The sequence below is a fragment of the Cygnus atratus genome, chromosome Z, assembly GCF_013377495.2.
Source record: "Cygnus atratus isolate AKBS03 ecotype Queensland, Australia chromosome Z, CAtr_DNAZoo_HiC_assembly, whole genome shotgun sequence".
Lineage (NCBI taxonomy): Eukaryota > Metazoa > Chordata > Aves > Anseriformes > Anatidae > Cygnus > Cygnus atratus.
The window spans coordinates 53,879,967-54,023,785 of NC_066396.1; the positions used below are offsets into that span (position 1 = coordinate 53,879,967).

General features: G+C 43.0%; 2 protein-coding genes across 5 annotated transcripts; one reads left to right on the forward strand and one right to left on the reverse strand.

The window, feature by feature from the left end:
- Nucleotides 1-2,864: 2,864 nt before the first annotated feature.
- Nucleotides 2,865-91,266, forward strand: PIGG (phosphatidylinositol glycan anchor biosynthesis class G). 4 transcript variants are annotated; one of them, XM_035564242.2, is made up of 13 exons: nt 2,867-3,059; nt 5,866-6,071; nt 7,212-7,421; nt 8,869-9,057; nt 10,713-10,854; nt 13,358-13,570; nt 22,587-22,804; nt 25,507-25,788; nt 35,479-35,936; nt 42,950-43,141; nt 48,191-48,500; nt 58,970-59,133; nt 89,953-91,266. In XM_035564242.2, exons 1-13 carry the CDS (start codon nt 2,900-2,902, stop codon nt 90,176-90,178), a joined length of 2,970 nt encoding a protein of 989 aa, XP_035420135.1. In that variant the 5' UTR covers nt 2,867-2,899; the 3' UTR covers nt 90,179-91,266. The 4 variants fall into 4 exon arrangements, with proteins under 4 accessions (XP_035420138.1, XP_050572483.1, XP_035420135.1 ...); XM_050716525.1 differs by lacking the exon at nt 2,867-3,059 and adding an exon at nt 5,053-5,069; XM_035564245.2 differs by lacking the exon at nt 42,950-43,141 and having other exon boundaries at nt 2,865-3,059.
- A 38,194-nt stretch (nt 91,267-129,460) lies between these two features.
- On the reverse strand, nt 129,461-130,579 carry TMEM271 (transmembrane protein 271). Its single transcript, XM_050716528.1, has one exon. The coding sequence runs from the start codon at nt 130,577-130,579 to the stop codon at nt 129,461-129,463; it is 1,119 nt and encodes a 372-aa protein (XP_050572485.1).
- Nucleotides 130,580-143,819: the final 13,240 nt, after the last annotated feature.

The following is a 143,819-nucleotide window of genomic DNA, read 5'->3' on the forward strand; positions in this document are numbered from 1 at the left end:
ATTAAGTAAAATGGAAGGGTATTGCTTGTATTTGAAACAGGAAGAGAGGGTAAGGATTGGGCTTTTCTTTTTCCTTTTCCTTTCCTTTCCTTTCCTTTCCTTTCCTTTCCTTTCCTTTCCTTTCCTTTCCTTTCCTTTCCTTTCCTTTCCTTTCCTTTCCTTTCCTTTCCTTTCCTTTCCTTTCCTTTCCTTTCCTTTCCTTTCCTTTCCTTTCCTTTCCTTTCCTTTCCTTTCCTTTCCTTTCCTTTCCTTTCCTTTCCTTTCCTTTCCTTTTTCTGTAAAATGCCCACAGAAATGCACAGCAATGAATGTGAGTAATGTAGTATGCTATAATAGACCCATAAACTAATAGACAATTACTCAGTCAGACCTAATGTCCTGTGCTGCACTAAGATTTTTTTTTTCTAGGTATTTGATGCCTGAAGTAAAATGCAATAATAATGAACTTGAAAACCTGTTGCTGTAAAAACCTGCCAAATGGTTTTAGGGACAAAATGGTGATGCTTCTAAGTAAGTGCTTAAAGATTAGTACTGGGGAGTGTGAAACACATGCCAGCTTGTGTATTCACATCTGTGGAGAAATCCTTTTGAATGTACACAGAAACAGTGAATCCTAAGTAGAAATCTGAGGATATGAACCATATCCTCATATATGAAGAAATAATGCAGTGCTTGTGGAATCTCCACCTTACTCTTAAAATGGAAAGTCCTGTAATATTTGCTAAGAAAACAAAAAGAATGACATTTCTTACTGGCTGTTTTGAGACTTATAAACACTGCCTACATTAACGTGTCTTCTATTTGTTAGTTGGATTAACCTTTCTAATCTTCTGTTTGAACAGTCTCACTCACTGGTTCAGGTTTTAGAGTGAAAATGCCCATTAAAAGTAAGAAATACTGCTCTTCTGGTTAGACAAATTATGTGACTTTGAGGTGTGATACATAAAAACATTATAGAGCTTGCAGCACACATACAATGGACTGAGTAAAAGCCAGAAGTTTCCTTTTGCCTTCTCCTACTTATTTAAAGCCTTGCAGGTCCTCTCTGAATTTCATTGTGCTGTCCGTTGTCAGCTGCTGTTATTTACAGAGTATTAATGCACATGGGACTTTGAAGGCTGTGCTTCTGGAAATAAGCTGACAACTGTAAATACAAAAATGCATTATTTTTTTTTTAAATTTTATTTTTAGCATAATGGCTTTGCATCTTCTTAGCATCTGGAAATGTTAGAAGCAGTCTGAGAACAAGCATGACCAACCTAAGTAGGAAAACATTTTAAAAGCATGGTACAATGTATTTGGCCTGTCTTTACATAATGCAGACCGCAATGCAGACGTTACTGTTTGTCGTGGAAAGTGGCCCAGGAGGAAAACTGCTCTAGTGCTCAATTACGTGGTGCTTGTAGAAATGCATCAACATGTACATATATATGGGATGATGGCTGTAAACATGGAATGTCACACTGGCACCAAGTCGTAACACGGCTTTGCCACAGACCACAGTGAGCTAAGCCCAGGATGGTGAGTGGCACAGGCAGACAGTGGCTGGCTGGGCACACTGTACCTGTCAGATTGGGGAAAACCTGCAGCTCACTGGAAAAGCTCGAGTCGTTATGTATGCACCAAAGAATGTGCCATGTCTTTCTAGCAAAAATGTAAGGCCTACAGAAACTCTTTAAGTAGAGATGAGAAGTGGTATTACTTGGGAGAATGAAATTCTGAGTTTTGCAGCTATCTCCCTTTATCAGTGAACATAGCAAGACAAGTATCAACTCTTCTTCACTTTGCAGAATGCCTTTATTTACTTTTCCAGAAAATTAACTTTTAAAGCCTTCTTTTCTACTAACTTATCTTATTTCACCTGTCATGACCTGGCTGCTACAGTATTTCCTTTCCAAGAAGGGAGGAAAAAAAGTTCTGCTTGCCCAACACCCCTAACTGACTTAATTTCCTTCCTAGCCTGTCATGGGGGTTAGCCTCTTCTCGCAGGTAACTAGAGATAGGACTGGAGGGAACGGCCTCAGGTTGCGCCAGGGGAGGTTGAGGTTGGAAATGAGGAGACATTTCTTCTCAGAAAGAGCAGTCAGGCGCTGGGACGGGTTGCCCAGGGAGCTGGTGGAGTCACCGTCCCTGGGGGTGTTCAAGGAAAGGCTGGACGTGGTGCTTAGGGACGTGGTTTAGTGGGTGACGTTGGTGGTAGGGGGATGGTTGGACCAGGTGATCTCTCAACCTTAATGATTCTGTGATTCTAGAGGAAAGAGCTCACAGTGTTGTTGATTTCTGGAGTAAACATCGGCTCGTAGTACAGGTTGCACCAATGTGAAAGTGTTCAGACTACACAGGGAGAAGGGTGTGGAGGAAAAGACAGGAGAGCGAGAGCATGTTACGGTTATGTTATGGTTACGCTATGTTACGTTTGTTATGTTTTATGTCATGTCACTAACATAACCCTGGCCAAGCTGCTACCCCACCGCCATGGCTCCTTCCCTTCGGCTCAGCCCGGTGGCCCCAGGACGGCATGGCCTCTCCCCTCCGCCACCAGGCCCCACGGCCGGGTATCTCACGGGCTCCACAGCCCGCCTCGGCCCGCCTCACAACGCGGCGGCCCGGCCGTACCGGCGGCACCCGGGCCCCCCCGCCGCCCCGCAGGCGGCCATTTCTCCCCCCTCCCACGCCGCCTTCCCGATGCCACCAGCGCCGGCCCCTACTTCCGCCTCCGCGCCGCCCCCTCCCCCCCTCCGCCTCGGGGGAGCACCGCCCGGCCGGCGGCCAATAGCAGCGCAGGGCAGGCAGGTGCGGCGGCCCCCGATTGGCCACGGGCGAGGCGTGGGCGGGGCGAGCGGAAGCCGCGATCCGTGCCCGGAGCAGGGCAGCGGGAGCGGGCCGCGGGGGGTGCGGGATGCGGCTGCGCTCGGGGGTGCTGGCGGCCGGCTGCCTGCTGCTGCAGGCCCTGGGCGTCGCCATCTTCCTGCGCGGCTTCTTCCCCCTGGCCGTGCGCGCCCGGCCGCGGGGGGGACCCCGCGGGGAGAGCCCCCCCGAGCCCGCCCCGCCGGGCCCAGGTAAGCCCGCCGGCGTCGTTGTGTTGGTCGTTTTTTTCGTTATGGTTGTTTGCGTATCCCTGCGGTCGTGCACGCGCGGCCCCGAGAAGCCTTAACCGTCAGGTGTCGGGATCTGGAGGCGCTCTTTTGTTCCTTAAACCTCGTTCCCCTGCCCGCCGGTGCTGCCCCGACGCTGGTGGTCTGTAACCGTGAGCTGTTCGCGTTAAGTGGCAGTGGGAGCGGGCGCTGATGCGGGTAACTCGCGGCTTACGAGGAGAGCGCCGCTTCGGTGGTGCTCCCTGCAGCGTTTAGGTGCCTTGACGCCACGGCTAGGTGGACTTCAGCACTTCAGCAGCGAGGAGAGCAACTGTACTAAAAAGGGTTTCCGTCGAAGCCCGGCCGCATTGCCGAATGCGCGGTGTCTGTTACTGTTTATCTGAAACCATGGTCTTTTCAGTTCCTGCTCAAAACTGTGAAACTTTCAGTTTTTCAGTCCTCTTTCTAATGAGGAGTCTGTAGAGGACCTGCTGATGCCTAACGCCCAGCACAGGAAGGTGCGCTTGCCAGAGCGTTGTTCTCCAGCGTGTGGACCCCGTGGGGTGGGACGTGGTGTTCAGGGGACGCCTGAGCTGAGCCGTGTTTTGGCCACGTGAAACACTTGTTCGGGACGTCTGCTTATGGTTAACCTCGTTGAACGGGGCTGCCACTACTGTACATCAGCTGCTTGCTGCGTGGTGTAGTTAATTCTTCAAAGCGTGTGATATTACGCGTGTTGGGACAGGTTTGCCCGACTTGCACAGAGGAGTAGACAGAGGAGGTGGTTGAGTAACCCAGATCGTGTAGTCCCAATGTCAGGCAGGCAGGAACGCTGTAAAACTGATGTGGTAACAGCCTTCAGCTGGCACTGCCAGGCTGCAGATAGTTGTTTAGCTGGACAGATTACCAAAACGGTCAGGGATGTCAGATGGGTTGTGCTGTGAAGATCTCAGTCTCAGGTGTGAGCGACACTGTGCGTTCCCGCGTGAGTACTGGTGGGAGACTTTGGGAGGGGAGAAAAGCCCAACTGTCTGAGCCTTGAGGAGACTGGTTTGAGCTGGAGAGTATAAATGTGTGCCGGGGCTCCCTGCAAAGAGTGTAAATTTAGTCAGTGTTGCTGGTAATCTTAGGTATGGTTAGACAAAAATGGGGGGACAGGGAAGGTTATTTCTTACCTATAGTACGTGGGTTAGAGTTTGCAGGCAGAGTGATCTCGTGGTCTGGCTTGTAAGCAATTCCCTACTTTTACGGTTTACTAGGCCATGATACAGAAGGCTTTCACTTTACTTTAGGTCTGTTCAAAAGAGAACATTTCTCCAGTGCTTCTGTGTTTCCTGAATGTGTCACTTTGTGAGCCCTGACTGCTGTTGGATCCATGCTAACTTTCCTGTGAGACAACTGATAAAATTCTCTAGTTGCTTGCATAATAGCGAGTCCTTGCAGTGCATCATTTTAACAAGTTTTTGGTAGAACCTGTGGTTTTGTTCACTGCTTACAGAAATCCATCTTCGTGTAAAGTAACTTTTCTAAATAACTTTGACAGGGATAGATAAGCATGCCATGTACCATTGCTTTAGCTGTCGTACAATAAGAAGGTTTAGATGGCTTGTAATCTACTACGACTTCCTTTACACCTTGACATACGGATGAGTAACTCTGGAGGAGGGGGTTAATTCCATGTAGTATCAGTGCTGCTGTCGTATAGGCGGAGTACGTGCATTTGTGAGCTGGTGTCCTGCAAGTTTTGTTTTCCTAGGCAAGTGGGTAGGTGTCAATTATTTGTGTAACAGTATAGCACATCCAGTTCTGCTTTCTTGTTTTTCACTCAGAGGCACGGCAAACCTGCCAGTTTGATAACTCAAATCCTCGAAAAAAGCATCATTGTATTTTTAATCAAGATTGCTAGGCGTTAGTGTGTTTGTTGCTGAGGTTTCCCCCTTCTCCCTGCTGTGTCCCCATCTCCAGTTTCGTTGCCTGCAGAAATCACTATCACTGGTGAGTTTGTGAATGTCAGTTTATTGATGAGTATCCATGTAACCAAAAATAAAGCTGCTGAGCTCGTTGAGCTCGTTTTTTAGTTTTTTTTTTTTTTTTTTTTTAGACACAGTTATCCATGACCATCCCAACTTGTCAGCCACTTATTCGGGAACACGTTTTACTCTAAAATAGTGTAAAAACCTAAATTTAATCAGTGCATGTACTAAGAAGTTGATCCACTGCAGTGTTGTCTGGGTAGAGATCTATGGATAGGATCTACTCTGCTTCCGTCTTTGTCGCAGTGTGTTTTCTCCTGGATTGGGTATTAGCACAGGTGAATGCTGCCTGTCTTTTCTAACAAAAGTTGTCTGCTGGAGATTCATAGTTCAGTCTTACTAAATTAACCAGAGAAGGTTGAAGCTATCCCTTCTTGCTCCTTTGAACTTTGTTCTGGAGTTTTTACTTAGTTCTCACAATTGAACTCCATTCATTGTTTTTTGTTGTTGTTGTGTGTTGTTTTTTTTTTTGCCTTTTTTATTTGTTTGTTTTGCTTTTTAATACTGAATTGGACTTTTTGTTTTGTTTTTTAGTTCTGTTTTTATGACATTCCTGTGCTGGGTGGCCTGAAAACTCAAATTCCTCTGATTACTTGTAATGCTTGCCATTCTTTGCAACTTCTTGGTTCTAGATGTAGAGTTAATAAAGAACTCGGTGACACACATTTTTGTGGTGAAGTTGTTCTTTATTTTGTGTCTTTCAAATGTTAAAATTTGTTGATGACTGCTTATATCTTTTTCTGTGTGTTGTTCTTTAGGAACGGTTTCTAACTGGACCAAAATTCCACCACCACTTTTCAGAAAAGTTGTCATTGTCCTGATAGATGCTTTGAGAGATGACTTTGTCTTTGGATCCAAAGGTAAACAGTTCATGCCTTACACTACTCAAGTTATTGAAAAAGGAACATCCTACAGTTTCATTGCTGAAGCGAAGCCACCCACCGTGACTATGCCTCGAATTAAAGTAAGCTCTTTGTTTCCCTTTAGGGTTTTTTCATTTGAGGAAACTGGGAAGGCTGGTGTGTTTCATGTGCTCAGAGCTGGTATAAAGAGTAGTGGGTTTGTTCAACTTATGGCTAGAACTTAATTTGCTGTAGTGGTGCAAGTGATGGAATTCTGACTTGCCGTGACCCAAATGTTCTTCCTGAAGAAAAGGTGAGGCATCAAAGGACAGTAGAGAGACTGGTGGTAGCTTCCACTTAAGACGCTTTGCCTTGTTTTGTTCCTTTTTTGGTAGCACTGTAGTAGGAAGATCTCTGAGAATTAGATAAGGGCAGTTGGGACTGTGGTGCTGGTTTAAATGATTGACGTAATCTTTTCATTTGTAATCTTGGGAAGGCAGCCTCACAGCCATCAAATTTTCCAGTTGTCTTCTATCCAAGAGCATTTTTGTTGGTGTTACTCATTGTGTTCTTGTGACTTATGATAGGAAGCCTAGCTGGGTGTAAATTTGTATTATCATAGGGATGTTTTTGCAGACTTTAAAAAAAGAAAATTGTGCCAAGCTCAAGGTAACTAAACGACGGATTTTGGCTCTCATCAAAATATTTAATCGTCTGGGCTTGACAGTGGTGGATCTGAGTGGCATTTTGTTCATGGATAAGCTGAGGTACAGAGCTTTTGGAAGGCCAGTGAGAGAGTAAAGGGAAAATAATCTGGTAGCTCTCGATAGGTGGACTTAATTGCATTTTCCCAGAAAGTTCTTGATTTCTGTTTCGACTGTGCTACCATTTTTAGTCTTGTGGTACGTTAGTTTTACTTAGGCCATCTAAACAGTCTTGTTGGTGTTTTGCTGAACTGGTAAATGAAACAAATTTCAGCTGGGATAAAAAGCGTTTTTGCTATCCACTAATTAAGAAAATATATTTACTTTTCTGTTAAGCAAGTAGTATTTCTGATATCAACTAGCAGCATGTTGCCACAGTTGATATAATGTAGCATGGCTGTTTGTATGTTCTTTTAATTTATTAAATTTCTTTATTGAAAGTGTAATCTCTTTCCTCTCTGCTTCATTACTTCCTCTTATGCCAATTTTTTATTCTGAGTACTGTAAAATTCTTCGTTTCTGTTAATACAGCTCCTTTTCTTTTCTTGTTTTGTGCAGGCTTTGATGACGGGTAGCATTCCTGGCTTCATTGATGTTGTTGTGAACCTCAACTCTCCAGCTCTGTTGGACGACAATCTGATTTGGCAGGCAAAAACAGCTGGGAAAAGAATAATCTTTTATGGTGATGATACTTGGGTCAAATTGTTTCCAAAGCATTTTGTGGAATATGATGGAACAACATCCTTCTTTGTGTCAGATTTTACAGAGGTGAGAGACTTTTTATAATCTCAAGTTAAATAATGTATGCACAAACACATAGTGACATCTGAAAATAAGTGAAACTGTTCTTGTTCAGAAATGTGAACCTGGCAATTAAATACAAATTGGGTTGTATATTTTCAGCATCGATAATGTGTAGCTAAGGATTTCAGTTCCTCTGGCATAGGCAGTGGAGAAATGTTTGGATGATACAGTAATAAACTGTGTTTGTTACAGTTTGTTTAAAAATGCCACTATCCATGGTTTGAGTTTCCTATCACATTTTTTATTAATAAAGGCCGTCTTTAAAAGGCATCCTAACAGATAATCTTATTCTCCCAGATCCATACTTTCTATAGTATTATATTGCTTTTGTAGGTGCAAGATGGGCAGTATTTCAGTATGTTAGAAAAGAGGGAACATAAGCAGGAGATGAAACAAATTGTGAAAATTCTTATTTTGGGAATACTAAATGAGTCAGTGGGCTAGCAGTTCTGGTTTGTATTTTGAACCGTTGATTTGCAAAACTTTAGGCCCTGAACCTGGTGCTGCTGACATCAGTATTTTATTATCATGTTTAAGGAAGTTAGGCCCAGTGTGAATGGAGGATGCTTTTAGTTGGTTATTCTAAGAAAGTCTACTGGAAGCTTCAATGTGGAGAGAAAAAATGCAAATATGCTGCTGGGTCTGTGATTACATAGCTCTCAACGCTTCATGTGTTTTTTGTGCTTTCTGAGTGAGAGACCATTAAAGACATAACATTTTACTGTTTTTTTTTTTAGATAGTTAGATCCAACAAAGTCAACAAAGTAATGTTGCATGTGCAAAGCTTATATTTCCTCTAGATATTAAAAATATTTATGCAACTAAAAATGGGTTGTCAACCTGAGCAGGAGAACTTACCAGGTAGTCCCCAAACAGCATTTTTCAAATCTTTCTTCTTTCTTCCTATGTGGTCAGTTCTTTTTTGTCACAGTAAATGAAATCCATTTGTGTTTACATAGTAGCAAAAAAATGAATTGAAAGATCAGGAGGGCTTTTTTATTCCTTTGTTTCCAAGTTCCAAAGAGATATTGTTCGCTATATCTGCTTCTCCGAATTGATGAATCAGGACTGTAAAGGATGAAAGTGACTAAAAATGTCTTGTTTTAAAAGTGTCTGTGGAAGTATGTCAATTCTGTTTTCTCTCCTTGTATATAATACGATCCTTCACAAGCAGAAGACATTGGAATGTGGTGAAGAATCTCTTGTAAGACAGAGTCTTTGACTCTGGCATTGAAACAATCCGTTTTTTTTCTTTTTCTTTTAAATTTGTTCTTTAAATTAAATTTGTCTTAAATTTGGCTTTAGTTCTCATCAGCTTGTACAGAACTTTCATGGTTATTGAGAGCTAATCTTTCTATTCTTTTTACAAGCGGGAAATTATTTTTCTAATTGTTTTCCTTTTATTTCTGAGGTTGATGATAATGTTACCAGACACTTGGACAGAGTGTTAAAGAGAGAAGACTGGGATCTCCTAATATTACATTACCTAGGATTGGACCATATTGGACATGTGACAGGGCCAAACAGCCCACTAGTGGGACCAAAACTTCGTGAAATGGATAACATCCTAAAGAAGATTCATATTTCTCTTCTTTCAAAGGTAATATATCTTGTCTGAGATCAAAGTATGTTATTCATAGAATAGCATTGAATTAATATTCTCAAAACAATCGCTTGTTCAGGGGTAGTCGTTTATTCCTAGACCAAAGTGAGTATTGTTCTCTTTCCTTCCCTGCCCATTCTCCAGTTAACAATGCAGTGTAGCATTTAAGGATTTACTAGCTGACCTTGGTAACATCTGTTAACTGTCTCTTCCGAACAGCTGTCGCAAATAACTGCCCCTTGATGTGCAGGAAGAGGGAAGGAACGCAAGCCAAAATTCTTATTGATCGTGAATAATTATAGTAGTTGGTGTGATCTTCCAGTAGTGAAATTCACCGGAAGTAATAATAGGTATATATAGCTATGTCACTTATTTTTATGATTTGAAGGTACGCTTAATTCTCAGATACTGAAAAGTATCAAGTAGAACTGGAGGTTGCAAACAGCATTTTTTCGTATGCTAAACATAGCACATAACATTATCAAATCTGAATCTCTTCTTAGAGTTGGAGATACAGGATGTCACTTACCTAAATACCCTGGATGTTGAAATACCATAGCCTAATTCCAAGTGGTCTGAAGTTTGTTTGTTTGTTTGGTTTTTTAGGCAACTGCAATTCAGAATAGCTACACTTAAAATTTCACTAGTCTTTTCAGACAAGAGGATAGTGTTAAATTAAAGGAAAGGTTAAATTCTTGATTGTAGAGGTTATAATCTCCTGCGTAGTATGGTGGTTTTGGCACTGTTTGCTTGTATGTTACTCTTTTGCCAACATATGCAAGGCTTTATATTAGTTCCAGAATATGGAAAGAATGCAGGCACTTTTGCGTATAACAGGTACTGGTAATCACTAATGATTTTGTTATGGAATGACGATATTTTTCTGTGGTCTTCGATTTTTTGCCTCAGAGCTGTTGGACAGGCCTCACTTATGCTTCTGTTCGTCTGTCTTCAGAAATATAGACATGATTTGACATCAGTCACATCAGTTTTCTACTCCAAAGACACTTGAAGGATTGGAGAAGAAATACAAATTTAACTTTTTTCTAACATTTCTCTAGACCATGTTTGAGTTTAAAACTCACAATCTAAAATGGAAACATATAACTAGTTTTCTGTTTTACTAATGTAGCTTATTTTCTTTGACCTTGCTCAAATCTTCTTTAACCCATTGATTATTGTAAGATTTATAAAATAGGTTTATCAAATTAATATTTTAATATTTTTAAATTTATATTTTATTAAAATCTCAATGAAGCTGAAGACATTCTTCAGCTGGGGAAAACAAATTTCTCTCAGTGCTAGTGCTCCTGTGCTCCTGTTTTTTTTCACAAAGTATGAGAACCTTTGTTTAATCTCTGTCAGGTTCTTCTGTCTCTGTAAATGGGTTGTTTTTTTTATTTATTTTAGAAAGCGTCTTTGTAGTGTTTGTTATATAATGACACATATGTATGCCTTAAGTTTTAAAAACAAATACTGCTGCATAACATTTAGCTGTGGACATCTCTGGTAGTCTGCTCTGTGTGTTATGAGCCAATCTTGAAAACTGAATTAATTTCAACAAATATTTATTCATGAAATGGATAAAGATAATGGGGCATTATATATATACATATTCTTCTTACAGTAACTTAAATTTCTGTGGTTTGCAGGAAGGAGAGGCTTCTCTGCCGAGTTTGCTGGTTGTTTGTGGGGATCATGGGATGTCTGAAACAGGGAGTCATGGTGGTTCTTCAGAAGGTGAAGTGCACACACCACTGCTGTTTATCAGCTCTGCCTTTGAAAAGAGAAGTGGTAAGAATCAAAAAAAAATCGGTTAGCTGAACTTTTTAGAACACGTTTTCATGTTTAATTTATATTAGCTCTAGATTTTTTCCTGAAAAGTACTGTGGTTGTATTGTGCTATCACCCTGGCGGTGCTGGAATTTAGCTCACGGTTCATTGTACATGTGTCTGGCAAGATACCACATGTTCTGTGTGACCTCTGTGTTTAGCTGGAGTTTGCATCTGTGTCATGCTGAAACTGTGGCTTAGACTGTGTAACCACAGACGGAACTAGGTATTTCTCAGATTACCTTTTGCAGAACTGTCCTACTTGAGTGTTCGGAGCTAATGAGATCTCTTGTTGTCAGGATCATGGGATACTGGTAAACAGATAGATTAGAACTGAAATGTTGTTTGAAGTGAGTTTTAAGCTTTATCTGTCTTGGTCAGAATATTTCCCTGGCCTCCGTTCTTCCCTCTCAGATGTCCAGGAGTAAAGAATAAATGCCAATTTCTTATGCTGAGAATAACAGGAAAGAGGAAGGATTGCTCTTAAGAAAGGAAGAGAGATGAAGCAGAGAAAACAGGACCACTGATTAATGAGTATCTAAGGAAAGAACATGGAGCACAAGTATATTTACTGTATTGGCCAGACAGTTCATTTTAAATCATTAATGTGAGGTTGTCTGCTTCTGAAGCTCATTTTCTACTTGTATAACATAGCTTAAGGTAAGAGGAAAGAGGGGATTGGTGTGTCCAGCACAACCTTTAGCCTAGCTTACAGCATCTGGCTTAAATAAACTCCTTGACTGAGTGAATCAGTGAAATGTAGTTATAGGAGTGAACATTTTCTTCAAAATAATACTTCCCCTGCCTTTCTGCCTCTTGCCCATTTTCATTCGATTTCCTGCTTGCTGAACCTTGCCTTGCTTATTTTGCTGGATGTTCCTGAAGCACAGTGGAAGTACGCTTACCTGTCTATCATTTGTGAAACTGTATCCAGCTGGAATAGAAAGGACTGCTTGAGGAGTCCTTGAACTCCTCAGATTTAAAAACAAAACAAAGTCAAGAGCTTACTGGAGCTCTCATAAGTTTTTGCTTTATAAATGTCACTGGTATGTGTTGACAACCAGGCCAGGAGAGTGTTGATTCTGTAAATGAAAACTCTTAGTTGATTGTTTTAGTTTCTGTGGTGGTTAATCTGAACATGCAATTTTTTACAATATAATGAAAAATATCTAGTCAACTGTTTTTTGGGGATCAAGTCTGTGATTTGTAATGATAACCATGTAAATACTCAGCAGGTTGCTTCTTATTGCTGTACCAGTCAAAATTCTTATGATCGCTCCTTATGATCCTACTGTAAACAAAATGTATTGTCATTAATATGGTAGACCTCAAAATGGTAATCCCATGGGTTTTTGTATTTAAAATGTGGTCAGAATATTACTTGCATAGCCTTATACAGAGATGTCACCCATGGTTGACTAAATGTAGTTGGTAGTTGGGCTTTTTTGACTAGTTAAAAACTTACCTTTAAAGATGAAATCTGAAAATTGCTGATGTACAGGCACTCATGTAAAGAGTAGTTAGGGATTATAGATGGCATTCTAAACAAGGATGGGATTAATTACAACTAGATGAGAAATGAGAGATGAAGTTCTAATGCTCTTAAAGGGAGCCTTGAGAGTAATAAATGCTGTATATCATTTTTTGTCTGCGTACTTAAATCAAAACACTTAATGCCTAGATTTGCAAAGAGAACTAAGTAAACAGAGTAAAAAAAAAAAAACAAAAAACAAAAAAACAGTTATGTAACCAGTAAGGCACAGGAGGCAACAATTGTCATTGCAGTCTTAAATGTTTGCTTACGTTAGTGAAATATCTCACATGGATAGATAGAAGTCCGTGGAACTGAAGGCTAATCCTGGAAACAGCAGTCAGGTAACCTAGATGATTCTGTGATTCTGTAATGGAATCCTGCACAGAACATTTTAAAATCACAGGGTTTGCCTGTGTGGAGCTCCAGGATTTGGGCCCCAACATTCCTTTACCTGACCTCTGATTCTGTTTGCCTAGCAGCCTGGTGGAGATTTAATTATATCAAAAAGCTTCTAGAATGCTGCAAGCGTTATTTTAGATTCTCATTCTTCATTCATGCATAAAATCAGCCTACTGTAGTATTTTCTATTCTTTCTAATGTAAGTTACCAAACCCTCTCAGGATGTAAACTACAACTTGATATTATTAAGGTTGTATCTTGGACAATCTCTTCCAATATTTGTACTTGTGTAACGTTCACATTGTGTTTACGGTAATTGCTTACATTGAAGAGTGGTACTTGTTGAAAATTGAGTAAGTTTTGGTTTTACAACAAAGAAGAACACTCTGTAGATCACTTGAACTAGTTGATCTAATGGCAGTGAACATATTTTTAAACTAAAAAAATCTCTCTCTTGCTATAGAAATAGAAAGGCCTGTAATTGAAATACTTTTTCCTTTCTTTTTTTATTTTTTATCTTGTTGATTCTAGGTCCTCTAACACAACCTGAACTTGTACAACAAACTGATTTGGCTAGTACACTGGCAGTAGGTCTTGGCCTACCCATTTCAAGAAACAGTGTTGGGAACCTGATATTGCCAGTTGTAGGAGGCAAGACAATGAGGGAACAACTACGTTTCTTGCACTTGAATGGGTTCCAGCTTAGCAGGCTGCTGGAAGAAAATACACCTGCCTATGAAAAAGGTAAATCATCTTAAAAAAAACAATATACAAGAGGATGTTTACCTCATAATATGATATTATTTATAACACAGTTTGAGCTTTTAAGTTCAAGAGTATAGTATTCAAATTAGCTTTCTAATTGAGAGCAGTATTCAAATGAATTGTGCTGAGTTCACTCTTTATCTACTCTGGCACACTGCTTCTGAATAAAGTTTTTTAATGGCCATTACTCTTACTAGTAGATGAAGGAGCAGAAATAATGATGGAGTAAGATTAAAGTAAAACTGTCAGTATAGTTAAATCTCATTGTTTTCATATGTGCTATTTGTGAGGTATCCAACATAAGGCACTTATCCTGAGCACTGTTTGAAAGAAAACCACAATGGAATGAATTTTCAGGTTTAGAAAATATGCCTCAGGTAATACTGGGATATAATTTAGCATGAGTTTCTTTCCAGTTCTTTCTTCTGTGTAAATTTACTTGGGAGTGAGAACCTAGTTTACTGCAAAATTGCTAATACAAACAAGCATAGCTGTGTACATATGTATTTGTATGTGTTAGGAGGAAGGAATAAAAAAACAAGGTTTAAAAAAAAAACCACAGTGGCTCTGCTCTAGCAAAATGTAGTATTTGTTTAAGAACCATATTGCAAACTGTAACATAAATAAGCAAGTTAGTGTCATTATATGAATAAAATTTAGAGAGTAGTCAGAGGTCAAAGTGAATACTTTACTATGGACATTAGAAAATATTGTCGGATTCAAGTGACTGTGAAACTTGAAGTTCTTGTCATTTGACTTCCAATCTGTTGAATCAAAGAAATAACTGAATGGGAGTGTAAAGCTGTGTTGTTATGGCTATGAGTACGTAAAGTAGAAAACAATATTAAGTTCAGCAGGATGGCCGTTGTAGATCAAAAATGAATTATCTTTCAGCATCACGGCTTCTAATCATAGTTAAACCCCAACTGGGTGTCTAACAAAACACGTACTGCCAATGGTAGTGAAGTGTTAACAGTAGGACACATGCTCCCTCTGTTCTGATACTTTGGCCTCTGCGAGTAGCTCAAGTGAGGAGACTCACCGTGTTGGTGGGGTTCAGAATTGAAAATTCTGACACAAAGCTCCATCTATTGCTGCAAGAGTTGGTGAAGGAGACTGAAGTTTCTGTTTTATATCATCTATATTTTTGTCTAGCAATAGCTTTATTTCAACTTGTAGCTGTCATTTGAAAGTGAAGTTAAAATAGCTCAAGATGAAAATGTGAAGAATTTTATGCTACTTGCTTGTGACTGTGAACTGCTATTAGAGGTGCTACTCTGCTGAAAAGCGCCCATGACGACCTCCTATCCTTCCAGTAACAGAGTCTTAGTAAAATTGAATCAAATCCAAGTCCTTTTTGTGCAGAGTCTTAGGGTGAATTCTTTGTGTGCTGTACACTTCTTAGGGGGTCTTGTTCTTACAGGGTCCTAGATGTGTAAGCCTGTAGCTTAATACACACCATAGGAAGCTTTGCTTAGGACCATTAAGATTGGCAGGGAAAAGAGGTGCCTTGCTGTTTGTTTAGTTTGAAGTTTTGTTGTTGTGGATACTTCAGGACCTAAAAATATTAAAGGGAAAGTCACCAAGTCAGTGACTAGTGCTGCCTGTAGTTCATAAGCATGGATAAATGGCAGCAAATGGAGCTCTGCCTAGGAATAGATGATTAGCCAATTGAGAACCTATGGGATGGGATTAATAGGCAGACCGACATGGACTACGTTGCTATGGACAGTCTTATTGGGAAGAAGTAGAAGAGATCTTCAGAAACTTGTGGAAGCCTCATGTGTACCACAGACAGTGGATATGTGGTACTTCATCTGTCTTGATATTTACTTGGAAGGAGAACACAAAAGGGCACAAGCTTACAAGGGAAGGGTACCATGCTGGATTTGATACTTACAAGGAAATGGTCAGGGATATGAAGGTCAGGGTCAGCCTCATCTTCAGCAACCATGGGTTGTGAAAGGATATAACAAGGCAAAAAGCAGGATCGCAACCCTAGACTTAGGAGAGCAGACTTGCTCAGGGATCTACCTGAAGGAATGCCATGGAATACAGTCCTGAAGAGAAGGAGGCTTCGAAGCTCTGGTTATTGTATTTTTTTTCTCCTTCAAGGATCACCTCCTCCAAGCTGAAAAGCAATGTCACCATCTGGAGGAAATCTCCACATGGAGCAAATCAAACAGAGGTGGCAGGAGGCACGTGTGGATGGGTATGAAACTTGGATGTGAAAAAGAAACACAAGAAGCAGGAGGGTTGAGTAGTCTGGGAACATTATACACATTGTCTGAATATGCAGGGATGAGATTAGGAATGTCAAAGCCTATCCGGAGTCTATTGGAGAGGGAAGCAATAAGTGCTTCCACGGGTACATTAGTAGCAAAATAAAGACCTGGGAGAATGTGGGCCTGGTGCTTGGTGGGTAGTGGACCTGATGATAAAGGACATGCAAAAAGCTGAGGTAGTCAATGCCTTCTTTGCCTCAGCCTTTACTGGTAAGACCAGGCCTCAGGAATGCTAAGCTTCTGAGACCTATGGGAAAGCGTGGAGAAAGGAAAACTTACCCTTACTGGAGGAGAACCAAGTTAGGAAACATTTAAACAAATTGAATATACAGAAGTCTGTGGGGCCTGGTGAGATACAGCCACAGTGCTGAAGGAACCAGGCAATGTTATTGCAAAGCATTCTTGAAAATTTTTGACAGGCTTTGGTGATAAGGGGAACTTCCTGAAGACTGGAATAAAGCAAATGTCGCTCCCAAGTTCAGGAAGGACAAGCAGGAGAATCCAGTGAACTACAGGCTGGTCAGCTTTACCTTGATCCTAGGGAAAATGATGGAACAAATATTCCTGGAAAGCAATTCCAAATTTAGGAAGGATAAGAAGGTGACTGGGAGTAGTCAGCATGGATTTATGAAGTGGAAATGGTGCTTTGTCCAACTGGAACCTTCTTTCTACAACAAGTTGTCTGGTTTGGTGGTTAAGTGGAGAGAATTGCATGTTCTTCAGCTTGTTAAAAGTGTTGCTAATGTGTTTGTCTCCCGTAACATGCTCAAAGACAAACTGATATGGTGTAGATTAGATAAATGACTGGTAAATGCAGTGGACTGAAAGGTGGCCGAGCTGCCAGGCATGGGGGTTGTGATCAGTGACAAAGCCCAGCTGGTGCAAGTCCCTAGGGGGCAGGCCCCAGGGGTTGACACTGGGGCCAGTACTGTTTAACATCTTCATTAATGACCTGGAGGATGCGAGAGAGCACTCATCAGCAGGCCTGAAGATGATACAGAACTAGGAGAATGATACACCAGGTGGGCTTGCTGCCATTAAAACAGACTGGAGAAACGGACTGAGAGGAACTGCGTGAAGTTCAGCAAAGAGGAATGTTAGAGAAAATCCCATGCAACAGTACAGGTTATGTACTGACTGGCTGGAGAGCAGCTTGGTGGAGAAAGACAAAGGGTCCTGTAGTATGTCAAGTTTAACATAAAGCAGCAATACACCTTGTGGAAAGAAGGCCAGTGGCACACAGGGTTTCATTAGGAAGGCAGTCATTAGCAGGTCAGTCCTTTTCTTTTCTCAGTTATGGTGAGATGATGTGTGGTCCTGGGCCTCATTCTGGGCTTCCTGGTGTAAGGAAGACATGGATATGGTGTAGTGAGCACAGTGAATGGCCATGCAGGTGATGAAAGGGTTGGAACATTTGTTATACAAGGAGAGAGACTGAGGGTGCTTGGAGAGAAGACTCAGCAGGGACCTTATCAATGTATATAATACCTGATGGAAGGGAAAAAGAAGGTTGAACTAGACTGTGCTCGGTGGTGCCTGGCAAATGGCTAAGAGGCAGAGGACATAAACTGAAATATGGGAATGTTTGTTTAAATGAAGGAAACTTTTTTCTGTAAGGGAAATAAAACACTGGAATGAGTTGCCGAGAGAGTTTGTGGAGTTTCCGTACTTGTAGACATTCAAGACCTGACTGGGCAAGGTTGTGAACAATATGTTCTAGCTCGCCCTGCTCTAAGCCTTTGGCTCTTACTTGTGGATCATCTGCACACTCATCAGAGTTGCGCTGACGAGTCTTGGGCCATATTGTTTCTGAATTCCATAGATGAAGTGTGCTGTTTTGTAAAGGTAAGAAATCCCTGGAAGAAACCCAATTAGACATCTCGCTCATTTGCCAACTGCAAGTTGAAACGTTCTCATTCAGATTCTCAATTAGTAACAACTGGTAGATTGTGAAACTTCAGTTGAATGCAAAGTAAAACTGCTATGAGTGGAGCTGCAGTTTAAAGGGACTGATACTCGTAGGGATGGTCTAAGCCTTGCTGTCTTTAAAAAAAAAATTAAAAATTATTTATAGAATCAGAACAGCCCAGGTTGGAAGTGTCCTCAAAGTATTATCAGGCCCAGCCTCTCGTGGGAAAAAGGAGCTTACACATCCAATCACATCTTGAAAACCTCCAGTGACTGGGATTCTACCACATCACTGGTGAGGTTGTTCCAGTGATTTATTGTTCTCACTGCACCTAGAAAAGCACTTTGGGTTTCTTAATGTGTTCATATCTCACTGTAAGGCAGTCAACTATAGTTAGCTAGTACTGCTTCCTTCCTGTTCAGAAATTCAGAACATTCATCTGAATGATGAACTAGTCTTGTTTCTGTAAAAGACACTTTTTTGACACTTTTTGAGTGCAAGCTGGATGTTAATAAAATGAATGTCCACTTTTTAGTTTGGAAGTAATACTGAACTTGCACTAGGTGTATGTATTGAATGAAATAATTTGGTATTTCTGAGAGATTTATATACTGAAACTGGAGGAGTCATTTCTACATGATACATTCTTTTTGTGTATTTGTCAGTTTTTTAAATGATTGCTGCTTGTGATTGTAACTAAATGAAACTGTTATGAACCATATGCTTGGGAAGCAGAGCCGTTTGCTACGATAGCTTTGGAAGAAGGCTGAGGCAGGAAATGCTGGTATAATTCTGTGCAAGCAATCCATTCCCGGTGCTTTGGGAAACCTGTAGCAGGGCAAGCTTGGTTTGGATTTGGCCTCAAGTTTAGCTTCTCTTGTGTGTATGCCATGCAAGACTGACCTGCAAATGTTATCCACCAGTTACCAAAACGTTTATTCAACAGTGCAGTCTATGGCCTTCCTTGTTTTATACTTCCTGCATACAGATATGCCATTGAACACATTGGAGTTCTCAGAGAAAAGTTCCCAGTCCCTCATTTCTTTCTGCAAGTTTCTGTTATCATTCCCTTAATGTATTTCAGAAATGTAAATGCAGTTAGACTAAAACAGTTATCTTTGGCAACATGGATAGAATGTGTTTGGTAGGCAGTAGCTTGGAGAGAGGTAAATGAGATGGGGGAAAAAAATGCTAAAAGGAAGAAAGAGGGAGATGGGGCAAAAAAAACTGAGAAGGGATTGAAGCAGGAACAAGATGTGGAAAGAATTTATTTAGATTTCAAAATACAACTTGAACAAGTTTCAATGTTCTGTGTAATAAAATAGCGTCACGTCAAATCTCAGTTTAATTGAAGCTCATTTTAGATGATCCTTTCTGGATTTCTAGATTTCCTCAGAGGTATGAATATTTAACTTTTTTTATTTGAAATAAGAGTTTTTTTGAATTTCTAATACTGGTTGAGGAACTTCCTAGGGAATCCACTGTTCAAGAGCAGTGAATGGTGGAAAGTCTCAGTTGCACACTGGCAGCTGTCTTGATACACAAGTGCTTGCTGGTGGTTGAATTGTAGTCACCAGTGAATACCTGCAAGCCTCCTGCATAATAGGATCAGAGATCATCAGGCCCAGCTGCCTGACCAACAGGCATGGGGCACCAACCACCTCGCTAGAAGGCCTGTTCCAGCATTTGCCCACCCTCACGGTACAGAATTTCTTCCTAATGCCCAGTCTGAACTTCTCCTGGTGCAGATTTGTGCTGTTCCCTCCTGTCCTGACATAAGTGCCCAGGGAGCAGAGACCAGCACCTGCCTCTGTGCTTCTCCTCCTCAGGGAGCTGCAGAGAGCCATGAGGTCGCCTCTTAGCCTCCTTTTCTCCAGGATGGACAGCCCAAGTGTCCTCAGCCTCTCCTCACAGGACGTCTTCCAGCCCTTTTACCAGCTTTGTTGCCCTCCTCTGGACGAATTCCAAGACATTAACATCCTTTTCACATTGTGGAGCCCCCAAATGTATACAATGTTAAAGGTGAGACTGTACAAACACTGAATGTAGTGGGAGCATCACCTCTTCAGACACTGGCTGGCAATGCTGTGTTTAACACACCCCAAAATGCAGTTTGCCCTCTTGTCTGCCACAGGGCGGTGTGCTGGCTCACGCTGAGCCTGCTGTCACCAGCGCCCCTGGGTCCCTTTCTGCTGAGCTGCTCTCCAGGCACTTGTCTCCCAGTCTGTGCCTGGCATTACTCCGTCCCAGGTGCATTTTCCTTTGTTAAACATCACACTCATGATTGCCCAATGCTTCAGTGTATCTAGAAGCCTCTGCAAGTCCTCTTGTCCCTCCAAAGAGTTAACAGCACCTCCCAGTTTAGTACTGTCAGCAAACTTGCTAAGGGTGCATTCAACTCCTGCATCCACATCATTAATAAAAATATTGTGCAGAGCCTGCCCTGGAACTGAGCCATGGGGAACATTGCTAGTGACTGCCAGACAGATGTTGCCCCATCCACTATGACCCACTGAGCTTTGCTGATCAGCCAGTTCATCACCCAGCATAATGTGAACCTGTTCATCTCACAGTAGAGCAATCTGTCCAGAAGGATACTGTCAAAAGCCGTACTAAAATGTGCGTTAATAGGTTAGAAGTTGTAGAAAAAAAGACTTGACATTCTGAGTTAAACGTTACTTTGTAAAATTCTCATGTTGATTCAGCCTGTAGTAGATCACTGTTTTGTAGTGATAAGAGACTTACAAACCTTAAACACAATTCCTTCATAACTGCACAAGAATTGTGAGAAGAAATACTGCATTCACCTTCACTTACTCGAAATAAAATGAAAAATGTGTCTGAATTTAATAATGTAGATCCTCTTTTGCTGAAAAGGTTTCACAAACAGCATAATGGTTTCTACCAAATCTGATCCATTGTTGATCTATCAGGAGTAAAAACTAGCTGTAATTTAAGTCTTTGTGACACCAAACTTATTTCAGTCACTGCTTTAACTCTTGGCTTCTGAAACTACACAGCAAATCTTTTGCCCTACTTTTAGCTAAGAAGTTAAGGATTTCAAGATAAGAGGGTGATGTTTTTATATAACAATTTCCAAGTTGGCCATTTTACCCTAAAGTTATTAACTTTAGAGTGAAATAGCATGGAAATAATAAGTATCCTGTGTGGAGCTGTAATTAGAACTCAGTGATCCTTGTCCTTGATCCTCAGATCCCTTCCAACTTGGGATATTTTATGATAGTTATTGATGTAAAGGGAAACGAAGCATTTATTTCTAGCAAAAAATGCAGATGCATGTGAATGTTCACACAGCATAATGTCCAGTGAAACAGAAGTTCCTTCTGTTGTTGATTGAGTTTATGTTGTGATTACATACTCTACTCAGTGACTGATTTTTAAATACCACATGGCATACTGGAGTATGGGATGATGCACCTATAAAATGAAAAAGGAAAGCATGCTTTTAAATGCTTTTAGAAACAATACTACTGTCAACATTCACAATAAAATACAGCAACTGATCTAATTTGCTGTGTTGCTAATACATGCTCTTGAAATTAAACTTATATGAAGTGAATAGAATACTCATCAAGTGGATGTACAACCCAGACTAATGATTTTGGCAGAATTTATTTTTTTTTAACCTTTATGCTTATAATGATAAATTATTCTATTTTTTTTCCACAAATTGATGTCTCTTCTGTGTATGCCTGCACAATCTGGTTATTGTCATAGCTGAATAAATCTTTTTGGGAAGTAAAAATGCTATGGCTCATTCTTTGTGTGCTGCAGCTTTTTGTGTTGATGTTTAGCTAAAGGGAAAGTTGACAATGAAAATCAACATTAGTAGAGAAAAATAGTAGAGTCCTCTTTTGTATCCTTTGAATTGACTTGTATCATTGTCCTTCCACACCCAACCTCTGTCATGTATCAACCAGAACACTCACTGTAAAGTAAGAGTTGTGTCGTCACTCCCCTCCACCTAACCCTCCCACTAGGTTTTTCTTCTGGTCAGAATTCCTTTAGATGTGCATAGGACATCATGAAATCACCTTCCACGGCAAGCCTCTTGCTTCTGTAGGTTGGTGGCAGCACCAGGTTTTCTCTCTTTTTTTTTTTTAACAGGTTCGACTGTAGTCAACCCTTACAATATAGCCAAAATACTGAATTTCACTGGAGAGCATTGCTTTGCACCAGCTTTGTAATCCAAACACCTGAAGACAAACTGCGCACTTCGGCTGTTAACTTTTCGATTACTGTTTCAAAATTTGGCTTATTTTGTGTTTCTGTTTGTGTTACCAACTGATTCTCATTATCTCTGTAGCAAAATCAGGGCTCCTAATATGTTGTGTGGATGTCCTTTGATGTTTTCTCCAGAGATCAGCAGTTTGGTGATTTCCCACTTGGCTTGTGCAATACAGTCTGGATAATGAGCGGTTCCAGTGGGAAACATGGCTTTTTCAGGATTTAAAGCATTTGGATACGTTTATTCTGGAAACCTTTTGTAAAAGTAAATGGCTATTTTAATACGTTTGTCACATATCGAGTCCTTGACATTCTATCTGATTAGGGATTAATTGGTTTTATTCTGAGTAACTGTCTCATTATGGCCTTGCTGCAGGAAGATAATGTAACTTTCTGTGTATGAAAGAAGTTTAAACTCCTATAGCAAGTTTTCTTCAGATCATACAAGGAAGTACAAAAGTATGATTAGGTTTCCTATTATCCTCCTTTGTTCATGGATCCTCTTACCTGTGTTTTGTTTTTTGTTTGTTTGTTTGTTTGTTTTTCCCATTAGATCCTGGATATGAGCAATTTAAGATAGCGGAGAAATCCCATGGTAACTGGATCAAACTGTACTTAGAGGGGAATAATTCAGAAATACTCATGAATCTTGGCAAAAAGGTCCTGAAGCAATATTTGGAGGCCCTGAAGACTTTGAGTTCTTCACTAAGCAAACAAGTGGCACAATATGATATGTATTCGATGATGGTGGGGACTGTTATCATTATGGAGGTATGAAAATACATCTTTCTGGGAAAGAAGCTAAGTGCAAGACATGAAGGTTCCTATTTTTTGACTACTTAGTGTATATTCTTCAGAATTAAGTCTTCTAGGGTTTACTGATTGTATTTGAAGGATAAGCGTAATATTATTTTTAAAGAATAACTTAGCATTTAAAATTATTCAAGAGAGCTTTTGATATAAGATGGTTATGTATTGGTGTAAATAGGTGTAGTAAATATGTAGATGTGCTACAACTTACATTACTCCCATATCAGTTAGCCTTCTACTCTTTAAGGAGATTTCCTGCATTAAAACAAAAAACATCTGCAAGTAAATTCCTATTTTTTCCTCTTTATCTAACAACAATTACAGCTATTTAGAACAAGCGAGACCCTGTGTGGCTGTTTTTCTTTTTTCTTTTTTTTTTTTTTTACCATTCCAAGAATTACTCTTTTTACTGACAGGCCTAGAGCCCCAAAATAGGTACTTGCTGAAACGTGCTGGGTCACCATTCCATATCACACTAAGGAATAAAGATAAGATATCCCACGTCTGGAATTTTAAGTGGTTATTTGCAATTGATATTTTGGGGAAATCTCAAGTGTTGGAAATCTCAAATACCACAGTGTAATGCTTTGGGAAGAATGCTGAGGGGATACCGTGCCTGCATGCTGAACTTTATATACAGAAACTTGCACCTACCTTTCAGATAACATCACTGTCAACTTTTGTGAGAAAAAGCATTGTTCCCTAGGATGGAGATACCCACTACTGTCTTGATTTAGTTCTAGCCTGTGAGCAGTGCTGTAACCTACAAGGCTATATAATAGCTGTACCTGCGGTTCTGTTCAGTGTCTGGAATGGTCAGTAGATGAGCAGCTGTTTTGTGTTTGAGCTTCCTCAGTCCTTGTGGGCTGCATGCAAGGCCTCATCTTGTACGCCTTGTTCTCTGTGTACAGAACACATTGGAAATGGCTTTCTGATGGACTGCTTGGTGTGCTTTATCATTCTGCTGACCACTTCTCAGGAGTCAGTTCCGCAGTCCCTGTAGGAGACGAGATGGTAGGTTCTGTTACCAATCTACAGATAGCAAATCTGGAGATGGACAGTGCCCGCGATGAAACTGAAGTGCTTATAGTCCTTTCTTGTTCCTTTGTTTTGGGAACCTAAGGATTCAAACTCCTGACAGTTTGTACCTGAAGCACTGGAATTATGTTTTTTTCTGGAATGCAGTTGTTGGTGTTTACTTTTTCAACAAAACAGATCTCAGGTATTTTAGTCAATGGGCCTTTATCAACAGAAACGTGCAGCTACTAATTAGCTTTGAAAGTGTGGTTAACAAGAGCTTGCACAGTGTCACTAGAAGACTGTACAAAACATCTGGATTTATTTTTTCCCAGTGCAACACTCAAGAAACTGCCGTGCTTTCTAAAATTGTTTAGTTTTATATGTATTTTCCACCCTCAACCATAGAAATAAAGGCAGGGAATCTCACAGGTGACTACAGGCTACATGATTCTATAAATGCTATTTATCTTGTGAGGAGAATACCTCTGGAACATGAACTAATAACTATTTGCTCGGAGAGTTAAATTTAGATTTATAGGTAACTACGATTTGAGCATTTTAGTATCATTAGTGCTTTGTTCTAAGTCCTGTGTTAAAAAGCAAAAAATGAGCCAATATGATAGTGTGAAACCTCATGCTTTCATAACTGAGTGAATTGTGGAAAGTATAATATGAATAAGAATGGACTACTGCAATGCATTGCAATTAGTTTGACGTATTTTACTATATCTTGCTGTATGGATGGGTAAGTTTTAGGTAGAGGTCTTCACAAGGGAAAGATTATAGGTTGGCAGTGCTCTGATATAACTGCTTTTTAAAAATTTGTCTTAATCATGCCCTACAACAAGCATACTGAGCTCTCTTTAGTCCATCTGTGTCCCTTGCAAAATGTCTTAGCGTGTGGCTGAATTTTTCTTTATTTGTTCATGGGTAGCAGAAATTACTCAAATTAACTCCACTGCTACAGTTACCTGAGAGGAAATCTGACATTCTGCTTCGTCTGTGTGCGGATTATAGCAAAGCAGAAGTGAAGCTGGTAAATCGAATTAAGACAAGGAGAGGGACAAAACTAAATACCAGAATTCATAAGCTTGAAAAACAGCATATGCTTACGTGATAGCGTGAGAACTTTTCCTGGCCTGGGAAGCTATTTAACTCAGCAAGAAATCTATAACTTGTGAGATAAATGGCCTTTGGTAGAGCATGCAGTTAACTTTTTATTTACGAGTTATAAATGAGTCGAATTTGTTTGCTTAGGAGCTATTTCAGTATTGAGAATTAAAACACTTAATTTTGTAGAGAGTTAAAACTCTTTCAGTGAATGAAGCTAATGCAGATGGTCAGTTACAACAAGTCAGGAGGCACATGGTAATATATTAAACCCTGATGAATCATGCACCCAAGCCCTTAAATCAATAAACGAAAACACAATCTTTGTTTCTCCTCTTTATATGGTGATAACTTACGCAAGTCAAACCATCCAGTATGTTGTTTCACAGTGTTTTTTAGATCAAGTGATTATACTAGATCATACCAGAGTGACGTGGATGACACCAGTATGATTTTTGTGTGAATTCTCACTGCATGCTTTAGCTAATCCTGATTCTTTAAGTGTTAATTCTCTGCTTTATTTTTTTCCTTAGGTTCTGCTGATGCTTTTGCTCAGTGTTCCAAAAGCTCTGAGCAGCCGGGCAGAATTTGAAGTGCCCCTCTCCCCTTCGCTCTTCTCTCTGCTCTTTTACTTGATGTGTCTGGTGCTGTGTGCGGTTCACGTCATTGTATGCACATCAGCAGAAAGTTTATGCTATTTCTGCAGTATGTCCTGGTTAACAGCACTTGGAGTGATGATGCTGATTTCTGCACTCATGTGTGGTATTTTATCTGCCATTGGAAAGATCCTTGAGAATTCCAGACTTCCAGTGAAGGTGAGACCGTGCATTAATTATGGTTCAAAATGTTTTGCTCTTCATGGCATACTTTCTAATAAAGTTTTGTAAAGGTTTTGTGTGTGTGCTTAAAGGAACTGTAATTTGTAATGTAATTAGTGTAATTTAAAATTAGTGTTGAAATGTGGTATGTTCATTGTGGCATGATAACAGGTTCCTGTAAAGAAAATCATAAGAGTGCTTATTTTCAAATTACTTTAAGAAATGTTCTAATTAGTGTACATTATTTTACAGTTGAATTTATGAGGTTAGAAACAGTTCTGTGTACTAATTTTATGCTGTTACACATTGATGTTTCACAGCTGCAATTAATGCAAGATGTATGATATTTTGCAGTAACAGTTTTTCAAGCTAAAAAGCAGACTTTTTGACTTGCAGAACTGTGTAATAACAGCTCTGCTCAATGGAATTTAGAAAAGTCACTACTGAGCAGAGGTTAACATTGCAGTCAGTGGAACTATACGCTGGAATTCCTGAGCTTAACTATATATTTAAATTGTTTTGAGTAAGGCTGCTAATGTTTATTATTAAAGCTATACCAGTTATACTTTATCATTCTGTTTCTGTAATTTCTGAATGTGTGTCATTCCTTCGTGGAAGTACTGTTTTTCTGAGAGAAGCCTTGGACTAAAAGTAATGCCATTTTCTCCAGAAGGCAGCTCCCCCCCATTTCAGTCTTCTTTGGTGCAATTCATTCTAGTGTATTAAAAGTGATTGAAAAAGGAGTTTGAATAGATCGTGTTGTTTCATGCTTATGTTTATTGGTAACATAAGATTTATGTGTGTATGTTGATCACTTAGGCTAAAGCAGTGTAAAAAGTCAGCTATCACTTCTGCTTAATGATATCAGGGAAAGAAGTTTCATCTCAAGCATAACTGCTGGCAGAACAGTCTTTCTAAGTGTAGATCACAGTTTGCTTTTGGTACTGAAAATTTTGTGTCAAACTAGGTTTAATGTTTTGTTACAAAACCTAGTGATGCTATTGTGGATTATTTTTAAGGGCAAATGAAAGAAGAAAGAAAAATTAATCAATGTGAATGGGCAAATCTGCCGAATAAGACGTGTAGTTGTACAGTTTAACACTGTTAGTACTTAGGGATGCATTGGTCTTTAAATGGACTCAGTTCACTTCAGCCTTTTCTGAGTTGTACTACTTATAGCCTTTATTTATTTAAGCATAAATGAGGTAGAAATTCTTATTTGTAGAATGTAAAAGAATATGGCCTTGAAATCATAATTAATGATGCAGTGTATTGCGTAGAATCTTAAGATTTACTTCTATGCAGTAGTAAACAAAGGAAAATAGTAAAAATTACATATATATTTAAAATATTTTATAGCAAATAAAAAGTAAATAAAAATAGTAAAAAAAAAAAAGAAAAAATAGTAAACAAAACCAAGTAACTATGGGAAACAAGCTCATTTTTCATCTGAACTTAATATTTTTTTCCGATTTTAACAACAGTAAGTGATGATGATCTAGACCTACATATAATTTACAGACAATTCTACTTCAATTGGGTTGAGAATGATGACAGTGGATTTTAGCTTTGTCCTCTAGAATGATAGTCTCAGAGCAACTCGGTCTGTTTTTGACCTGAAATCTTCCTTACATGCCAAGAGATAAGTTAATCCTTTGTGACATCCACCACTGTAGGAGTAATGGGCATTAATGGGCACTTATCTTTAGTCTCATTAAAGATAAAAGACTAGCCTTCAAACATAAGTACTGCACTTCTGACTATTACACCTATCCATGAGGTCAGTTGAGAAAATGAGTAGATACTTTTCTTGCATGTCTAAGATCAGAGCTTGAAGCCTCTATAGAATAGGAGGTGATGCAAAGCATCATGTTCTTTACTTTAAAGTGATAAGCTACACGGAGGCTTGCTCTCTGCCTGTGCCTTTAGTGCAGATGCCTGGAGACCTTCTGTCTTCGGATTTTTGTGCATCTTCCTTCCTTCATACTCGACGTACAGCGTGTCAGCTGGAAGTATCATGCAAAGTTGTTATAAACCAGCCTCTGCTTAAGATGTGTTTCAAAGTTTTTGTTCAGTATTTCCTCAGGGAAAGCCTTTTAACTCTTTAATAGGGCAGCTCCTTTTCATTTGTCATTCCTTCATTTTGGTTCATTTTTTATTTTTTATTTTTTAAATTTTTAAAATTGATTAATTAATTTATTTTTTGCTTTGAGATGAGGCTGAACTCAAGAACTCAAGGGCTGTTAGCTCTGCATTGTTTGTCTGTATTTCTGATGATTCCTTTCTGAGTGTTCTGCCTTTAGACAGGTTGATCTGGTCTCCCCTGTGTTTTTTTTTTTTTTTTTTTTCTTTCCCCAGTGATTTACTCATTATTCTTCATATGGGATGACGTTTTATGTGGTTGGGTTTGAATTGTGTTTTGTCTTGTGATAGGCAAAGGCTTGTATTTTCTTGGGGAGTTTTGTTTTTCTGATCACTGATTGTCTATCAGCCAACCATTCCAAATGTGTACTTGAAATTGACAGCGGCCATTGCTAACTGCTAGCTAAAGAAGGCAGTGTCTTGGCTGGGTGTTTTGTATTTCTGTTACATTTCCCACTCCTGCTTTCTCTCTTTTGGGGAACCGTCTGGTTTCTCTCTGAGTAGAGCACCTCATTGAAAAAAAAGCACTCATGAACTGCAGACTCAACACCAGAGAGAGCCCTCCAGCTTCATGCACCCAAATTCTGGTGCCCGAACTAGCAACACACTGCGCTTATCAAAGAAAGAGTATGTGAACATAGTGCAAATCTTTCACCTCTGTTGGCCTTTTGGTATCTGCTCTTGCCCAGGAAGCTTCAGGCAGCTCATTGAGTCCTCCTTTGAGTGGGCTTTGGCCCAGATTTTTGGGGGCTTCCCAGGTTGTGGTTGTGCTTCAGTAAATCTGGAGCAAAGGTTAGAGCTTCAGTCTTTTTTCCTCCCCCAGCATTAGTTGTTTTTTCTCTGAGTGCTAAGTTTAGAACAGGCTGTTACCATGTATTGTTTTACAGGTATGGGGTCTGCCTTTTTAGTTTGGCCTGAGTCTAGGGGTTTCATTCCCACCTGTTCTTGTCACTTTTACATCCTTGCTGGTGAGAGGCAGCTGCTGGTGTGAACAACTTCCTGCAGGTGGCTTATGTGTTGCTAATACAGCTACTCTAAGTGATCACAGCAGCAATTGCAAAATGTCTCCTAGTGTTCAAAACTTTGAGTTGGGTGAAATGGCTTTCCTTATGATATGAATTAATTGCTGCCTCCCTGATGGATGCAGATAATTCCATCAAGGAAGACATTAAAAGAAGCACACACATAATCTATGCTGTTCCACTTTTAGAATCAATCATTGTGAGGAACTTCCGTAACCATAAACTGTTGGCCGTTTCTGATGATTCCACCTAGTCAGCTATGCCTAGGAAATGCGGTCAAGAGTATATGTGAGAAGTCTTTATCTATCTATTCTATTTCATTTTTTTTCCTTCCCTACCCCTGCTTTTTCTGCACATTTGCCTTTGAGAACAAATTGAGCAAAAATAGACTGATTAGAAATGACATCCTGTATAGGATTAGCGGGGATGGCCTCAAGTTGTGCCAGGGGAGGTTCAGGTTGGAAATGAGGAGACATTTCTTCTCAGAAGGAGCAGTCAGGCACTGGGACGGGTTGCCCAGGGAGGTGGTGGAGTCACCGTCCCTGGGGGTGTTCAAGGAAAGGTTGGACGTGGTGCTTAGGGACATGGTTCAGTGGGTGACGTTGGTGGTAGGGGATGGTTGGGCCATCTTGGAGGTCTTTTCCAACCATAATGATTCTATGATCATACCCAGTTTTGTATCTTTGTCTACAGCACCCCACGTTCTGCTTATAAGAGGCCACAGCAGTTAGAGCTTTCTCCCCACTTGATGTAGCACTATAAACCCAGTTCCATGTTGCTTGAAGAAATATGTTTCAGCAGCAATGTGTTGTTTTTTCTTCTCTGGTACCAGCTATTGAGACCCATCTGGAATGTAAGAAATGGGGAAGAAAACCTTTATTTACACATGCAGTTTTGTGTCACAGGCAGTAACACCTCTGTCATTTTAGGAAAGTGATCAGATAGTGTCTCTTGGACACGACAATGCTTATTTTTATGTCACCTTGGAAAATATCTCCATTTGGCTGTAATGGGACAGTTATCAATTCAAGTGTTTCCTGCTTGAACTGGAAAGAAGGGGGAATGTATGAAATTGGTGCATCATGAATCAGAAATATATTCTGGAGCTTTACCCAGCTGGGAGGTCAGGGCATACCAGCAGATGATCAGATCAGCTGCTTCAAGTTGATAATACATGAACGAGGATGTTTTCAGCAATGTTTCCAAGATCTACCTCACTCACCACCCCCTCCAAAAGTTGGGGTTGGTACAAGTGAAAAGTACTAGATTCTCGATTCTGGTGCTGTGTCTCTATTCCTGTACTCGAGGCATATTTGAAGATGTGGGAAGCTGAAGTATGTCTTACGAAGCAGACGTGACTTTGTATCGAGACCTGTAGAAATCCATTTTCATCAAACCATCTTCATCCTACTCCATAAATGACTGGATTGGTGGATCCATATCTCATCTTGTAGTCAAATAAGCTTTGCTGTTCCTGTTCAAGTTCCAGAGCAAGCCTGAAATATGTTGAATGTTTGGTTAGTGCCTCCATTCCTGACGTGTAAAAGCAGTGACCTGGATTGGATTTACATTTTCACCAGTCTCAGGGCTGTTGCGGAAGGATATTGTGGCTTCTCGCGGGTAGCTGCTTATATGAAGATAGAGCCTGGGAAATGTGAAAGGGAGCAGAGAACAGTTTGGTGTTGCCTGCATTGTGGGTGTGAAAGATTATTTACTGGTAATTGAAGCACAAGCAGTGAAATATGCACACAGTTGTGTCTCCGGTTCTATCCCCTTTTCCAGCAGAACACTTAGACTTTGGGGGAGAAACTGATTGTATATACTCTGTTGATCTTAAAGTGCCTGCTGTTAAAATTAGGAGCGCTATTACACTAAAATATGTCTGAATCCAAGTGACCGTGACCTGTGCTTCTCCATAGTCTGCATGTGTGCTCCACATCTGAAAGAGCTCTGAAATCCTGCTTTTCTGATGTCACGAAAAGAATCCTGAATCTTGCCAGTTAAAAAATCTAAAAGCCTTCTCTAAGCTTATGCTATATGATAAAATGCAGGTATTTTAAAAGTAATTAAGATAAGCTCTCCTTTTAATGACTTCAGAGCTTTTTTTTTCTTTAAATTGTTTCTGTTCACATCTAAAGATTTCTTTCAAGTGCTTCTCATTTGTAATGCTTTTTTTTTACTTTTTTTTTTTTCTACTGTGACTGTATATAGAAGCTGATTACCAAGTTCATGAATTTTCTGAAGACCAGTGCAGGCAGTGTTAGCATCTGCTTCCTGACTGTTATTTATAGGTTCTGATTACTATGTTTCTAGCAGCACCAGTCCCTTCTTTTAATGGCACTTCAGGTTTTAAATAGTTCTGCAGCCCTTTATGATTTCCAGAAGATATTCAAAAATGTTAACTTCTTGTTCATAGCTTCATTCTAATTGCATGCCAGTTCTTAAGTACAGTATTTACTACTGCTACTAGTTGCAGTTTTTTTCCTATTTCTGATAGAAATCAGAATCAGTAGTTTTTTTGAGAATAGAACCTGTAAACTAAATATTTTCAAATGCAGTTTTTGAGAAGCTGCATTGTGCACAATTGTAGTGTTTTTTTTTATTACTTAAACAAAATGCCCCCTTTTTATTTTGAAATACTCTATTCATTTAAAAATATTTTTTCCTCTTCAGTGCAGTATTCCTTACTGACCTGAATGGTAAAAATATTTTATACAATTGAACGTAAAAATATTTACTTTTTTTTGATTTGGTGGGAAGAAATAAAGGTGATTAGAAGATGCCCTGACTGGGTAGCTCTCGAAAATGATCCAAAACTGCTGTGAAAATGTGCGAGGAGCAAAAGTGATTTGTAATATTTTATTGTAAGGAAGTTAGCATTATTGGAGATCAAGATTCGATGTAGGGAGCTTAAGTATCAGAAGTGAATCGAATGAGAAGTATTTAAATTTTAGGTGATAGTTGGGCATGAAAAACAAAATGTTCCACATAACATCATAGAATCAGAGAATGATTTGGGTTGGAAAAGACCTGAAAGACCATCTAATTCCAACCCGCCTGCCATGGGCAGGGACACCTCCCACTAGACCAGGTTGCTTGTATAATTCCCTAGGCATTAAATATGGATGATTAATTTTTGTGAAAAAGAGCTTCACTTTCAACTGGACAGAAGGGCCATAACTGGAATTGGACTTGGAAGATAAGGTGCAGGATGTTTTATCTCAAAGTGAAGAAAATGTAATTTTCATGGGCAGGGGTACATAGATTCTATTGTTTGTTTATTCGCAACTGTGCAAGCAAGTAAAAGATGTCAGAGATCTGGCAAACAGATCTGTTTCTGTATTATTCAATTACTACTGCTTGTATATCAAATATTAAAGCTACCCAGGCATGGCAAATTAGAGGTTTAAATTTAAAGTCTGGCATATAGAAATCTCATAAACCAAAGATACTGTGCTAAATTTGTGTGTCAAGATAGTGGTGCGAGTCCTACAAGTTTTTTAGTATCTGGAATGCCTTCTGGGTTCTTGAGGACTGGAGGTGTTCAGCAGCTAGGAAGTCAGAGCAGTGGATAGAGTAGGACCAACAGTTTTGTGCCTGTAAAACAGATCTGAAAACTAAGAACAATCCAAGTAATCTAAGGTCAGGCTGCATAAAAAACTGTAATGATAACATTCCTAATATGGCACAGCTCATATGAGGGATTACCAGTAAATTTAGAAAACCTTGATGAAGCTATTTTCAGTATTTCTTAGACCGTGAAGGCCCAGGAGATTATAATTTGCTGCATAATTTTTCATCTTGCATAGATTTGCTCGAGTGAATAACTCTGGTCTGAAATGTGGCTTATCAATAAATGCCATTGGACTTAACCCTTTGAAGTGAACAGAGGAGTAAATTTTGTTATCTTCACCGGAATTGTTAGTCAGACAAGCATGCATGAAATATGAACTTCTAACACGGGGATGTTTCACACTAATGCCACCATTTTTATGAGGTTGTTGCATGTTCCCCATTGATAATCCTTTTTTCAGTTAATGAACCTACTGTTCAGCCCAATGAACTTATTTTCCTGTCAGTGCTGACAACCAACTGATACAAGAGAGCAATCCTTATGTAGATTTTATGTCTCATAAAGGAGACGAATTGTATTGAAGACATTTGAAGACATACAAGAAATTGTATTGTATTCTCATTTGTTGAGAATCTCACATTCCTTTGTCTCTGCAAGCAGATGATGCTTATGCACTCTGTCACCATTTAGTGTCAGCCAAAACCTTTAAGGCCAGCGTTGGAGTTTAAGCTTTCCACAGTTCAGTGATGTATTCTTCATGTATTAGTCTTTGTGAATTTCATGGTCTTTAGTCTCTGCACTGACTACAATTCTACCAGGTCTTTTTGTTCCAAAATGTGGTTTATGGTTTGTGATTGGCAAAGCAGAGGACTAAAGAAAAAGGAGTAATCTGTAGGGCACCAAAGAAATTTCAAATGTTAATCAATTTAGATTGTGAGCTTGTGCTGTTTTTGAGATAATGACTATTCCTGTGATAAATTTGTAGTGGCTTTTTTTTCTTTATTACAGTGATTGTAGCCTTTTTGTTGTTCGTTTGTTCAGTTTTTTTTCTTAAGTGCAGTGACTTTAGTGTATTTCTTTAACAGCACAATAAATGAAGGTGATATGAAAAGGTGATAACTTTAATTATACCTTCTGCATTCAGTCTCATACATCTTAGTCAGTCTCAATTCTGCAAAAGTTGTTTTCCTCAAAGCAAAATCACAGTAGTGTTAACAAGCTTCTTGGGTCAGGTGTAGCTATTGTCCTCTCCATGTTGCATGTACTTGAATATTGAACACAAATACATGTGCTGCTGTCAGTCAGTCTTAAGAGTGAGACTTCAGAATTGCATCTGGATGTTCAGGGTTATCAGTATGTTTATATCCACTTTTCTGTTACCTGCTCCCAGATTAGTGAGTTTCCGTATTGTTCTAATATAAACTATTTAAACAGTTCAGGAAGGTGAGGGCTTTCCCAGCTCAGACTTTGAATCTTCCCATGGTTTTCCTCCTACTCACATTTAGTTGGACTTGGAATTTTCTGGCAAATTAAATGTAGACACTCGTAACACAGTGGATTAAATTCAGCAGAGGGAAAGATACACACACTGAGGTCCCTTCAGTCACTGTCCCTTTGACCTCCCTCTCATGCAGCCGTATAATCTCCAGACCCTCTTGCTCCTGACATGAGGCCCTCGAGCTTTGTGGCTGAAGGCCTTGCTTGCCGTGAGACCTTGCAGTGCCCAGATGTGGGACAGAGAGTGAAGTTGCACAGAAAGACCGGGAAGAGGGGCTTTGACAAGCGAGGGTAGGCCACAACAGTGTGGTGCAGGGCTGTCAGTCGAATCAGTGTGGTGGCCGGCGCCTGCTGGTGTGTGGCTGGCCCCCTTTATCTTTCCTCCTCTCAGCTTCCCCATCCTGCCAGCCTGTTCCTCTGCAGCCCCTCTCCCCCAGCTCTGTCACTTCCCTGAAGTGTTCCTTGGTAAGTCTGCATAGCTCCACAGACCCCCTCACACTGGTAATACCGATGCTGTCATTTTCCCTTATCTGTTACAAAGTCCAGGCTGATGCTCTTCAGATGTATGCCTGTGGTTTCTTAATGGCCCATCAATTAACGGCTGAGGAGTTTTGGTCCTCTTTACTGTCTCCTTTAGTGCTTACTTATCAGGGGCCTGTCTGTGTGTTTTGTTTATGGCTTTCCCTGTTACTTCCCCTTCCCTGTGAGGTGAAAAGCTCCTTGACCTGATAATGTGAATGAACCAGATGGTCCCACCTTCCCCATACCCTTACACTCTCTTTTTAGCCGTATCATGATGATGGAGCACTTTGAGTAGCTGCTGTGAGCAAGAAATCGAGCTAATGGAGGCATCAGACAACGAATTTTGTGGCTTTAGGTAGACTCAGCATGTGAAGTAAATAATAGGTGGATAAGATTTATAACGGATTTTATGATGACAGACGCATTTCAAGCCAAGCAAGGACAAGAGGTACATCAGAATGTCTGCAAGTAACTTCTGTTAATTTGAGTAATGAAGGTTGTCACTGTACCGCGTTGAGGACAGTACAGATTTAACCTATTAGAAAAGTACCTGCTATTTGTATTGCAAGTTTGATTTCTGAAAGACTTCTGTTTTTACTTCTACAAATAAGCAGCAAGAAGAGAGCTTGTTTCAGACCTTTTGTCACAGGGTGGTAGGGAATTTGAATCTGTTCAGCTGAGATTATGCATGAAGTTTCTTACCTTAAACAGAATGTCATTCTAAACAGTATGATTATACTGCAGTGCTAACTAAATAGGCTACAATAAAATGAACCTTTCAGAAATTCGCAGGATTTGTCAAGGTGGAAATAACTTGTCTTGCTGTTTATTTTGTTTCCTGAGAGGAAATTGCTGTAAGCACGCTTTGAATGCTTAAACAAGTGAAGTTTTTATACAGCTTTCACCACTGTTATGTGTTCTTGTTTGCAGAATCCAGCTGTGTCCAGTTCCAGCTGGTCAGAAGTAGATGTGCTGATGCTGGCTGGAACAATTGGCCATGTTTTGAGTTTGGGGGCAAGCAGTTTTATAGAAGAGGAACATCAAACCTGGTATTTTCTTATCAATACCCTCTGTTTGGCACTGTGTCAGGAACTCTGTAGAAACCATTTTCTTCTGAAAGAATGTGACCCTCAGCATGGCACCAGTTTGAAACAAAATTTTGATGGTATCAGGGAAGCCTCTGATTGCAAGAATATAGATGTACCAGCATCAGGTAATTCAAAACTGGACAAGGTTGCATCTTCAACTGAATTCATTAGAGGATCAGATAAGTGGTTAAGCTTAGCGAGTCCATGGATCATTCTTATTTGCTGTCGACTACTTCGATCCTTGAATCAGACGGGAGTCCAATGGGCTCATCGGCCAGACTTTGGGCACTGGTTGACAAGGTGGGTATCTGATTTATTATCATGCTTTCTGTCTTATTTATAAATTAATGTATGTTTTGCTTGGTGAAATATGTATACATTTCTATACAATCTCTATACAGAAAGCGCTGTAAGCATGCAAATGGCATAAACAGTGAAACAACATAAGGAATTTTTCAGAGCTGCTTCATGTGAGTGTAATTCCTTGTGTACTATCAATAGATTATAATCTTAGCCCTGCACCATGACTTATCTAATTAATGTCAATTACACACGATAGGTTTATCAGAGGCAAAAAGTAAATATTCTTCATGTGTAAGTCAACAGTGGCTGGTTTGGGAAAATAAAAATCACTTAATAGAATTAAACCATTAATTTTAAAGCAGAAGGTTCTGCTCAATTTCAGACTTTATGAAGTTGCTCGAGAAGGTGCTGCACATAAAGTTCTTCCTTGTCTGTCACAATCATTTCATGTGTGGGTGGAAAACTGAAGGAATTTTTCAAATGTAGTATGATAAACAGAGAAAGGGAATTTCTTACAACTTGAAGTACTCTGAGAAAGGCTTTTACTCTTACTGCCTTTTAGTATTGTGAAGAACTAGAGCCATTATTCAGTGATAAAAAGTACTTAATATTTGAATTGTTTTTGAATGTCAGCTGGTGGATGGAGAAGCAGCACCTTGCAACTGACTAGTCAGTGTTTTACAGACAGCAGATGGGGAGGCTTTGCTGTGTAAGATAAAGATTCTTCTTGCCAGTATCTTACAACATGTTGATGACATGTCATTCATCATTCATTAATAGCGACATGAGTAAATGAACTAATATGAGACTAGTTACATATTGGCAGCCTCACAGATAAAATGCTAATTGCTGTGACAAGCATGAGTGCTGAGAGACATGACTTATGAGGAAGTTTACTGCTTTACAGTAGTTGCCTTATACCAGAGCTTTCACCATGCTTCCCTTGTGTGATGAGGTGAGGGATTGAGGATGGAATGTCATATTCCCAGTCCTAAGTCCACGTCACAGAGAACTCCATAATGAGCTAAGCCAGTGTGTGACCAGTCCTATTGTAAATACAGGATTAGCTGTGATTTGTTGTGACTGGAATCATTTTTTAAAAGATGAATCCTCAACATCTTCCAAAGATTTATTTGCCCAATAACTTCCTGGGCCAGACATCTTCTTCAGACTGGCAGCCCTTTTCTTGGACTGTACTCATACCACAGCACTATGGAAGAAGGACTTGATATTCTTGGAGCTGAAAAGCTGCGTTTGTCTCCCTTGAATATATTGATCCATTGTCTCTTGTGCTTTTGCTGGGCACCACTAAGACGTGCCTGGATTCATCTTATAACACCCTTAAACCCCCCTCGTGTTTGGTGAGATCTGCACTGAGCCTTCTCCTCTTGATGCTCAGCAGTCCCAGTGCTTTCAGCTTCTCCGTGTATGACAGATTCTCCAATCCTATCATCATTTTCATTGTCCTTTACTGCACGTCTTTCTTTGTACTGGGGAGCCCGGAACTGGACGCAGGACTGAACAGAGAGGAAGAAATGCCTTGCTCGACCTGCTGGTAACATTTTTCCTAATTCAGCCCCAAATGCTGAATACAGTCTTCGTAGCAAGGGCACAACTTGGTGTCCACTACAGTGCTCAGAGCCATCTCTGAAAATATGCTGTACGCCTGGTCAGCCCCCAGCCCATCCTGCTCTGTGTGGCTCTTCCATCTGAGGTGCAGGATTTGGCATTTCCCTTTGTTGAACTTCACGGGTTTGTTGTCAGGCCATTTCTGCAGTGTGTTGAGGCCCCCCTGAATGACTGCACACCCATCTTGTGGTATGCCAGCTGCTCTTCCTGTTTTGCATTGTGTGCAGACTTGCTGGTCTGTCCTGTCATGCAGGTCATGAATGACTTTGTGGTACGGATCAGAAGAAGCCTGTGAGCTGGGCAGCTGAGCCAGTTTTCAGTCCACCTCTCTGTCCACTTATCTCAACCCTACTGCATCAGTTTGCCCGTGAGTGTGTTGCAGGAGACTTAAAAGCCTTGTTAAAGCTGAGATAAACACCACTGCCTGTGCTCCACTCTTCCACCGAGCTAGTCATCTCCTCACAGAATTCTATCAGGTTGATTAAGTATTACTTCCCTTTCATAAAGCCAGAACAATCCTGTTATTAAAGCTGTTTGCCTCCCCCATCAGAAAAGCTGAAGTACTGGCAGCTAGATACCAGAGCTGAAACTTAAGAATGTCACTGGTAAACTGTTCTCTGTGTTTCCCTTCTAGTTATAGATTCAAATTGGGTATATTTGCTTGGATCTTAAAGCAAAGGTCCTGCAGCTATAGTCTTAGGCTATGATTGCTTTTTTTGACAGTAGTGGTATATTAAAGAGCTCTTTCCTTACCACTCAAGGTACCTACTGCCATGCTGTTCCCATCACAGACCCTTTATTTTACCAGCACAGCTGTTACTTTGTCAGTGTGGTGAACTGATGTGGCTGGAAAAATAACCAAATTTGGTGTAGGAAGCTCTTGTCTTTCAGATGGATCACGTCCCACTCTGATTTACCATACAGATTAACAGGCACATGTTCTGGCACAGTACATGGGCTGGCTTAGTAACAGGATTGCAAGAATGGATGACTCTGCAAGCCAGCACTGCTGCTGTTGAAATTCACGTTGAAGCAAAATAAGTATGTGCATCTTCTGAATTGATGCAGACATAAACACTTTTTTTTTTCTTTCTGTCATTGTCAAGAATTGTTTAAAAAGACCCACTTGCCTGTCAAATGTGGATGGGAAAGAATTAATGATTTTTCAAAAATATACTTTTTTGGGCTTTAAGAAAAAAAGTTTTGGAACAGTCCAGAGTGCAATACCATGGCAGGCTGAGATGATGTGTAATTGGGGCTGCCACAGCTCTGCCTTTTTCTTTTCAGAAAGCTGCTTCTGCAGCGTTCAGAAAGCTCAAAAAACAGCAGAACCCTGGCATAGGTTGGCTCAGGATGCTGTGAAGCTACATCCTGACTTAAATCACAGGAGCAGCTTTTAGCCTACCAGGAAAATACAGGATATGTCACCATGGTGACATGTACTTCAGTTGCTTTATATGGTTAAAAGTTTACATTAATAGCAGCATTTAAAGTGCACAGTTTTTGGACTTGAGTGATAGGATGTAGGTGGGGTAAATCCTTTCTTGGGTCTGAAGTGGTTCATAGGATGAGCTTTGGAAAGATTAGTCAATGAATCAACTAAATCTTTGTACGTCCTCTGGTTTGTGGGGGTCCAAACCCCTATTTGGTGAGCATGCTTACATTTTTTTTGTTTGGAGTTTTTAAATTCTTTGTTGCTTCTCCTTCACAGGAGAACAGTGTGGTAGAGGTGTCTGTTTCCCTAATGTTTTGATCAGGATTCAGATGATGTGTTTTCCTTATAGAATAAATTAAAAGTTGGTGATAAGCTGAGTTGCATAAAGCACTTATTCCCCTTCCCAAAATGCACTGCGAGCCTGTAAGGTTGATTGTCATTCTATTTTTAGCATGTGTATAATTTGCATAGATATGTCTTAATAGCACATTTTCTAGTAATAAGAAATTAGAACCTTACTCAGATCATGTGTATCTTGTTAGTTTGAGTTAAAGCTGCTCAGGCTTTTTCTAGCCAGGATTCTATTATTTTGTGTTTTTAAGATAAGCTGATGAACAGTCTTCCTTTTATTTTTCCTTTTATTTACTCTTTACATACCTGTAGTCATTCTCGGACCAATACTTTGCATACCCGGACAGTGCTTAAGTGGCTGAGCATTCATTTGAGACAAAGGGATTATTGAACAGGTTTGTAGACGGGAAAATGTCAGAAGCAGAAATTCAGTTTACTTATAGCATGTTGAAATATTATCATTATTATTTATTTATTATTTTATTAGGGATTCATTCAATAGTGCTGAAATTAGGGAATTGTTCTATGTTATTTGAAGAGAGACTCTGCAAAAACTGCTGCAAAGAAAAGACATGCTTCAGTGAGAAAATGCACAATAGAAAAAAAGGCAGTAGATGAAGCAGAAGAGACCATTCAATCCCTAACAATTCCCTTGCCAGAAGTAAGGTTTACTTTTTAATTACTTGGTATTCAGATAGTTTTGTTCACGTGTTTAATCCTGGTAAGAGGTCATACTTAGAAGTTGTCAGATGCTGCTGCATGCCTCACTGTAGAAGGGGTGAAGGTGTTAGCTGGAGCACCAGCTTGCAGAGAAGTTTCCAGAAGCACAACAGCATGGGAAAAGGATTATGTTTTCTTTCAGTAATGTACTTAACTCCCACGCCAAGTGCCACCCCCTAAAAACTAGCATGCAATGTGAATACTGTGTATTCTGTTGTATGCTAGTAGTATGAAAGAAAAAAAAATAAAAAGGCTTTATCCACCTAAAATGTGGTTCTATGCACAATTGTAACTCCTTTCACTCCACTAGTACTTGCAGAAGTGAGGTGAGGTCAGACCAGTGGAAGGAAATGTCTTCAGTCTTCATTCTGATACCAGAAATATGAAAGTGTAGACCACCAGCTGTTACATTAAGAGCATAAAAGACAAAGTTTTTCTTTCTTTCCCCTTCCTCCCCCCCCCCCCCCCCCCCCCTTCACGTTCTCAGGTTGTTTCTCATGGAACTCTTGGTACTTCAGTGTTCATTTTGTGGCTTAGGCAAACACCACTATGTTTCATCTAAGATAACAGCAGTATGTTCCTGCCTGATTTTCTGGGTGGGATTGTCAGAGTCATTTAGAATTTTGCTAAATGGCTGAACTCTGTGTTGAACAACTACAGTCCTGTTTCAAACTGCATGCTAATGTAATATGTACTTAGCTGCCTTACTGTAAGTACTGTGGTTGGAAAACTTGGAATCTGTAGGTGGTTTATGCTGACGTGACTTCGCTTGCTATAAATCCTTTTTATTTGTTTCTTCAGCAAACTCTTTGAAACACTGGAGTAATTTTTTTGTTGTTGTTAGTTTTTTGCAACAAATCTACTTGGTTCAAAAAAGTCCTAAACTGAAGTAACAGAAGATTATCAGAAAATGTGGACAAAGGCTGGATATAAACCCCTATGCTAGCAGTCAAGAATATGCCGTTTGTGACTGGTGTGCGCGTCTTTGAACATACCCTTGCTTTACATTGGGCCTTCTATGAGGATTTTTCATTATTTTTTGGAGGGATAGAGTATGATTTCAAGTGTTCACTGTAGGAAATTGCAGATGTTATTGAATGTCTTGCTTGATATAGCACCGGTTATTATTTCTTTCAGGTAAGAGTGCTTTTTTTTCTTTTTTTTTTTTTTTTGTTACTACGTTAATTTTACTTACAAGAGTCTCTTAACAGAATTGCATTGATAAAGGGATGAAGACTAAGTTGATGGTGATGTGCTGTTGTTTATATCCGATTTGATTTATCTCACTCTCATACAATGAATAGCTAAGCAGAATATATCCTGAAAGCTTTTAAAATCTAACACAAGTGTTCATTTGAAAGATGCACTGGCTACTAAATTAGTTCTTTATGTATAGATCATAAGAAATTATGTGTTCACTATGTTCACAGGTTGCTGCAGCAGTCCATTCATTCTTTCTGCCATCTCTTCCTGTAGGAGAAGGGTATTACCAAGGAAAAACGTTAAGAGCACATTATATGTTCTAGTGTTCTATTTCTCCCTTTTCTCTACTATCCTGCAGAGAGCAGTACATCTCCTGAGAGTCCTTCTAAGTCATATGAAATGTTTGACTGAGTCCTGCACGGAAGACTAACAGGGCAACTTTTCTGCCCCTTATTCTTTCCTCTGTGACTTTCTCATGCAACAGCTGATAAAACTATTGGTGAAAATCCCATGAGGCATGTACCAGCACATAGGAAAGTAAACCTGTTTGAAGTACTGTAATTTTGATTAAATCAAAGATAAAACTGGAATTTCATAAATGTGATCAGAGTTAATGCAGATAATAGCACAGGCTCAGTATTGGTCTGCTGAAGTTGATAATCTTTTATCATGGCATTTTGAAGTGTGGAAGACAGAGATGGAGCACTTAGTTCTAATGGTCTAAATGATGTTCTTAGCAGAAGGTAAATTAATCAAATTAGTGTTTCTGGGTCATTTGGATGCTGGGAATATTTGCAGTTGGCAAATTTTAGTGACTTTTGGATTATAAGGGGCTTTCTGAAATTACGTAGCTAACTATAGTAGGGATTAAGTGCAGATCTTTACCTGACCCCCTTAAATTTTGCAGTACTAAGTGATATCACTGTAGATTTAAATACACAGCTTTTGGCAACGTGCTTAATGAAATGCTCTTGGTTCTGTAATGACCGTTATATACTTAGGATGAGGGGGAGCACACTGTATCTGTACTCTTGGCCATGATGCAAATTCTCAGTTTCTATCACTTGAATGTATTGATTCACTACAAGGTGATGTTGTATAAAAATCATATTGTGCTAGTGTATTTATCTGTGTGTATGTTTTAAGCTATATATTTCTGGTCATTCTGGCTAGGCAGTATTTTGCATGTTGAAAATTAAACAAATACATGTGCGGTTATTTATAAAGGGAAAGTAGTTCGAATTCAAAATGTTCGTAATGCAAAAATATTCTATGCCTTCTCCTAGAAAATGAAATCATATGGTATAAGCAAAATGTGCTTTTTCAAAATGTGTAACAAAATCCTAGTTTAAAAGCCTTGGACCCTTTTCCTTTATGCAATAAGCAGCTCAGTTTTTATATAATTAAGAGAATAGCTATCATGTGGCAGAACAATAATTACACTTTAAGCATGCATACTTGAATATAAAACCTCATTAATAACAACATTTTTTTGAAACTACTAAAATATTTTACCATACCTCTTGGAAAGTTTATAACAGGTGTCAGTGCAGTGATTAATTTGGAAATACAGTGCTTTAGCTAAGGCTTTGTCAAATGTGTTTATCAGTAATTGCAGTAGTTTGAAGTTTTTTTGTCTGTTTTTTTTTGTTTGTTTGTTTGTTTTCTCCAGTTCTGAACATAAGTCTGAACTCTCCTTCTTGGCTGCAGTTTCCCTAGTTATGATCTTCTTTCTGGTTCAAAGAAGATGTTCCCTGGTTTCAAAAATTGCTATGGCACTTGGGCTCCTGGGAGTCTACAGTTACCGGGCAGCCATTGGAAATGTTGTATTTCCATGGCAACATGACAGCAAAGATATTTCAAAGTAAGTTAATCAGCAGATATGTAAATCTATTTCTAGAAAATTGTTAACACTTTCAATATCAGGGTGAAAAAGGATGTTATGTCTAGGCTGGAATCAGATTCTTATGAATAAAACTGTTTTTTAGATGGTAAGCACTCAGTTTTTGTGGAGTGTGCATAATTTTGAACCTCATGAAGTGTCATGCAACTGTCAAATTAGGAATCTGTCAGATAAGAACTAATCTGAAGAAAATCCAATAGTCATTGTCAGTATTTTTACTATAAAGAAACTCCAAACACACCATCTCTTCTTGTTTTAGGTGGATTTGCCACATTTAGCAGAGAGTATGCCAAATTCATTTAGCTATTTCATAGCTTTGAAAAATACTTATACAGTAATTGGGAGAGTTGGTTTTCTGTATCTTCCTTTTGCAGTTGAGTGTTCTGTAGTGTGTGGCTTTTCAAGATGTAACAAAATCCTTCATAAGACCTAGGCTGTGCTGCACAATATATACTAAGGATTTTTATGTGGATGGTAGATATCTTACAGAAGTAGTTGCTGTAGCTGTGAGGAATCTATTAGCATTTTTAGCAGTGACTACTTTTGGAACATAGCTAAGTGGCTTTAGTTTTCTCATAATACTTTTTATCATTGCATTGTACCTGGCTCTGCAAGCTTCAAGTTTTCTGGTATGTCAAAGCTGTGGGAAACTTCCAGAATTAGGTAGAGCATTCAATGAGGAGGAGAAGGAATAATAGAAGAGAAGTCATAGAACAGTTGTCTTATGGATGGAATTAAACTTTCTCTCACACTCATTTTAAATTGGGTAGAGGTGGTTTCTTTTGGAGCTTCTTAACTGGGGACCAGAGTTTCACAAGATGTGAAAAAGACTTGCAGGAAAAGATCTTAGGACATATAGAAGATCAGATTTCCTAACAAGATATTTTTATAAACTATATTTACATGTGTATATATCCGGATGTATTTACATATGTCCCATCTTTCCAAATATTGAAGATAATTCTAGTTCTATACCAGTGTTAACATTGTGTGTTGCTTTTGCTGGACGCAAAAGTAATGCTAATCTTTTCTTAGTCTGCAAGATTTGGCTCTGTGTTTGAAAGTGTTTCTGGAAGCATGTCTGATTTCTGGGTGCAACCTCTGGTTTTGTTTGTGTTTGAGTAAAGTCTTTGGAGAAGAATAATATCCTTGCAATAAAAGAAAAAAAAAAAAAACACACCTACAGTGTGGGACAGAACATTAAGTATAGCAATTGAGCTACAAATGAAATGCAATTAGAGAAATAAGTGGAGTATTTAAGACAAAAGCCTTTATTGAGAACTTATTCATTCTGTAGTCAGCGTATTGATTTTAATTACAAGAAGAAAGATAAAGGGTTTTTCTATTATTCCACCTTAAACAAATGGTGAATATGATGATTTGCTTAAATTATGTCAGACGTTTATATATCTCTGATTATATAGTTATTTGGAAGTTACTCTCAAAATTCTTGAAACAAAGCTTTAAAGAACAAGCTTTATTGTCAAGTATAGTGGTCTTATACTTAAAGCTCAGCTTGAAATTAAGTGGCTGTTTATCTGGGAGCAATTTATTATTATTATTATTATTTTTAAATTGAAATATCTTTGTGCTTATGTGAGTGAGTACAGATACCCTACAAGACTCCAGACACTTGTCATGTACGGCTTAAGAAGTAGAACTGGATATTCCAAGACGCTAAGTGCCACATGATCTTACTTGAAAAATTGGCCAAGTGTTGTGGCATTCACTGTGCAACCCTGGTACTACTAAAGACACTTCGCATTTTTGGATTTTTGTATACTAGCTGGTGCATTTTGTGCACTTTTAAGCAGCCTGAAAAATCCTTCTTGTGTGTTTTTATTAATACTTGATGTTCCCTACCCAGTGAGTTATACCCTTTAGACCCACTGCATAAACTGTTGAATAAAAGCTCACAGGGCTAGCAAAGTCAGGTTCCTACCTCTGTTGATGGCATGTGTTCTGTGCTTGTCCTAAGAATTGCAGTGTTGGACTTTTCCTGTTCCTCAACAAGAAAGATCCAACAACAAATGGTGTAATTAAGTCGCTGCTTTAATAAAGTAGACTAAAAAGTGGAATTTAGATAAGCAAGCCTGAGGTCTCTTCAGGTGTTGGGAACACTTCTTTCATGGAGCAGCAGAATTTTCACGATACGCCATGCAGGTCCCATCTCCTCCCATGCTGTGGTGCTGTTTATCTTGCATAAAATAAAAAAACCTGTGTCATCTCCTGACAGGCTGGAGTGTTATCACTGTGGTAACACCCAACAGCACACAGCACAGGCCGTAACAGGGATCCCAGTCTCTTACAGCAGCAACTCATGCTAACACAGGGGCTTCTTAAACCCAAAGTAAAAGGCCTAATAGAGCAGGCAGGGTTTCTCCAAAATGACTAACTCTTCAGACACAGTGTCTTCAGCAAGGGTCTCAGTACAGCATGCCAAAAAGGATGGTAGACAAGTTAGCAGATTTCAGATGTTAGCTGATGTGTCAATATAGTGGTTCTAGCTCACCATGATTAGACGGCTGAGGTGATAAATGGTAAAAGTCTACTTAAAATGCCATCAGGAATGAAACCAGGACTGTCCTTTATATGTGTCTGGAGGTATCTTAGCATATTCATGATATAAAGTGGAGCTAGATCCAGGTGCAAAGTACAGGTACCTTTGTCTAAGACAAAAAAAGGCTGTACATAGCTACCGCATGGGCAATGCTTGTTTATTTAAGACAGAGAATCTCTGCTCTGAAACTCTCCCTCTCCCCTTTACTGAAAACAAGTGTTATCTCTGAATGTGACAGCTGTTGGGAGCTGGATGAGAAGAGAAAATTGAAGAGTGTCCCTTCCTCTGTGGCTCTCACTAAAATAACCTCTAAAATAAAAAATGCAAGGAAGTAATTTGGCCTTCAATTTTTCTGAGCTCTTTTATGTAATGATAGTTTGTGCTGTGAACAAGATGAGGATATACCATGCTGACACAAACAAAGTAAGTGCTTTTGCTGAGAAACTGTTCTTTTTTAGTTTGAATTTCCACGAACCCATTAATCTCAGTTTTCACTTAACTGTTTTAATAATGACAAATATCCAAAGCTGTTTCCCAAAATTTTACTTCTAAGTTCACAGAACCATAGAATAGTTTGGGTTGGAAGGGACCTTACAGACCATCTAATTCGACCCCCCCTTGCCATGGGCAGGGACACCTCCCACCAGACCAGGTTGCCCAAAGCCCCATCCAACCAGGCCTTGAACACCTCCAGGGTTGGGGCATCCACAGCTTCTCTGGGCAGCCTGTGCCAGTGTTTCACCACCTTCACAATAAAGAATTTCTTCCTTATGTCTAATCTAAATCTGCAACTGTTACCCCTTGTCCTATTGCTGTACTTCCTGATAGTCTCTCTCCAACATTGCATGAATGTATTTGAATACTTATTGGTAATAATTACATCAGAATTATTAGAGATATTGAAATAGGGCACTTAATTTCCGCATGAGCCAGAAACACAGGAACTCTGTGATCTTTACTGTTTTGTTCCATGAAGAAACAAGTCTCTGTGCTTTACAAAAGAATTTAAAAGGCTTGCTACTTCAGGGAACAAAATACTATTATTTTCTCTCTTGCTTTTTGGTTCTCTTTCACCGATATGGAAAAGAAAGATTGAATTCAAGTTCTTTTGTTGGTAATTGTTAAAGAAGGAAGTTGACCTTCTAAAGGTTGAAAGGTTATATAAACTTAAAAGGAGAAATTTTGGAAATTTTACCTAGCAATGATTTCTGTGGCCAGATAGTTATACCAGTTACACCAAGTGTAACTGTACTCTTACTGTTTTTAGTGTTATGGTCTAATTCTCCATATATTTTTTTTAAGTCTAAGAGACTCAGGAATCATCACTTCTGGATGAATTGTCTTACCTTTGCAGGAGAACATGTTCATTCACCATTCATGTATAAAGGGACTAAAATTCCCTGAGGAGATAATGTATTATAAATTGTGGATAAGATGTGTGGATAATGTGTATTTTCTTGTCTTTTCCAAGATTAAGATATACATATATATATTAAAAATTCTATGGATATATATACACTTATTTTTCTTTGTGCCTTGGGCTTTGCTCTTTTAGAGTAGTGGGAAAAATAATATATTCTTTTAGAATATAATTTTAAAGCCTACTGGCCCTTGTCTTTGTCAGCTTTTTGGATGAGATACTGTGCTTTCTCCAAAAGCTGACTTCCACAGGAAATGGAGAGGCAAATCAATTTATGGTTGCAATGAACAGCAGTAGATACTAATTACACTTTAGAGCATTCATTTTGTTTTGGGATTTGAAAAATGTATGTGATTTCAAGGAGAAAATGTGCTGATTTGTAGTTTACGTTTGCAACTGTGTAAGGTGAGAAAATATCTGAGGAATGCAGACTGAAATAAGGATCTTCAAATGCTATTGCTGTTTGTTTTTTTAGTCTGTTTTGATTGGCTAAAATGACATATCTGTTTATGTTAATGAGTTCTGAAAAATCACTGAACAGCTTAAAAGAATAATCGTTTTTAAATCATTTTATTTCTTGACATAAACATTCCATGTTACCCTAAAGAATATTTTGGGGGAAGTTCATTATGTTATATAAATGGAATAATTACATGAATGTATTTATGGATCTAGACCTTGAATAGTAATAATGTGAATTTATTTTGGTTGCATTAATTGACATTTATTTTTATATTTTAGGTTTGTTTAGTTTTTTAGCTCAATCTGTTTTTCTTAAAGTTGCTTTGGAGGTGTTGTTATTTAAATGTGAACTAGTTTTAGAGTTTTCATAATTGAGAAAGCCCTCTTATAAAAATGTCCAGTACTAACCTTAGAATTTGGCCTATTTGGCAGGACTTAAGAGAGGTTTTGCACCTCTTTTGAAAAAGATTTTTTTTTGACCTGTGAAGTAGATAGTAGTAGCTTATCTTTCCGTTTTATTTGCTTATTCACATATACATGTATATATTCTATTTTATTTCTTCTTTAGGGGGATTACTGAAGCTCGTTTTGTTTATGTCTTTGTTCTTGGCATAGTCTTCACTGGCACTAAAGATTTACTAAAGTCGCAGGTTATTTCTGCAGACTCCAGCGTGAAGAGTACAGGATTATGGGAAGTGTACAGTGGATTGGTTCTACTAGCAGCCCTTCTATTTAGACCTCACAATTTGCCAGTGTTGGTGTTTTGTCTGCTGATTCAGACAATGATGACAAAATATATCTGGAGACCTCTGAAATTTGATGCAGCACAGATTACTATCATGCACTACTGGTTTGGCCAAGCTTTCTTCTATTTTCAGGTAAGCTAAATATTCTCCCTACTATGGGGCTGGGAGGGGGAATAGTTTTTTGATGAAATGTTGTTCATGGTAAGTGAAGTGCCAACTAAACCTTGTAGTGGGAGAGAGTTCACTGAGTTCTCGGAAGTATTTTGTTTCTAAGTATATTATTAACATTTCTATCTCAGAATCAGGGAAAGATACATACCTTGATAACTTGCTAGCCTCAATGCAGACTTCCACAACTGTCAAGAGTATCAGAGACCTATACTATGGAAGTTTGGTCTGTTTGTGGACTACCTAACCACCACTACGGTGATAGTAAATTGAAAAATATGAGCTGAGTTGTTTAATACCAGTAACAGGCACATGCATTTTTGTGCTTGATTCTTGAGGCTTCCAAAACATTTGGTAACATAACAATAGGTCTATATACAGTTTAAGACTGAAGCGAAGCTCTGTGACAAAATAATATATCTTTATGAGAATCAAAACTAACTGACATTCTTATTTTAAGGAATGGTACCATCTTTCCTGAGGAGTCTTACTAATTTCAGCAACATTGTTCATCACATATAAGGTTGCAGTTCAACAAAATCTTTTCTTTTCATCAAAGCTGGAGAGGTTCTTTCCACTTCTAATAGTGTTGGAAACGTAGTGTAGCAAACTATCTCAAAAAAGCATTTGTCGGGAATCAGGTTGTTAGGTTCTGGATTGTGAGGAGAGGCTTTTTGATTTTCTGCAAAATTTCAAGGTACAGCCTGTACGGGCTTTAATTGTGAGGCATGGATGTTAAACCGTGGTCAAGCTGAGGGTACCTTAAATGGTTTCTGATCCTGTTAGTACTGTTTGAGGATTGGCTTCACTTTGCTGAGAGTGCATCTCAGGACAGAGAATTGCTGATGGGCATATGATCATCATGATTCACCCCTTCCTACCCAGTTTTCCTCATGCCTCCTCCTCTGAGGAGGTAACATTTTTTGGTTGAATAGGTTTTGTATGTGTTGAATGTTACAGTTCAGACAGCCAACTCTGATTTTTTGCTCTCCTTTTGCTCTCCTTTTGAGAGCAGGCCTTAGTGGGGTCAGAAAAAGGCTGAAGGCAGAACCCTCTGCATGCTAAGGTACTGAGCAAAATTGGCTGCCAGAAGTGTAATAGTGGGTAGGCTGACAAGAAAATCTTGCTTGCAGAAAAGAGACTAATAAAGAATTATCTGAATGTTTTCACAAAGCATCTGTTTTCAGTGATGATGAATTCTTGGTGGAGTTGGCTGAGAATTTCACAGAACCACCAAGTCACGGAATAGCTGAGGCTGGAAGGCACCTCTAGTTATCATTCAGTCCAACCTCTGTTAGTCAACCAGATTAGGTTGTGCAGGGCAGTGTCCAGTCTGATTTTAAATACTTGCAAGGTTGGAGGCTCTACAACCTCTCTGGGCAATGTCTCCCACTGTATGAACACCTTAACCAGTAAAAAAGCTTTTTCTGATATTTAAATGTAACAACTTACATTTCAATTTGTGCCCATCGCCTTTCATCCTTTCAGCAGGCTGTACTGAGAAGAGTCTGGCTACACCTTCTTTACTCCCCCTCATCAGGTATTTATAGACACTGTTATGATCCTTGCTTAGCTTTCTCTTTGCAAAAGTAAACAGACCCAGCTCTTTCAGATAATGTTTGTATGACAGATGCTTCATTCCCAACATCATTTCTGTGGTCCTTCAGTGCTCTTGCTCCAGTACATCCATGGCTTTCTTGCACTGTGGAACCCAGAACTAGACTCAGGACCCCGAGCGTGATCTCATCACAGCTGAAGAGGGGATGGAACGTCATCTTCAACCAGCTAGCGATGCTCTCCCCAGCACAGCCCCAGGTGCTGTTGGTCTTCTGTGCCAGAAGCACAAATGGCTGGCTGGTAGACAGCGTGGTGTCCGTCAGGACAACCTATGTATGTCCTTCTCTGCCAAGCTGCTTTCCCAGTGGTCAGCCTCCAGCGCATCCTGGTGCCTGGGTTTACTTCTGAGGTGCAGGATTTGGCATTTGCCTTTGCTGAACTTCATGGGTTTGTTGTCAGGCCCTTTCTGCAGCATGTTGAGGCCCCCTGAATGACAGCACACCCATCTTGTGGTGTACCAGCTGCTCTTCCCATTTTGCATTGCGTGCAGACTTGCTGAGGGTGCTCTCTGTCCTGTCATGCAGGTCATTAACGAAGATGCTCAAGAGCATTGTCCCCGCTGTGAAGCTCTGTGTTCAACAGCTAGTGAGTGGCCTCCAGGTGGATTTTGTGGTGCTGATGAGAAGCCTGTGAGCTGGATAGCTGAGGCAGTTTTCAGTCTGCCTCTCTGTCCACTTATCTCAACCCGACTGCATCAGTTTCAGTTCGCTTGTGAGGGTGTTATGGGGTGTTACGAAGCTTTTTTTTTTTTTTTTTAATTGATTTTATACTGGTGTCATTGAGAAGATGTAAATATGTTTTTAAGATTTTTCTTCTTACCCTAGTGTCTGTTTTTCTTTTCTTTTCACTTTCTACGACCATTGCAGTTGGGGAGCTTAATAGTTTTTGGAAGACTGGAAAAAGTGACTTCCACTTTAATTAGCTGCATGTTGTAGTGTTGGATATCTTGAACTTGCAAGGCTTCCCCCCACAGCCTACCACCCTCTTGGCAACTTTGACATTTCTACTGGATGTTTTTTCTTTGGGAGTAGTAGCATCTGGTGTGATACAGATTTCAGCAAACTTAAGGATATTTTAAAAATTGGCTTTGATGAAGGAGCCTCTGTGTACAAGTGATGCTGCTGAATCACAGCATCCAGAGCTCAGAAGGGTGTAGTTCTCTATTGCTTTGTTGTGATTCCTGTTGCTTGACTGTTCTTGTGTATCCCCTGTCACTCAAGATCTGGAGAACGAAAGGTGATAGTTAATTCTCAAAGCTTCGCGTAGAGGCAGAGCAAAGCTTCCCGCCCTCACCCCCCACCCTGTTTTCTTTCCCAGGCTGGTTTATTATTAAGTTCACTATATGAAAAGAGCAAATACAGACAAGGAGCTACCTTGTGTCCAATCACTTGTCTGTAAACTCCAGCTCTGAAGAGGTTCTTCTGAGCTTAACAACTGCTTAGCAATTTTTTTATTAATTCCTATTCTCTTTAGCCCTTTAAAAATATACCCATGTCAGAAGATCTTGCCAGCAGTATCTTGCAGACTTTTTTGTTGTCTACTCAGAAAACCAAAGTGTGTACTTACCTTTTCAGTATGTCCAAGACATAATGAAATGACAAGTGAATTGGAATAGAACAGGAGATCTTTTTACAAAGAACTGTTTTTATTATGGCCTTTATAATCCTAGAGATATTTTGAAAATAGAGAAATCAGTTCTGCTAAGGAAAAAAGTGTTTTAAAATTCAAGGTAGGTGGAATTCTTCTCCCTCACTCTTTCAGAGCAAGTTTTCAGTTATCTTTAAAAAGTGCTGTACTTACATTTACATTAGATTACCTTTATACGATGGAGATGAAGTGTTTGACCAAAATAATCCTCTTCAGTTGTTAGCTTGGTTCATTTATTCTCTGGTGAAGAAACCATTCTGCAGCTACGGGAAGGAACAAACTGAATCATACAAGGCTAAAAGGTGGGTTTTTTTTTTGCACCTTCACAGTTGAAGGCAGTTATTTGATGTGCAAACTATTACCGTAGAAAAGCAGAACAGAAGTGATGGTAGCTCATAAAATTACAGAGGCTACAAACATCCCTCAAAATCTAGTCAAAGCTTTTTCTTCAGTTGGTAAGTAGCTCCCAGTTTGTTGAGAACAAGCTTTCTCGTCTTGGGCTGCAGCTCCAGGGATGGAAGAAACTTCTTCCAACAGTTTGGATAGGGGAAGTTTGCTTGTTACGTAGTATTCTGATCTGCACTATCAGGAAAAATTAAAAACCTGACAACAGAGAAAACCCACTTCTTCATTAACTATTTTTTCTTAGATATGTTTAAATTTCTCTTTCCCTTTCCTTTGAGTTTAGAGTCCAGAGCAGAAACTACCTGTTGCAAGGAAAAATTGGTCAGTTTAGCTTAAAATCAGGATTGAAGTTTTTTGTTGTTATATTAGTGACAAATAATTAGCTGTCAGTCATCTGTTAACAGCACTTAATTAATTGGCTATCACTAAACTGCAGAATCAGGGCCCAACCAGATAAACAACAGATGAACATGCATGGATTTCTATGCAATTTTGTACACCTAATCTGAAAAGGGTCTAACATGCCTCTCAGCAACACTTACCCCAAAACACTTAAAGTTACATTCTCCCTTTCAGGTATGCATTACAAAGACTCTCTCTTCATTTCCATGCAGGTTTCCCTGTTTACTCACAGCTCATCTTTAGCTGTTGAGGTATATCTAAAGAGTACCTTGGATGAGAGGCCTCAAGAGAAGCTGTGGGTGGGTTGTTATGTACACTTCCCAGCTCTTTCTTACCTGAATGATGAAAGGCATAACTCTGAAAGTGCCTATGCTTTTCTTGATGTAGCTTTCTGTTTTAGTAGCAGACTTTTTTTTTTTATTACTTTTTTGTTCCTGTAAGCACTTAATCTTTTTCATTAACTTTTTAGGGAAAAAGAAAGAACTATGTTTGGTGACAGCTTTCAGTTAGTTCCCTTCCTTTCTACACTTCCAGTGAAGATACTCTGTTCATGTTAAGCAAACTGCAGGTGTTCCAGTTTTAGCAACTGCCTGTCTTGGCCGTACCATCAACACTAAGGTCTTAGATTTTGACTGACTTAGGAAAGGGTTGTGTTTCAAACAGAGAATAATTTTTCAGACATAGAATAATTCTCGAAAATAAGCACTAAGGAAGTACAACAGGGCTGTTCCTGCAAGAGAAGTCTCTCCAGTTCTCAGCTTCAGTATTGATCTGTGATCAGCCTGCCTTGGTACAAGCAAATCATTCATTTGCCACCTCTGTACTGATCAATATCTATGCTTGGATGCTGGGGAAGAGATGGGAAGGAAGCAGAACTGTGTTATGTAGGTATGATGTCCACTGCTGGCACAGAATTAAGTGTCTTCTCTCATTTTCTTTCCTCAGATTTTGTGATTACAAGAACTACCACTATTAAACTGTCTGGGTTCAGTGTGGTGCTAGATTTTTAATTTCCAGGCAGACATAAAGATCTAATGTAGCATACAAAAATGTTAGTACATTTATGGTTGAAATACAGGAATTGAAAAACACTGAAAGTTGCTGTTGGTGTTGATCAGATTGGATACTAAATTTAAACTGTGCTAGCTAAATGAGGCAGGAAAAGGGAAATATAAACTAAATATAAAACCCTTCCATCTGGAAATAGGAGAGAAATTTGGAGAACTACTTTTTGCACATGTCCTGGTGTGATTATAAGGAGAATGAGATTTCTTGTCCATGTTTCTGAGTCTTTATTAAATCTTGGTAGACAAGATGATATGTAATGAGAAAAGCAGGAACTCTGTCTCACCAAGTATGGAATGTAAGTGATGGCCTTTTGAATAGGATAGTGAGTAAAAATAGCTTTTTTCAGGATAGCATATTTAATGAATGAGGCAGAATTCTTTTGAAAAATATTATAGGGTCTTTAAAGACTTTATGGAGCAATTGCAATGAAAATCATAAGTGTACAGTATAAGCAAAGTTCAGAGGAACAGATTTTTTTTTCATTAATCAGTCAGTATAGTTCAAGAAAGGGGGTGAAAAAGATCACATTGCTGAGTGTGAAAGCTAGTATTTTGATCTTGAATAGCAATAGAAAAAAAAGTATTTGAAAACATATGCTTTGAGCTTACACTTGTTTTTTCATACTGCACCTTAACTGTGTCAGGACCCTGAGTGCATCTCCTGTCTAAGAGTTCACTTTAGTGGAGTTCAAAGTCATCTGTGCTAAGGGGAACTGTTGTGAGAAAAGCTAGAAGCAAGGGCCTGTCCCTTCTTTCCTTTGGGAGCTGCTTTTAATGTGATGCTTTACTGTTGACTCCTGTCAGTGCTATGTCACAGCTGTGTAAGCAGATATGTCTGTGTTCCATCTCAGTCCTGACCTGGACCTGAACCTCTTGTTTGAGCTTCCTGGCCTGTTCTTGTGTCTGTCTTGTCACTATGGATTTGCTGGCTGATCAATGGACTGCATCTGACCCTGTTCACTATATCCAGATCCAGTCCTGACCCAGACTTACTGCTTGCCAATCTGACTCTTTGCTGGTGAATTCACTGCTCTCACCTGGCTTGTTTTCCCAGCTTATGTTCCTTTGCAGAGCAGCTGGCCCCTCCAGGTCTCTGACAATGTGAACGTAAAAGGCTAATTTATTAAACTCGCAACTTACATGGGACTTGCTTACATGACACACTTTTTTTCCTGGCCCATTACCAAGATTGTGAGTAGTAAGCATGGGAAAAAATTACTTAGGTAAGTTGTGCAGTCTTTGTCCTTGGAGGTGTCCAGATCCTGACTGGATAAAGTCCTGAGCAACCAGGTCTTTTCGTTTGTATCTGAACTTGCTTTCAGCAGGAGGTAGTACTAGATGACTTTCGAGTTCCCTTCCAGCCTGAATTATCTTACGTTCTCATGATCATATGTTATTTATGTGAACTACCTTGTTTTAGTAGTTAGGATCATTGCCTTGTTTATTGTATTGTGCAAGCTGATGAAGAGAAGCAAAGTTAATAATACTCCAGTTTTGACAAATATACAAAACGTATGCCCCCTAGTTACTTATATTGGATATTATTGCAAATTTGATGATTTTGTCAACAAGCTTGAATGATTGATTGTTTACTTTTAAGCCCTGACTTGTTCACATCTTTTAACTTGTCACTTACTTCGTGGAAACATCCTGTATCTTCATCATTGCTCCTTGCTCTTCAACATGCAGTGACAATAGAAATAAATCTTGGTTGTCTCCTTTAACTGTAGCAGCTTCCAAAAAAAATATGTTGCTGTAAATATTTCTTAAGATATGTTAGTTGCCTTGGATGAAAGCTCATAAATGAAGAAAAAATTAATATATTTCATTATTGGTCTTGTGTTTATTTATTTTATTTCTATCCTTAGAACAGTATATCTGCAGTAGAAGGGAAAGGAAATACAGTCTTTAAAACCTTTGAGACTTGTTTATAGGCCAGTTATTTTTTATCACTGAAGGAGAACAGCACAGACTTGTATCTTTTCGTAATCTGTCTAATTGGTCTTGCCTTTTGGTAGAAAGATGGAATGGGAGACATTATAAAGTGGTTTATAGCTTGTCTTGCTTGGGTTTCCAAGCGTTATAGGATAAGTTACATTGGAGAGGACCTCAGGAGGCCTGTAGTTGAATCCCATTCTCAGAGCACAGTCAGCTGTGAGGTCAGACAAGGTTGGTCAGGGCTTTGTCTGATTAGGTCTTGAAACATCCAAGAATGGAGGTTGCAGAACCTTTCTGGGCAACCTGCTCCAATTACTTATTTTTTCCACTTCAAATTATTTGGTTCAAGTAATTAAATTCCTCTCATTCTGTGTTTTTTAATAGTTACTAGGAAGTTGTGGGAAAGGCTCAGTGGAAGTATAGTAACAGTGTGCTGTGTCAAATCGGTACTTTAGCCAGAAGCATGTCACTTTTGTATTTCACCACTGTACTTCTCAGTTCAGTGAGAGTCATTGAGGTACTGCAGTTAGTAGCTCATATGTGATGAGTGATGTGGTATCTGAAAATTTCCCAGAAAAATCACTGCGACTTTGGGGAGAGTTTTCGATAGTTTTCATTAATGTCTGTAGAGGCCTCCTTCTCTGTTAGTGTCTCTAACCAGTGTTTTTATATTTGTGCCTCCTTGATTTAGATCATGATGGATTACTATGGAATGCTTTTATGTGAAACTGAATTGTGTCCTGTCACTTTCTGCCGTTACAACAACAAGCTATGGCACTGTTTGAAATATTCCAGTGGTACTATAAGATAAGAGCAGATACTCTGAATTGTCAGTTATTTATATATTGTGTGGAACATATGAACTAGCCTTGTTGAGAGATACCTGCCATGAAGAACAAATGCTTCATTGGGGCTCTTCCAGTAGTACCTGAGGAGCCATCCACGAGGCTCAGTGAGCTCCTGGTGAGAATGGAGTGGTTGAACACTTAACATCCAGTGTGGTAGGAGTTGTATGTGTGTACTTCTTGAACCTTGTGAAGTTTAGCAAGGTAAAGTGCAAAGCCTAGCACCAGTACATGCTGGGGGTCAGCCAGCTGGAAGGCAGCTTTGCAGAAAAGGACCTGGGGGTCTTGGTGGACACCAAGTTGAACATAAGCCAGCAGTGTGCCCTTTATACAAAGAAAGCTAATGGTGTCCTGGGCTGCATTAGGCAAAGTGTTGCCGGCAGATCAAGGAAGGTGATCCTTTCCATCTACTCAGCACTTGTGAGACCCCAGGTGGACTGCTGTGTCTAGTTCTGGGCTCCCCAGTAGAAGAGAGGCTTGGGCATGCTGGATAGAGTCCAAAAAAGTCCAAACAAAGTCCAACAAAGTCCAAATCAGATACCTGAGGGACTGGAGCATCTCTCACATGAGGAAGGGCTGAGAGTGTAGACTGTTCAGCGTTGGCTCAGAGGGGATCTCATCAGCGTGTGTAAATACTTGAAGGGATGGTTCAAAGAGGATATAGCCAGGCTCTTTTCAGTGGTGCCCAGTGCCAGGACAAGAGGCAGTGGGCACACGCTGGAACACACAAAGTTCCCTCTGAACACAGGAAGCACTTCTGTGCTGTGTGGGTGCTGAGCACTGGCATGGGTTTCCCAGGGAGGTTGTGAAGTCTCCTTGGAGATCTTCAAAAGCTGCGTGGACGTGGCGACCTGCTGGGTGACCCTGCTTTAGCGGGGTGGTTGGAGCAGATGACCTCCAGAAGCCTCTTCCGAATCAGCTGTTGTATGATCCATATACTGTAGCCTATTTCTCACAGTGCTCTCCTTGTCCTACAACAACACTTCAAAGTCAGAGATAACTGAGATGAGCCCTGTGCAAAAGAAACCACAGGGAGTGTGGGAAGAGATGGAAGAGAGAGAGTACTGTCCCTTCCTCTGTCCTCTCCAGCTTCTAGAGGAGAGAACATTTTTTGCCCTGTTGTGCACTGAGACCAGTGACATGTACTTCCACACACTGTTTCTTCTTGCTCCTTCCCACATGCTCCTCAGACGTTGTCCTGAGGAGCCGTGGATCAACCTTGTGTTCATGCAGGTGGGGCAAATAGCATGAAGACACCTTACAGCTCTTCATGAGATGAGCATGATTGTCAGCTTTCCCTCTACACACGTCATACAGGGGAGAGAAAATAAGTAGTGGGGAGGAAAAGACCTGTTGCTGTGTGCCATGACTAGGGGAAAAGAGAACAGGTTCTCTCCCTACCTGTTCCTGTCATGCTTTTGCTTGCTGAGCTGCAGCGCCCTGCACAGCTTTCAAAGTGCTGCACCTGACCTTTCTGCTCTTACCATGTCCTCAGTATGTACTGAGTATGTACTCCACTAGGACCGTGTCTGGGGCCGTCGGTGTTGATGGCCCTTATATTTGGGTTGTTCTGGGATACTGCAGAGAGGAAAGGAGAGTTTGACGGCTGCTGGAATACCAGTGATGTGGAAACTGACCTACTGAGTCTGAGGAAATCTAACTGTGGCCTGCTATACTAAGAAATATTCTGCCTTAATTCACAGGGCGTGTTTGCTGCTTTATATATTTGAGTAAAGCTAAATAATAGGGCATCTTCAGAGGAAGACATTTCCTTCAGTGTTATGTTATTCCTTGTTATTTAGTGTCTTAGTCACTGAAAAAGAAAGCTAGATAAAGCATGCCAGTCTTAACTCTTGATACTTCGCTTTCTAGTTTTTCTTGAAATGCCTTTTATTGATGATTCAAGCTGTCTAGGCTTTTTGTCCATTTCAGTGCAATCTGTTGTGGTGAAGAGACTTGGGAAGCAGGAACCTCCCTGAATTTGCAAGTCTTAATGTAGTTACATGCAGTAGCTTGTGTCGTGGGCAGGGAGGGGGCTGGTACATGTTCCACTACAGCTCTAAATTGGAGCCCCGTTATCTCTAACGACAAGAAATATTTATTTCTCAGTATAATTTCAGCCACAGCCTTAAAGTCTTGTTTTTGAACCTTGTGTGGTGAAAAATTTATTTATTTTTTTTGGTCACTAGATGAAATCAGGAAGTGTAGTTGCCTGTTTTAATGTGTTTTTATGATTTAATGTATTAAAGAGGTATATGTATTTGCTGACAAAATAAGACAAGCAAAAGATGCTGTTCATGTCCTAAGCAGTCTGTAAATCCTAAACAGAAGCTCCTGTTTGGTTAGCCGCTGTATTGAAATTCCAGTGTAAAGAATGTAAAGAATATGTCTTTACTGTAAAGTGTCTCAAAGAGTAGGCCTTTAACTGGTACAATAATTAATTATATTCTAATGTATCATAAATGTTTCTTTGAACGTATTTGAATCTTTTGGGTTTTATTCCTGTTTTCAGGGAAATTCAAATGGCATTGCTACTGTGGATGTTTCAGCAGGGTTTGTGGGACTAGAAAGCTATGTGGAGATACCAGCAATCTTCCTTACAGCATTTGCAACATATGCAGGACCTTTGCTTTGGGCCATTCATCTGCTGTGCTACTTGAGTTCTGAAGTTAGCAGGTAATCAAGTTTTAAACTAAACTAATGCTCCTGTATGTATTGCAGATATAAATGCCATCTATATAATGTACAAACAGTTTTATTTACATAATTCTTTTCCTTAAAAGTTAGTTTTCCATTAAGAAAATACATACTGTGTTTCTGATATGAGTTTGTATCACCTCACTCTTCCAGTTTCATTTTATCTGCAGAAATTTTGTGTTGGGAAGATATGTGTGTGTTTTACTATTTTTTTCTTAATGAGATCTCAGTTTGCTGTGCTAAATTATCTAAAATCTTATTATATTTTGTTTTAACAGGGTGTTCTACCTAAAAACATTCTTCTTGGAATCTATTAAGTAGGAGGCCTGAGAAGGCCTTTTCAAAATAATGACATAGAATTCAAACTTAACCAATGTGCTGTTCTTTGACAAGCTGTCCTTGCTTGGCGAAGTGGCATTCAACCTCAGATAAATAAAATAAGCTTATTTTATTGTATGTTCATGGTTATTGCTGTTACTTTTAGGTAAAATGTTTGTGCTTTTGGATATCTTGTGTAGCAGAGGAATTAAGGAATGTAAAATAAATTAATGAATGTGGAATTTCAAGAAGAGGTAGTTGGAAAATGTTTATGTAACTTAGTGTGCACGTAAAATATGATTGGACTCTTTGCTACTGCATTTAAGTCATTGTTCAGGGCACTCAAACTGAGAGATGCAATATACTAGCAGGAAGGAGCTGTAAATTCAGTATCCTATTGATCCACAAACACAGTAACTTGACATATATTTTCGCTGAAATAACATTTGACAGTGACAAAATTCTTACCATCCCAGAGCCTCCCAGAGCCTCCCAGCGCCTCCCAGCTTTTCTTAGTCAACTACTTGTCTTTATTATCTTTGGAATTTAAATTTACTCTTTTTTTTTTTTTTAATGGGAAACTTAACATTGCAGCAGGGCTGGTGAGTGGGATTGGGATTTTAGACATTATTTAGTTTATTACAACTCTTTGTCTTATGTGTAGTCATCCTCTGTAAACACATCTTCCTTTATCTACAGAGTGTCATCCAGTCTCATCCTGTCTGTGCTTTGTGTTATCTGGCTTCTCTCTTCTCCTTTTGCTTCCTTGTCTTGGGCTGTATGTACACTGTGAACTTGTGTCGGCACATATGGGTTTGTCAAAGGCATAAGGAGAGGGTATCCCCAACTCACCTAGCTGCGTAGAGTAGTGGAGGTTTTTGTACTGGGCAGGAGCCGTTGTAACGGGCTAAATTCCTGCACAGTCATTGTGTCCATTGCTGTGCATTAACAAGCACCTTTAACAGACAGAGATAGCACCTTATTCACTGATCTGCCTATCTACCATGCTTCTTTTAAAGATACCTGACCCTCTGTACTTTGTTTTAGTGGAATTGCATAGCCTAGTGCTGGATAATTGTATTGCACCAGTAATGTAGATTGAGACTTACTGTAGAACATTTCCTCTTAGTTTAAGGCTGGTTACCCTGAAATCATATTTGGTCTTATGTAGGTTGATACTGTCTAAACACTGGTCTTTATGTTTAATACATCTTTTTTCTGTTCATTCTGATATTTTTTTGCTTTGGGAGGAGAAGATGTGTAATACAGTAATTATTGATGTCTGTATTTATATAACCACACAAACACCTTTCCTGAGTTTTCCCTACTACTTGATGTCTTGACACCAAACTCAACTTTAACTCCGTTTCTAAAGCTCCTCCGTTTAGCTTTATTTACTGCTGTGCTTCATCTTCCCAATATCCAAGCTCTTCAAGCTCTTGACTTCCATTCTTTCTACTCTCTTTAAAATGAGTTACCATGTACATATAAAGCCCCCTGCTTCTTGTCGTCTAGTAAATATGTGACCCATGATCCTGGCTATTACTTACGTTCTATTAATCTACTGTTTTTCGTAATTCCTGTATACCTCTGTTTACCTCTACTGTGCTGTGTTTAAATTAGTGCTAGACAGTTCCACTGGTCATATCTGTGTTCCTGTTTTTTTTTTTTTTTAGCAGTTCTACTTTCTGATCTTCATTACATTGTAGGTGCTTTGGAACTGGAAATTTTCACTTGTGCTTAGAAGATTCTGAGCATAGAGATGTAAACAGCCTCAGTGCCATTGTGTGAAGAGGGAGAGGAAAAGAACAGAAGTTCTGTAATGTGTTTAAAGAGCTGAAGTTTTAATGTTGTTTAAACCCTAGACAGCAGACTGTGATCTGCACTAACATACAATGAAGAGAAAATGATACCATATAACATGTATTTTTAAAGATCATCTAACAAAATAATGAAAAACTCTGAAACAAAACCTTTGAAGACCTGTAGATGTTTAGTATTGTTTCAAATAATGTGTGTCTATAGTAGTGTTGGTTGTTCTGATGTTTTCTTGATTGAATTTTTTCAGATTAAAAGCTCAACTAGTAGTGTTGCCAGGTACAGTGCTGTTTTAAACTGCTCTCAGGTGGGTAGCTGTGACCTGTAATACCCACGTCACTTATGTAAGTAGATTCCATCAAACAACTTGTGTCTGTAGAAGTTTTAAGGTTCGTTTGTGTCAACTGGTAAGGTTGTTTCCTCCACTAAACAGTGAATAACCCTGGACTGGAATCTCTCTAGCCCCTGGAGCTTATTTAAATTGGTATGTAATGGTGCTCAGAACTTTCGTCTATACACTTTTGATTTTACTTCTGTTGCTGGCCAAATGGTTGCCACATTTCTTTGTCATTATTCCTTGAACCAAAAGGTCAAACTATAGAAGACACAGGTCAGCTGTTCCATATGGTTTCTTTAAATGTATGGAAGACGGAGTTTTTCTTTTTTCTTTTTCTTTTTCTTTTCCTTTTTTTTTTTTAAGTGCTGGATGCTTTAGATTGTTCTTTATAAAAGCTTCTTATTTTTTTATATGCAAATATGCCTTTGTCAATGAAATTCAAACCCTCTCCTTTCTTTTGTGGTCCTGAATGCAAGATGAAGATCCTTTACATGCTTCCACTAGATAGGAGGGTCTAAAAGAACCCAGCTGCCATAGTTTTGTGGAGCATGCTGAGTAGGTCCCATTAGATTGCCACAGAATGCCATCAGGATTGCTGGCCCATCCTAATACAGTCACAGCTGAACGGATGTGTTCAGAACAGCACAGCAATGCCATTCTTAATGCAGTTTCTAGCATCCTGCAGCCTGTTTCAGAGCTGCTTGCATCTGAGGAAGGTGACTTGAACAGAGAAGTCTGACCTCAGTGCTAGCTGTCGTTGTCTATTGCAGCCACTCAGCCGAGCCCCATGTAATTTATAGCTGCATCAGCTGACTTTGCTTACCAGAACTTCATGCTGGCGTTCTTAGAAGCAGAACTCCACTGGGGCCCTCAGTTCCAAGGGGCAAATATGTAAGCATAACCTTTGGTCTCTCTGCACTTTGCATTCATGAAATCATGGCATACTTGAGCCTGGAAGGTATCTCTGGAGATCATCTCTGTCAAGTCTGCTGTCCAAAGGAGGGTCAACCAGAGCAGGTTCCTCAGGGCCATGTCCAGTCAGGTATTAATTATCTCCAAGGATGGACACTCAATAGTCTCCTTGGGCAAACTGTGGATGATAACCCTGACAGTAAAATAGTTGTTTTCTGATGTTTTAAGTGGAATTTATTCTATTTCAGTTTGTGCCCATTGCTTTCTGTCATTTTGCTGGGCACCACAGAGATGAGTTTGTCTTTTTTGTCTTCTTTATTCTTGCCCATGAGATGTTCATATGTATGGATAAGATTCCTGCTGAGCCTTCTCTTATCAAGCCTAAACAGCTCCATCTGTCTCAGCTTCTCCTCTTCTGTGAGATGCTTCATTCCCAACATCATTTCTGTGGTCCTTCAGTGCTCTTGCTCCAGTACATCCATGGCTTTCTTGCACTGTGGAACCCAGAACTAGACTCAGGACCCCGAGCGTGATCTCATCACGGCTGAAGAGGGGATGGAACGTCATCTTCAACCCGCTAGCGATGCTCTCCCCAGCACAGCTCCAGGTGCTGTTGGTCTTCTGTGCCAGAAGCACAAATGGCTGGCTGGTAGACAGCGTGGTGTCCGTCAGGACAACCTATGTATGTCCTTCTCTGCCAAGCTGCTTTCCCAGTGGTCAGCCTCCAGCGCATCCTGGTGCCTGGGTTTACTTCTTCTGAGGTGCAGGATTTGGCATTTGCCTTTGCTGAACTTCATGGGTTTGTTGTCAGGCCCTTTCTGCAGCATGTTGAGGCCCCCTGAATGACAGCACACCCATCTTGTGGTGTACCAGCTGCTCTTCCCATTTTGCATTGCGTGCAGACTTGCTGAGGGTGCTCTCTGTCCTGTCATGCAGGTCATTAACGAAGATGCTCAAGAGCATTGTCCCCGCTGTGAAGCTCTGTGTTCAACAGCTAGTGAGTGGCCTCCAGGTGGATTTTGTGGTGCTGATGAGAAGCCTGTGAGCTGGATAGCTGAGGCAGTTTTCAGTCTGCCTCTCTGTCCACTTATCTCAACCCGACTGCATCAGTTTACCTGTGAGGGTGTTACAGAAGACAGTGTTAAAAGCCTCCTTGTGAAGTAAAAGTGCATTAGATACCTGTAGTCCATGTATTTTCAGACCACTGAGATGAAAAAAGAATAGAAAATAAGGACTTCTTGAAATAACGTGTTTGCTCTGGAATTGTGGTTGTAAGTGGTTAAACCATTTACATCCATCTAATCAGGCACATGGAACTATAAAATCTTCTCCTCATATGCAAAGGTAAATATATTTCTAAAATAACTAACGGCATGTGATAGACAGTAACATGGATATTACTGCCACTTTTAGTCCTTCATGCTCTCATAAGAAACTTGGCAGCTGGAATGTGATGGGATTTTCACAGACAGAAATAGTAAGAACTCTTCTGCTTTAGTCTCCATGGAAACTGCAGTAACTCTTGAAAATACTTTTTGAGACAGGGAACAATGATTAAACAGATGCCTAAACTTAACCAAGTATTCTGTGTGTGACTGGCATAAATTCCAGAGAGCATATGAGTCATGTAAAGGGTGGCTTTTAGAGTGCTCACTGTATCGCTCTGATCTGAATTAGAACTTCACATTTGGGGATCCTTATGATCTGAAAAAAGGGCCATGTTATTGGATAACCAGACCTGTGTTATATGACCTCACTGTACAGTACACTCCAGATGGATTCAATTTTTAAGTTCCTACCCCAAAAAATTGTCTCATGGGTGACAGTCACAGTGTTGTGTAATTACCACTCTTTAGGTAGGCAGCATGGTAGTTTTCAGCTTCCTTGCACATTGGAATCTGTGTTTTAATTGGTATAATGAGTCAGGTTTCAGGATGAATGCTGGATGTCTCCTAGCATTAGAAAAAAGCTGCATGTCTGTTGACTTCTCTTTCCTAGTAATCATAAGTTTTAGTAATGCTTTCCTGTTAGCAAATAGCTTTCAGGTATTGAAAACATAAGTTGTGCCCAATGAGAGGGTATCGGTTGCAAAACCTTTACTGTTGTGCTGGGACTTCGTTAGTGTAGAATGCTTGCACAGCAAATTTACATTTTTGCTGTGAATTCTTTTATAATGCTGATTTAAGAAGAAGAAGGAAAGCATGCTTGTTACAGGAATTTCAGCATTTAACACCAGCTTTTGCCATCTTCAAGCTAATGCATTTCATTTATGGATTCCTCCATTCATAATTCATGTTATTACATTGATCATTTCTCTTTCTAATGTAAGCTGGCCATGCAGCGAGTGTTTCAATATATTTTCTGAGTCCCACGCAGAAATTGCAGTCCCTGATAAAGACAAAGGAGCACTCCATATCTTTTTTTTCCAAACCTTTCAGTGTTTTACATAAGTAGTTTTTAATTCCTCTGGTTTCACTTCATTCTCTCTCCCTTAGGTTAATTAAAGATGAAGAAATGTTTACAGCTAAGAATATACTGCAGCTATGTTCTCTAGAATGGTAATGCCTGCTCTATACTGTGTTTGCCAGCAATCCAGCTCTCTGACTGAAATGAAATGTGTAGAATAAGGTATCTACTAGTTCCTTGGTGTGTACGGAAATCTGGAAGTGATTTAAAACTGGGAATGTGGCTTTTTTGCCACAGGCTGGAAGAATATTCTACTCACTTTGGTATCTCCTGACGTGCTGTCATTGCAGTGACGAGCTGGAGATTTGTTGTACACGTCATTAATGTTCTGTGATGGAGACCTCTTCATCAGTTGCCTCTGTTGCAAACAAATGGCAGTTGCTTCAAAGCCATTTGCAAAATAAATGTCATCCTCTTCCTCTACGGACCAGCTATGCAGCTGTGTTTTAGGAGCTGAAACACTTTCTATGTAAATGTTAAAGGAAGTAGTGAGCACAGAATTTAAAGCACACAGATTTGGGGTGGGTTGAGTTATTTTTGCTTTATGGGGATAGAAGGAAGCATCTAACAGGTTTGGAACTTAAAAAAAAATAGAAAAATGATTTAATATTTGGTAGAATTGGCATATTAAGCATGAGGTCTGTTTTCTTATAATGACTACTGACCGTAACTGAGAACTCATGCTCCAGTGTACTAACGTACTGCACAAGTGCATTGTGGAGTTGATCACACAGCTTTTAAATAGTCTTACCAATGCTGTGTATTGTCATTACTGTGAGATTGTTGTCATTGACAGAACTGATTGCTTAGATAGAGGCTACTTTAAGTAAGCATATCAGACATGCTTTTTAATTTCTACATGGTCTACCACCTTTTTTTGGTGGGTAGTCTTGAATTGAAAGGAAAGGGTTCTGTGATGATGTTTCTTGTTTCTGCTCTAATTTGGTGGTTTTAGGGTTAGACTGTCTTCCTCCTCTTGATCTTGGGGTGTCCGTCTGACCTATAGAAGTGTGTTCGAAAGCACATAGCTCTGCTGGCTAGCTGGTTCTTACTCCACCTAGGGTGCAGGTGTGCAGTGTCACTTTGTTGTACAAGAGGGTGCAGAACCTTTGTTCTTGTTTGGAACCTCTCCATCATATGACAATATTTTTCTGACATCCTGTATAGCTAGGTTTAGAAATGCTTCTTATGCAAAACAGTTCATTAAATTTAACACGCACCTGCAGTAATCCACACCTGGATCTATTAGAAGACTCAAGGGTTACAACGCTGGGCATCAGCAGCCCTCTCTCACTCGCTGTCTGCTGCACTCTCTTGCTTGGTAGCCCTCCCTCTCACTTGCATGGTATTCTTCTCTCTACCTTGGTATCCCTGTCCCTCTCTTTCTCTTGCTGTCCCTGTCTTCCTCTTGTGGATCCCCTGCTCCCTCCATTCTAGTTTTCCTTCTCTCCTGGGCCTGTTTTATGCCCCTCTGGTGTGTCATTTCTCTCACTGGCATGTGCTTTGTCTCTCTGCCTGCCTTATGTGCCTTTTCTCTTGTGCATTTGCTCTCCTGTGCTCCCTTCTCTCATTCTCATGCTTTCTGTTTCTCTCATACACTATTCCCCTCCCTCTCAGCATCCCCTGAATCTCCTGAACTTTCCCGATGTCCCTCGAGGCTTCCCTCTCTTGGCTCCTTTCCCCTGCCGTAAGCTTTCTCTCTCTCTTCCCTCCTTGAGGAATCCCTCTCTCCCTGAAATGAATTCCCTCCCACATACCCTTTTCCTCTCTGTCGTGTTTCCTCTCTCTCTTTTGTGCTTTTCTTACCCCTTGTGCACTTTGCCTTTCATGTGCTTTTTCTTTTTCCTCTCTTTTGCATGCTTTCCTGCTCTCTGACACAATGTTCCCCTCACTTGCACTTTCCCTATTGCTCACACTTTGTCACTGACTTGTGCTTTCCCTCCATCTCTTTGCTGTCCCTCTTTATCCCTTCCTACCCTACTGTTGCTCTTGCTTTCTCCTCACTGTTCTTTCTTCTCGTGCGCTGTCATGCTCACTTTCCTTGTGTGCCCTTGCTTTCCTCTCAGATGCGTTGTGTTCACGGCATTGTGCGCTCGTGCTCCTCTTGTGCACTTGAATTCCTTCTCACCCCTACCCCTCCCTTGCCTTCCCCCTTCTCTTGCTTTCTTGCCTCCCCTACTCTCCCACCTTCCCCTCTCCCCTGCTTTCCACTCATACTTCCCTCTAGTGCTCGTTCGTGCTGCGCAGATGTTCCTTGTGTTCCTTGTGTGTGCTTACTCTGCCCTTGCTCCCACCTTCTCTCCCTGCCTTGCTCTATCCCATCCTCTCCTCTCTCCTTCTCACCATCCCTGCCTCCCTCGTACTTTCCCTTTCTCTTGAGAGTGGCTCTCCTTGCTCTCCGTGCACATTCTCTCTTTCTCACATGCTTTGTCTCTCTCTGCAAGGTGCTCTGCCTCTCCTGCATTTTTCTTTCATGTCCCAGCTCTCTGGCTTTCACATGCCCTCTTGCATGCTTTCCTGACTCTTTTCCCTCTTGCTTGCATTTTCCCTCTCAGTCATGCTTTCTCCTTTGGTCATGCTTTTGCTCGTACTTTCCCTTTTCTCCCTTGCTCTCCCCCTGCCTTGCTCTCTGCCTTGCTGTACATATGCCTCCCCACACAGCTATTCCTCTTCTCTCTTGCTTTCCCACCCTCTCTCAGATGCTCCCCCGCACTGCATGCTTTCCCCATCTCTCACGTGGTTTGTCCCCATCTTTCTTGTGTGTGGGCTTCCCCCATTCCCCGTGTCTCTCTCTTGTGCTTCCTGCCTCTGACAATCGTGCTTCCTGCTCTCTCAAGCTCCCTCTGTGCACTTTTCCCCCTCTTGCATGTACCATCCTTCTCAAGCACGTGCTCTGCTCCCTCTCCTTGTGCACACTCTCCCTCCCTCGCACCTCACCTCATACATGTGCTTCGCTTCTCATTCACGGTCCTTTCCTCTTGTGCACTTCTGCCCTCTCTTGTGTCTTTGTCTTCTCTCCCTCCGCCCCTTGCTTTTCCTTTCTGTCTTCCTTTCCCCTTTCTCAATTTTTCTCCTCTCTCATATGCTTTCCTGTCTCTCTCACACATAATTCAATCCCTGCAGATCCACTTTTCTTGCTCCTTCCCCCTCTCTCACTTGTTCAGTCTCTTAACCCAGGCCTCCCCTTCCCTCTCCTGCCTTCCCTTTCTTGCATGTCTTTCCTTTCTCTTGCATTCCCCTCCCACATTCTCACGTTGCCTCTCTCTTGCTTTCTCTCTGCCTTGTTTGCTTTCCCATCTCTCACAGACCTTCCCTTCCTTGCATGCACTTTCTCTCTCGCATGCTTGCAGTCTCTCACTCATGTTTCCCTCTGCTCTTTTGCTTGCAGCCTGTCTTTGTTTAGGTTTCCCTCTCAGTCTATATAGTGTTCCCTCATCACATCCCTTTCTGCTTGCCTTGGGCGTGCTTTCCCTCCCGCTTAGATTTGCATTTCCCATCTCTTGGATGTCCCTGAAGCTTTCTTGAGCCCCACCACCCTTGCTTTCCCTCTCCCTTGCACATACTTTGCCTCTTGCATGTGCTTTGGCTCTCTCTTGTGCATCTTCACTCTCCTGGGGTGCTTCCTCTCTCGCATTGTCCCTTGCATTCCTCTTTCCTCTCTGTCTCCCTCTCACTGTAGCCCTCCCCTCGCCCCTCATTTTCCTCTCTCTGATACCTGTATATTTCTATCCTGTGTGCTTTGCCTCTCCCGCATGCGTCCCGCCTGTCTCATGTGCTGTGCCTCTCAAGCACCCTTTGCTTCTTGCACTTCTCTCTCATTCTCCTGCTTTGTCTCGCTCTTATGCGTGCCTCCCCTTGCACTTTCCCGCTCTGACACCACTTCCCCCTCTTGCACGCAATGCATTTTTCTCACATGGACTTTGCCTGCTTCCCTCACTTACGCCTTGTTCTCCTTCACGTGTCTCCTCTCTGTCGCATGCTCTGCCTCTCTGCTTCGCACTTCACCTCTGACAGACATTATACCTCTCTCACGTGTTGCTTCTTTCTGCTTTGTGCTTTGTCTCAAGTATGCCCGTGCAGTGCCCCCCCCAAATCTTGTGTGCACATGCCTCCCCTCTCTCTGCTCCTTGTCTTTGCCCTTGCTCCTTCTCACTTTGCCTCTGCCTTTATGCGCTGACCCCACCTTGAGTACTCTGCAGCTCTCTCCTGCATGTATTGCTGTGCTCGCTTCAGCTTTGTTCTCTCCCTTTTGTACCCTGCCTCCCTCTTCTGAGCTCTGCCCACTCGCATGTGTTGCCTCTTTCTTGCACACTGATGCTCTCGGGCATGTGTGCACATTGCCTTTCCCACACATGCTTAGCCTCTTACATGTCCACTTTCCCTGTCATGCACTCTTCCTCTCTTGTGCACTGTGCTGCTTTGTCCTACGTGCTTTGCTGCTGCCGTGTTGGCTTTCTTTTCACACTTCACTTATTCTCTCTTGCTTTCCTGTCTAACATAACTTCCCCCATAGCACGCATTTCCATCTGTCATAGGTTTTCCCTCGTATTTGCACTTTGTCTCATTCAGGCTTCCAGTTTCTCACTCACTGCCCTTCCCTGTCCTGCTCACCACCCCTCTCTCTGTCATGCTCTACATCCTCCCAGTGCTTGTCACCCCCTTCTCAATTACTCCTGTGCTCTCTAAAACCATTCCCCCCTCTGTCCTGAACTTCCTGTGTCTCCTGCTCACTCTTTCCCGTGCCCTGCCCCACTGGCTTCCTCTGTCTTCTCTCCTTTGCTGCCTCTGTCTCCCTTCGTCTCAGTCTCTCCACCCTTCCTTCTCGCCCAGTGCCTTCCCTTTCTCAGTTGTGCCTCCCAGCCTTTCTCACACACTTTGCTTCTCATGGGTTCTTTTCCCTTTTGTGCGTGCCTTTTTCATCCTCTCTTGCTTTGCACGCTTCCTCGTTCACTTCCCACATCCCTTGCATACTTTGCCAACTCTAACACGCTCCTGCATGCACTCTCCCTCTTGGTCATGCTTTCGGTCCCTTGCTTGTGCTCTCCCTCCATTGTTTGGGACTCCTCTGTTACTTTCTGTCCCCACTTTCCTCTCTTTCCTACCTCCTCACCACCTCATCCTCCCTCCCTCCTTCCCTCTCTTCCCTCCGTCTGCTCCCGCACTTGCCTCACACACCCCTCCATGCTTCTCTGCCTTCCCTCCCCTTACACACATTTCCATCCTGCCTCTCTCTTGCATGTCATCTCTCATCTCACACACTTGTGCTCTCACAGGTTTCTTCTTTCCCTCACAGCGTTGCACTTTCCCCTTTGTTGCTTTTTACTGGTGTTGCTCGCTTGCTCCGTCTCTTGCATGATCTTCTGCTTTTGCTTGCACTTTCCCTACCAACTCTTTGGCATCCTACTGGTGCTTTTCCAGCCCCTCTTTACTGCTGCCCCCCTGATCCTCTCCTCTGCCCTTCTCTCTCTCTGCTGCATCCCCACCCCACCCCTACCCCCCATTTCCCTTCCCACTCGGATGTAATTTCTTCCTCTTGCTTTCCCTCTCTCTCGCATATGTTTTCCTGGTCTCTATCATGTGCTTTGCCTCTGACACATTTTTTTTCCTTCTCCTCAGTCTTATGCACTTTTGTTCTCTCACGTAATTTGACTCGTTGAAGTACTTCCCACCTGACATGCTCCCTCTCTCTCTGTGAAGTGTTCTGCCTATTTCTCATCATTTCCTTTGTGCAAAAAAAATACTTGTGCACTTTTGCTCTCTTCTGTGTTTTCTTTCCTCTTATGATTCCCTCTCCCAGCCTCTTGCTTTTCCTATCTCGCTCTTCCTTTCCCTATATTGCAGACTTTCTCCTCTGACGTTTCCTTTTTTGCTTGCACAGTCCTCTCCTGTGCTGTCTTGTACTTTCCTTTTCCCTAACTCCATCCTTTTCTTGCCATCCACCTCTATCAAGTGCTCTCTCTCTCTTTCATGCATGCTTTCCCTGCTTCTCTCGTTCCCTTTCTTGCTCTCCCCACCCTTCTTCCTTCTCTCTTCCCCCTTCACCCCCCTTTCTGCCTTGAATGGTCCCTCTTTCTTCCTGTCTCTCTGAAACACTTACCCACTGCATTATTCCATCTTACATACTTCCTTCACCTCTCTGACATGTGTCCTCTTAAAGTGCTTACCCTATGACGTTTTATTTCTTTTGCTTTCCGTTCGTCTCATGTGTCCCTTTCCCTTCCTTCCCTCCCTTCCTTTTTCTCTCTTTTTCTTTTTTCTCCCCTCCCCCTTCCCCTTCCCCTTCCCCCTCTCCCGCTCGCCACCTCTGTCTCCCCTGCTTTGCTTCTCTGCAGCAGCTCTTTGCCTCTCACATGGCCTGCCCCCTCTCTCACACGGTCTGCCTCTCAAGGTGTGTTTCTCCTCTCTCCCAGTGCACCGCCAGCACCCCTTCTCTCATGGACACTCTTCGCACCCCCCTCACACAGCTGGCCTGGCTCTCACGCCCGATTTCATGCCTTTTGCACTTCCCTGTGTGGTTCTGTCTCTCTTCTCCTTTCCCTCTTCCACTTTGCCACTCTTTTGTTTTCCCCACCAACTGCATACTTTCCCCTCTGAAAGATTTCCCCTTTCTTGCATGCACTTTCCCTCATTTAGGCTGTCAGCTTCCTGCTCGTGCTTCTCCCCCTCTGCCACTTGTTACCGCTCTCTATTGCCCAGCACTTACTATCCCCCTCTGGTACACATTCACTCTCTCACATACACTTAACTTCTCACACACGCATTGCCCCTCTCTCGTTCTTTCGTTTTGTCTCTTGTGGCTTTAACTCTCTTAGGGGTTTCTTCTTGAAACACAAGAGAGAGAGTCTGATGTGTTTTCCTCTCTCCCTGACCCAGTGTGCTTACTGTTTCCCTTTTGCATCTTTTGCCTCTCCCTCACATGTTCTGTTTCTCAAAACCATGTGCACTGCATCTGTCTTGTGCTGCTTTCTCTCTTCCACTTCCCTCCCTTATTTTCTTGATCCCACCCTGCTCTGGTGCTCTCTTGCTTTCCCTATCTCACATGCTTTTCCAAACCTGACACGTTTTCCCTTCCTTGCATGCATTCTTCCTCTCATACTTTCAGTCACACGCGTTCCCCACTTTGTCATGCAGTTGCACTCTTGTACAGCTTTCTCTTGCTCTTCTCTCTCTTTCTCTGTTGCTTTCCTCTGCTTTTGCACTCTTTCCTACATGCTTTACCATCTCTCATGCCTGTTTCCCCTCTCTCACTTGCTGCAGATGGTTACCTAGCAAGTAAGGATGAGGAAAAAGCAGAGGTATTTAATGCCTTTTTCCTCGGTTCTTAATAGTAGTGACAGATTTTGGGCTGTCCTGCCCTCTGTAATCCTTTTCTTCTCACTTCTGCAGCCTCACTGTCACATTTGCCCTGGCTTGTGGACTATCCCTCTTATCCACTATCCCACTCATTTGTGCAACCCATCTCATGTCATTTCCCTTTCTTGTGCCATCTCTCTAGTGCTTTCTTTTTCTTATGGTTTGCCTCTCATGGGTGTGCTTTCTTCCCCTTGTATCTGTGTTTTCTTTTCCTCTTGCATGCATGGACTTTCCCTCTCTTACATGTGCTTCTCCCATGGAGAGGGACTCTGTCAGGGAGCATAGTGCTAGGTCATAGTTTTGAACTAAAAGGGGGTAGATTTGCATTAGACATAAGGAAGAAATCCTTTGCTGTGAGGGCAGTGAGGCACTGGCACAGGCTGCCCAGAGAAGCTGTGGATGCCCCATCCCTGGAGGTGTTCAAGGCCAGGCTGGATGGGGCTTTGGGCAACCTGGTGTGGTGGGAGGTGTCCCTGCCCATGGCAGGGGGGATGGAACCAGGTGATCTTTAAGTTCCCTTCCAACCCAAACTATTCCTTGACGCTACATGCACTTTACCTCAGTTGCATGTGCTTTCCTACCTACTGACTCATATGTCCTGTTGAGAAGTCCTTCCGTGATGCTGTACTTCTCCCTGCATTCTCCATGCATTAATTACTTCTCTCCTGTGCATGTGCTTTTCCCTCTGTACCTCCCTCTTGCCCTCCCTCCCTCTTTTGCACATCGTGGGCTCCCATCCCTTCCTCCCTTTTCTGTGCTCTTCCTGGCACGCTCCCTATGTTTGTGCTTCCCCTCTCTTGTTCATGCTTTCCCTTGTCTCTCTCTCACACACATTTTTCCTCTCACTTTCACACACTCTCCCATGCTTTCCCCATGACTTCCCTTTCTAGCATGCTTTCCTTCTCATATGTCCTTTCACTCTTCTGCATGTACTCACCATTATCTCCACTGCACCCCTTCCCTCCCTAATGTGCCCTTTCCCACTCTGTCTTGCCCTTTTCTTGCACGCTCCCTCTCACACATTATTCTCTCACAACCTTTCTCCTGCTTGTACTCTTCCACCTCCATGCATTCTCTCTTAATTCCCTCTTTCTTCACTTGCTCTTCCCCCCCAGCTCATGCTTTCTCTCCTTGTCACACTTTCCCTCCTTCTCTCACTTTTACTTGTGCTTTCCTTTTCTTGCGTGTTCCCCATTTCTAGCATGCTTCCTCTCTCGTACATGCTTTTATTTCGCATGAGCTTTCCCCTCTGTCTGTCAGGCAGTATTCCTTGCTCTTTCTTGCATACATTTCTCATGTTCATGGATGTGTTTTTCTATCTCACTCTCTCATTTCTTTCTGTCTCTCACACACATGCTTTCCTTCTCTCTCTCTCTACTGTGTGCTTCCCCTCTCTCACTCTTTTACCTCCTATCCATTGCTCATTTTCTCTCTCCTGGACACACTTTCCTCTCATATGCAGCCCTTTCCTTTCCTTGCTTTTGCTGCCCTCCATGCGGTCCCTCTTTCTTGCACTCATTCCCCCATACTTTCCCTTCTTCCTCTGTGCACTTTCCCTTGCCCACAATCTTGCATGTTGCCCCTTCTCATATTTGCTTTTACTCTCTTGCATCTGCTCTCTCTCACAGTTTCATACCTTTACTCTTGCTTCCATCCCCTCTCTTACACGCCATTTTTCCCACACACATTCCCCCTTTGTTCTGCTTGGTTTCCTTTTCTTGCGTGCTTTCCCTTTATGTGTTCTCCCTTTCTCACACTTGTGCTTTCTTTCTCATGTCCTTTTTCATGCCCAAGCCCTTCTGTTTCTTCTTGTGCATGTACCCCCCACCTTGGCATGCATTCCTTCAGCCACATGCTTTCCCTCTCTAGCACAGCTTCCCTCTCCATGGTCTGCTGCGTTTCCTCTTTCATTCTCTCATACCCTTCTTCTCTGGCACACACCTTTCCTCTCACTCTCTTCTGGACTCTCTTTTGCTCATGCTCTCCCTCCCTCTCACATGCTTACTCTTTGCTGCCCCTTGCACGCTTTTTGTCTCTTGCTTGCCCTGTCTTGCATACTTTCTCTCTTTGTGCACTTTTCCATCCCCTTTCACATAGTGCATTCCATCTCTAATGAACATCCCTTCTTCTCTCATACATTGCGTCATAGCTTTCATCTTTTTATCATGCCTTTCCTCTTTTTTGCATGGCTTTCCTTTCTCTGGCGTCTTTCCTTTTGCTCATTTCTGGTGCATATGCCCATTCACTTTACAATGCATGCAGGCTGCCTTTCTTGTTCTCTCAAGCTTCCCCTGCCTCGACTGTCAGTGTTTTTCACTCTCTCGTGCTCTCCTGAGTACTCCAACTTAACACATGCCCATGGTGTCTCCCTCTCAAATACCTTCCTTCTTATTTGAATGTTGTCTGTCATTTTCTTTCACTCCTTCCCAGATGCTTTCTCTTTCTCCCCTTCTCATAAGGCTTTCTTCTTTCTGTTATGTGCTGTACCTCTGTCCCATGCATGTGTTCCTCTGCCTTGAAACGTCCTCACAGTTTTCTGTTCTTTCTTGATGTCTCTTCTCCTCTCATTCCCTTCTGCTTTACTTCTGTGTCATGCACTCTCTTTCCCTGTATTGCCTGTGCCTCCATCCCCTCTCAGGCAAACCTCCCGTCTCTGTCACGTGTTTCTTGACAAGTGCTTTTTCTGTCTTTGTGCATTCTGTGTCTCCCTTGCCTGTTTTCTTGCTCTCTGTCTATACTTCCCCTACATCTCACAGGCATTTTTCTCTCTCTTCTGCTTTGTCTGCCTTGCTCTTTCCTTTGTGTGTGTTCTCACTTTTCACCCCTATCTTACACACTTTCTCTGTCTCAGGCTTTGTCAGCATCTCATTTTTACCCTCTCGTATACTTTCTTTCTTGCATGCTTCCCCCTGCACACATGCTGTTGTCACCTCTCTCCCTTGTGTCTTCTTCCCTTCCAGACTGTGTGCAGTTTACCTCTCTTGCGTGCTCCCCCCCCCATCATCCTGGGTTACTCTCCTCTCTATCCCTGTCTCACATACTGTCCCATTCTCTCTCAGACACTTTTCCTTGCTCTCCTTATGCTTCCCCTCTGTTGTGCATATCCCTTCTCCTTGCCGTGCTCTTTCTCTCTGTCTTGCATGTGGGCCTTCCCCCCCTCTCATGTGCTTTCTGTCTCTTGCATGCTGTTTTGTGCTCTCTAGAGCTTCCCCTCTCTCTCCTGTGTGATTTCCCCTATTGTGTGCTCTTTCTCTCTTGTCACACTTTCTCAAGTTTTTCTGGGGCATATTTTTGCTCTCTTGCATGCCATCCCTCCAGTCAGTGCTTTTCCTCTGTTGTGTGTTCCACTTCCTTCTGTTGTGCACTTTCCATCTTATTGCTTGTTCTTTCTGTCTCTTGGCATGTGTCTGTCTCTGTCATTCTTTTCCTCTCTTTAGTGTAGGCTTTCCCTCCCTTACATACCTTCCCTCTGTTGTGGGCTAACGCCTGTAGGCAGCTAAGCGCCATACAGCTACTTGCTTTCCTCCCCTCCCAATGGAATGGGGAGAGAATCAGAAGGTCAAAAGTGAGAAAAGTTGTGGGTTGAGATAAAAGAGTTTAATAAGTGAAGCAAAGCTGTGCATGCAAACAAAGCAAAATAAGGAATTTATTCACTGCTTTAGATCATCAAGCAGATGTTTAGCCACTCCTGGAAAGCAGGCCTTCATCACATGCGATGATTACTTGGGAAGATGAGCACTGTAACCATGAGCAGGACCTCTTCCTTTTTCCCCCTAGCTTTTATTGCTGAGCGTGTGACATAGCACAGAATATACCTTCGGTCAGTCTAGGCCAGCTGTCCTGGCTGTGCCTGCTCCCAACTTCTTGTGCACCCCCAGCTTCCTCGCAGGGGGGCAGCATGCAAAACAGAGAGGGCATTGATGCTGTGCAAACACTGTTCAACAACAGTTAGAACACAGGTGTATTGTCAATGCTATTTTAGTCACAAATCCAAAACAACAGCATAGGAGATGCTATGAAGAAAGTTAACTCCACCCCGGCCAGAGCCCATTTACCCTCCCTCATGCTTTGTCTCTCAGAAATTCTCATGTGCATTTCCGCTCTCTCGTATGCTTCTTCACACCATTTTGTTCTTTCCCTCTTATCTTGGTTGTTCTCTTGTGCTGTCTCTCTTCTCTATCTTCCTCTTAACATTTTTGTTGAGTTCTGGGTCTTCTCCTCTCTTACTTGCATACACTTCTCTCTCAATCTCCCTCTATGCTTTCCTCTTCTCTTTCCTGCATGCTTTCCCTTACTCACATGTTCCCCTCTTCTTCTGTGTGCCTCTTCTATCTTCCTTCTTGCTCTCCTATTTCCTTTTTTTTGCTCTTTCCCTCTTTCTTTTTCTCTTTTCCTATTGATCTCTGTTCATGGGGAAATCTAGGGGATTTTCCCATAACAGTGCGTTGGAAGCACTTCCTTGCGTACATGCAAGTGCTTGAAGTGACGCTGCTTAAGCCCTGCTTTGTTGATTTTGTGCTTTCTTACACTTACATCATCCCAGGCTCCTTGCTTGTCTTCCCGATCCACCACACCCTCACAGAGCTACTGACAATTCTCTCCCTCACCTGTCATTCCTAGTTTAAAGCCATTCCTAGGAGGTCACCATCGTCCTGGTAAAAATACCTTTGTGCTGCTCTTTGAGGTTGATCCCATCTTGCCCAAGCAGATGTTGATCCTTAGACAGATCCCCTGGTCACAGAAATCAAAGCTCTGTTGCGAATGCCACTTCTATAGACAATTTTGGCACGTAGTGTCAGTCACCTCCTCATCGCATCTTTTCCTCTTACTGCCAGGGTTGGGATTGCCACTTGGATCCCTGTTCTCCCCAGAGCTCTGTAGTTCATTTTTGTTACTCTCCTGCTTTCCTCGATGGTGTCATTGGTGCTCACATAGGACAACAGCAACAGTCAGAAGGTTGGGCAGGGGCTGACAATCTCTCCACAACATCCTGGGTCCCAGCCCCTGGCAAGCAGCAAATTTCTCTACATACCGTATCAAGTGAGCAGAGGGGTGCGTCCATGCCCGGCAGCAGAGTCACCCAGTACTGCCCCTTGATGCTTCCTCCTGGTGCTCCTGCATGTCTCAGGGTCAGCTGGCCCAGATGCCTCACTCAAAAGCACGCCCAGGTCCTCTGCAGCTCCAAAGACAGTGAACTCGTTCTGTACTCAAAAGCCTCATGGTAGAGCAGGAGCTTCTCTTGTTGCCAGAAGACACCATCTTCCAGCCTTGGCCTTCCGAAGTATTTCCACTTACCATTCTGCTAGGAACAGACTTTGTTGGTGTCTGCACTGCAGTTCGGGTTTGCAACTCCTGAAGCTGTAGGGTCTCTGTGAAGATCCTGTCCCTCTTTCATCAGCGAGAGGCCCTGAGCAATCTCTGTGCCTGGGGACTTGCAGGCTTGCATCCACCACTGGAGCTGCTGGAAGCTGTGCACTGGTGTGTAAAGACCATTCCTGAGAAGGTTTAGGCTCGTCAGAGCTGAGTTGAGGATCTGTTCATTGCACCCTTCTGGACAAACCGCTGTCCCTTAGCTGTGCCCTGTGCCTGGATCTTTAGAGCCCTCCCTGTCAACAGGTGTAAAGATTCTTGACAGACCGATACCAGATAGCACCTTTAACAAACACTTCAGGTACCCTCAGTCGAAGGCAACTGACGGAACTTGTTAGAGGCTGCTGGAGCTTCCTCAGGCCCATGCCCTGTGGCTCCCCTTGGTGTGTCCATGCCTGGCAGGAGTGGGCACCTTCAGAGTTCCTGGAGGGTTCCCAGGAGCCCCCCGGTGTTACTGGGCCCTGCTGCCAGAAGCTCCCAAGGGAGAAATCAGAGACTGCTATACAGAAGGCTTGCTCTCTTGCTCCTCTCCCAGTAGCTCTTTCCCTCTCCTCTCTCGTGCTCTTTCCCTCTTGCTCTTCCCTTGCCTCATACTCTTCCCTCTGCCATTTGTTCCCCCTGCCATGATCTCCTGCTCTCATTTGCTCTTTTCCATTCACTGTCTTTTCCTCTCTGTTCTCTCTTCACCTGTTGCTGTCTTTCCTTCCCCTTCATTTTCTTTCTCTACTACTCACTCTTTCCCAGACTCAGTCCCCTTTCCCTTCTCTCCTGTTCTTTCCCTTACTCCCATCCTCTCTCCTTCTGCCCCCTTATTCACTCTCCCTTTTACTCCCCTACACCGTCTGCATCATTTTTGCTCGTATTCTGTCCTTCTTCTTGTCCCTGCTTTCCCCTGCCATCCTAAATCTGTCCCACCACATCTCCTTCCCTTCTGATCCTTCTACCTGTTGCTCAGTCTCTTGTGCTTCCTCTTTGCTTGTCTCCTTCCTTTGCCTCACTTTCTGCCCCTCCTGTCTATGCTTGCTATTTCCCTCTCCCTCTTCTTTCTTTTTGCTTGCTGTCTCACCTTTACTTTTCTTTCTTTCTGCCTGACTCTTCTGTTTGCTCTTTCCCGTGTCACACTCTGCTTTCTTTGCCTCTGCTTCTATTTGTTTCACTCAATTGTCTGTGTGTGCTCCTTTCCAAGTCCCTCTCCCTCTTACTTGCTCTTCCCTGTTTTTTTGCCTTGCTCACTCATTCTTTCTGCCTTTTTGCCATTTGCTTACACTTCCCTGTGGTCTCTTCCTCTTGTTTGCCTTCTTTTTCCTTCCTTGGACTTCTTCCTCAGCCTTCCCACTTCCTTTCCTTCCTGCTTGCATTTCTCCCCTGCCTCTCTGGCTTCTCCCAGCGTTATCTCTTCCTCTCCCCCAGCCATTTTCTCTCTCCCTTCCCACTCACTCCCCTCACCTGTCACTCCTCCCCACTCTCCCCTCTTTGTCTCTTCCCATGTCACCCTTCCCATTGTGTGCTCTTTTTCCTTCTTCCCCTTTCTTTCTTTGCCTCCCATCTCCCCACCACCACTACCTTGACTTTGCCCTTTCATCTCCCTTCCCTCTCACCCCCTCTCTCCACATTGTCTTTCTCCCTCATGTCAGTGCGTGCTCTTCTGCTGCCTTTCCTTCTTTCTCCCCACAGCCCACTCCCCTGCACACGCAGCACCCTCCATGCACCTTCTCTCCCCTCCTCAGTCTATTTTCCTTACCCCCATCCCTATTCTCCCTCTCTCTGCTCTGTGGACAGCTCTGCTTCTTGCTTCCCTCCTGTCCCTCGCCCTCCCCTACTGTTCTCTCCCTCTCTCTGCTCTCTGATGGCCCCTTCCCATTGCTGGGCCTCTCTTGTCTCCTCCCCTCTCTCTGGCCTTTCCTCTCCCCCCGTCCTTGTTCTCCATTCTCTGTCATCCCTGACAACTCTCTCCCCCATCATCCCACCCCATTCCCCTCCCTCTTTTTCTGTCCTCTTTGTCTCTCTCCTCCACCCTCCTCCTTTCCCAGTCTTGCTCCTTTTCTCTGACACTCTCTTCCCCCTCTGTTGCTGTCCTCCTTTCCTGACAGTCTCTGTCTCCACCTGCTCTTCCTTTTTCCCCTTCTTTTCTCCTTTTCTGTTCCAGTGCTCAGTTGCTGCCAGTCCCCCTTCATCTCTTTCTCTGTATTCCCCTCTGAGGACTTTTGAGCCTCTCTTCCCTGCCTTTCCTCAGCCCCTTCTCTTCTTCCTCCCTCTGCCACTTCCTTGGCCCTTTACTCCATTTCCCACCCCTTCTCCCCCCAACCATTAACTGCCCTCTCCTCCCTCCTCACTTCCACTCTCACACCCACCATGAAGCCCTCCAGGTCTCTTGCCCTCCCTCCCTGTCTTCATCCTACTCCTCCCCGCTCTTCCTCCCTTGGTATCCCCTGCTCTCCCTCGCATTCCCTCCTGGCCCTGGCACCTCTCACTCATTTCCTCTCCCTTCCTCCATTTCAGTCCCTTGCTCCATCTCTGCGCCTCTGCTTCTCTCTGTGTCTCTCCCGCTTCCTCCCTCTTTCCCTCTCTCCCAGTCTCTGCTTCCTTCTCTCCCCCCTTCCCCTTCCTTCGTCCTGCCTACTCCCTGTGTCTCACTGCCATATGCAGCACAGGCCCCCTCTCACTCTCCCATTTTCTCGCCCTCTCGCTCCTCCTGCTTCCACTGTCTCCACCCCTCCCCTCTTGCACTCTCACCTCTCTTGCTGTCTCTCCCCCTCCTCTTTCCCCTGCTATCACTCTTGTTCTTCCTATCCCCATTTCTCTTTCTCCCTCTCTGTCCGTCAGGTGATGTTCTTATTTTCCTCAGAGCTGTTTCTTCAGGTTCCTTCGCCACGGAACATACTCAGACTTCAAAGTAACATCTCTGTCCTGTTTACTTCATATTTTCTGTGTTGGACTCCAAGGTGAGCTTCGCAGTGTCACCAAAGCTATGGCATGAGAAATCCTGTGCTGTTTTTTCTGCATTCTCCTCAGCATGAGTCCATTGAGTAGGAGGCTCTGTAACTAGTGTAGGCACTACACAAGGCATCTTCCTCAAAAATCAAAGTGCTCTGCTACCTGATTTCTTGCCTAGGTGAATCCATTTCTGTTTGCTATTCCGTCTGTGCTCCATGGTATTAGAGTTGTCTCATCCTTTGCAGAGATAGTAGGGCATGGATGTACAGATCCTGCTGTAATCCGTTCTGCTTGCAAGGGAAAGTGTGTGGAGCTCTACAGCCTTTATGCTAATGTTTAGTATTGTTTTTAATTATTCAACTTAATGAAAGTTATTCATAACTCCAACACTCCTGTAAACTTGCCAAAGGAAAAAGTATGTGATACTTGGACTTAATAATGGTATCCTTGCATAATCCCACAAGTTTATCACATTGCTCCACATGGAACAATGAGCCTCCGAAGAGGAATCCACTGCGCATTGTACCAAAGACACAACTGTGAAGAAAGTTGGTAGCAGTATTCAGTATGCATGTTTCACTCAAAGAATCATCTCCCCTTTCTCTTCAATACTTTGGAAATACCATCCTCTTAACTCTGAAATAGAATATTCAGGTTGAAACATCATACCAACTTTATTTCTCCTCTACAATTAGCAAGGGCTGCATGATAATGATCTCAGTGGTTTATATTAGTGCTGAAGCAGGAACAGCTTTATTCAGAAAGATGCTTCTGGAAATAAAGGACCATATTAGTACTCTTGCTTACATTTTTATTGTAGAAATGTTCCTAGGTGTAACCTGTACTTTTACATGGCCATGTCATGCTGGTTTCCTGAATCCTTAAGTATATTTCTGGGAATTTTGCTGAAATTTTAAAACCACATTGCAAGAATTCAACCTATGCTTACAATCAGGTGGAGGCCTTAAACTGTGTATCTGTCAGATTATTGTCATTAACTATTGTGGAAGGTGAAATCATCCTAATGGAAAACACTATCAAGTTTTTTGCATGTATTCAAGTAGTCTGGTGAGGTTCTTTAAGAAAATAAGGATCTATTTATGCTTGCTATTTACATGAAACCATATGGAAGCAAGACTTTGAGTTCTTGTCTCCTTTCCTTACCAGTTTTGCTGGCATGTACACATGACAGGTCAGTATAGTTGGCACTGTTTGCTTCTGGTCTGTTGTCTTTGTAGCTGATATGATCCAAAAAAAAAAAAATATCAAAGTGCTCTGCCAGCTGATTTCTTGCCTATGTGAATTTCTGTTTACTATTCCTTTTGTGCTCCATGGTATTTGAGTTGTCTCATCCTTTGCAGAGGTAGTATGGCGTGGGTTTACATATCCTGCTGTAATCCATTTTCCTTGTCTTTGCTCGTCCAGTGCATAGGTTATGAGGAGCAAAACTGCTATACAATGTCACAGTACTTTTTGAGACTTTGGGATTTGAGTTCAGAAACTGTTAAAATTACAGTCTTTACAAGGCTTAGTGTTTTCAGGCATGGTTAGTCTAGTAGGATCCAAGAATTTCTAAGTGGACTGTATGTAGCATCTTACCATATTTCTCTCATTTTTCTTGAGAAGAGTTTCTGTCATAATATGATCTCAAGTTGTTACTGGATCTGATGATTGTTCTGAAGAATTATTTGTTTTCCTAATAGAACAGGTTTTAAAATTTTGTTCTTAATTCTCAGATGTATTGGACGAATGAAACAATGTTTATAACAAAGCAAAAAGCAGACAAGGAGAGAATGTTTCACACATCTCTCTTTAAGTAGTTCATGTTCAGGAAGAACCTTGAAATCTAAGTTGAAAATGGATTTCAGCTCTCACATTGAGATATTAAAATTAAATATGGCATACCCAAGATGAAACCAAAAGCAGATAAACCTTCTTTGTAGTCATGGGAGAACAAGTGTGTGTACTGCTCATTTGTGAGTAGTGTTAAAATGAAATGTATTGGAAATGCTTATGCTTTTTTGTCTCCAGTGTTCTAGTTACTTATCCAGATCATGTATAATGAGTTAGTCATACATGCTATAAGTGGTACTTGAAGCAATATGGTAAATGAAAATGGTTTGATTTGTAACTTAGAAAATCCTTGTGCCTATTATTGCCCATTTGGCTAGCTGCAGACAGTTTGACACTTAGCAGGCTACATAATTAATGTTTTGGAGGCTTTCAGACACGTCTAATCAATATCGTGCAGTAGGCATCGGAATGTAGTTGGAAATGGGCAGCTTTAGCACCTCATGATGCATATTGACAGTGGTGAGCTAAGTTGGCTAATTGCAGCTCCTGCCCATGGGTCACATTTGTGGATACATTCACATCCTCAGAGGTCCACACTACTCCATGTTGTTGAAGGTTTTCTCCTTTGTTGTGGTGGCTGATGGTTAGAGGTCTGGGCTGAATTTCCTTTCACTAAAAACACAAATTCCAGAGAACACTGACAATCTGTAAAGAGGTATTGGTGTGCCCATCTGCATAACACCAGCTGAGCACTGTTCGCTTTCACAATCTTCGGTCTTGCAGAGCTGATTAAAGTGATATTTTCGTCTGGTTTGGTCTGCAGATTTTGGGCAGCAGGAAACGTGAACTATAAAGAGGAGGAGATTTTTTGTCTATATTTGAGCAGAATTATTTCAGTTCTGACTTGCTTATTTTCTTTTTTGCCATTAGTTTTTATTCCTTTTCTGTGCTGTGGTCAACACAAACAGTCTTCTTGGTTCAGGCAGCTGTGGATAGGACTGTACGTGGGATGCTGTCCTTCTGCTTTTATTCAGGATTTTACTATCTGCTTTTCCTCACATCGTTTCTTAAAGTGCACAAGTTCTTCTCAAACGTGTATGTTGTTATTGGGATTGCAGGAGTAATTTGAAGAGAGAGCTGTTATATTAGTTAAGTCACAAGATTAAAAATAGCTACTGTAATGGAAAAATACAAGAAAGAACTGACTCTGCCCTCAGTGCTGAAGAGCAAGTATTTCTTAAATAATTTGTGCCTCCCCTCTCTAGAAATTTCGTGTGACACTGTTCATTTGCCCTGTTAGACCAGTATATTCTAAACTGGTCAGTTTGATTTTAACTAAATAAAATAGTAACAACCTTTTTTAAGTCTCTGCATAGCCTGCCTATCTGGACCGATCTTTGGCTGGAATGCTTGGTTACACCTTTAGCTGGGATGATGAAGAGCAGTTTGTTTACAAGGGGGGCGGGAAAGCCTGTAGGTGCACCTTAGCAGAAAACCAAGCTAAAAGTTTCCTTGTTATTGCTTGCATGTATGATGCTGATGTAAAATGCTTCAGGCCTTTTTCTACTGGAAGTCTTCAGAAATGCTAAGTGGGTTTTGGGAGAATACTTGCAGAAAATTGACTAATGCTGGGCTTTGAAATAATTACGATTTGTGTTTTGCTTGTTAGGAATTTTAATGATTTGGCTATACCTTACTGCTTTAAAGTCTGGACCAGTGTCAACAAGAGCAGACTGATTAAACTGTTGGTTTTCTCGGAGCTGAACAGGGTAGCACTTGCTAAGGATTAGCTTTAGCGGAGTCTGATGGGAAAGCTTGAGGCACTGACAGCAGGCTGTACAGTCACTACGTATATACCACTGTGCTCTTGCACAGAAGTAGTGCGTGAGGAAAAACATATTGAGCAGAGCACTCAGGGTTTCATGGGAATCCTGTCTTTAAAGGAGGGATGGAACTCATCATTAGCTATTGTAGCTTAGGTGGAGAAGGGTGGATCAGAGAGTCAAAAGTACCTACTGGAAAGGAGTGGCTTCTTTGTGGTGAAGAAATCTAGAGATTATATTGCAGTGTTGCCTAGAGTGCAGTTTAGGTATCTCTTTGCCTGCAATCCTGAAACAGATAAGGGTAATTGAGCTAGTAAAGTGCTTTCTCTTTTCTCTAAGGGGAGGTGGGGACTGATCCAGTGAAGTTGGAAAGCAGTCCAGTCCTTTGCAAATTGATTGCCACAGGATCGGTATTTGGGAAAATGAGCACATGCAGGCGATGAATTGGGTCTTACGGGCGTCTGTCTGGCTAGGTTGCTAAGTTTTTAGAAGGACTTTTGTAGCCTCTGTTAAAGGTACAGTTTGTCTCTTCCCCTAACAGTTAAATAACGACAGTAGCCATTCAGAGTTGCTGTTCAGATGTGGTGCAATGCCAGGATAACTGGATTCCTACTGGATCTTAACTGGATCTCATGTAAGTCTTTGTTGGGTATCCTATTTAGGGATTTCCTCTGTAGCTCTATTCTAGGGCCAAGCCTGACTGAAGAAGGGAAAAAAGAACCTGCAACTTAATTGATACACACCCCATTTTTAGACAGTGTTTTTTTCTAAGCAGGTTAGGGATGAGTGGATGCTGGTGAAAGGAGTTACCTCTGCTTGGGTGACTGAGACTTCTCTCTCTGACAGAAGGCTCCCAGAACAACTGATTATGTCAGCAGCGAAAGTGGGCTTTCCTGCTCTTGGTGCTGAAATGAAGATAATTGAAGTTTCAGGGCTTAATAGCCCTTCACAGCTAAGCCCTTATGAGAAACTGCTGAACCCTATTCTGCAGTTCACCCATGCTGTACTAAATACTAAATACCACAATCACTGAAGTTACTACCACAGATGCTAGACCTTGCTCGGGTTGTTGTAGCTTCTTACTGGGAGAGGGGATGGACAGGAAAACTGATGGTCATCTCCAAGTTCTTTCACTTCTGTGGTTGCAGAATAGACTTCATATCCCCTTTTAACTTGTTAGCAACTGCTCTTTTTGATACCTGTTCGTTTGACAGGGTTTGATGTCAAAAGTTGTGACTCTGTAGAATTAATACTGAAATAATTGAAAAAGCCTGTTCAGATTGATAGTCTATACTAGGTTTGATCAAGTAAATTTCCAAAGGGCTCTTGGTTCCTTTGGATATGCAAAAAATACAATATTTTTTTCCATGACAATGCAGGATTGTATTCTGTAATCTAAAACAGCACTGTAAGAATCGTTCTGGGTGAGAACAGGGCAGGTGGGAGAGACATAGCAAATTTGTTCTTGCTTGCAGAACTAATTGATATTTGCTTAGATCTGAGGATTTTCTTTTGGATTACAGATACTCTTCAGATGTTGCAGATAGATACTTGGAGTGCGACAGGGTTTATTTCTGACTGCAACCTTTTATTAGTAAGTAGAAGACAGATTAACAAAGTGCCAACTATTTTTCAGAGAGCTCTAAACAGGGAGATATTTAAACGGAAATAGGAAGAAAGCCTAGAAAGAAAAGTGCCACTAATACAAAAAAAAAAAAAGGCAGTAAAAATTGTCTTCAAGTATGTAAATTCAGTGTCCCCAATAAGATGTAGTCTAGGCAGTGAAACACAGCTAGAAAACCAGGAGCTGGAAGGACAGAAATGCTAGAGGATGGATAACTTCTTTTCAAAGTATTTAGTGGATTTCATACTGAAAACCTCCAGAAATATATTCCCCAGTCCCAGCAAAATGACAACCCTGTGGTATTCCTCACTTGTATGTGTGCATTTTTCTAAGGTATCTATTTAATTTTGTGATCAAAGATGAGAACTATGTGAAGTGGTGCATTTCTGAATTTCTTGTGGAAGCATTTGTAGGGCTGTCTGTGGAGCTTTTTAGCTTGATTTAAAACTACAAAATTTGTGCCGCCATCTGCCAGGTATTCTGTATAAATGGAAGACATGCTTTTACAAGAAAAGAGTGTTTTTTCTTTCATGTTTTTGGCACTGTAATTTTTTTATTTTACAAACTTTGTATTGTGATGTGTAACCCATTTTAATATCATGAGTATGATATTAAACAGGGAATGAGAGGTGAAAGCTTTCTTGGCAGCACATTGGCAATCGGTTTTTAGGACATCCAAAGAAACAGAAAAGCCATTAATAGTACAAGTCCTTGGCCATTTTTTTCCCCGTGTATTAAATATTCAACTAAAAGAGAGGGGTTTTGTTGGCGGATAGTATGCACTGTAGAAGTCTCTGAAAGCATTTATTTTTCTGGATCTAGCAATCTTCAACATAAATCTCGCATAAAGTTTGGTTACACGTTATCACCTTTACTCCATCTGGATTTCTCAGTGGAGTCTCCAGAAGTCAGCTTGCTAAATGAGCTCAGTATTAGAGGTTGGGTACTTTTCTTTATATATATATATATATATATATGTATATATATACTCCTTTTAAACTCCATTATGCAGATGTCTGAATGTTGGGCTGGTTCTGTTAGAACATTGGAGTAATATATATAGTTCACCTCCCTCTGTTTCTGCTTTTCCCCCTTTAAACATGAAAAGGAATTAGCTTCTGCAGAGATAATTCAGTATGGAGTAGTTGCAGGTCGATGCTTTAGATGTGCCCTGTCATCTTCCTTTGTTTTCACTGAAGGAGTGCTGAAGGATTACATGATTATTAATTTGTGGCTGATGCAGCTGATAAATGGTAAGGGTAGGTGTGTGGCCTGCTCTCCTAGTGGCTCTTTTGGAGTAACTGAGGAACCAGCTGAACCAACTGGGTGGTCAAACTTGGTCACGTTAACAGCAGCAGCCTGAGCCCTGGCAACTGCTTTCCTTGTGGCCTTGCTAAGCCCTCTACACCGTGGTCCTTCTGTGTGTGTAGAGCAAGGAGAAGAAGCGTACAAAGCCATTATGCTTAGATGCTCAGCAAACTGGGTTCCCAGCAGAAGCACACGGAAAGGTGCTGTGCTAGAAGAACTAAGGTGCTGCCTTAGCGTCAGGGTAGCAGAGTAGTGCTAACTGCTTGTGCTCAGTCATTGCAGTGCTGTTTCTGCAACAACAGGCGTGTGAACTGCTATACCAGCTCCAAAACATACCTAACTATCCTGCTGTTGAGCCCCACTAACAATTTAACTTGGAAACAGGGTGCTTCTGTTGCCTTCTCTAAATTGCACCGCTGCATTGTACTGTGAAACTGTCCGAGATTTCCCTCTGCAGGTAGGTGACTATATTTTGTTCGGAGACTAAGTGAGTGCTGAAATCTTTTGCAAGTAAATATGTATTACACAAACAGAAAACAGTTCATTATTTTTACTATTATCAGGTTAGAGAAAGAATGGTACCATTTGCTTCCTGATATGGGGATTGTTTGCTAGAAAGCATAATGCAGAAATAGAGAATTTAAATGTTAATGATGAAGATTATTGTGTGCTCTTATTCCAGTATAAAATGTATCTGAAATATTACGTCTGCCCAATTTTTGAGCCAAAGAAGTAAACACACATGAATTCCATTCAAAATAGTCTTACAACCAGTTTCTTGTTAAATTAAATTAAAAATTAGCCGTTAAAAAAAAAAAAGGAATATAATTGATTTACAGCTAGGAGCTTTCTCTAACTGTGTTGTTACGTGAGCATGAACTTGGGAAAAAGAGATGAACTGAAAATTAAATTTAAAAAGCAGGGTTCTTGCAAGACCTAGATTTATAACTTCATGGACACTCCTCTCTTTTATGATTCAATTGAAAATCCTTTTATGGAGCTATAAAATCCTATTATTGGTGTTGAGGGTACCAATAATCTTCATCTAGATGATTTGTTCTAAAAAATGGCTTAAAAATTGCCTGTTTGCCTGTCGCATTTAAAAAAAAAAAAACAACACAAAAACACATTTCTTCTGCTTATTCAATTCTATTATCTAACTACTACAAATACTGTTTTTACTCATAGCAGCATGAAAACAGCTAAGACTTGAGTGAACTGCGTCTTGTTTAATCTTTATCAACAAAATCGCTTATTAGACATAAAGCTAGTTATTTGCACAAACTCACTGAAAGCTAAGTGGTACGGAAGGAGGGAGGAGCCTAGTTCACTCCCAAGTCACTGTCTCTGGCTAAGCAGCTAGGGAAATAGTTACCTGTGAATTGAATGTATGTTTTTCGGTCATTCACACCTGCTGTTCTTAGTTCATTTTTCAGCTCTGCTTTCGTGACCTGTTCTTTCCTTCCACTGAAAGCCTTGGGAATTTTGCTCTTGCTTTCACTGGAAAACAGGACTGTATCCTAATTATTTTGATTTAAAGAATAAGAAGTTTAATGGTTCATGTAAAACACTGTATTCTGTAGCTTACTTAGTCATAAGTGACTAATTTACATCTCACAGAAGTGCTAGTCATCTTAAATTTTTATTATTTGGAACACGATCATAATTAAAAACCAGGAGGAGCAGAACAGATTCTCATAAGAGAATTTCAGTGTAAATCATTTTGCCAGTGTGTTCTTTTGGGAACTGATGAAGTAAAACATTTTGATGAGGAGAGGAAAAGGTTCTGCACATTATTACAGTGAAATAGCTTTGTTCCTTCCTTTTGTCCAAACAGGTAAGCATCTGAATTTGGTGTGAATTAGTCTCTGCAGATGTGGTTTGGGGAAAGGGAACATATATCAGCCCAGTATCTTTGCTGACGTGCTGACACTTCAGAGAAGGGAGAACAGTCATAGTGCAGAAAACCCTTTCACTTCCATTTTCACCTGATTCCTGTCAACCACAAAAATACTTAGTGTGGCAGATTTGGACCATGTAGGTTGTGTATGGGGTGGACATTTCTTGTAATACAGTGGGCTCAGCTAAGCTAAGCTCCTGTGACAGGAACACGATGTTTTGCTCATGTAAGCCTAAGAACATGGTGTTCTCTGGAGAGTGGTTAAGCTAGCTTTGCAAGGTTTTATAATAGCTCAATTTTTATGTTGCTTTTTATACATTACTAGTTCTGAGCAGTAGTGTGCTCTGACAAGTTCTGTGCCTTTTACAAGGGGAGCAGGCTCCATCAGATTATCAGATGCTAGGTACAGGCTAGGCTCTTTGTGAAGGGGTACTGAAGTCTTTCTTCTCTGCCTGTCACCATCCAGATTCTGTGCAAGGGCACTGGAAGGCCAACAAGGGATGAAGCTGTCTGGAAACTGCTTAAAGGAGGCTTTAGCAATTAGAGAAAAATGTATTAAAGCACAGAAACTTCTCCATCTGAGGTGAACTACTGGGTGTCTGCCTTTACTGAGGTTGCAGTTGCTATGCGAATACTTAACATACTTACACACTCTGTAGGATAGAGGAGGTGATAAGGAAAAGCGTGTTCTTAGCTGCATCACTGCATCGGTAACCAGTCTTCTAACACCAAGTGGACATCATCTGCGAATTTTTCCTGATGTGAACTAATACTAATGAGTGGGTAAACCAGGATGTTTGCTAAGTTTGCCTGAGAAGGAACTCCTCTGTTTTTGTTACAGGAATGCAGCAGCAGTGGGCCATGGCTGTTTCTGCTACGCTCTAATGCGTTCAATTCCAGTTGCCATCTACATCGTTTTGGTAACAGGCCTGCGTTACCACCTGTTCATATGGAGCGTCTTCTCGCCAAAGCTGCTCTATGAGGGAGTGCATGTGTTCATCACAGCCGTGATCTGCTTGTTCTTCACAGCCATGGATCAGAACCACTCTCAGAAAGTGCAAGACTGAAAATAAGTGTGCAGTACACAGTTCTGCGCTGAGACACCCTGTGTGTCACTGGAATGGAAGAAAGAAAACAGTGGCTTAATACTGTTGGGTAGAATTGGAAGGGTAACCTTGTGTATTTTAGCTGGTATCACTTAGGGTCTGAAGGGCTTGTCCTGTGTTAAACTGCATTTACTTAAAACTGTTGAATTGAAATAAACTTTTTTCATAGGTAACTTTTATTCTATAGCTGTCATTATGACAATCCCTGAATAACTGAGTCACAATGTTACATGACAGTGAATTTCACTGTATGCCAAATACAAAGTTGTATTTTTAATATGTAACTTAGATATCAAAGACTGCTTTTTTTCCAATTTTTAAATGAATTTGGAGGCTTGATTGAAATTAGCATTCTTGAGTTTCAAACAAAAATACTTTGGAGAAGAGTTGAACACTTTATGTTTCATATTCAGGCATTCTTGAGCTCTGGCTTTTTCACATTCACTTTTATGTCTGACTTTTTTTTTTTTAGAAGATGAAGAAATAAAAGTTCATTAAATGCAGTCCCCCCAAAACAGAATCTTGTAGTAACTTGTAACCTTATGTAAAGGTATATCAACTTATCTGTATATGTTTGCAAATGTGATTTATTATTTTTTTTAGCACAGATATAATGAGAAAACACAAGAGACAGCCCATTTTAATCAGTTTATTGTGCTGGGAAAGCTTTTGTTTGACACATCTATGTAACAAACCACTGTAAGGAAGAAGACACTAGTAAAGGCAGTAAGCTTAGGCAAAACCAAGCCTAGTGTTGGTTTACTTATTGAAACTTGAAAAAAGGCGATACTTCAATGGTTTTGGTTTGATTAAAATAATTACATATATATAAATGCAATTTGAATTTAAAAATACAGATCTCAATGTAAGTACAGATCAGTTTCTTGTGGGCACTGAAAAAATCTTTTTTTTTTTTTTAACAGCATCCTGCAATATGCAGGCTTTCTTGTTGCTGTTCACAAGGTCTTATAATCATTAATCTTGATTTTTTTTGTTTGTTTCTTATGTGTGTGTTGAATGTATCATTAAATAATATAACTGTACAAATATCCCAGGTAAGGGGTGTTTTTTTGTTTTCTTTTAATAAGCAGCATTTCTATTAAAGGCAGTATTTCCTTCCTGAGTGTAATCATTAACTGATGGATTTCCCTCTGCTAAGATCGTGTGTTTCTTGTTATGAATTTTTAAATGTTAAATCAGGTTGGTTGCCGCTGTACTGAACATTGGATCAATTTTCCCACACTAAGGTAGAGAGTTATGAGCCATGAGCACAGAAGTAGTTTAGTGGGCTAAGATACCAGCAGCATTAGAGGTGTGTTTAAGGGAAGGTGTGGTGTCTAGACAGGGCACTACATCACACTCCTAACAACGACATTTTCCTTGTTCGAATTGAGAAGATTATACAATGATGACCATCCTGAGCATCAGTTTTGCCAATGTCCACATTGGCAACCATTAGGATTTAATATGTATTTATTACAGGTGTATCTGAAGAGGAGCACATAGGGAAATTTGAAATTTGTTTAAGAATTTGAAAATAAAACGCTTATAAGCCATATGTAGGTGATAGCACATTTGTTAGGATCACTTACATGCTTTCCATGTCCTATTTCAGCAAATCTCAAAAGTAGGCCTTTGTTTTTTATACATGGTACCTATGTTAACAATAAGGCATCGTGGCCACTAATAATGACATTTTTTGAACTGTGTAACAACAAAAATTTGAGTATCCGGGCTGTGTTTTGCTGTTCACCTGGAGAAGAGACTACTAGATATTGAATGCCATTCACTGTGACCCATTAGAAGCTTGAGAATTAAGTACTTCTAATAAATTGTTATTTTTCAGTTCACTTAAGGAATATTTAAAATAGTTTGTGCATGTCCTACACTTTTACCATTTTCATAATTCTCAATGTTTTTCTGGTTACCTGTTGCCTAGCAACAGTATGTGGATTATTGACATCTCTGTTTGCTTACTTGGTTAATTCCTGAACAATCCGCCCTGGTGTTAATACAGAATATGTTTCTGAGAGATTTGCCTCAGACAGAAAGGTTGCTAATGAAGAGATGCAAGGGGTTGGGGAAAAGTTGCTTCTGGGGTGCAGAATGCTAAAGCAGTGTAGGATTTCTTGGTTACCTCCACAGTGTCTCCTATTCCTTACTAATGATTTTGTTTGCTGTTTCTAGCCTGCCTATCTAATAGTGGAATCTGATTTGGCGTATATGTTTTAAGGTTGAACTTCTTTGGATTGCTTCGTTAAATAATCACAGTGTCCCCTTTCTCCTCTGAAACTGAAAGACAGGACTGAAGACAGGAGTACATGTGCATGGGGATAGATAGCCTTCTCCTAAAATATGTTCTGAAGCAGGGATGTTGTGTACTTCTCTGCTTGGATGAAGTTTTGGCCCAAGGTAGCTTTTTCCACTCACCGTCTTCACTGCTGGTCAGAGCTGGGTTCAGCCAATTAACAGTGGCCTGTAACTTCCTCAGTTTCACTGGATCACCATGGTCAGTGCAGCTCACTCCACTCAAAGTTTCTAACATATTTATGGTACAGTCCTAAAGATCCAGAGCATGATGAAGCTCGAGCTAAGAAGAGACTCTCGTGAAGGCATTTAGGTTTCAAAAGCAAACAAAAATTAATAAATAAGAAAATTCCATCTACTCCTATTCAGGTACTATATATCCATATTTCTCCCCTGTAGACAAAACCAAGCTTTTCATTGCTCCGCGTAAGCCAGCAGAACATCCACACAGTGCATCCCAGCCTTTGGTGCAGGTGATGGGCAGGTGCTAAGCCACTGCTCCTGTGTGGTGCTGCCTATAAAGCTCAGAGCACGGCTTTTTGGAATTCCATACATAAAACATTTGCAAGTTGAATGAGATTTGCCTCCACAACCACAGAGTCATAGAGTCACAGGATGCAACAGATGCAAGTTGCCACGAAGAGCTTCCTCTGAAAAACCCAAGGCTCCCCTGAGGGCCTCAGCAATGCAGGGAGAGGGAGGAAACGGCAGTCCCGGTGCTCACTGGGGCAGGGGAAGGACTTGGTCAATGTGCCTGAAGGCTGCCCTCCTTCTTAAGTAAAGGCTGACAGTGGGGGAGGCTTCTGATGCCTGGTGAAAGGCTGGCAGAGGAGTTTCCAAGGACAGGATGGAGCGGACTCACCAAAGCAACTTGTGCCTGGCCCACTGAAGCAACGGCAGGCTGTGGAGAAGGGGAAGAGCACTTAATGTTAGACAACTCAACTTTAACCAGGCTTTTAGTATGGCCTACGTGGTGCCCAAGCAGTGAGCTGTGGGGCACTGGCTGGAAGGTGGGGTGAATGTCTGGGATCCAAGTGTTGTCTGCAGCGGACAGAGGTCCCGTGGTTGGGGACCTCGGTCTTTTTTAACAAGCTGGATGAGGGGATGGAGGGCACTTTGGGCAAGTCTGCAGGTGGTACTGAATTGGGGGGAGCAGTAGATACACGGGAGGGGAGGGCCACCCTTTGGAGGGGCTTCTGCGTGCTGGAGGAATGGGCTGCTGGGATCCTCCTGGAGCACAGCCTGGACAAATGCTGGCCCAGCCCCTGGGTGGTAGTGGTGCAGGATGGGGGCCCACGGGCTGGGGACCAGCGCCAGGGTCCTGGTGGGCAGCAAGGAGTCCACGGGACCTGCAGCCCCAGGGGCCCACAATGGCTTGGGCTGCTCTTTCAAGGGTGTGGGCAGATGATAGATGGGAGAGATCCTTTCTGTTCTATAGACAGACACCAGCGAGCCCAAACGTGCCGCGGGGAGCCCTGCGTGCAGTTTGGGTTCCTCAGACAAGACTGTGACTGAGTGGAGTAAGCATGGCAGAAGCCACCAGGATGAGGAGGAGCTGGAGTATGACACATCCCAGCAGTGAGACGGAGCATGTATTCCTGCTAGGCACACATCTGCACTCGCAGACACACAGCATCACACTGCACACAACCACGCATGACCAATACAGGAAAGAGTGCTTTTCCAGTGCTCACATAAATGCACAGCACTCACAAAACCTTGAGCAGCTCTGGCAGCCCAATCCTGTTCTTGTCCAGCTGATCAGGAAACAAGGAACACATGTGTACAGCCACATATGTATGCACATTTACATTTGCACAGACACTCAATTTATCCATCATCTGGCTTAAATCCCAGTGTCCTCCCCTGCTGCTGGCACCTGAACAGAGGAACTGCAGAGGTTTGCAGCCATGCTCTGCTTGCTGGTATACACAGCTCTCATTTGACTGGTGAGCCCAGCTGGAATTCACTAGACATACCTGCTGAATTCACACATAGCCACTAAGAATAGTCTGCACTCACAGAATATACTTAGAAATAGGTTTTAATGAGAGGATGCAGTACTGTGGTGGTTTTACCCTGCTGAGCAGCTGAACTCCACCACAACCGCTCTCTCACTCCCCCTCCCCAAAGGAAACAGAGGAGAAAATACGATGGGAAGGGCTCAAAGGTTGAGATAACATGGGCAAAACAGACTCAGCATTGGTAGATTAATTTATTACCTATCACCAACAGACTAGAGCAAAGAGAACTAAAACTAAAACCACCACTAAAACTAAAGCTCCCCTCACCTCCCATCCACCCTCCTCTACATCCTCCCCCCAAGCAGCACAAGGGAATGGGTAATGGGGCTGTGGTCAGTCCCTGACGCTTCGTCTCTGTTTTTTTTTTTCCCCTTCCTTCAATCTGCTCTCCCAGAGGCCCACCCAGCGTCGCTCCCTGGCTCAGCTCTGGCCAGCAGCAGGTCCCTTTGGAGCCAGCTGGAGCTGGCTCTGCTCTCACATGGGGCAGCTGCTGGGCTCTGCTCACAGAGGCCACCCCTGCAGCCCCTTGCTACCAAACCCTTGCCACATAAACCCAATGCAGGTACACAGCAGTAATCAAATGATGGGCTCTGTTGTAAAATGTGCTACCAACCTGTTTACACCAGCCAGCTATTTTGTCCACTTTATCTTCTGTTTTCCCATGTTTGTTCCTTGCTGAGCAATCTTTTCATCTTTTGGGTCCTTTCCCTAAGCATTACATTATAACTCTTGCATATTCTCTCAATCCCCTTAAAAGACCCCATAATAAGTTTTACAGAGTCCCTAGACTCTCTTCCCCCTGCATCCTGTCATGTGGTCCTTCAGGCAGTAACCTCCTTCAGTATGCCAGGTATTGCAGGAGAGGCGTTTCCTTGGTTGAGTCAGCCTGGTGGGTTTCACATCAGGTGCAAGTGTGTAATTGCTTAGTGAATGACTGCTTAGTAGTTAGTCTAATGAAATTAATGATTAAGCAATGAGGTCAGTAGAGATCCTCACCATGTCTTTGTTTGCCTTAGCCTCTCTATCCCTTATGTTAACCATGAACAGACTTTCATCACATAAGTACACGGTGATCAGTGCCTTTCTTTGGGAAGGGGGGGAGGAAGCAGGAGGGAACTCCTTCGGCCACCATCAGCTCCCAGGAGAGAGGGCACAGAGGCGATGGAGGCAGACTCTTCTCAGAGGGGACAGGCCCCAAAGCAACAGGCACAAGTGGCAGCAGGCACTGCCAGGGGGCCAGAAGAACCTGTTTTCATAGGAGAATAATGCCTACTGCCTGGGCTGGGGCACCTCCACACTCAGAGACCTTTCCACCCTGGAGCTGCTTCATTGAGCTGGCCCTGCTGCGGGCAGGAGGTTGTACTGGGTGTGCTGCAGAGGCTCTTCCAGCCAGCATTTCCAAGGATTCTGAGGTTTTGTTACGTTTAATGTTAGCTCTGACATTTTTATGGACTGTTTTACAGGCTATTTCCTGAAGTCAAAGATTTGTCATTGATTTCGTGACAAAAATAATAATAAAAAAAATGTAACCAACAAGAAATAAAGTATACATTGCAGCTTAAAGCTGGTGATTTGTGTTTGATTTTATTTTTTATCTTATCTAGCCATGTATTTATGCATTAGACCCAAGAAGTAAGAGTCACAAAAGAAACAGAGGTTTTATGCCATCTGCCCTTAGCTGTGCCACCTACAGTGCCTCTGTAGCTTGAGGGTTCTCAGATTCAGTGATGAAGGGTCCCATTTTCCCATTGCTTCTGTTGTTATGATACAGACGATTCCCCAGCATGTTCACCTTGCGTATCAAGCCTGAAGTGAAAGTTCTGGCTTGACTATAATCTCTGTGGGCCTGTGCTGGGTGCAATCCTTCAGTGAAGAGCAGCATGGGACATGGCTCTGGGGAAGTCCTGTGAGGGCACTGGAGCTCCTTGTTGGCCTTTCAGTAGAGGGCTGAGATGATCCCTGAGGGGGATGGGAAGAGCACTTCAGGGAAGGTACAGATGTGGTGAGGAAGGTGTGGGGAAAGAGTCTGGAGGAAACAGGGAGGAAGTTGCCTGTTTTGTGGCGGTTTCTGCAGGGTGGGCAAGGCCACTGAGGAGTGCAGTAAATCCCATCTGCACTTGTAACACATGCAGCATCTCTAGTGAGCCAGATTAAGCCATTTTATGAAAATCCCAGGGGAAAAAAAAAAAAAAAAAAAAACAAACAACCAACCAACCAAACAAAAACCACATAAAATCATTACAGTTCTTTGACTGTGAGCAATAATTCATTTATACATAAGCTCACAATAGCTGCCTTCCAGCATGCCTTTGTCCCAACATCTTACTCAGAGAAATAGTTTTACTGGAGTGTGTGGGCAGGGGAGGGGACATGAGGAAACAAAACATACGCAATCTAAATCAAACTGCTGACACGTTTCAGCCAAACCTGGAGAAAAGCAGGTGTCTTAGGATCACTCTGAGCTCCTGTACCTCTGAAGGACCTCAGGGCAAGGCCCTGCTAAGGACTAGACAATCATGACTTAGCTAGTGTCCGGGCAATGCAAAAGAAGCTATTGGTCCAGACACGTCCATGCAAGTATGCCTTGAGCAAAGGATGGATGTTGCAACCAAGCTTTGCTGGTTCCCCTGTCCCTGGAACAGCTTGCTTTAAATGCATACTGAAGAAAATCCTGCAAGCTCTTCTATGTTCACTCCAGAAAGAGAGTAGCAGCAGGAGTCCTCTGGCAAATGTGCCTCTGTAACAGAGCTTTATTGGGCTTTTTATGTAGGCTCCTTAGTCAATGCCTACAGCTCTGCCCTAGCACCCTTGTGGTGGATTTTGGATAGCTGTTACCTGTTTTGGCTTCTGAGTACAGGTGAAAGATAAGAGCTGAGACACCATTTCCATCTTTCTCTGCATTCATGTATCTATCATTATATGAGAAACCATTTGCACTAGACTCACCTCAAAAAGGGAGCCCTGTAGAGCCACACTTCTAGCCAGGGACTTGAACTGTGAGTTGCAGTGAAAGCCTCTTTCCCTCTACAAAGTGTTGTGAGGACGTGCCTGAGGGCTGTCTGCTACCAGCAGGGACACACAGTGCTCTCCTACCTCGTGGATAAGCACAGACATGGTTGAAGAAAGGCCAATCTATCTTTCCCTAGAAAACTCGTTGCAGAGACTACTTGCTTGCCCCAGGGTGAATCTGGCAGAGCCAATGTGAGACACCAAAAGGGAGCATGGCTAGCACACAGGTATAGCACAAACAAGCTATTTAAAGCCTGAAACTCTGATGATAAAATACTAGATGATTAGCAAAGTAATTTTACTCCATTTGCAACAAATGTACTCATTTGCATGAAGAGTGCTGTGAACGTAGATTAGCTGAAACAAAAGCACAGAGATTGGGCAGTTTTCCTGTTTGATGCAAAGATTATAATTAGTTCGCATTTCTGTATGTGATGGTTTGAAAATGCCTTCACTGAATACAGAGCAAGCGTAACTTCTCTGGTAGTGTTTACCTATTGTTGGATGCTTAACATAAATTGTTGGATCCTCTTCTTCAGATCAATTAGATCGTCTTATTTTCTTTATACATGTGTCATCCTCCTGAAACCCTCTAGAGATACCATTTGTCTGGAATGGTGTTTTTAATGTTATTGCTTAATGGCCTTGCTCCATTGCTACTGAAATCAGGGGAGCTTTGCTCATGCTGCCAAGAGAGCCCTAACATGCAAATCGTTTCCAGTTCCCATCACTGAAATCTTTTGCTTGCCTGATGCTCTATTGTTTAAAATGTCTTAAGTACTCTTAGAAAATAAAGGCCAAATCAGTTTAATTCTGCATTTGAAATGTCAGTGTCATGCTGCTTTTATGTAGGCATATGCATATTGAGTATTATTTTCTGAGTGTAATTGCCTTAAGTGCTGTTGATCATGCAAAGAGAATGATGCATTCTCTGACTCAAGGGTCTGAGAATCAAAGATCCAAATCCTGCAAATGCTTAAGCATGTGGAGAAAGCCCTCTCAAGAGATGATGCAGGCATCCAGATACTCTTGTGTTCAAGGCTGTGCTCCATATTTAGCAGACTGAATCTAGCAGAAGCACGCAGCTTGTCCTCCCTGAGCAGCACTGGTTGTTTTAGGGAGAGGCTGTGCAGAAGGGAAGGAGAAGGACTTATGAGGACAAGTGCAGGAAGGAGAAGAGCAGTGGGGATGGAGTGTTTGGAATCAGATAGAAATAGCCAGATGGGGCACAGAAGATGCCAGGAAGCCAAGTGCAGAGAAAGTAGAAAGGAAGACTGGGGAATGTACGAATCTTAGGTTTGAGTGGACAGTGGTCTTCAGCTTACTGGTGGTAACATGAAAACATTAGGTTCAAATCTGTTTTCAAGATGTTTGTGGAGGGTTTGCTGTGATTACCTTCACTAGAGTGTCTTGCTGAACTGAAATATCAAGAAAAGAAAGGGGGTTTGGAAAGGTAGCTTAAGGACAATATGAAGTCCTGGAAAATAGAGTCCAGTCTGAAGACCAGTAACATTTATGAGAGTTGCCAGTTCAGACTGCCTGCTTTTATTGCACACCCTACCCTTCCTCTCCATTTTGAGAAACATTCACTCATTTCTATATTGCATGTTTTCTCATGAGCATTCTCTCATATTACAATCTTAGTGTGGTGAAATCTGATAATCCATAGTGTTTTGGGTTGCCTATTAATCTTCATCTCGGTTTGCTGACCAGCCAGCGCTGCGTGGGATCCTGTCGTGGTCACCCTCACAGCTACAGATGTGTTCAGAGCACTGTGTCTTGGTGCAGTGGAAGCAGAAAAACAAGGAGGGGCTGGGAAAGCTGTAAATATAGTGTACAAATATCCATAGAAATTACATCCTGAGTATTGCTAGAGTTAATAGTACAGAACAATTTCCTTTTTCATGCATGAATGTTTTACAGAACAGCAATTTGATGGCTCTTATTTCACTGAGTTGCTTGCTCCCTGAAGAAAGGCCCTCTCACAGGTTGTGAATAAAGGAGGGAGGCTTGTTTTAAGAAGGACCAAGCCCAAAGTCTTGAAAGTGGCTGGGAATTTCTTTGTTTTAAAGAGAGAGATAGAGTTTTGCTGGTGAGAAAACAACAGGTAACTACAAGGAGGTATTACATCTGGGAAATCTCATCTTTTCTGAACATGCCCTCTTACAGGAATATACAAGATGACTGCAAATGGAAGACAGCGTACGTATTGGCTTGCATTTTCTATTTCTTCGACAACTCTTGTATCTCTCATGTGTCTTCTACTCTCTCTTGCTGTACCTACTGCAGGTGCAGGGTTCTGCACTAGTCAGCTGCATACAAGCCAGCTTGTGGGAATACCACTACCATGTACCTCTTCTGAGCTCCATCTCACAGCCTTGTCCATGTCTTTCTGTGTGTGCATGTTTGCATTTCACATACCTATGTTGAAAGACACCCAGGTTGGTCTCAAGAAGGGGAAAAGCTCTTTTAGATAGCAGTCTTGTGCTTCTACCTCCACTTGGTAATTACTGCCTTGTGGGTATGTACACACATGGGGTGCTGGGATCCTGTTTCAGCAAAGTAAACAACAGAGACCGGCCTCTTTTGCATGCTTCCTCATTACTGCTGGTTTTCAGGTGAGACAAGATTTATGAAAACTTGAATATTTGAGGCTGGTAACTGATGAGGCAGGGGGAACATTTCTGCCTGGCAAGCACAGCATTCCATTGTCCAGGCTGTGGCCCTGCATGAAGAGAGATGAGGGCAGTAAGAAAAGAGTTAGGCCACTGGAACTGAGGTCCCTCTCCACCAGTTAGGGCTACTGCATGGACTTCTGAAAGATGAAAGCTTTGTGCGAGGTCAAGGGGAGCTGCCATCAGCAGAGCTTGCAGTGTGAGCTGCAGGGATTCGGATGAGATGCCCATGTGGACAAGGACAGCATTGGCAGGAAAGGTCACAACTCATGGTAATGCATCTGAGAGGAATGAATCAAGGCTTGCAGGGAGAAAGCACATATTTCATTAGGTAACGTAAAAATCAGGCAAGTTTTTCTGGTGTGCATGTGTGCACAAAGGCTACCCATCTGAGGGGTATAGCAGTAGTAAAAGGGGTAGGGGGCAGAGCCAAAGGAAAACACCTGCAGCCTCCCAGAAACCTTGGCTAATGATGTCTCCTGATGTGTGGCCTTCTGCAAGAGCATGCAGGTGGGCTGGACAAAGCCTGGAAACATCACCCTAGGGAGCAGTCCCTGCCATTTGGCATGAGGCAGGGAAGACCTCTGTGATCTAGGCGGTAGATTTAGGCTGGTGGCACTTGAGTCAGGGCTCATCAGTCCCACCCTGACTTGTGAATGTCCGTGCTCATGTAAGTAAGCTCTCCGGTGTGTCTGCTGTTCTAGTGTGTTACAGGTGACACTGTGATGGTTCCTTTCAACTGCTGAAGACTTTCCTGATACCAAGACCAAGTGTTTTCATGATCTCATACAAGATTTGCGAAGAAAAGGCAGAAGTTTTTCTCTAACTGTATTGAATGAGCAGGCGTATGTCTGAAGCAGAGGGAAAGCCTGAAAGAAAAACTGTGCAGTGTTACAAGAGACTCGTGGCCTGTTAAAAATAGAGTTATCTGAAGGTACGCACAGACCTCTGGTGTCTAACCCGGTGGTGAGGGTGCTACCAGGCATGCTGCTCCCCAGGGCACAGCCCATGAAAGCAGGAAGTTAGCTGATGAGACGCTGACAGGTGAGAGTGCAGTACACCAGGGACCTTGCTTGGAGGTCCCCAGAGTGCCAAAGGATGAGACTTGGTAACTGAAATAGCAGGTGGAGAGCTCTTAATTTGCACGGCTGTCTCCAGCGGTACAGAAAGTCACCACTGCTTCTCCAGGCATGTAAGTGCTGTCTTGGAAGATGTTATTTTTCTGAGTGTGAAGCTTTAGCACAGGTGGATGTTGAGGGAAGACAGAAGCCCTGTATCTGTGATGCTGGGCACCAGCGCTGCTGCCTCGTCTCCCAGCAATCTGCCCTGGAGGCCTCACATAGCACTGTGTAGGATGAATAACGTTGGCTTGAACCTGGCTGGAAGGTCATGGAAACTTCTGAAGGTCCTTGGTGATAAGGCCAAGCTCTGCAGACATGGATGGCCAGGCTGAGGCTGCTGTGCTTGTGCCCAGACAGCCATGCTGTGACTGTCCGAGGGTGAGAAGCTGCAGCGCTGGGCCTGGAAACACAGCCTGGACTGGTGAGGTCTCCTGGCAGGCTGATTTCAGCAGGTCTTTGCGGTGTCCCACAGAGAAGTCTCACACCGACATGCTGAGCAGAATCATGGCATGTGGGCACAAGCCTGCGGTTCACTGCTCTGCAGCTCTGCTTTGGCTTTTCTGTGCCTGGTGGGATTGATCTCAAGGGGTTTCCAGCATCAGGCCGCAAGTTTTCAGATGTTCTCTTCCACTGGGCCCTGCTCTCTGGCAGGTCATGTAGAGCCTGGATCCACCCAGGGTGGAGTGTTGCTGTCTGGCAGCTGCTTCTCTGGGGGTTCAAGTGCCTGTTATTTCCTGCTCTCTTCTTGACACAGGCTGCAGCAGCTGGTGGGAGGTGTCCTTCAAGGGCAAACTGGGAGAAACCCAAAGCACCCAAACCCTCAGAGACCTGAGCTTTTGACATCCCACTGTTTAGAAATCCCTCAACCTCATTCTTGGGTGCTTGGTTTCAATCTGTGGCTGTCTGGGCATGGACAACACCTCGTGGCTTTGGAAGGGATGGGGTCATGGCAGGCTGCAGGGCAGAGCCTGAAAACCACCCACTGGAAGGCAGGCACTTGAAAACACATGATGTACAGCCTAGCATTCAAACAGGCAGAAAACACAACATCTCCCACAGGCTTCAGCAGCAACAAAACAACAAAACTACCCAGCAGATGTATCGCCTGCGTGCCTGACATTAAGTTTTCACCTCCTTTTGTGTCCCAGTCTAATTTCTTTTTCTTCCTTCCTTCCTTCCTTCCTTCCTTCCTTCCTTCCTTCCTTCCTTTTTCTCTCTCTCTGTTTAACGATAAATAAGCCTTTTCTTGTTTTGCAGTGGGGATTTAGATGAGGAGCCAGGATGAAAAATCAAGTAGATATGTTGGGCCTACTGCTTTTGCTCATGCTAATGCACTTGTCTGGGATGTTACAGCCCAATGTGAGCTCCCCAGAGAAGGCAGTGTTTGGCCCTGGGAGCTGTGAACTTGCAGGCTAGACATCGACAGGAGCCTGAACAGGGAGCCTGTGTTTGGAGACCATGGCTCTGCTTCCTCTGGTGGCTGCTGGAGCAGGAGTGCACTAGCTCCTGAGCTAACTCCGGTATTCTTCAACCTCCCTGCAAGCTGTGGTTTAAACTCATTAGTATGTTTTTGAAATATTTAGATAAAAATCCAGTGCTCAACCCACACCTTCCTATTTTCAAATGGGGAATTTTTAACTGGACTGAAGTGTAACTCTGTGATAAAAAGAGATGGCAGATAGAATTGGTCTGGTGACTGATTTTGCATTTACAAGTTACTACAGAAAACTTTTCAATCTAGAAATATTTTAGCTGGCACTTGTTTAAATTGGATTATCTTAAAATAGCAGGAGTTATTTTAGAAGTCTCTTCTGCCTTGAGCTTCTTAGTACCTATTAGGAAATATTAAGTGTGCATTCACTATGCTAAAAAGAATAATGGAGATCTCAGAGCAATCAGTTCTGTGTGGGATGCTTAAAGCTTTAACATAGTTTGAAGTGATTATTTCCAAATTAAGATACCTAGAGTTGGAAATGATCATAATGTGACTTCAGCAGTTGAAAGACATAGAGTAGGAAATGCAGCGAGCTGGCAGTGTGTATGTGCTCTGAATTAGTATTAAGTGTTTATGTGTGCACTCTCTCAGCCCATTGCAATGGTATTATTAATATCCATCCACATATAATTGGTTTAAAAGCTACTCACTCTAAGAGTCAGTTTCTGTGATCTGAGAACTTCATACAGAGCTACTACTCTCAGCTAATTTAAAGCAAATAATGTTGTAATTTGTTATTGTATAGCAGGTTTTATTATTTCCTTTTACTGTATGTAGCAAGAGATTTTATTTTCAGTGGGAATATAATGATCACTGCCACAGTGGAGAGAACAACCATGTGCTTGGGTCTTCACACTGTTTGGAGAGGCATGTGCCAATGCCACATGATGCAGAAGTGAGCTTCTGCCAGGCACAGCTTTGGCTTCATTGTAGTCCCTTGGGAGCCATATGATTTTGGAGATTTTTTTTCATATTTACTTCCCTCTGGAAGCCCCATAGAGTTTTAGGATCCAGCCAGCCTAGAACAGGAACCCCACTGGCACCTGTATTTACATCTTTCGGCTGTGACCTTATTTCTCCAGCCTGCAGTCATGAGGAGGTGGCTGTGGCGGTTTTACACAGCTGGGCAGCTGAACACCACAACCACTCTCTCACTCCCCCTCCTCAAAGGGAGGGAGAAGAAAGTATTCTGTAAAGAAAAAAAAGCTCGCAGGCTTTTTTTTTTTTTTTAATTAAGGATTTTTTTTAAAATTATCCCTGTCCTGAGATAAGGATAATTTAATTAAAGGGAAAAGAAAGAGGAAAAAAAAAAAGCAACAACAACAAAACAAACAACAACAACAACAAAACAACAAGCAAGGAAAGGTTGTGAGGAAGCACAGAGGGAAGAAAAAGCATTTATACTCTATAATTTCTACTTCCCACCAATGAGTGATGTTTGGCCACATCCCAGGAAGCAGGGCCTCAACACACATAGAGGTTGTTTGGGAGGGCAGACATCTTCATGACTAGAACCCTCCCTTCTCCTTCTCTTCTCCTTCTCTCCTTCTCCTTCTCCTTCTCCTTCTCCTTCTCCTTCTCCTTCTCCTTCTCCTTCTCCTTCTCCTTCTCCTTCTCCTTCTCCTTCTCCTTCTCCTTCTCCTTCTCCTTCTCCTTCTCCTTCTCCTTCTCCTTCTCCTTCTCCTTCTCCTTCTCCTTCTCCTTCTCCTTCTCCTTCTCCTTCTCCTTCTCCTTCTCCTTCCCCACCTCTTATTGCTGAGTGTGACACCACACTATGGAATATCCCTTTGGTCGGTTTAGGTCAGCTGCCCTGGTGGTATCCCCCCCCCACCTCCTGCCCACCCCCAGCCTGCTGGCTCTGGGAGGTTGGAGGGAGTCCTGGTGCTGTGCCAGCACTGCTCAGCAATAGACAGCACACCGGTGCGATACCCGTGCTGTTCTAGCTACAGGTGCAGAGCACAGCACTGTATGGGCTGCTGTGGGGAAAGGTAACTCCATCTCAGCCACACCCAATGCAGTAGCAAAAGCATTTCGTCCTGTGTCCTTCAGGAAAAGGACAGTGATGCTATGGGGAAGCAGCTGAACCTGGTGACCTCCTGCCTGCTGTCCCCTGGGCTGGCTTTGGTGCAGAGGAGGAGAGACCCACACCTCAGATGGTGTGGTGAGGAGCAGCAGCACGTTGCAAGCACATTTTTGCAATTTTCTGGGGGTAGTCTAAAAAGAAAGAAGTACTACAGAGTATGGACAGCCTGTAGGGATGGTAAAACCAGTGTCCATTTCCCTGCTAAGTCCCTGGGTGGACATCCCTGCAGCCCTGCTTTCAGTGTGTAGGGTGGACCTCCCTTTATTTGTGTGAGCACATCCCCATTTCTGGCACTTTGTCAGATTGTGTTCATAAAGACAGTAATTCCCCAAAACACATTAAATGGAGAATGACAAAGAGGTTGGCTGAAGTCACAGCATGGTAAAAATCTCATGCACTTTATTTTTCTTCTCCTGCTGGTTGGATCCAGTGGTTCATGCATATCTCTGTAACTGTGCAGTCCTGAAGGACTGAAGTGGCTGGATTTGTGCCAACCCCTTGGACTGCTGCACCTCTTCGTAAGTCCACCTTGTTACTGAAGTTGCCATTACATAACCAGGGAATTTAACACAAACACACATCGCACACACATACACAAACATGCAAATCTGACAGCTCTTGGTGGTTCTTCATCTCCCCCCCCCAAAAAAAAACAAACAAAAGAAAACAAACAAACAAACAAAAAAACACAACCCCACAACCCCACAAAATAAAATATGGATTTACTCTAAAAAATGACCCTGAGCACATCAAATTTAATGATTTGTTTTCCTTACACACTAAGCCAACAGCTATGCTGTTAGAAACAAAAGGTAAGGTCTGCACTTGGGGTTTTCTTCTGACCCCAAAGTGCCTCACCCTTCAAACTTCTTTGTGTTTTGTGTAGTGCCCTGTAACAGTGTCTCTGTTTTTGGCAAATTAAATACTAATTTTTTTTTTTTTTTAGAATGTCTTGAGTAACAGTGGAGGCAGACAGCTTCTGGAAGGTATTAAAATACTTTTCTAGTTTGACAGGTTCATACAGCAGAAATTTGTTAACAAACAGAAGCACTGGTTATCGGCACCTACTGGAAATGCAGTAAAAATAATTCAAATAAAAATGAAATCCATTGTGCTCATGCCTTAGCTGGACCATGCTAAATGGACCATGAGAAGTTGTTTTAAATAGACCCCAGTGGAACTTTCCATCAAAATGTCTTTAAACAAAAAGACACTAAACAAGTGTTTTCTTGTTTACCCTCTCAGTGCTCTCCCTGCCCCAGTGCCTCAGAGCATTTTGGGCTCACACTTGTGCGCAGCACAAGCTTTAAATCTGCTGTAGCTGCTCAGATGGGCACACTGGAGGAAACACGTAATGAGGAAGAAAAATGAGCATGGTACCAGAAATCCCCTGCAGCAGACAGACAGCTGAATGGACCAAGCTGCTGAGGTGGCCTGGGATGAGCAACAGCCCATTGCTCATTGCTGGATAGATTTGCCCTTCTTGTTAGGAAAAGGGGAAAGCCTGCTGCCGACGGTCAGGGATTTTTGTTGGGAGAGGATGGACACTCTGAGAGTGTTTCTGAGAAGGGATGTGGTTGCTCTTGTGGTTCTGAATGGCAGTGGCCCCCCTGTGTTTGAAAGGTAGCTTTTGTGGTAACACTTGGCTTCCTTGGGACACCCACAGAGAAAATTAAAGCACTAACACTGGGGTGTTACCTCTGGACTTGGTGCTGCAGGGACTGCAGCAGAAGTGCTGTGCCCAGCCCTGGAGCCTGCAGTTCACAAACACACTGATAATTTGGAGGGGGCTCTGAGAAGAACAATGGGAACAATTAGGAGACCAGAAAACTTGCCTTTGTAATGAAGGAGCTGGGAGTTCAATTTGTTTGACTTATCAGCCAGGAAGCCAAGTGCTGGCTTCATCCCAGTCTGTAAGCAGCTGGTGGGAGCAGGGATGTGATGACAGAGGGCTCGTCGGTCAAGCAGGCAGACAGAAGGCAAGACCCAGCAGCTGCAGGTTAAAAGAAAACAAATTCAAAGCAGAAGTGAAGAGCAGCTTTTACCAGCGGGGTTAATTGAGGACCATGGTGGGGTCTCAGCCTTGCTCCAGAGGTTGCTCTTGAACCTGCATGTGCTCCTGCCAGCAGGGAGGGGCAGTCAGTGGGGGAGCACCCCCTGCTTTGCATGCATGTGGGGGAAGGCTGGGGGGTTTGCTTTAGTCCCCGGGACCCTGAGGTGCTGCAGGTGATGAGCAAGTTATAGTTCACCAAACCAGAGCACTAGCACATGAGTGTGGATGGCCCATGTCTGTCCTGCTGGGGACTAGGACACCTATGCTTCACGGCAGGTGGCTCTCATGTCCTCTGGATCCCATGCACTGTCCTCATGCCCCTAAACCAAGAAAACCTTTTGGGTTAGTAATATGCAGGATGATCATGGGGAGCAATCCTGGACACAAGGCTCCCGAGAGCGTCTGTCTGTCTGGAGAGGATAATGGAAAAAAAATGCCCTGGTAGCTGCGTGAGTTTCTTCTGAGAGGGAGTCAGATGGCATGAAATCACTGCTGCCAGCCTGGGATCAGAGTCTGGGAGTGAAACAAGCTGAGCACCTAGGCTTGGGCTTTTGGCATGGCTTTGTCTGTGGCTGCATAGAAGCACTGCTTCACAGCTATTGCTGCACCCGGCTGTGTTTTATAAGACCTTGCACAAAATCTCAGCAGGGTTTTCCTTTCTAGACAAGTGGCAAAATTTTCATTGCTATCTCAAAGATTAACTCTAGTGCTCAGATGCCTGCACTGTTTTCTTTCCTAGCTATGGGAGTAGCTGATACTGTCTCTGAAGCACTGTGTGACTTCCTGAACAAAAAGGGAAAGCTCAGAATTCTTCTGTGAGCTGCTCCGCTCCACTACTCAGTAAAATATGCTATTTGTTCATGGCAGACTCCTGCTCCTTAGGAGAGGATGTTCTGCTCTTCTTAGTGAAATGTGTGCTGTAACATTGAAGTCCTGTAAAGAAGACATTTTCTGCTTGCAAGGGAAGAGCATCAAAAATCAGTTGGATTCAACCTTTCTCCCTTGGAGGGAGCTGAGAGGAATACTGCATGCATGATAGGAGTTGCTTTTACACCCAATTTTCTTTCCTTTCTGAACACATTTCTGCTATATAACATGAGGGGACTACTTATTGCCCAAAGCTGCAATGCTCCTCCCACCAGAGGTCTAATGCTGTCTCTGCCTGTGGTGTACACAGTTCAGACTAGGAGCTGCAGACCTGCATGATGTGCACCACCAGTGACCCCACAGTCATTCTGGAGGCTACAGCCACCAGCAGAAACGTGGTCCCTGTTTTCCAGGTTCCTCCTGGGGCATGGGCTCTGGGGGGCTTCTCTGCAGCTCTTGCGAATTCTCTCCTTTTTCTTTACTCCTGGTGTTTTCCTTGGTGGCAGCTAGCTTTCCCTATGGGCCTGCTGGTGCTTGTACTTCCACACCAGGCTGCAGGTGCAGGAACAAAGTGAGCCTTAGGGGACACAGGGAGCTTCCTTTAGTTGACTCAGAGGCCTCCCTGGAGTATGCAGTTTAATGGCTTTGGACCAGATAAAGGCAAATCCTGCACCGACAAACTATACAGAGACTGCGTGTGTGCTCAGGGCTTGAATGGAAAGAAAAAGTTTTAGTGGCTCCACTGGCTTTGAAAGAGATGTGTCAGTGGGGAAGGCTAGGAAAAGTAGGGAGCTCACACCTGAGCAGGAAGGGGGAGAGAAAAGAATGACTGGACCACTCTTCTCCTTTGTATGAAATTCCTTAATAAAAGCCAAAAAGAATTTGTTTTCTGTTGTAAGGAAAACAGGTTTTCTAATGAGTGAGTAGGAGACTTCAGTTCTGACAGGATGGGCTGGCTGAGGGTTTGTAAAGCTGTTATGCTCCCAGCTTTTCCAGATATGCCATCTTCGCTGGAAATGATGTTTGTCTGAAATTTACAGCCTTTGGGTGCCTGCCAGTAATTCCAGATGTTCGGTGGCCTGGTTAGAGCTGTTGAGCAGAAATTCAGAGCCCAGGCGCTGCAAATGAACTGGTGTGTTCTGTGCAGGTGACTGATTTTCTCCACGCTGAAATGAATGTACTGAACTTGTTGTACGTGGTGCATAGAGGAATGTGTGCGCAGGATTCCAAGGGATTGTTGTACAAGCTTGTCCATGGTGGGACGTGTGCTGGATGTGGGACCACAGATCGTCCTGATCCAGTGCCCAGTCTCAGACTAGGACCAGTGACATACGCTCTAGTAGACAAACACAAAATGGGAGCTATATTTCGTGACACTATGGCAGCTTACCTAACATCCTGGTCTTGGCACCTGCACCAGCTGTGTTACTGGCTGTGATAAGAAAAATGCTTTTGCCTGTTTTGGGGGCAGGCACCTGCAGTGTTTATGGATGGCTGTTGTTTGGTGGTGTGGGTCAGCAGTTTAACCACCATTGCCCCATGCCTGTCCTCACTTTCCCCAGCCGTCCCTCCTGAGGACCTGGCCCTTCCCTGGCCCTGCTGCCTGCTTTGGGTCCCTGTGCCAGGGACAGAAGCACAAGGTGGCAGGTCACTTATGCAAGCATGGCTGTGTCCCACCCTCTATCCCAGATCTGAAACTCTGCTCACGGTAGCACAACACATCAAGCACCCTTTTGCTACCTCCAGTTGTCAGTCTCTTTGCTGACTTTTGGGAAGTGAGCTTGCAAAACGCCCCTGATACTCCGAGACATGAAGGTGAGAGAGAAAACTTAAATTACCCTCTGAAGCCAATGGACACCACGCGTTCTGTAAATTAGGTGATTTGTTAGGTTCACCATAGCAGAAAATAGAATATAAAGCTGAGTATAGACCTATTTTGGACGTGGTAGTAGCAGAATTAAGAAGGGAAGTATCTTTGACTTACTGGGGGAAGTAATTTAGGAAGAAATTGGAATGGTTAATTAGAGAAAATTATCTCAATCTAATCCTTTAAGACTAATTTAAATGCTCCAGTCTCTTTTATGTAAGGAAAAATCTCTTTTAATAGCCTAGATAATTATCAGGGAATGTAAATTTAGCGGTAGCAACAAAGTTTTATAAATTTCCCACCGACAACATTGTTAAAATGACCTCCTAAATATTGTGAAAGAGATGTGAAGTTCATAGTGGGCTCCTTTTTATTTTTTTTTTCTTGGTGGGGTCAAGGAAGACAAGGGTCAGGGAAGAGTATTTGTGAAGCTTCTCAAATTTTTGTGTAGCAGAACATGGTTTAGAAACTTAAAAGCTGTACCTGTGTGATTCCAGAATTTCAGACTATCAAGGGAAACAATCCTTCTTTTGACAAGATCCCAAGATTTATGGGGTTGGCAGTAAAAATGCTTCTTTTTTGAAGGTGGGCCTCATATTGGAATTTCCAAAAATATTTTGTTCTGCTTAAACTAAGAAATTAAAAAAGCCCTGGGTTAATAACATACCCTTCATTAAATATATACATATATATATGTATATATATACATATATATATATATATATGTATATTTTTTTTTCTTCAGGCTCCCAGTTGTTAAACCAAGAGCTTGGGAGTGTTGCTTGATAGCTCTCCTGGATCAGAAATCTGGCTTTCATATGCCAAACACCTGAGGTTTTTCAGATCATGCTTCCTATGATGCAGTGGTAGATAGCCAGCTCAGAGCTGCATTTGCTGCAAAGGCATGACCAAAGCAGGGAGAGAAAACCTGCTTGTCCCCTTACCAGGATGTTGCAGTCTCCATTGTCTCCATTGGTAGGGGTTGTCTGTCTTTTCCTCTGTATTTCCTTTGCTTCCTAATGCAATGGTTTTCTAGGTGGAGAGACTGTTGTTTGCTACAGCTCTAGTTGCTCAAGAGAAGCCTTGGTTGGATTTCACTGATTTTTCAGCTAGAAGAGAACATCACTCTTTTCCAGTCTCGGTGGTGAAGAGTGATAGTGTTGGTTGGTAAAAGGGTGATAGCCTCCTGTCGGTGCTCTTTCTGTTCCTGTAAGAAGGATCTGCACTGCCCATGCTGTCCCACCTGATGGAAATAAGGAGGTGCTATCAGGGAGTGGAGGACAAAATAGGGCCTGAAGGTTGACTGTGTCTACTGCGTGCTTTGTGAGAGTGCCACACTTGTGTCTATAGCTGTCAGCATGTCTGTTTTCTGCAGCAATGTGAAGCATCTTGTTACCAAACGCTTAGTTCCTACTCCCATTTACCCTAATTCACACAAGAGATGAACAGCAAACCAACCAGTAACTCCTCCCGCCCTCAAAAAGAAGCAAGCACCACTCCTTCTTTCAAAATCAGCAGAAACCTGTTGCATATTTACGTGTTTAGCGCGAGTCCACCGTGTGGCTACTAGGCTGTGTAAAGAGGGAGAGCTTTCATGGGTGACTCCAGAAAGCTGCCTTAATGAGCTGGCACCGAACGTCCCACTCAGGGCTGGTGTTTCATGTTCCTTTGAGAGGTGGTAATCTATTAAGCAGCTCTGAACTGTGACTCTGCCCTCACACCTTGGGGAGGGATGAGAGCCATTTAGTCACTGGGTAGATAACATGTGTCTCATGACAGTATCTGCAATTACCTAATGAGAAGTTGTAGGACATTTTTTTCCCTTTGGGAGATATATTTTCAATGTAATTATGTATCTCCTACACCAAGGATGCTTTGCTTCAGCTAGTGTAAATTCTGCTTTTCACTGCACTTTTTTTTTTTTGCAGAGGATGGGACAGATTCTGCTATGTTTATCTAGAATAAATATGCAGTGATTCATATTTTCAGTAGAATAATTCCTGATTTATGCCAATGTTACTATAATAAACTTGTCATTTTTTTGTATAGCACAGTTATGACAGGACTGAGTTTTCAAAAACATTAAAGGAGTGAATTAATTTCTGAAAAAATGGTCAGCACTCCAGTTCTTATATAAGCATGATGTGGTAGCTTTGGGAGCAGAATACAAATGTCTCCTGAAGGTGTGTCTCTACCTATGAATTTTCATGTGGAATGCCACAATGGCTTCTTTGTGGCACTCGGAGAGCTGGCGAGCATGGCCCTTTCCGAGCTGATGGCTGCATTCCCAAGCGCTCATTTGTGGGCTAAAGCCCACAAGTTTTATAAGCAGCACCAAAATGGGTATTCACCTTGGATTACAAAAAGGAGGAGCTTTATGGAAGTAGTCAGCACGTTCAGTGCTGTGTAGTTGCTTTGAGGCATAGACCAGCCTCTAGCTTCAGTGGAGGCTGGAAAGGAACCTCCCACAAGCAGTTCAGCTGGTAATAAAGCAGTGCCCAAGACTCTCATGTTTTTTCATGGAGCAGCTGGCTCTGGGCAAAGAATTTTAGCTGGATATGCCACTGTAATTGCCTACTATCACAGATTCTGTGTTTACAGATGCAAGCAAAGTCTTTTGGAATGAGCCGCACAATAGCACGTGGCAAAACCTGAAAATAAGGGCAGATCCTGATGTCCTTTGGATTCATTTTAATATGGAGCAAATCCAAGAATTTAGGCAAAATTAGTCCTAGTCATCACACCTGTGATGCCCTAAACTGTCCTGCTAGGGAAGAAGAGGAACTTGCAAGGGTAGGAGGCAGCTGGGGAAGCAAGGAAATGTAGCAAGAGGCTGAAAGGGCATGGCAGGGAGGAGATGGAGAGGCTGGTCATGAAATTGGGGGCAGAGAATTGCAGGTCAGAGGAGGAAGGGGCAGCTGGGAAAGGCTGGGGAGGGAAATCAGCACAGAGCTGTTCATGTGTCTTGAGTCAGCACACAGTGCTTTCATTGAGCAGGCCAAAGGCAAAAAAGGAGGCATCTCCTTCTATTTTTAGCCAAGCAGCTGAAACGCTCCTGTCTCCTGCCCCCGGGGGTTGGCGGTAATGGAAGCCACCCTCTGAGCAGCCATGGGGCAGGGCTGCATTTTGCCTGCAGGCACAGCTGATTTCGGAGCCTGTGGCAATGCAGACCTCCTCTAAGCTGGCACTCAGAAAGCTGGAAAGTGGTCTGAAGCCAGGGACAGCTGTGCATGTGCAGCTCTTGCAGCGCGTGGGGGGCAGCCGTGATGGAGCTGGGCTGGATCCTGCTTCCAGCACTTGTGGCATTCCTGGTGCCTGTGAGCTTTCACAACATATAATTTCGGGTCTCTTTGGCAAACCCTTAACTATATAGGGAGATTGTCTTCCTATCCTGTCAGCAAGCACCACAGTGCTTCTCCAGAGGGCGATTCAGTGCGGTATAAGTCAGGTTCCTGCCTTGCTTTGTGCTTTGCAAGACCTTTTCTCTAATAACCTTTCTCCAGCACATGCTTCCAGCTCACACACTTGAGTTAGGTGATGCTGGATATATGTGCTACGGGTCTCCTCCCCTGGTCTGTGCCTGGAAACAGGAACCATGTGTCGCTGGCCTTGTGGGGGACATCCTCTCAGAAACAGAGGTCTAGAAGGGGTATGGATGGGATGTGGAAAGCTGAGGGTGACAAGGGAGATCAAAGGATCAGGGCCATGCTGACATGAGTGTTAGTCACACTTGCAAAGACCTGCCTTGATTTCCTTCTTTACAGGGAAATCTTGGTAAAGTATTTTATGCGCCATTTTCATCCGTGCTGGGCTACAGGGAAGTACCAAAAATCTGTTAATTGTGGGGATTTTTTATTTATGTATTTATTTATTTATTTTTACTGCAACTTTTTTTCTAACTTTTTGCAAGTCTGAAAATGGTATTTGGAGAAGAAATGAACGGACATCACCTTTTCGTCCTGATAAGGTCTGTGAAGAGAAGAGGAGACAAAATTCACCAGGTACTTCACCACTCACAGGTTTATATCATTTATGCAGTAAGTGGCCACCAGGTTTAGTTTATGTTTTACAGTTTTGAGTTATTATCCATAAATGGTGGGTGCAAAAGGGCCGCAATGGATGGGTTTCTTGTGCTTGTCCACTGCGGTAATCCCTTGCAGCTCTGCTTGCTGCTGGTGAAAACCTGGGCTTTGCTGGGGCTGTGAGGTTTGCTGAATGCATCCAACAGCATGTCTTGCTGTATTGCTGCTGGAGGGGCCCCAGGAAGAGGCAGGACTGATTTGTCCCCAGTAGTTTAAGAGCAGCACACGTATGGTGGCCATAACCCAGAGGAACAGAGCCTTATAAAAAGGGGGCCCTGTCAGCATCACAATCATTATTGCCATGTCCTGCTATATCTGCTATCCTTGCTCAGTTTATGCTTATGCCTGTGGGTATGTATTGCTTATGGCAAGGAGGACAGGATCTCTGGGAAGAAGCTGGCTGCAGGGAAGAAGGATGAGCTGGCACTGAGCTACAGGGAGCAGCAGCTGTGCTGCAGGCACCCGCCTTCCCTTCCTCTTCTTCGTGGAAGTGCAAAGCTCTGGCAAGCTGAGCGTTAAGTCTGTGTCTGTTCTGAAATTGGTCGAGACATTTTAAGACACTGTGTGACGGTGTCTGTGGGTCATTAGTTTGCCGAAGCATCTCAGATCAGTGTGTTGAAGAACTGGGGACAATGGGAGCACTCAGTGCTAATTTCTGCCTGACATTTATCTACCTTGGGTCTTGCAGGATGCAGCGATTTCTACAAACCTTTCTGTGATTCTGTGATGTTGCTATGCTTTGCTGGCGTAGGTCTGGTGAATCCTTTCCTGCCCCAGATGTTTTGTAGAAGCAAGATATTGGTAACATGGTGCTTTTCTGCCTCTAATTAGCCTGGCCTGGAGTGGCCGATGAGCGTTGTCACCAGCATGTATTATGCCCCATGGGTGGTCTCACCCAGTAGCCCCCCATGTCCTCATCCTAGCAAAGAGCATGTATGAGGACCATGAGGTGCTCCCCAGAGACCTGCACCTGGGCACCTTCTGGGATGCTGTCTGGGCATTTCTTGGTATGTTTCGCCTTTGCCCGTGGGGCTGGGAGTCCTATCACCCTTCATGCTGCTGCTAATGACGTTACTGCTGCTGCTTTACCTGACTACTCTGGCTGCTGATCTGGATGAAAAGATTGTTAGGAATGGAGGAAAGCTTGGAAGCAAAGAAATTACCTTGACATGCATATGCATAGTCTTTACAAGGGCTGTGTGAAAAGCTGTTTCAGTCGGGCTTGGGTTTTGAAGGACTCTGTTGGGCTGGCTGAATTTGGGCAATTCAGCCCAGTTGCCACTCTGGGTATATCAGCTGGTTAATCCATTGCCAGAGCCTGAAGTGGACCTGGCAGCAGTGGGCACACGGCTCCCGCCCAGCCCAGAGAGGAAGGGCCGCAACCTACTCTCCCTTCTGAGCTTGCTGGAAACATGATCTGGCCTTAGAGGCTGCCTCTTACTGCAGCAAGACACCACTGGGCTTCAGGTGGTACCTGGTGGTTTAGAACCCACCAGGAGCTGAGACCTCGCAACCCCTTCCTTTCAGTGCAGAGGCAAGCCAGCCTGCTCCATCTGGAGTGCCAGCAGGACCTCTGTGGGTGTCACGTCCCACATTGAATAAGTAAGCAGAAAGCTCCTGTCACAGGTTTTCACTGAAGGATTATGGAGACTCAAGCAGCAGTCACTCAGCATCTCTGTCCTGGCCTAGCAGCACACTTTGAGAGAGGGGGTCACACCACCTTGGCCACCACCCACCTCTCCCCATCTTGAGGACCACAAGAAAGTTCATGTCTCCTGGCAGGGAGCCAGTAAACTAATTTTCACAGTGTCACAGGCTTTGAGGGTACGCAGAGTGCCTCCTGTTGAGTGGCTGGAGATGTGCTTGACTGCCTTGACAAAAGGGCTCTGGGTGGCCCCTGGAACAATGGAAGAGTACTGAAGAGTTTTTGGAGCTGGCTAGTACAATTATTTTAATATTGCTGGGATTTTAGGATACCTGTGATGTGTTAGAGCCTTGGATAGACAGCTTTTTATTATTGCTTAAGACTAGATAAGTTAATGAATCACCATTGGTACCTGATCTCGGCTAGATCTGATACAGTGACTGTCTGTACCTGCTGTTCTGGTCCTGCAGATTTTTCCATTGTGTGGTTTCTGCAGATAAGATCTGTGGTGTGATTTGAACATTAGTTATTATGGGTACAGAAAAACACTGAGATTTCCAGGTAAGCTGAAGGATACATGAACGGGACCTCAGTGATACTGCATGTTTGACTTTTGGGTCATTTGGAAATACTACAGATGAAACCATATTTTCCAAATTTTGCTGGGAGAGGAATTACAGATGTATCTGGAATATTTTCCCTTTTCTGGTATTACTTTGTAATTTCAGCCAAGATGTTTCCTATGGCCTTTCCTCTTCTGCTGTTCTCCAGTTTGAGTCCTCCCAGGGAGCACATGGCTTGTGGTGGTTCATAAGAAGATACGTAGCTCTTTGGCTCCATCTCAAAAACTAATTCACCACCCACATTTTGAGGAGAATGGCATCAGATACCTCAGGCAACAAAGAAGGGTGCCTAAGAGGCAAAGATGTGCCATGGATGCACCCTGGGAATGCTGCTCACCTGATACGTCACCGTGGAGGACTGAGCTTGATATAAATGTTTGATCGCAGCCTCGAACACCTCCCTGTCTCTCCCAGCAGACTAAGATTAACATGCTGACATGCGTAACAGATTCAGTTCAATGAGGTTTGATGTGCATGGGCTTAATGACCTCTTGCCTATGCCAGCCCCAGTCAATATCCTAGTTTTTGGAGGATATTATGGTGTAAATCAAGCAAAGCCAAAAGGAAAAGAGGCAAGATGAATTGCTGATAGCAGCTACTGTTCAGCTCAGGCAGATGAGTGTTTTATTATCCCTTTCACAGTATCCAGGGGAACCTCAGGAGCTCCCTAGCAACCATGCAGAAGGAAAAGGAAGTGTTTTAAATCCTGGAATGAGTGTGTTTGTGCAGGGATATGGGCCCAAGGGTGCTGTCTGGCTCAGTTGTGGTGGAATCGAGAAGTGCTACCTCCTTCCGTGGCAGTGCTAGACAGCAAAAATGGCAAAGGCTGCAATTCCTTTTACTGAGAAAGAGGAATATGAGCAGTTGTGGTCTAAGGGACCATTTGGTTGCTCCATGAGGAAATTATTCTCTAGTCATTAGCTGGGACATGTGTTCCACCTGCACACCACATAGAGTGTAGCTGGTGCGACCTGCCATTTTCTCTGCTCTCACAGAATTCCACTTCTTCCAGTTCCTTACCTTATTTGCTAACTCCCTTTAGTTGACCCTTCATCCAAATTTAGAGTTTTCCTGTTTCCTGTTGTTCCTGTCTCTGTTTACTTCATCTAGTCATTGTCTCTCTTCCTGCTTGGCTGTAAGTGGGTCACTATGACAAGATGGGAAAATGTCCTCTCGGTTGTCTCAGGACTGGCTTTATAAAAGATCCCCAATTTCCTTGATGGTAAATCTTTCAAAAACAACATGCAAACCACTGACCATGAACACAAATGGTTCCATGTGCAAAAGTCACCTTACAAATTTGATTTCAGATTTTTAATTGTATTTAGGTATTTCTCCCCATATCATCTAAGTCACTGGTACATCTTTAAATTCCTCTGCATCTGGGATATGTTCACCTGATGCAGTTCCTCCAAAAGGCATCATGATGAGGTGCACTTTGCAAATGTTCATCTTCAGCTAAAGGTAGCATCTGAGATTTACTGAATCATAAAATCATTCAGGTTGGAAAAGGCCTCTAAGATCACCAAGCGCAAATGTGACATTTGGTAGCTTCCCTCCAGTTCTTCAAGCACTATGCTTTGTTTCATTTGGCTGGACTGACACATAAACATCTGTAACCAAAACTGAGCTGTTAACAAAAAATCTCACTCCTTCCACATAAAGTCTTGAAAAAACACCGTGTTGCACTGTTATCTCCACATGTATCCTCTGCTCTTGGCAGGCACAGGCGTGTCTTCTTCCAGAGATGGCATCCCTGGGAAAGAGTTCATATCTGGTCCCAGGTGCCTGTGGAACTGGTAGCATTTTTTCCAAAGCTCAGTGGTTTTCACCTAGACTGTCCTAATGATTGGAAAGGGCTGGAGAACCCTTTCCCCAAAGGAAGCATATACTTCCTCTGTCTTCAAGTGAACAGTTTTCCTGATGAAAGGAGGCATATCCATAGCTGGGTAATTTTGCTGTTTCCTTAATCACCCTGACTAAAGGGGAATAAAATTGCTGTACCAGTGATGCACATTGCACTGCAGAGAACTAGCCATGGTTTTTCTCTCCTTTACTGAGCTGTGCTATGGGTGTCTGTATGCTATGCCACTTTGCACATCGGCAGGCTGAAAAGCTAAGGAATTTTGCCAGCTCCATGGGCATCCAGTGTCCCCCATGCTCGGTGATTTGGGGATGAATCTGCACCCTCCCCTCCCCCCCCCCCCCCCCCCTCCCTGTAGTGCTATTGCAGTGTTTGCAGCCATGATGAGCTGAGCAGAACTTGGGCTGATGATTCATTACTGGAAGGGTGCTGAGCATACAAATGAGAGGGTACAATCAGCAGTGGAGCTTGTTTTGCGCATTTCTGCTCTACTTTGCTTCACCAGCAGGAACATTTCTAGGACCAGCCTGCAGTCCTGTGCAGCCCTGAGGACCTGCTCTCTGGGGATGTAATGCTGTAGACTCCTGTGATATGCACAAGCAGTGGCAGGAGTTTTGTACTTACTGCACACGAAGTACTGCTGGCGTGCACCTATGCTCAGTGCCTCCTCTCCTGATGGCCTCTGTTGCTGATTCCTACTAAAACCCAAACTTGCTGAGCCAACTGAGCAGTTCAAAGAAACACCCAAAAAATGGGACATATGCATCTCACTGCCCTTCTCATATAAATCAGTGTGCAGTGATGAATCCTTATTATTTGTGCGCTTCTAGCTACTTGTAGATGGCCACAATCCAGATTAGATGCTCTGTGCCAGTACATCTGATTGTCAATAAGAGGCAGCTTGACTCAGCTGAAGCAAAAGCATTTTCTGCATATGACAGAAGAGTGTTGCTAAAGTTGGCTGACTCCCGGACTGCGTAGGATATATTCCAACTAAAGTTTTTTTTTCCTTCTTTTTTGCTAAGCTTTTTTTTTTTTTTTTTTTTTTTTTTTTTTTTAAGAAATGAATTCAGAATTTCCCATAAGGCATTGAGCAAAGCTGATAGTCAGCATTTTACATGCTCTGTTTTTTTTCTGGTGAAAAGAGACAGATTTTGGTGTAATGCCATTGACCACAGTGATTTATTTCCATTTGTACTCATCATAGAGTTCAAAACCAGGACCTGGTATTTGCCCAGTGATGTCACAAAGTTCAGTGCTGGATGAAAGGTGTGTGGGTGCAGAAGGGAAAAACAAGCCTCAGTGCAGAAAACAAAAGGATCAAGGTAACAGCCCTGTTGTAGAGATGTCTTAGTTTGTGTCCCGTTGGTGCTGATGCTGCCAGAAGAAATTGGTGTTTCTCTGAAACAAAGACATGGTGGTGACAGACCAGCAACTCACACACACATTTTCAGCACAGTTGCTCATGCAAGGATTTATCATGCTCCTTCAGGAAGCAGTTGAACCAGGCTAGTATGCTGCCTCCCAGGTGCTGAAATAGCCTGTTGTCTCCTTGTATTAGTTATTTGTGCTGAGGTCCTGGTTGTATTTCTAAGTTAAAGTGGGTAAATGTTTGTTCCCTTCCCCTCTGAGCAATACAGTTATTCATAGAAGTGAGGAAATTTAGCACGCAATAGCTCAGGAAACTCGCTCTTTCCTATTTGGAGCCCTAATTAGAGCAATTAATCACTGCTGCTTCTGCCATCTAAGCTTCCAGGCTAGAATATATTGTCCTCTCTTGTCAGAGCAGAAATGTAAAAATGGTTTCCCTTTACCTGACACATTGCCAGTAGAGCCTTTATCAGTGTCTGCCTCCTACCAGCTTCTCTCTTGCCTGAGAGCTGGAGCTGAAAATGTAAAGAACAAATTGACATGCCTGTTCTAAAGGAAAGAAGAGGTGCGAAATTTTGAGAGATCAGTTTCTATCCTATTTGTGTTGGATTTCTCCTCTTGAACTCCCTTTTCTTGGGAATTTCTTGTGGGTTTCCATTTTGCTGTGTGATAAGATAAACATTTTTCACAGAATCACAGAACGGTCGAGGTTAGAAAGGACCCCTGGAAATCTTCTAGTCCAACCCCCGTGCTGAGCAGGATCACCTAGAGCATGTTGCATAGGATGGCACCCAGGCAGGTTTTGAATATCTCCAGAGAAGGAGACTCCACAGCCTCTCTGGGCAGCCTGTTCCAGTGCTCTGTCATGCTCTGCCTGTTGCTGGGCTCCACTGAAAAGAGACTGGCCCCATCCTCTTGACACCCTCCCCTCAGATATTTGTACACATGGACAAGGTCTCCCGTCAATCTTCTCTTTTCCAGGCTGACCAGGCCCAGCTTTCTCAGCCTGTCCTCATACGACAGGTGCTCCAAACCTCTAATCATCTTAGTAGCCCTCCACTGGACTCACTCCAGTAGCTCCATGTCCCTCTTGTACTGGGGAGCCCAGAACTGGACACAATACTCCAGGTGTGGCCTCACCAGGGCTGAGCAGAGGGGCAGGATCACCTCCATCAGCTTGCTGGCTACGCTCTCCCTAATGCACCCCAGGATACCATTGGCCTTCTTCAAGGGTACATTGCTGGCTCATGGTTAACCTACTGTCCATGAGGACATTTTTGTGGAAATATGTGGACATTTCCACTTTTCCACTGTTAAGAGTCACCCCTCCTCCCCTCCCGCCCACACCCAAGGTTCTCTAGGTTTGTGCACTGGTCAGGATGGGGATGTGATTCCTGGTTCCCTCTGTGTGTTTTATCTCCGTAAATTGCTCCTCAGCTGGTCCCCCAGTGCTCAGATTAACTGGCTAAATGCACGACTCTCACTCTTTTCCCCTCTACTTCCCCGTGTGTGGCTCCATGGTGCTGGGAGCAGCTGTGTGGACACTGAGACGTGGAAATGTGGTGGCTGAGTAAGGGCTCTCTCCTGCTCTGCCTGGATGCCATCCTATGCAAAAGAATGGCTAGCTTGCCTCACCAGTGGCGGTGACTTGGCTAATGGAAGTGGCTATCTGTCCACAGCCAGCATACTTATTCTGGCTGTGCACATGCAAGACTAAAAAGTACCAACATGCAGCTGTGCACACAGTTGGTACTGGACTGCAAGTCTAGTCTAGTCACATATAAAATAGTTTTTGAATAGTCATCTGGAGATTTGAAGCATTTCCAGCTGCATATGTAAGACAAGTTGAAATTCCTGTTATTGTTAGTCTTTGCTGACAGCAGAATTGTGAGATATCCATCTTCCTGTGGTGTAAATAACTTCTGCTGTTTCTTTATCAATCAGCTTCAAAACCTCTTACAATGAAGCAATTCTCCGCATCCGAGATGCTAACACTAATGTTTGTCTTTTTGCTGCCCTTGATGAAAAAGAAATGAACTATGAATGAATGAACAGTTCTGCCCTGTTGATGCCTTTTCTTTTCATGCTTGGATGCAGAGATGCATTTACTGAAACAGGACCAGAGTTGCTTTTTGACTTTTGAGATAAATTTGTGGAGGGAAACCTCCAACAGGAACGTTTGTTCTTAGAGCTCTAGATCTTGCAGACCTTAGGCAGCTAACTACCACCACAACCTTCAGTGAAGGATAACCCAGGGTGTCATGTAGCTCTTGTAATGTGACAAACATAGGGCATGGGCAAAAGTTTTTCATATTTTGTCACTCATTTCTATTTATTGCCTCATTAACTGATGGAATAATCTGGCCCACCATTAGTTGTTGCTCCCCCTAAGCAGAGAGGCAGCAGCGAGCATGCATTTTGCCATCCTAAATCTATGTGCACACTCTTCCTTTGTAGAAGCTGCTGCGGGGAGCAAAGGATGAAAAGTGAACCCCAGACAGCACTTAACACCTCTCCCTTAAAGGTCTGTAACTTGACCACTTTTGATTTCTTCAGGGGAAAATAAAGACAGCCCCCATTCCACTTGGCTTGGCCATTTTGCTTTTGCAAAAGTGACCATGGAGCAGTTCACTCGCAGCCCAGACTGACCTCTGTGCACCCAGGAATACTGCAGCAAGTCCGGAGCCTTGGCATCACGACAGCAACAAGCCTCCCCCAGCCTGTAGCACAGGACAGTGTTTCCTATGGGTTGCAGCATATCCTGGCTTACCTTCTCCCAATAGTGCCACAGCGTGCACATTTCTGGGGCTTCAGGAGATCAGTGCACCTATCCAGAAGGTGCTCGCTTAGTGGTGCCACAAGAGACAACTACTTGTGACCACAGGCAAGACAAGACTGTATGTAGTCCACAGTATACAGGAACATGAAGCTCAATGCACCAAGCAATGGTCCACCCAAGGCTGGGTGATGATGGTGTCCTTCAGTATTTTCTGGTAGCTCTCCAAAGACTTTACTGAAAAGGAAGGCTCTCTGCCAGCCAAATGCTGTTCTGAGCAGCAATCCACTCCCAAAATGCTGAAAGAAGCACCCTTCTATTCTGTTCAGCGTGACAAACAATATTTCTTAGCAACAGCTTCAAGTTGCATTTCCAGTAGCTGCTTTTTAGAATAGCCTTGACAGTGTGAATCCTTCCCTTTTCTGGATTGGGTCCTTTTTTTGGAACTGGTACACGAAGAGCTGTATCTGAGTTTCTTTCGTTTTGATTTAGAGCAAGAGAAGAATCAGAAGGCAGTATATGATGTTCTCCCAGTCTTATTTTGGTAGTAGTCTTTTTTTTTTTTTTTTTTGGTTACTAATGATTTTGACTGCGCAGTGTTGCATAAAAAGGGCTTTCACCCTCCGCAGCATCTCAGTGTATTCTTAAAAAGGTCAGGAAGTACTTCTCCTGTAATAAACACAGGTCTCGATTACACATTGTAAAATTTTGGACAAATTTAGCAGTTTTCAGCCCTCGCATTTCAGTTTCCTGTGTTTTCCTGGGAATGTAGTTTAGATGACCTGCGTGGTACTTGGCTGCCTATCAGTGTTAAACCATGACACATATGATGGTAGCTTCTGGGTCATTCAGAAAGAAGAGATAGTTATTCCAAATTGCAGCAAAGCAGAAATTTCTTGGTGGCTTTCTGCTTTCGGGTACAAGCATGAACTCCTTCTGGCAGAACTTTTCCATGTTTCTAGAAGATTTCTGGCCTAGAGATAGAAAGAATAGGCCTCTACTTAGATCTGCCACTGACAATACCTTTTGGAAGTCTTTGTGAGGGCATTCATTTTAGCCATGAATGCGTGGTAATTCATATACTTTAAGACTGTATGTAGCTTGTGCAAAATCCATGCCTGGTTAGTTGCCTGGGACGGGATATGGTCATTTGGAGCTTCTCTTTCCATAACACAACTTGGTGCTGTTTCCCTCTTCATTTGTGAGGGAAAGCCAAAATATGGATGTTGCCAGATGCCAGATGCCTTGTATGACCTCTATAGGAATTAGTGGCACTTGGTAATTTGTAGGAGAGAGCTCTACTCAATTTCCCTAAATTTAATAATTTAAATCCTGGAGATTTCACTGAGTATTTTAGCGAGATCAGCTTTCATTTAGAATGTAGAACCTGGGAGAAAAAGAAACTTCTGAAAGAACCTTCTCTAAACCCAAGTATTAGATTTCCAAAAATATATTCCTGGCGATAATGCTTTTAGATATTATAGGTATTATTCTATCCCCTAATCCAGTGTCTTAATATAAAACGAATGCTTTGGAACGTTTAGTCCTCCAAACCCATTAAGAGGATCACAATAAGCTTTCCCTCCTCCCACACTTCACTTTATCCTTTGCTAACAATGGCCACAGAGGAGAACAACTGGTGAGGATGCTTGTGGTATTTAGGTGTTTAATCCCTACGTACTGTACTGAAACAAATGATTCACTTTCCAAGATCATGAAACAAACTTCCTAATGTCCCTGTTAGATGGAACCAAGCCAGGTCCAGAAATACAGAAGTGAAACGATAGGAACTTGTGCTAGATTATATCGCTACCAGGATAGATCTACTGGATAGTTTCACTCAGGATATTGAATTTTCTGTGGTCTGTTGATGGGCCAGACCCATTTTGTATGCATTTTTTACTAAAAGCATTTTCATTCCATAAAGCATATGGAGGTCATCCAGACTTCTAAAACTCAGTGAGTGAAGGAGTAGCAGCAGTCTGCAATGTCATCTCCACTCCTTACCTCAGGATAAACTCACTGAAGTCAAAGGCAGCTGCGTCTGAAGGAAGAATGAAAAAGGACATCAATTTTTGTTTCTGTTTTCCTCTGTACAGGAGAATATGCTCTTATTAAGAGAGTCTTATGACTTCTTAAATGACTTGATCTTCAGTTTCAGGTTATCTAGGATGACGTCAGGGTGACATATTGGTAAACTTAAGCAAAACTTCACCAGGTGCCCAGACATTGGATGGAAAGACATAGCACAGCTGGCCAGCAGAAAGAGTGGCTGTTATTTGAACCAAATTTGGGGAAGTGCAATTTGTGTGCAGCTTTTTTGTAGGGCATCTGGCCTGGCCAGGATTTCACTCTTAGAAATCCATGTAGGGGAGGAGTTTCAGTATTGGTATTGTAATAGGAAGAACATACAAAAGGCCTGCCTGTAACTTAAGCACGCAGATCTCCTGTAGTTGCTTTCTGTGGGTAGTGCCTCCCTTTGGGCAGAACACGCCATACACCGAGTTGTTGCAGCGTGTATTTGAAGATTTTCCCACAGCACTGCAGGCTTCCTGGAAACCACCTTTTATCTGGTAAACTGTTCTTAAATCAGCTGTTACTGACTCTGGAATATATACTGAGAACTAGTCACATGTCATTAAGAAATAACTAAGAAATTCAAGAAGTGAACAGTGACCATGAGGAATTCAATCTTACTCTTACACACTTTAATGGGAAATATAAGCCTGTATTAAGGAGAGGTAACTTTAGCACACTTAAAGACTGCTATCATATACAATTAGCAGATCTAGATCTTTCTACCAAGGGAATTTATCTAGAATACTAGAACATCCTGTAACCAGGAAATATTAAGCTTACTGAAACAGACTCAACTTTGTGGCAAAACTTGGGACTTTATGCCAGGGTTCCACTCATACAAGTTGTAAGTCCCTGGAAAACACGTTCTGTAATGAAAATGGTAATTAAACCCCTAATTTCAGTTGTGCTATTAGGCATCAGTCTAAGACAATGGAGGTTATTAAATGAAGAGCATTAGGCTTTTCTTATAGGATATGCTGTGCTTTAAAACGTATTTTATTGATCCTAAAATTACAAGATCAATTATTGACATTTTGTTGAGGATCAATCTTGGATTAAATGGCAAAATGGAGAAAAGGTTTTCATATGTACTATGTCCAAAAGCAGAAACAGATTGCCCTCCTCACGTGAACATTCAGAAACCTTTTCTGATGATTAAACATTATGTCTGAAATATATCTAAGTTATACCAGCCACCATAGCGCTTTTTGGTGAACCAAAGAAGTCCTACAGTGAAATCAAACTTTTGAGTAAAATCTGTACTATTTGAATACGATTTCCTTCTAGCATCATTTTTTCCTGTTTTTAGATTCACATATATTCTGTCAATTACAATGCAAAGTATAAGTAACAGATTTAAGCAAGGATGTTGGAGTGTGAAAATAATTCATGTGAATTGCTAATAGGCTAGTGGGAATACATTTTTTCCACATGAAGGCAAATCGTGTTGCATCAAAGACAGCAGATTTGATTTTCCACTGTTTCATCCCTTGACTAGCTGCTATTACCTGTAAAAGGGACTGGAAAGCTGGGAGCAGTCTGCTACCAAATCAGTACTCCACTGTCACCAAAAGAGCAGTATTGCGTCTATTCTTCCCTCCCTTTGAACAGATGTGAGTAAAGCTGTGAGCAAATTAAAACTACAAGCCGTGGGGCAAAAAGCAGTCTTGTCATTACTTCAGCTAAGCAAAATGGAGATTTGATAGCACATACACGATGTCTCTCTTCCGTTCTCCCTGGTTTTGCTATTTAAGGAAAAAGCCTTGTAATTAGCATCCTCCAGTGACATGAATCGATCAGGTTTGCATTTGCCTTGACAATCATGTGACAGGGAATGGAAAACAGAGGGATGGTATGAGTCCTCTCAGGTAATTAACCTACGCTCCAATGCTTCCCACACCAGCCTATTTTCAATTTCGGCACAGTACAGTTTATACACTCTAACATTATTGCTCAGAAGAGAGAGTGATGATTCAGGTTTACTAAAAATGGCTTCACAATACTGCAATCATGCTTGTGAAGCTTCATCTTGAATCCTGTATTTATAAGTTTCTTCTCACTGAGAAATAAATACGTGTAGTGTTTTATCAGAAAAGTTTGTCACCAGATACCTGAAACACTTGTATACCATCTTTTAAGAAAACATGGCTTGTTTGGTCAGTTTGCCTGCCAATTTTTTCTTTTTTCTTTTTTCTTTTTTTTTTTTTTTTAATATGTATAATACCATAGGTGACCTCCCTTAATACTGCTATCCATACAAATAATAAATAACTGAGAAATAATATGCCTCTGCTGCATCCTGTCATGCCAGAAGATCAATATTACTTTAGAGATTATTTAGAGTAGGTGTTACATATTGTTTGTGCCCAGACCCACTGAAGTCAATGAAATGATGCCTACTGGCTTCTGTGGGAGTCCAACTTGGACATTGTTCTGGCAATCTGTCCATCACTAAACTAAAATATTACAGGGGATAAAAGCCCAAATGAAGAAAAGTAGAAATTCGGGAACTGAAACTGAGCCACAAATAAATATCCTAATTCAATGGCATTCTGAACAGATTTAAATAAAACACGAAACACACATACACACGCACACATGCGCACGCACGCACACAAAAAAAAGTTATGAATTTAACAATCTTAAAAATTCATAGTTTAAAATTGTTTACATTTAAACAATTGAGTATAATAGGTAGCTTTCTTGACTTTCCATTTATTTCCCTGAGCACTGATCTTTGGAACATCTGGAGTTTCAGAATTGTCTAGTTCATAATTCCTAAAATAGTTAAGTAAAATACTGTCTTTTTAAGTCAAAAATCAATTCCTTAAGTAAAACTAAGATACAACTTCCATGAACTACAATGTATACAGCCAATTTTTTTGTTTGTTTTTTAAAGCCAACAACTATTGTTACACTTCTGACTCTGTATTTAGGCACCTAGCTGGTCTGTCTTTCACAATTGCTCTGGCAGTTCCTATTTGATTCCGTAACAGGATACTACGCTGTATCACAACTCATCTAAGTGGAGACCTACTGGTCTAAGGATTGAGCCTCGTTACTTTAATTACTCATTTTTGCAAAATATTTTGGGTACATAAGCAGTACGGTAGGCTGTGGATTCGGGTTTGTGCCTAAATTAGTACTGTAGGTGGACTGCAGGACTTCCCAATAACTTCCCTGCAAGGGGTTAAAGAGGTGCATCTGCAGAGAGCCAGCACAAAGCCAGTCTTCGGTACTAAAACCAGACTTAGCTAGGGCAAATGTTTCAGGCTGGCCTTCTGCACAAGGAAATCTGCTGGCCAAAAAGAGCTGCGCTTTACATTTCTGCAATGTAGAACTACGCGGCAACTTGGCAACTGCTGCTTCTAGCTGTCTTCCCTAGATGAGAGCTTTAATTGTGAGCTTCACAGACAACAGTTTGCAATTTTAAGACTTCTAAGGCATTCTGCATTTTAGATTATACAAAGTGTGCAAGTCAAAACACTTTAGAAAACAAAACGGTGCAGAGAGACTTGGTTATTTTTAGTCTAAAATATTCCCTCTCCAATTCTAAGGCTGTAAATTACGTCAGTCTCTCTGCAGCTAAAAATTTTAAAATAATTTTGTATCGACCACAGAAATACATTGTAACTTTGCATTCCCTTAACTCTCCCTCTCTCTGGGTATCTGAGACACTGGCATTATGCAGCAGGCTCGAAACGCAGAATTAACTGAAAGGTTATTTTGCAATATTTCACTTCAGTATAGGGTAACTGGGGGAGGGACGACTGAACCAAATGCAATCTGAAGAGTTGCTTTTTGGCTCTTTGTGCAACATGAAATTAAGCTTTCACCTGTTCTCAAAAGATGTAAAAAATATGTCATACCTGCTTCCCTTAATTGGCACTTTCTTATACTATCTGATACTGGCGTTCCACGGCAGAATCCAAAAGGAGGATCTAGCAGTTTTTCTCTTTGCAGAAAGCCTTTTTAATACCTCCAAGTTCAGAAAGAGTTAACAGCATACAATCCCATTAATTTTTCCCCTCTTCAGGAATTACAGTGGCCTCTTAAAAAAAAAAAAGAAAAAAAAAGACAAATCTTACTTTGTAATAGGAGTATAAATACTGTTTTGAAAACACATTTGGAAGATGACTTCCAAGATGTTTTTTTTTCTTTTCTTTTCTTCTTTTTCCCTTTAAAACTGTGACCACTGCACCGGTTAAGGCTGTTTTACAATATATATATATTTCAAATAAAACTTTAATATTCAAGCTTACCAGATTGATGAATTGTAACAGGTAAAATGGAATTCTTTACAAGGTAAACCATGTAGTTGTACAAAATAGAATTAAACCTTCACCTGTGTAAAACAAAAAGAAATCCTGCCTTGCATTAAAAACACAGAACCTGTTTACAAAAAGGAATGTGTATGACATTTGGACTTCCTTTTAACTGCCATATCCTAGCAACATCTCAGCTGTTTTAGTAAAGGAACTAATCATCGATTTTAAACTGCAGTGAATTTACCAAACATTTTCACTATAGACTTCTGAAAGCTTTTACAGTAAGAAGTTATCAACAAAAGCAGGCACGTTAGTGTACAAAAACGTTGTTGATTTTTTTCCTGTTTCTTTTTCAAAGTGCAGGTTTTTCTCAATGTGCATCTTACAAGACCAACAAATGTTTTAACTCACTAAATCTTAAAACAGAACTCAATTCTCCCGAGGAGTAGTGTAAACGTTAAAGATCCCCAATACACCTCTAGTAAACGTGACACAAATGTCTCTGCGTTGTTTAGAAATTTAGCTCTTTTGAGAGGTAAAGAAGCTTCATGACACCTTTTCCTTACACTGGCTGGTTATCATAAATGGGTAACTCTGGACTGCTAAAGCTGGAGACTGATGAATCACTTGAAGGGAACTAAACTTGGCTACGGAGGAGAGGCGGCAGGAGGAACCAACCCTTAGGCGTTTCTCGCGCAGCCTTTGGAAAACTCAGCCGCCGGCGGTCGGAGGGGGACGGACGGACGGACGGACGGACGGAGGGTCGGACGGAGGGTCGGTCTGCGGGAGGGCGGGGAGGGGTAACGGGGGGAGTCTGCGGAGGGCAGGGGCAGGAGGGAGGGCAGAGGGCAGGAGGAGAAGCTTCCGCAGAGCCAGAGGCACGGCGGCACCCGCTGCTCCCGAGGCGGCGGGGCCGTGCCGTCGGGGGGCCGCGGCTGTCCCTGAGCCCCGCGGCGCTGCCGGTGCCGTGCCGGTGCCGTGCCGGTGCCCGCCGTCGGAGCGAGGAGCGGCCGGGCGGGGAGCCGGGCTCGGCGCTAGGTGCCGTGGGCGCAGGGCTCCCCGGGGTAGATCTCCTCGTAGGCGGGGGGCTGCTCGCTGGGCAGCGGGTAGCAGTACGGGTAGGAGGCGTTCAGCTCGGGATCCATGGGCGAGTAGCCGGGCAGCTCGACGGACGGGTGCCCGCCGCAGTGCACCTCCACGCCGGCCTCGTCGAAGACGTGGAAGACGCCCACGTTGATGTAGGAGACGGCCTGGAAGGGGCAGTCCCCGGGGGTGAGCTCGGGCTCGCCGCCGGAGAACAGGGAGCCCTGGCTGTGGCGCGGCGCCCGCCGCCCGCCGCCGCCGCCCCGTCTTCGCCGCCGCCGCCCGCCCGCCGCCGCCGCCGCCGCCGGGGCCGCTCTCCGCCGCCGCCGCCGCCGCCCGCGCTGCTGCGAGGCCTTGTAGTTCTTGACGAGGAGCAGGTTGAGCAGGCCCAGCAGGCACTCCAGCGCGTTGAAGACGGTGGAGAGCACCAAGCCGCGCTGGTAGTCCCGCAGCTTCTGGCAGCGGAGCGCTGCCGCCGAGCCGTCGGGGGCCGCGGGGCCGCTCCGCGGGCGGGCCGCGCCGCCGGGCTGCAGCAGGCAGTAGTGCGAGTACTTCCTCTCCACCAGCGACACGGTGTCGCCGTCGATGACGGCGCCGGCGAAGGCGCTCAGCACGCCCAGCATGAACACCAGCACCCCCAGCAGCAGGAAGTTCTGCCGCCCCCCGGGCGACGCCTTCTCCCCCGGCCCCGACGGGGCGGCCGCCGCCGCCGATGCCGATGCCGATGCCGACGCCGATGCCGATGCTGCAGCCGATGCCGATGCCGCCTCCCCCCCGCCGGGGGCTCCGCCGGGGGCTCCGCCGGGTCCGCCGCCGGCCGGTGCCGCCGCCGCGGGCGCCTCGTCGGGCGGGCGGCAGCAGAGCAGCGCGGCGGCGAGCAGCGAGAGGCCGGCGGCCAGCAGCAGCCCCGAGTAGAAGGCGCCGGCGGCGGTGCCCAGGCGGAACGGCTCGCCCTTGAGCTCCGAGCCCAGCGAGAAGCACTTGAGGCCCACGGCGGCGGCGCTGAGGGCGCAGGCGAGCAGGAGGCAGCTGGAGAGCGCGGCGCAGGCTCCCCGCACGCTCCACTTCATCCTCCGCGCCGCCGCCGCCGCCGCCGCCCCGCCGCCCGCCTCATCCTCCTCCCGCGGCCCCCCCCGGCCCCGCGGCGGCGGCGGCGGCGCGGCGCGGCGCGGCCATGCGGGCGGCGGCGCTCCCCGACGGGACGGGGCGGCTCGGCTCGGCTCCGCTCCGCACGGCAGGCAGCCGCCGGCCGCAGTGAGCCGGGCGCGGCGAGCGCACACGGCTCCCCCCCCCCTCCGGCTCCCCCCCCCCCCCCTCCGCCTCCCGGCCGCCGCCGCCTCCTCGTCCCCGCCCGCCCTCTCTTATCGCGGCGGCTGCGGGGAGGCGATTAATTATGGATGGATGGAGGGATGGAGGGAGGGAGGGAGGGAGGGAGGGAGGGAGGGATGGGAGACGCGGCTGCCGGAGGGGGGCGGTGGGCTGTGCGACCCCCGGCCGGAGGCTGGGAGACGGGGAGGGGGCGTGCGGGGGGCGGCCTCCGGTCGGCTCCCCGCCGGGGCGCACGGCTTGGGGCACAGGGCTGCGGGAGGGGGCTTTTCGCCCCTACACGGGGGGGATGTTCCTCTTCTCTGCGTGCTCGCCCCCTCTCTTCCCTTTAAAAAACCCGTTTACATTCGTGTTACGGCCATTCATTATTTATTTCTGTCGCTTGCTCCCGCAGGAGACCCGCGGTGCCTCCGTGTGACTGCGCTGCAGCGTGGCGGCGGCTCCGGTGCTGCGCTGCCCGGCGACAGCCCCCTCGTCCCCCCCGTCCACCCCCATCGCCCCCTTTTCTTTGTGCTCGGCCAGCCCCGGGGGGGATGCTGCCCGACACGGCACCCCCGGGGCGCCCCGTCCGGGAAAAGCGCCCGGTGGCGGTGGTGGTGATGGTGTGTGGGGTGTGTGTGTGGGTGTGGGGGGCACCGCTCCCACCCGGGCACGGAGTGTGCCAGCAGCCCCTCGGGAGCACCCGGCATCGCCCCCCGAAGGGGACGTGGGAGCCTCTGCAGGGCAGCGGGGGACCGGGACCGGGCACGGAGCTGTGCGCCGGTCGGGGAGGGGGCTCGCGGGAGCTCTTCCACGCCTGTCCCTTCTGCTCCTTCCGGGAAGCTGCAGCCTCCCGCTCCCCCCTTTTTCCCCTTCTGCCGTGCGCACGCCAGCCTTGCTGGGTATTTTTAGCCGGCGCCGCTGATTAGCATTCAGGGGAGCAAGCGAGGGAGAGAAAACCATTTCTAAGCCGTTTTTCTCATCCCTTTCCAACAGGGGCAGTGCACCTGTTTGCGGCGGGGGCTGGGCGGGGGTCCCGGCCTGGCGCTCGCCTCCCCCAGCCCGGGCACCTCGGCCGGCCCCGCTCGCTGCGGGCTCCCCCCGGCCCGTCGGGGCTGGCAGCGCCCGCTCCCCTCCGCGGCCCCCGGCTGCCGAGCGCTGCTGCTCCTCCCCGTGGGACGCTTCTGCTTGCTGGGGCATCCTCGGTGATGCTCTGAAGCATGGTCCCCACCATCCCCCCCAAGTGGCACTGCCCCAAAGCATCAGGCGCACCCATGGGACGTGTCATCCCTTGGGGAACACCAGGACGAGGTGATTCTGATTCCTCCCTCCTGTTCAGGACCCACAGGATGGTTTTTCAGCTGTGCAAGGGAACAGCACTCCCTGTGGGGCTGGCTGGCCTCTGGCTGCGTGGTGGTGCCTTTACCTGGTCCCGTCCCATGGGACAAGGACCAACCTTGTCATGCCACTGTGGGCACCCTCAGTCATTACCAGCTTTTCCCCTTCCCAGACTATCTCTGGCTCCTGAGCAATGGGGCACATGGGTCTGGCGATCCTTGACCATGTGAAGATTTTGCTGTAGTTTCTGGAAATTTGGCTCTGCTCACGCTGAGCACCCGGGCTGCCGGGGAAGGTCAGGGCTTCAGACGTATCTAAGAGAACTTGCCGCGTGTCATTATGACTCCGAAAAAGTAAACGTGGAGAGGGCACGCAGCTTCTTACAAAGTACAGCACCTGTCTCCTGAGGTCTCTGTTGAACTCTAAACATTGCCTTGGAAAGCACACAAACTCTCAATCCAGCTGCCAATTCAGAGGGCCCCGGGAGACACACTGCGTGTGTGGGTGTGGAGGGAAAGGAGCTCTTGCTAGTGGGAAGTAAACACTTAATGAACTAATTATATGTAGAATGGGCAAAGTGTCTGACTCCCTGACACACAATATAAACGTACTTACATGTGAAGGAAATATGTGATTTGTATCATTTCATTGTTACTGTCAAGAGCTTAATGGGGTTCAAAAAAGGATTAGCTATTATGAATAGTGGGAACATTCACTTAACACTAAATAGGCCAAAAATTAAGAACGGATCTCAGCCTTATGTGTCAACTTATTAGTCAGCCCTCTGTTGGCAATGGGTAGGGAAGGGAAAGCAAGCCTTCCACCGGGGTCAGCTTGTTCCCTTGACCTACAAAGACTCACCTGATGGCTCTCTCCTGTTTTGGCAGCTGTCAGAAGTGGGCAGCTGGGCTTCTCCAGCATGGTCATTCACATGTTCCAGCTCCTTGGTCTTCCACATCTTGAAAGTCATCTCCGAAGGAAGAGGCACTTTTCTGTCTGGTGTTTGCTACCAGACTGATCATGGCTAACATCCCTAAAAGCTGTGGGTTGTGAGAGGCCAGGCCAACAAAGAAGTTTAATAAGGTAATTAGTAATTCAGCTACTTCTTTTTATTTCTCCTCTGGGGCAACTTGCTACTGTTGACCTTTTTTTCAAACCTTTCCTTGCCTGTTCCTCCCCAGAAGGACTTTCTGGCTTCCAAGCACAATGCTCAATATGCAAGGCTAGAAGTTCCACTACCAACATGCTCCCCCACGTGTTATTTATTATTCATAAACCTCCCGGGTTTCAGTGTCACTCTGAGTTAGCACAGTTTTTCATATGGTTGTTTAGCACTTTGCAACGTGGCACATATTCAGTAAGAGGAGACTTTTTAAACACATGCACACACACACACACACACAGAATAAGGTCATTAGCATATTCTGCATGTTCAAGTCCAACTCTTTGGAAAAAAATATTTGAAAACACAGTAATAAAGTTGTTACATTAATAATAATAAACATGAGATTCTGCAAAATGCTGTATCGTATCTATATCTTACATTGAATAATTTGTTGGAATGACTATAAAAAGTGACTGTCCCTCCAGCCTACGTCACTGCAGAGCTCTCTGGGTCCCAGGGGGTACAGCTGACAACACACCCAGCTCATAGCCCCTTCAGGCCAAGGTTAAGATGTCCCTCTTTTTGCTCATAGTTGGTCTATGTATGCCTGATTGGTTGGCTAGGTCTGACTGCTGGAAAAAAAGAGTATGTGTGTGTGGATGCTTCATACAACACAAAGAGATAGGTTTGTGAGCCACTTGGCTACATCAGTCTGCCACCAAAGTCAGTCACTGCTGGCGAGTCGGTCTGTCATCCTCAGTGAACAGCAAAGGTAGGATCTGGTGGAGCTGTGCTAGAGCTGCTGAGTATAAGGTATCATAGGCACCACATGAGTCTCTGGGGATCAGTTTTGTCTTCAGGCTTTGTTAGTCACATTCTCCTCCTTAATTTCCCAAATGAAAAATTATCACAGTAGTTTTCAATCATTATTTTAGTAGATTTCAGAACATGTGTGTAAACTTTGGTGGGACACCAGCCTGGGACATGTGTGCCAAAGATGCTCTTCACAACCACAGATGGAGCTTTCCATGTCTTACAGAGGAGGTAATTTGTGGTCAGATCCTGCCCCCACAGAGGAGTAGAAAAGTTTGGGCTCAGATTTTGTTTAGCTCACAGGGGAGGTGAGGGAGGTGGGCACCGTCATGACTGGCGAAGCAGGCTTGCTTTGCGCAGTGTGAGCAGAGCTGGATGTTTGCACTTGGGTGCAGATCAGCCTCTTAACTTTTAGTGGTGACTCAATGGCACAAAGGACGACAGAGCCATTAATTATTTGTTCTCCAGGCTGGGAAGCTAAACTGTATATCTGTAAAAAAGGAGATCTCATGGCACCAAAGTGCAAAGCATTGCATTATTTTATTGTCTACCTCTCCTCCCACACTGCATTTATGGTAAGATGTATGTGTTGTTATTTCAATGCCAGTTTGATAAATGGGTGTCATAGCTTTGACTATTCAGTCATGATGGCTATGTAACCTCCCGTAACTTATTCTGCTGCCTACCACTTTTTTTTTTTTTTTCTGGTTCTGTAGAAGACACTGTGAACAGTGAAATCTTTGTACAAAAATGCTTTATGCCCAATTATTAGGAGTACACTATAAATTAAAAATTTGAAACTCCGAAACCAGAACCTATCGTGTTTCATTCTGGTCCTTGTTTCTTTCCAATTTCAAGATACACCTGCAAGTTTCCAAGTGCTTCAGCCTGCTCTTCCCCCACTGTCACAATACTTTTACATCATCTTACTCATCCGTAAAGGGAATTTATGGAAAACACTCTAAGGAACACATTTTGGGAAAGACCCTAAATCAGGCTTGAACTCTAAATCTTAGAGCTGACTGTTGGCTGGCAATGGTGAAACAACAAGGTCTAGAGATGGTAGTGCAATGGGTGACATTTAAAATAGGGAGCAGAGAGATCAGAAAGAGAATGTAAGGTGTTAAAACAGAGAAAGCAGACCCTATGCTTGAAGCTGGAGGTGTATGGTTGCTTGGTGAACTGCTAACACTAGGAGTTTTGGATCAAGGTTTTAAGAAATTGGGGATATGGACACAACAACGTCATTTGCACAATAGGACCATGGGATATAATTTAGGTTGGAAGGGTCCTTGAGAGGTGTCTGTTCTGACCTGCTCAAAGCAGGGTCATCTCTGGGCTCAGACTGGATTATTCATGTCTTTGTTTGGTCAGGTCTTGAAGAACTCTGAGAGTGGAGATGGCATAGCCTCTCTGGGCCACCTGCCCTACTGCCTGACTCTCTTCATGGAGGAACAGTTTTTCCTTTTATTTTGTCTGAAGCTCTCATTGCACCTTATACCTGCTGTCCATTACATCCCAACACACACCGCTGTGAACACCTGCTCCATCTTCTTGTTACCCCATAGGCCATGGGGTGCTGTTAGGAGCCCTAAAGCCATGCCAGCTCCAAGTAGCACCCGCTGTGGCCCTGCAGCCCCTGTTCGCAGGGCAGTGCTCCAGCCCCACCACCTCAGTGACATGTGGTCATCATATGTGGCCATCAACCCATTGTTCCATTCAAGATTTGTATTTGCGCTATGTCTGCCATACAACTGTTTCTGCCCAGCCTTCCCTCAAAGAGAGGACAAAATGGTAAAAGGGTTCGTGCAAGCCTGTATCAGCAGCATTTGACAGTGTTTGTTTAATCTGAGCACTTCAACAGATATTTCAGAACTTGCTTGTTTCTTGTCTCTGCTCCCCTGTCCTGGCTTAAAAGTGTGCCCCAAGCCATGCTGAGGCATCTAAGAAGACCTGCTCAGAGGCCTGTGAATGGCCTTTATTAAAGTTTTAGTTCAAATGATCCAGGATTGGAATGAAAAAGGGTGGTTCTCCTGTGCAGAAGGATTTTGTCTTTTCAGTCAAGTCGTAATTACGTGAGGAACATTCTGTGTTTACAGGGCTATAAAATGGGGCACAGGGTATTCTGGAGAGAGTCTAATGTTTGCAGTGACATTTGTAAAATCAGTTATTTGGCATTATTTGTCCAATTACTTAAGGACCTCTTTCCATTGCCAGTTTCACAGAGTTGTTCGATTATAACCAAATAGCAGAAAATGTACCTGATGCTTTCCTAACTGCTGTCCTAATGGTGGGGCTTGGATGGCATTTGGTTGTGTGTGTTCTAGGAAACTGCTAAGTTAATGAGAAAAGATTGCTGAAAACACACTCAGCCAAAAGGACTCTCAAAATCCTTCTCTGTGGTCTCTTTGATTACTTCAAAGTGTTTTTTTTTTTTTTTTTTTTTTTTTCCAGTTATTTGAGGTAGTAACTTTGAAATCATCCCCATGCAAAGACATAAGGCTGGTACATCTCTTAAGTTCTGGTGAGGCCTTGAGCACAGGACCTGAGCATCAGTCATGCTCCTCTGCTTTTGCACCTGCCGAATGTTGAAGGTGTTGCTGAATGCTTCCAAGAGCTTTGAGAGGCCAGCAGTCCTTGCTGCAGGTTCAGGTGAATGGGAGCTGTGTCCTCCTCTGGTAATAGGGCTGCTTACCAGCGTGCCCTGTTGTTTGGTGCTGTATGCTGCAGTGAACTGGGCACAGAACCACTCTGCCTCTGAGGGGGGAAAAGATGGGCCTTGGGTGAGATGAGATGGGTCAGATGTCATCTTGTCCTGTTCAAATTTTGAATGAGGTGTCTGGTCAATCTCATGCTCCCCAATCCAAATTTAGGCGCTGGGTTTTACACAGGGATCTTCATTGGTGATGGATAGCACCTCCTTACATTGGTGCTACTTTGTCCTAGATGAATTTATCCTTAGAATTTGTCTTAGTTTTGAATTGTAAAGCTTTCCGTGCACCTAAGTCGTATTTCATTCAATGACTGTTTCTTGTCAAGGTCAAACTACTCTTGAAGCAGGGGCTGAAATTCACCATCTAGTGAGTGCCATGCTCAACTCTTGTCCCTTTTTTGGTGCTGCTTTTTTAGCAACCTTGAGTTTTGTGCAGAACAAAACTGCAGGACAGGAAAGGAAGGGGAGAGAGCAGGTACCTGCTTAGGTGAGAGTTGTGATACTGGCAAGGTGTATTTTGGGATCTCCTCTGACCCCAATAATATGGGATTTGTTTTCCTGTCAGGGGTTGGTATGTAGCAAAAAAATGCGGTGGGAAAGTGTAACTCACTTGCATCATGGCTTGTTCCTTTGGCTGCATGTTGGGACAAGGAGTAATTTTGCTTAGTCCTTGAAAGCAAAGGCCACAGCGAACCTGCTTTCAGGGCACGAGATTTCTGCTACCCAGATCTGCAGCCTGGGAATTACCTCCCCGCTGCCTGGAGGTCTTGTTGTGGTGAGCTGTGGTTCCTGCTCTGGCCTGGTAACAAAGCTGCTGTCCTAGTTTCCTGTCACACCTTGTCCCTCAGAAAGGTCTCTGTCCCTAGCTGTGCTGCTTCTCTGATTTTTCCTTAGGCTGTTACTGTAAGTGATCCTGATCAAAGTGCATCCTTCTCCATGTCAGTCAAAATCACTTAGAGGTGTGGGTTGGTGAGCAGTGAGCAGAGAAGCCAGAAGAGCTGAAGGAGCCACAGTTGGTACGACAGGGAGCACGCTGTCCTTTTCACTCATGGAAGAAGCTGCTGGGGGGAGCTGACTCTGCTCAAGTCCCAGGGAGGGCCAGGTTCATTGCTCTGCCCTTGGCATTTCTTGGCTAATAGTTTTTGCCTCCTTCACGGCCCCCTGCTCAGCCACCCAGGACCAGGTGTAAGCCACCTGCCCAGCCAGCATGGATGCAGCAGCCTGGCTCCTCCACCTGTGGGTCACAGGGCTCTTCCAGGGGTAGTCTCTACTGCAGCTGCTGCTAGAGTTGTGCTCCTAATTCCCTTGAGTAGCCATCATTGCAGCCTGGCATCTTGCGTTTAGCATCCTGACTTGCATGGCCTGTGTGTTAGGAATACTTCAGGATGATGACAGGGCAGTACACCAATTTTCTCGAGTCCCTGGGATATTTGTAGACCGCTTGTAAGGGGCTGATGGTAGACAAACTTTTGCCAGGTGGCTTAAATTTACTGTATAAGGTTCTGCAGCACCACTGGAAATGTTTTAAAGTTAAAGAAGGTTGGAAACCATTAGTACATAGTGGACAGCATAAGGGAACATAAAGGACTTTGTAAGTCAGCCCATGCAGACTGCTGTCCTGCATGCATCATGTTCCTATCATATCTCTCATGAACATCATCCACTTTCCCCTCTGACTGCCTTTTGGAAAGCTGCACTGAGCCTGTTTGCTCCGATGGCTGGAAAACTCCCTACTGTTTCAGCACTAAATGTATTTTATGGCCAGCTTGCACTCATTTGTTCTGTGGCAACATTGTCCTTTCACTTAAATGGCTCTTCTCCTTCTCTGATGATTGCTCTCCAGATGTATCTGTAGACAGCAAACATACCCCCTCTGAGCTTTCATTTTGCTAGACTAGAGAAGCCAATTTTTTTTTTTTAAATTAAAAGCTCTCTGTACTCTGCAGTTTGAATTCATCATTGTGCATGAATCAGGACAACACAGTGCACCTTTCATGGTCTTACCAAGGCCTTGGATGATGGTATTAGAGCCTCCTTACCGATAACGGAGAGTCCTTGCCCAATTATCTTTGACTTTGTGATTGCTTTTTGCCTAGTTTCTTCCCATGGGAGGCTATATCCATACCTAGCACAGCTCGTTCTTTGTCCCCCACTGTTGTTTCCAGCTGTTGGGTTCCTGGTGGAGAGAAGTCTTTCACTGAAGACTTTTCCCCTTGTTGGACTGATATTTCCCCCCCAATTATTCCAGTCCTCAAGGTAATTCAACATTTGTCTTTCTGGTACTTTGAACCTCAACTGTGTTGGCAATGTCCTTGTGCTCTCTGGTCCTCATGACACTCCTGTTGTTACCTTCACTCACTTTGGTAGTTGCTTTCTCAGTACAACCTTCTGTTGTCTCCCTCTTAGGAAGCTCCTTACTTTTCAACTCTAGTACCTGTTTTTGTCACCTTAACAGTCAGCTTAGAGCATAATGCAATTTCACATACTTTACTGAAGCCTGGAGAGAGAGACAGCCTGGAGGATAGTGATATCACCAAAGGAGATTGGTGTGTTCAAACTCCACCAATCCTATACTGTGTTTTATCTCTGCTTATTTTAAAATGTGTCTCTTATTACCTTCTACCCCCTCCCCACCCCTCCCCCCCCAAAAAAAATTGTTCTGGTGCCTGGTAAGGGTCTGAAAAACTTACCCAGCCTTCTTATGGTATTTAGAAGGAAAAAAAATATTTTTTTTTCTCAATCACATTCAAATCTTTTGTTTTACAGTGAGTGTCTCTAGCCTGTATGCCTGCTTCTACTCGTCTTCCTGTAACACTAGGTTGGAGCTGTCCATACATCTTGATTTTAGTATATGAAGATTTGTGAGTTTGGACTACACTTTGACTGTGTCAGCTTCCTTGTCTTCAGTGTTTTCACTTCTATGGCAGGTCCTGCTTTTTCTCCAGAGTCAGTGCCATCTTTATTGAAAGCTTGTCTAGGACTCAATGCAGGATACTCTCTAAAATGCTTTTTTTTTTTTTTTTTTTTTTTCCCCTTCTTTAACTTACTGCCCAGCAGCTCAAGGTTTTCTTTCCTTATCTTCTTATTCTTACCTTCTTATTTCCATAACTGGCAAGTGCTTTTTCTTGTTGAGTCCTTTTGTGCAGTGTAGCTCTGCTCAGTTTGCTAATTCTCACTTTCCTTTCCAATTCTTGACCAAATCTGTGAGTGAGGCTTTCTGCCATTCTTGCTCTTCCGCTTCCATGTGCTTCATTTCGTCATCATCTCTGCATCATGGCTTGCTCCTGGCTGACTACCAGCACTCTTGTCTTAAGGATCTCTTCTTCTTCTTCTTCTTCTTCTTCTTCTTCTTCTTCTTCTTCTTCTTCTTCTTCTTCCTCTTCTTCTTCTTCTTCTTCTTCTTCTTCTCCTTCTTCTTCTTCCTCTTCTTCTTCTTCTTCTTCTTCTTCTTCCTCTTCTTCTTCTTCTTCTTCCTCTTCTCCTGCTTCTGCTTCTGCTTCTTCTTCTGCTTCTTCTCCTCCTTCTTCTTCTTCTCCTTCTCCTTCTTCTTCTTCTTCTTCTTCTTCTTCTTCTTCTTCTCCTTCTTCTCCTTCTTCTCCTTCTCCTTCTTCTCCTTCTTCTCCTTCTTCTTCTTCTTCTTCTTCTCCTTCTCCTTCTTCTCCTTCTTCTTCTTTCTTCTTACATACTGTTGTTGTTATTTTGTGGTGTTTGTTTGAGAAAGTTCCCTGTTGTGTTTATCTGCCCTTTCCTGGTTTAGAGGTGGCTCTCCCTTATCATTCATCAGTCCCATTAATTCGTCATTACTGTTTATATAGCCTCTCTTTCTCCTTCTTTTGTTTGTCAGACTTGCTGCCCCCTTCTTTCTGGCCATGCTATATCCCTCTCCTTTTTAAAATTCCTTCAATCCATCTCATCTCCATGCAAATGGTACCTCAACTCTAGTTTTGTTCATCTAAGGTGAGTCTTTTACTGCATCTTTGTTGCCGTGTGCATTGACCAAAGCTAAAGACCTATTCTGTTCTGTATATTTACATGCATCCTCTTCTTTCCTTACTTTTCTTCTGCTATGGCTGCATATTCCTGTTTCAATTTGAAGTGTCTTTCTCAGGGATTATTATTATTATTATTATTATTATTATTATTATTATTATTTCACAAGAAAGCTGTAAAGGATGCTCAGAATGCCTCATCCTTCTCATCTGCTGTTGACATCTACAATTTTTTCAGGTCTTCCCATCACTGTCATCATTTCAGTCTTTTCTTTCTTGCCTTCATCTTCAAAGCATGGAGGAACCTCCCACTACATATAAAACATTATTTTCTGTTTGCTGGATCCTTTCATTGCTGTCTATTGACTATTTAAATTCCTTGCTCAGTTGTCAAGCTAATATATATATATATATATATATATATATATATACATATATATATATATAATTATTTTTTTTGGCTTCACTCGCTCATAGTGGTATCCCATGTCCCAGAATCTCTTTTGTGGCTTATCTTAGGGAACAAAAAAAGTTTAAAAAACAAGTAAAAGACTGTTTTTTTTCTGGTAATAATACTGGGTTATTATTACTGTCTCTCTTGTGCCAGAGCTCAGGACATCAACATTTACAGCAAAGGCTTTGTAGCTATATGCTGTCAGCCTTATAAAGAAGGTATGGATTTGCTATTTCCTATTGTTTGAAGGACGCTCAAGTTGTTTGTGTCTATTCTTGTTGAGGCGGTGATATTAAACTTTGAACTATAATGGGGAGAGAAGCCCATATCGATCACCAGAAACTGGTTAGACAATATCCCAGAATGAATGAATTTCTGTTTTTTCCCTAGATCTGTTCCTGCTGCCTTTCAACACAGGGCTGTGCTGTAAGTGAACTGACATGACGGATGTCCTTGCTGGCTCCTTTGGTAGGCAGTGGTCTTTTCTAATGGGAATAGCCCCACACAAAGTTGCAGGTTTCAGAGCTGGTCTCTGAGGAACGCCATCTAGATAATTCTGCTTTCTTGTGCAGGAGAAAACCCAGCTTGGAGCTGAGGAAACCCAGTCTTGGAGCTGAGAGATAGGGAAGACGGACTGTCACATGTCCATGGAGTACAGCGACTGTGCCTTGGAGGAAGAGGAATGGTCTGAAGTGCATGAAACCCAATGGTGGTTAAGCAAGGAGATGTTGGTACTACATGGATACAGACTGCCGTAAGGGGCTCTGAAACAGCCTCCAGACCTTCCCAGCTGCCTGGGGAGACTCAGTGATCTCTGTTAGACCTAGGCAGTCACTAAATCAGAATCCCGCCGTTACCATTTTGAGAAATTGTGTCTTTTGGGTCATGGCTTTGATTTTTCCTCTTTCTTTTCTGTTACACCATTCCTAATGGCCCCTGCCATCCTCAGGTAGCTCTGCTCAGACACTTCATTTTTCTTAAGCAGCTCATTGTCCAGTGGCTTTGTGGAGCATCTGGACCTGACCATCAGGTCACTGGTCACATCTCTCTCAGTGCCATGGACCAGGACCAACCTGCTGACAGACAGAGTAGCTATCCTTATTCCTCTTTGCCCACTTGATCACCCTGGCAGTGACATTTTCTGTTGGCTTGTAGGGACTGCAGGTCCCAGGGCAGCTGCTGGTGAAGGGTGCTGTCCACGGGGCAGGGAGGAGGAAGGTGGCAAATGTCTTCATCAAACGAGTGCAGGGGCAGAACAGAGCTCAGTGCAGACCCAGGCAGGTGTTTCTGGAGGACTGTTAGGAGCAGTCGTGGCTTGTCAGCAAAGGAACACTGTCCACTTTTATGCATATTTAACATGTTTTTTCTTTAAATCTTCGTCATACTGCTCCATATTATACATGCTGTTTGTAGCTATTAAACATACTTGTTTCTAGATAACTCTCTGCAATATGGCACATCCATAATTAGGTATAATTAACTTCAATTAACAGTATTAAGTTTTGCAACACTCCTCCTGCCATATTTTGAAGCTGGCTTTAATAGGTTTTGTGACTAACAAGCCCACATTTGCAGGTTCAAGTTCTACAAACTCATTCGTATTCCAGGTGTCCCCTTTTTCATTTCTGTACTGTGCCTTTGAATTCAATCATTTGTCGTTCAGTTGTCTGCATAATTAACTTGCAGCCTGGAGGATTCCTCCCCTCTGAATGCAGGATCCTTACAGTTCACCTTCAGTGCTCTTTGCATAGCAAAACCAGGAGGCTGCTGATTACAATACTGTTACAGTGCTCAGCTTACTAACTCCTTACCTTGCGAAAGCTAGTTAGGGGATGATGTACTGTGTTTAACAAAGCTCTGAGTATCGCATATTGTGAATGACACTTCGCCCTGCTCATTTAAAGACAGAGCCAAATTTTTTTCTTTTATTCTTTTAAGAACCTGCTTCCCCCTACGTTTTCATTTTAGCATTATTTTTGTAGTTGCTTTGTTGTTCCTGTTCGAAGGTGCTTCGAAGTGTGACATGTTAAGAAGTTATATAAAACAGAAGATTGATTGAAAGACAAATTCAGTTTGGCAATAGGAGAAAGATACTAATGCCATTTATGTGTGAGGAGCATACCACAGCATACTGCAGCACCCCTGGTGTCCAGCACCCCGTATCTCCAATGAAGGAAAATTGCCGTCCTCCTTTGCAGCTCAGCCTGGTGTTTGAAGGATTCTCTTGGTCCTCTAGGGACTGGCGTACATATTTCTTAGCATATAATCCCCTAAATAACAGCTGGAAACTACAAGACTACTGGTGTGTATAGCAAGGTCTACCCTGTGTTCTGTTCATGGAAAACAGAAAGTGCAGTCACGATGGATGCCAGGAGTGCTGGCAGTGGCACAAAGGGGTGTCTCGGCTGGCCTCTGAACCAAACAGTTTCCCAACGTCTATGAAACAGTTCATCGCTCTCCAGTTTTCTGAGGCTGCATGGGTATTAATTTGCTTCAGGTTGTAATCAAGCTGTCACTGATTTTAATAGGCCTTGGATCAGACAGGCCTTAGTTTTTGTATGGTTTCCATTACAGTGTTAATTAACTTAGCATG

Excerpts from the sequence above, each read along its gene's own strand:
- TMEM271 (XM_050716528.1), bottom strand. The coding sequence starts at position 130,579 with ATGAAGTGGAGCGTGCGGGGAGCCTGCGCCGCGCTCTCCAGCTGCCTC.
- PIGG (XM_035564242.2), top strand. The coding sequence starts at position 2,900 with ATGCGGCTGCGCTCGGGGGTGCTGGCGGCCGGCTGCCTGCTGCTGCAG. Across the intron at positions 7,422-8,868 it reads TTGTGTCAGATTTTACAGAG|GTTGATGATAATGTTACCAG; the intron begins GTGAGAGACTTT and ends TTTATTTCTGAG. Across the intron at positions 22,805-25,506 it reads GGACTGTTATCATTATGGAG|GTTCTGCTGATGCTTTTGCT; the intron begins GTATGAAAATAC and ends TTTTTTCCTTAG.